We start from the raw sequence: 144,179 nt of genomic DNA on the forward strand, positions 1-144,179 counted from the left end.
TGACTGCCTAAAGGATGACATCAGTAGACCTGCTAATGGGGACAGGAGAGAGTTCAGGAGGCCTCAACCCTACACAAAGAACTATAGGCAGCTAAGGAATGCTGGGATGGGTAGAAATAGTCTCTCACAGGGAAGACTACACCAGTTAGTTAAGCAATACCAAAGGATCAGCCCTGAAAACATACATACAGCATCCTTCAGACCAAGTAGGTTGTATTGGTGTATTTTGGAACACACACACACACACACACACACACACACACACACACACACACACACACACACGTACATATGCCAGTGTAGGTGTGTGCCAGAAGAGGGCACTGGGTCCTCTGGAAGAGTTAGTTATAGATGCTGTTAGCTGTCTATGGATGCTAAGCACTGAATTTGGAAAAGCAACAAGGGCTATTATCTACAGAGCTCTCTCTCCAGCCCAGCGATGACTTCTTATTGTGTTCCAGGATCCTATCTAGATCATTACCTTACCTTTTTCTCTTTTTCCTTTTTCTCTTTCTTGCTCTTCTTGTCTCCTTAGCCTTCTCCTGAGTGGGCTGGCTTCTGATTTTCCAATGTTTTGATGCCGTGAGAATTCTTTTTATTGTTAAGGAATTTTTTATGTATTTTACGTACCAACCACAGATTCCCTCTCTTCCCTCCTCCCGCCCCTCCCCCCTATTCCACCTCCTTTCCCTCCTCCAACAAGGTATGGCCTCCTATGCGGAGTCAGCAGAGCCTGGTACGCTCAGCAGAGATGCTGTGAGAATTCTGAGGACTATCTGTTAGTGATTCTGTAGCATATCCCACTATTTGGAATCTGATTTATAATTATTATAAGTTATATTAATAGTATTATGGTACTTCTTAGAAAGTGATTTGATAGCGGAGGAAGATCACAGGAGAAGTGTCATTTCCTCTACTGTATGAAGGCTACACACTTGCCCTGGCTCTGGGAGATTCTGACACTTTCGTCGCAGCCAAGTTGCTCTTTCCTGCGGATTCTATAATGTGCTCTTTGGAAGGAAACATGCACGGCCCATGATAAGGGCCAGTGTCTTGTGCTCCTGTGCCTTTACAGGCTCTACATCAACTATTTGAAACTCTGAATGGGAGGTTTCTTCCTTCTCCGTTAGCTTAGTCAGCCACCTGTGTGTGTATCAGCAGACTCACAGGAGTATTCCTGGTACTCCAGCATCACATTCAGCCACCTGTGTGTATATCAACAGACTCACAGGAGTATTCCTGGTACTCCAGCATCACATTCAGCCACCTGTGTGTATCAGCAGACTCACAGGAGTATTCCTGGTACTCCAGCATCACATTCAGCCACCTGTGTGTATCAGCAGACTCACAGGAGTATTCCTGGTACTCCAGCATCACATTCAGCCACCTGTGTGTATATCAGCAGACTCACAGGAGTATTCCTGGTACTCCAGCATCGCATTCAGCCACCTGTGTGTATATCAGCAGACTCATAGGAGTATTCCTGGTACTCTAGCATCACATTCAGCCACCTGTGTGTATCAGCATACTCACAGGAGTATTCTTGGTACTCCAACATCACATTCAGCCATCTGTGTGTGTATCAGCAGACTCACAGGAGTTTGTTCTACATTCTTTGTACTCCAACATCACATCATTTGTTGCTCAAATGTTTTCATTGTTGGCCACTGGGAGCTCTGTCAGTTGGCTCCTGTGTTTCTTTGACAGATACTTGTGAGATAATGCATTTATTTATTTTAACATCCTTCTCTTCCTTTCTCTCCCATTCCTTCTCTCTTTCTTTCTTGTTTCAATGTTTCTTGTATCCCAGGCTGACTCCTCATTTAGCTAAGGGTGACTTTGAATTTCTGATTCTCCTGCTTCCCCACCTGAGTGCTGAGATTATGGGCTTTTGCAGCATCACAGCCGGTTTACAAACGCTGGGATTGAATCTAGAGCTTCATGCATGCTAGCTGAGTACTCTGCCAATGGAACTATATGCCCAGTCCTGCATTTTTCTTATTTTCTGGGTAATAAATGCTTCAGCTCATCTTAGCTAGTTTCTGCCATACTCCCGGAACCAGCCATTTTTCCATGGAGCCCTGGATCTTTTTATTGAAAATGATATTAGAAAGCATCTTCTTGTTTGTAAACACTGGAAATCAAATATCTAAGTGTTAGGTACTTGTTCTGCGGGATGTCACTTCTTTTGAGCCCCTCCTCCAGCTGACAGATAAAGAAATACATTTGCATATTGTACTGATTGGTTTCTGTCAACTTTTGACACAAACCTAGACATACCTGGGAAGAGAAAATCTCTACTGAGGAACTGCCTCCATCAGATTGTCCTTTGTCAAGTCTCTGGGGAGCATTTTCTTCTTGTTAATGATTGATGTGGAGGGGCCCAGCTCCCTGTGGGAGGCGTCACCCTTGGGCAGGTGGTTCTGGGTTGTATAAGAAAGCAGGCTGTGCAAGCCTCGAGGAGCAAGCAGTGCTTCTCCATGGCCTCTGCTTCAGTTCCTGCCTCCAGGATCCTGCCCTGAGTTTCTGCCTTGGCTTCTGTTAATGGATTGTGACCTGGGAAATTTAGGCCAAATTAGGCCAAATAAAGCCCCTCTTCCCCAAGTTGCTTTTGGTCAGTATTTTATCACAGCAATAGAAAAGAGACCAAGACACATATACTGTTTACATACACATGCATAATGTACACACACACATATTTCTAGATATATTTATATTTAACTAAGAGTTCTCTCTTACCTGGCTTCAGTTTCAATTCCCATCAGTGCCATCCATCTGTCTACTTATTCAATTCTGTCAATTTCACAACGGGAGAACTGTTAGCTGGTACTCCTGTGGTGGTGAATGACTTTCCCACTCGGCTCCTTCTGTCTTAGTTTTCCTTTGTTTTTTCTAAGGTCTTACTATGTAACCTTGGCTGGCCTGGAACTCTCGATATATAGACTAGGCTGGCCTTAAACTTATGGAGATCCACTTGCCTATCTCCCGAGTGCTGGGATTAAAGCCATGTGCCACCATACCCAATTTCCACCTCTTTAATCTCAGAGAGTCCGTTCATTTCTATAGTAATTTAGGTTGGAACGTTTCCCCCGGCTTTTTGTGAGGCTGTGGGGAAATGAAAGTGATTAGAGGAGTGATTTACACATGAAAAGAGATGAGCACACTTGAAGATTAGCACACTTCAATTGGCAAGCTCCTACCATGTGGGAGACTTGGGTAGGGGGATTGGAATTTCAAGATCAGCCAGTACTTTGTGGCAAGATATAAGCCAGCCTGGGCTCAGGGTGAGACTTGATCCCCCCCCCCGTGCCAGAAAAGGTGGGGGGGCTGTTACATTGTATACAGAAGTACACTGAAATTGTAGACTTTAAAATTTAAAATGACAGTTATTACCATAAAGTATTACACACACACAAAAACACACCCATAATAATTTTAAAAAGCAACTTTGGTTTCTATGTAGATAAGGTAGCAGTGTCTAGATACCCTTTCACCTAAAACAGCTAGGAAAACCCAACACAGGTATGTGTGTTTGGGGGTTTCCATTGCTGTGAAGAGACACCATGACCACACCAACTCTTATAAAGGAGAACATTTAATGGAGTGGCTTACAGTTTCAGAGGTTCAGTTCATTATCGTCATGGTGGGACAAGGTGGCATGCAGGCAGACATGGTGCTGGAGAAGGAGCTGAGAGTTTTACATCTTGATCTGCAGGCAACAGGAAGTGGTCTGAGACACTGGGTATGGCTTGAGCATATATGAGACCTCAAAGTCTGCCTCCACAGTGACACACTTCCTCCAACAAGGCCATAAATATTTCAACAAAGTCACATCCCTGAGTAGTGCCACTCACTTTGGGGGTCTTTTAAACCACTACAGTCTGTATCAAACAATGGTTTTCTGAGCATGGGTGACAGGCAGGCCAGAGCAGTGATGTCAGACAGTGAACACTCATTTAGAAGCTGCTTTTGCCAAAAGGAAAGGACTCCTCACTTGGGCCTGCAGGGTAACTAAATGCAGGCTGAAAGCCTAGCATCTCTGTTTTCAGTTTGTGTCTGTCCCCTTTACAGTGTAGCCGGTTTAATGTCTGCATGTAGCCATGGTAATCACTCTAGGAATGCTCATTTAAACCCTTTTGAGATGTAGTCTATCTCATGTTCCTTGAAATCTGAAGGGACAAAGGTTAAGGGCCACTGTCCTAAACCTGAAGTCATCTAGGATGGAACAGTATCAAAGGATAGGTCACATTCCACATGCAAAAAATTATCTATGATGGGTAGGCACTACCCTGGAGCCAGAGCAATCATCTTATGGGTATCAGAATGTTCCCTTCAGGCAAGAAGAACTGCTCCTTGTCTCTTTGCAGAACCAGAACTGAGATAATGATCACCCAGACCACACTTTCCTGAACTACACACTCATCTTCTCCCCTGCCTCTAGCCCTTCCTCTATTTAAACTTGACGCTCATATCAATGTCCTGAAGATAAAACTTGGGGTCACCGGAACCTTTTATGTGTTCCCCTTCCCAATGTGCCACACTGATTTAATGTCCTTTGCTTTTCAGCATCACTTCTGTCTTAAATAGGTGTGTTGTGACAGGTGAGACTGAGGGCAGATCCTCACCCGCTGGGGCTGTGGGAGTCGGGGATTTGCCTTAAAACTCCCGTAACAATGGGAAAGTAAATGAAGTCCTATAATCGCCCCAGCTTGTTATCTGCAGAGACCATTGTCCAGGGAGGAGGAGCCAGGGGAGAGATCAACTTTGAACTAAAGAGATGGGGCTGGGAGCATGAGGCAGAAGCACAGCAGAGATGGAGGGAGAGCGCTGCACAGAGTGAGCTCCAGAGATTGTGGGGTCCACCTGAGGAAGAGCAGGCCAGGAGATCCCAAGTGAGTCAGGGAAATACCCCCCAGAAGGAGTTTGTGTTCCCACCAGTCCGAGTGGAAAACCTTGGCATGATCAAAGTATTCACAGGGCTTCTGAACAACTGGGAAGAATTAAGGTCAGGATACTTTATTAGCACCAAAGAAAACTTCCTCTCAGGTGTCTTTTTGGTGGGGAAAAGCTCTATTGACAGAGGTCTTAAAAAACGGATCTGAGAACCCATTAGGAAGCAGGACTCACTGTTTCTTAAACTACTGCCCAGGATATGAGTTAGTCACCTCCACCCTGTGCAGGGATCTGCTGTGACCACAGTGATTTGACAATCGTATTATGCTCAGTGGCTCAACGTACATACCAAGAAGCTCTTGCTTTATGGACACTTTTATTCTGCTTTCCCATTATTTTGTCTACTTTTTGCCAGCCACATAGCCCCGATTCCTTCTGAGCATTCAATGATGTGTGTAGTGGGTAGCCATTCCAGCTTGGTTCTGGAAGTTCCAACCCACATTGAGACTCTGGCAACTGTCACGCCTACGAGGCGGGGCGAGGGGAGGTGCCTGGGGACCCGGAGAGCTGGATGGGCGAGCGCTCGCTCTGGGTGCTCTCTCGGTGCCGGAACGCTGACCGGTGCAGATTGACTGTGCAGAGCTCCGGAGAACACCGCTGGACTGCATTACACCTTCCCCAGACCCTGCGACCTACCCATTACTTAATTTGTGAGTTGCGCCATTAAATAAATATCCTTTTAACTACGTGGAGTGGCCAAAATAATTTCTCCAATATCTGGCGCCCAACGTGGGGCACGAACCCACGACCCTGAGATTAAGAGTCTCATTCTCCATGCTTACTCTTGATTTCTCAGAATCCTTTCTTACATGCTATGTCCTCTTTAAATCCAAACCTCCCATTTTTGATAACAAATAAGTTCTTCCAATAGCAATCTCAGAAGTCACCAGAAGGAAGATGGGGCCCCAACAACAACAACTCTACCCAATCCAGAATGATGCCATGGTAATCATCATCATACTACAATTCTTGCCAGAATTTCAGACAATCTTACCCATTACTCTAAAACTTGCTGCAGAACCTACAGTTAGTCTAACTGAGATTTAACTATCTGAGCTTTCTCACAGTACCCAACAGAGATAACATCACCCCCTAAACGGCAGGAAGCAATTCTAAGAAAACGACGCCCCTTCTCCCTTAGGTTTCATAATTCTCAGGGTTATGGATGATGGTTATAGGGTTGGGGGTGGAAGAAAATATTAACTCGGGATTGTAAAAAAAAAAAAAAAAAAGGGGGTGGGGGGAGAAGAAATGGAACAGATAGGTATAAGATATGATGGTAAATCATTGTATATACTAGTAAACAAACTTAGTAAAATAGCAACCTTAGATAATTTGCACTGTAATTTGTACTGTTATAGATTCTTATATATTGATACAAATGTAAACTATTTTTATACTCCTGTTTAAGATAATTTGTATATTGATACAAATACAGAACTATATTTGTTATAATGTACATATATTTCTACTCTTATTTGAAACATTTTTATATTGATACAAATGTAAATTTATATCTGTCATACTTTATTTATGCTCTACTTCTGTTTAGGATATTCGGTATATTGATATATATTTAATATTATTGTCATATTGCATATCGCACTATATATTCCTACCTCTGTTATAAATATCTTGTGTATTGTCACAATTTTGAAGTCATCGTTCTTCACCATACATTTTCTTATAGACCGTTTACCTTATTTATGTGAAGCCTTAGTCCTTAGGTTATTTCGATAGATAAGATTTATAGATTTATAGTCGCCTATGCCTGTCATCTCTATAGTTACGTTAGTTAGGTTATCCAGATTTACAGATACATAGGTCAGATGGGCAGGTAATCTTCAAACACTTCATAGACCTGGAGAATATGGCATTTAAATAACTTAGAATTCTGTTGACGTGAGACACAATTGCTCCTGGCTGCACCAATTGATCCCGAGAGAATGTTGGGCTTCTAAGACATTTCCATTTGGAAGTTTGTCTTTTGGCACAAAATGGCCTACTGGGCAAAGAACTGCCCTTGCCTTGATGGCTGACAGTACAAATGCAATGCTCTCCTTTCTGGACAAGCGGGACACAAGGAAAGCGACCACTGTACTCTGCCAAGACAGGGTAAGATGGTCTTTCAGAAATCCTGCTTCTGAAAATGGTCTGTCAGATACTCTAGGCCTGTAGCCAATTTGAATGCACCAACAATGCTGAGAAATATTAGGTGACTGTCCAGGCTGCCAGCTGTCTTGGTCTACTCTTGCAAGATTCCCGAAAGTTGCTTGCATCCATCTACCATTTCTCAGGGACCATTATGTTCCTTCTCAGGTCTTTGATGGGATTGAAGACTAGCAGTTATAGTTACAACTTGGTATATATAATATCTTAGATAGAACATATTAAGTATTAGGTTCAGGTTCTTTAGGATAGGACACCTTTGAATGATCTTTATAACATGCTGTTTACCTATGCTCTATACTTCTCTGGATTTTAGTATGTGTTTCTTGCTTGATATTGTTTGCATTGGTTGTAGTTACATCTTATCTAGGTCATTATCTCTCATTATTTCTGGACAATATTTGATAACCATTCCTTTGTATATAGTCTTGTATTAGTTTAGAACCTTCTTATTTAGACAAAAAGGGGGAGATGTAGTGGGTAGCCATTCCAGCTTGGTTCTGGAAGTTCCAACCCCCATTGAGACTCTGGCAACTGTCACGCCTACGAGGCGGGGCGAGGGGAGGCGCCTGGGGACCCAGAGAGCTGGATGGGCGAGCGCTCGCTCTGGGCGCTCTCTCGGTGCCGGAACGCTGACCGGTGCAGATTGACTGTGCAGAGCTCCGGAGAACACCGCTGGACTGCATTACACCTTCACCAGACCCTGCGACCTACCCATTACTTAATTTGTGAGTTGCGCCATTAAATAAATATCCTTTTAACTACGTGGAGTGGCCAAAATAATTTCTCCAATAGATGTGCATTCAATTCTCCCCCCTGCCTTCCTCAGAACAGTGATTCAGAACTATCTGAGCTCTGTCTTCTGATCTGGAGCTCTGATGACCCTAAGTAAATTTTTGTTATTTTTTTGCAGTTTCTGAGTTTGGATTGACACCTCATATAGAGATAGCCCAGAAAAAAGAGAACAGATGTTTTCTTTTCTCCTCTACCAGTTTTCAAAATCAGTTGGCAGGCTGGAGTGATGGCCCAGCAGCTAAGACACTTGTTGCCCTTCCAGAGGACCTGGGTCCGATTCCCAGAGCCCACATGGCTATTGGGGGATATTATTTTAAGGTGTGTTACTTTTGTTTATGTTGCATTTGTTTAACTCTGTGAAGCTGTGTTACTGTGCCTGTCTAAAACACCTGATGGTCTAATAAAGAGCTGAGTGGCCAAAGGTGATGCAGGAGAAAGGACAGGTGGGGCTGGCAGGCAGAGAGAATAAATGGAGAAATCCGGGAGAAAAGGATCAAGGGACAAGAGGGGAAGGAGGAGGAGTTCAGGGGCCAGCCACGCAGCTACAGAGCCATACATGGAGTAAGAAGGAAAGAAAAGGTATACAGGAATAGAAAAAGACAAAAGCCCTGATGCCAAAGATAGACGGGATAATTTAAGAAAAGCTGGCAAGAAATAAGCCAAGCTAAGCCTGGGCATTTATATTAAGAATACGCCTCCATGTGTGGTTTATTTGGGAGCTGGGTAGCGAGCCCCCCAAAACAGCAGAAACAATCAACAACACACGGCAGCTCACAATTTTCTGTAACTCCAGTTCTCCTTGGGGCTCTGTGGGCATCAGGCACCCACATAGTGCACAATCATGCGTGCTGGCAAAACACTCATACACATAAAAATAAGAAGTTGGTTCAACAGCAGCACCCAAGGATCGCTAGTTCTTAAATTACGTTTAGAAACACTGGGCCTTAAACTTCATGTGAAGCTTGGAATCTTTTAAAAAGAAAACAATGATTTTTTTTCAGGTGCATACAAAAGAATAGTTTTCTTTATGACATTTTCATAAATATGTGCCTTTGGCCTTACACACATTTTCCTGTTCATTGTTGTCCTTATTTTGGAATCCTCTTTAAGTCTCATTCCTGTTACTGGCTGAATTTAGAATTGTACTGAAATTCGGTCCTACATCCAGACCCTTAGATTAAGAATCTTCTAGATAGAGCTACAGGGAAGCATTGACATTTTAAGCAATGGAGAAACAAGATCATAACTGCATTTTATAAGTACCAGTCTGACACAGTATTGGGAATGGAGAAAGTGGCAGAGGAGTGGATGGCAGTATATGTTGAACGTACGTGTGTGTGTGTGTGTGTGTGTGTGTGTGTGTGTGTGTGTGTAATGATGATTACAGTTAGATGTGGGAGAGGGACTAATTTGAGACCTTGTTAGTAAATAGGGGTTGACTGGCTAGCAAGAGCAAGAGGCAAGGCTAGCAAGCGTCAGGTGTTGATGACTGGTGTGCGTGTGTGTTTGTGTGTGTGGTGCTGGCGGTTATCGGGGCAGAGCTAACTGCTGTCTGTGCCAATGTGAAACCGGAGCGGAAGGTTATGGGGATGGGCTGGAGAGACCAACTCCTGGAGGAGGCCTCCCACTCCCAGCCCCATTCTTCTATGAACTGGTCTTGGAATAGATGAGGTTGAAAATGCCCTCTGTAGGTGATCATTCCGCTTTGCGTACCGGGGGACTTGGATTTCAGTCCTCTACGAGTCGCAAGTACTAGAGAAGGCCCTTTGGGGCTAGTCAGTGGCGACAAACTGCACAGAAATGTCCTGATATGAAGTGGGGGTCTCCAAGTGGCGAAGAAGGCACCTTACAAATACTTTCCCATCCTGGATGAGAAACTTGATGTCAGACGATGGGGAATTACCTTTTAAAACATTGTGCTCGGAGTAGAGTTTTAAATCGATGAGCAACGTGTGAACGAGCCACTCACTAAATTAATTCTGCCTTTGCAAGGCTGGGAAACACTTTTGGAAGGCGGCCTGGTTGACAAATGCCTGTGGAAGCCATAGGCTGGCCTAGCGGAAGAAAAGCTGAAGAGCAGCAGGAGTCCACGTCAGCGTCTTCCCCCAGCCTGGGTCCGGAGCGTCTCCCACGCCCCTCTGCAGGCGGCGCCCCTGCTGGCGCATTGCGCATGCTCAGCATCCGGAGCGGCGGAGGGGGTTTTCCCCCCGCCAGTAACCCTCAAACCCCGCCCCTTCCACTGGGTCAAGGCGGAGCTTCAAGCGTCGCCCCTGGTGATTGGACGTTAAGGTCCGGACCCCGCGCCTTCCGCTTCGCTCCGCCCTCCACGCCACAGAGACGCCGGGCTCTGGCCGAGGCCAGCGCTGTGCCGGGCGCCGCACGTCAGCGCGCGCCCAGAGCCCCGCGCTTAGGCCCCGCCCCTCCTCCCTGCGCCGCCCCGCCCCCGGCCTCTCGGCTTCTGCTCAGCTCCCCCGGCGCTCAGCAGCTGGGCATCCGCGCTTCGCGGCCATGGAGATCCCTGGGAGTCTGTGCAAGAAAGTCAAGCTGAGCAATAACGCGCAGAACTGGGTGAGTGGAGGCCGCAGGCGGGAGCGCGGGGAGCGGAGGGGCGGCTGTGGGAGCCGCGGGCTGCCCGGGCATCCTGGGGGAGCCGGGGGCGGGGACCCGGGCGGCGGCTGCCCGCGGAGGCGAGCCCCGGCCCCGGAGCTGTCTCCTAGGCTGGAGAGGCCGAGGGCTGCGGCAGAGGCGGAGGAAGGCGCCTCTCTGCATGTTCCCGGTCTTCTTGGCTCTGCCTGTGGGCCTGGCCCGGGTTTGGGTCGGTCTCCACGTCTTTACATTTCTGAGTTGCAGTGTGCTGGGTGCATACCCAACAATGTGGCCATTCATGAATCGGGACTGCTCTGAACTGAGGTTCTTTGTGCCTCGGTTTTAAATCAGAATGCCTGACACAGACATACTTTTAAAGACTCGACTCCTGGTGACAGTTAGGTGTGGGGAGATTAATGGTTTCTAAGATTGGGCAGCGAGTGCCAGTTGGCCTTGTTGGCCAAGTACTGTACCCTCAGAAGGTTGTTTTCCTTCTGTATTCATTGGTGGCCAAGGCTAAGATGGTAAGCGCGAAGGTGGAGACCGTCCAACTTTGGAGGCTGCAAAGGCACTGGTTTAATGTTTAGATGGAATTTTTTTTATTCCACAGCTAACAGGATCATGAGGTTTAAATTCAGTCTTGCAAATCATCACTTGCCTTTGGCAAGTTAGGGGGAAGAAAAAAACCGTTTCAGGCAAATGTTCTTTTGATGTCATTAATTTACCATGTCTTCTGTCAGGATCAAGAATTCTTACTGCCTCCTTTCATTCTTTTCCTTAATTTCTTAGAAGGTGAGGAGGGACGGGAGTTAAAAGGGAGATCAGGATCTTGGAAGGAGACCCGGACTTCTGGCATGGGCTCAAGTTCCAGCCTTGCCATTTGTAAGTTGGACGATCTTGAGGAAAGTCACTCTGCTTTGAATCTCAGATGACTGAGGGTGTAACAGTGTGTCCTTTACAGGATTGCTTTTATGAGTACAGAAGATAATGAACTTGAAAGGGCAATGAAACCTTTCAACGGGTATTTTGTGGGTAGGGAAGTAAGTTGGTTATTGGAGTATTTAAAAGTAATTTCAGTAACACTGTCTATAAGTCATGTATTTATTTAAAAATTACTTTATGTGTCTGAGTGTTTTGCCTGCGTGTATGTGTATGTACCATGTGTGTGCCTGGTGTCCAATGAGGTCAAAAGGGAGTGTTGAATCCCCTCAGACTTGAGTTACAGATGGTTGTGAGCCACCATGTGGGTGCTGGGAATTGAACCCAGAGCCTCTGCAAGAACAAGTCCTCTTAACTGTGGAGCCAATTTTCTAGCCCCAAATCAATTATATATTATACTCTTTGCTGAATTAGTGTGTATTTTATGTAGCTGGATATAAGAAAATGCGGGGCTTAGTGCTTTTCAGTTGTCCATTGCTGCTGATTGTAAGTGGCTTTTATCCCTTGAGATGTTTTATGGACCTCAGTGAGTGGCCCAAAGCAGGAGTTTTAGTGCAGGTTAGTTTGGCCCCCCGGTGATTTTATAAGTTTATGGATGACCTCATATTTCTGAGATGGGTGGGAGCCATTGCATCCCCGAGTGGAGACCTACCTGTTGGACTACTGCAGGGAGTTTTTGTTGGGGAGTAGAGATAATTGGGGTGGAGCAGGGTTGTGTGCTATAAATGTCTAGCTGAAGAGTTAGGATGATTTTTGTAGGGGCTTTTGAATGGAACTAGAATTTTTAGCTTTCTGAACTTTGTCTTTTCTCCCTCTAAATGAATAGCCTCCTCTAACACGCTTATACCAAGGGATGGGTGAGGGTGTAAAGAAGCCGTACACTGTTAATGTTCCCATCACATGAAGCTGGTAATCCAGGAAGACTGGTTTGCAGAAGAGATGCAGGCACTGACTGCGGGATCGTGAGATCTAGTAGACCGAAAGCATGCCTGGCATGGCAGCATTGTTTAAGGTGTTTTTGTTATTGGTTAATGCAGTGCTGGTTAATTGGTTAATAGGTGACTGGCTGGCTGAAAGGAGCAAGGAAGGGACAGGGGAGACCTGACTAGATGGTGGTGATGAAAAGGAGAGAAACTTTAGAAGAAGGTCCTGAAGTTTTGATATGAGACGTTGGGAAGAAGGTTGAATGTTGTATCTAAATTCACTGGTTGAGTATTTGGGGACATTTCCTTGGACTGGGTTTAAAACCCAGGACCCTGATTGTGTACGATGGTGAACATCTGCTCTCCCAGAACCGGAGTTATCACACTTAGTATCTCCATTTTATCAATGAAGAAGTTGAGGTGCTGAGTTATTAAGGTGTCAATTGGAATTTTAAGCCTGCATTTGAAGGACAGCATTAGTTAAGATACTTTGTAGAGTAATTATGTCTGAGAGAAATTGAACCACCTATGTAACAGCAACAAAAAATTAAAGACCACATTAAAATAGGTGAAAAATAGAAAGTAAATGCCAAGAATATACTTTGTTTAGCCTAACATAGCCCAAATGTTTTCATTTTATATATTTTTTCCACTACATACAAGCTCAGTACTATTTGTAATCAGTGTAAATTACCGATGTTTTGCTGCTTTTGTACATTAGGATCTGGCGGGTGTGTTGATTGATCACAGATCTTAGTTCAGGGTAGGCATTCCGCGTCTGCTCTCAGGTGCCTGTGCACATGTTGTTGCAGACATTGAGTTAGGTTAGGCTAGAAGTGGAGACCTAATGCTCATGAGTAGGACATAGAAAGGCTGTTAGTTAACGTCCTTTTCTAGTCTTCTGCTGGGGAATGGGTAAAAGAAGTAGCTTCATGGAAGTCAATAAGTAAGAGATAGGAAAACAGTGCCATGACGTTAGGAAGTGCTTTGTTCAGATGTCACCACATACCGATGGGTGTTGTGAAGAAAGGCCAAGAGTGTTTTCCACAGGAGCTGCCTTCTATGTCAGTCTGAACCGTAAGGAATGTCGGTCTTAGCTGATTCAATCTTTCTTGCCGTGGGGTCAGTTTCCACCTGCCTTTTGTAATGTGTCACTTGGGGTCATTTATTTGGGGCTCAGGTGTCACCCTTCTGTAGAATCATGTCCAGCTGAATGTCCTGCTCCGGTTAGCTCTATGATGGACTGGGTTGTACAAGCCGGTCTTGTTAGTGTTTGTTACTGTTCTGCCCAGAGACAAGTCGGAAGCTGGGCCTGAGGTTCTGAAGCGTAGATAGTCTCAGTCTGGGTTTTCTCGTTTCTTCTCCCACCGCCGCCCGTAGCTCAACTTCCTTTTTACACCTTGTGTCCGTTATATTTCCTCCGGTCTGGGCTGTCTATAACCCCTTAGTGAGAACTGGGATCCTCAGAGCCTTGGGCTGTTTCGCCTTACGTGTGTTCTTGCCCCTGGACGGAATTGCTTATACAGCTCTGCGTGTGGTACTGCTATCCCGTCTCTGTATACACATTTTACTAGAGATGTTTTGTATCTACTGAGCTCTTATGTGACATGAAGGGCAGAGGGGTAGAGTGCAGAGTAACCTGGGTGCTTGTGAGAATGTAAGGCCCTGGTCTGTTTAAGGGAATGAACGGTGCATATGGGAGGATTCAGGTTGCAGTTCTGTTCCTTAGCATCAACACGATCGTGGGCACATTCCCTTAACTCCCCTGGGCTTGCGAATCCTCAGCTCCAATAAGGACGTATAAACAGTCATCACCATCAGGCTAAATTATACATATGTCAAGGTACAGAGGTTTAATTAGTTAAACCTGTGGTTCCTGGTACGTGAGTACTATTCTTGCTATTACTTATTAATTAATCAAATATTTAATACCTGCTTTGTATATGTACATCCTGGGTGTGTAGAGGAAGAAGGGCCAAAAGGAATTCTGCTCTGGTGGATTTTACCTTCTGCTTGGGAGACAAACAACCAAATAAATGACCAATTCTTCCTTTCACCAACTTTACATTTGCCAGTCTGTTCTCCTGTGCTGTTAGATTTCTTTCATAGAAGGCCAGAGGCCCGGTCTGCAGGTGGGGGAAGACTAAGATGATACAGAGTGACTCAGGCTGAGATGGGACACGTAAAACATCGTCCTCCATCTAGGCTGGGAAAGGTATTTATTGGTCATCTTACTGTACAAGGGAAAGCTCAAAGTCTACCAAGAATTATATGCTTTGAATGCTGACTAATGGGGTTTGCATAAATATCCTCCAAAGGTCTGTGTGAGGCTGCTTACCAGTGCATGTGCTATTGGTAGGTGGTAGAACCGTTGAGAGGTTCTGGTTGGAGGAAGTCTGGTATTTGGGGGGCATTCTTGAAGGGCCAGTTGGAATCCTGCCCACTTCCTGTCACTTCCCAGCTGCCATGTGGTGAGCATCTTGTTCCCCATGTACTCACCATCACAAGATGTTGCCTCACAACATTCCCCAAAGTCGTGGGGCCGAGGGACCGTGGCCTGAAACTCCTGAATCTGAGTCTGCCTTGCTATTTTGTTATAGTCACGAAAAGCTGACTAATGTTTAACAAGATGATGGTAAAGTCTAGAAGGGTCTTTGTTGTCTAGTATGGTGCCCACTAGCCACACGTGACAACTTTATTGTTAAATAAACTCAGTTCCTTAGTTGTACTCACCACATGTCTAGTGCTGTAAGTGTAGTTGATGATCAGTACAGTGTAGAACATTCCATCTGTTGGAGGTCTAGGTCTAGCCTTGGAATCACTGCCCGTTTTCCTTTTTAATTGTACTTTTCTATGTATTTGCATATTCGTGTATTTTTACTTTCTTCCCAGGCAAGAGACAGTGACTGCTTTGCAGTTTTTTTTTTTGGGCAGCGTGGTGGGGTGTCTAGCTGTGTTGGCCTTCCTCTTAGCTCGGTTGCTTCTTTGCATTTGAAGTGTTAGTAAGTGCCCTACCTGTTTCTAACACATTCAGTTTTGATGATGCTGATTCTCTTCTCAGTGATTCTCAACTGGGTGAGATTTTTGCCACCTTTAGGCTGGTTGGCAGTTCTGGAGGTATTTTGGTTGTTTTTGTGGGATGGGGTGGTGGTGATGTTTTTGACATCTGTTGGATAGAGGCCAAGGCTGCTACTAAACATTTACCATGCACAAGGCAGCTTTCAAAAACCAAGATTACTAGCTCTAAAAACTCACTGATGCTGAAGTCAAGAAACCTTGACTTCAAAGTCAAAAGCTCTTTCCTTTGACTAAGAAAAAGAAAAAAAAAATCTTGAATTGGAGATGTAGAAGTAGTTACTGAGAATAAAGCCCCGGTTGGGGAGATGGATGTGGGTAAGAGCACTTGTTCTGCAGCATGAGGACCTGTGGCTAGATCCCCAGCACTGACATCATAAGCAGGTCCGTGTGTCCGTATGCTGATTTCAGTGTCTCTGGAATAACAATCACCTCTTCTGAGTTTAGGGACTATACTACAGAAGTAGAGAAAGACGTTTTCCCGTGGATGTGTCAGAGAGCGTTCGTTGGGTAGAATTCTTTAGTCTTGGTTCTGAGTGGACACAGAGCTAAGGTCTCCTGTGAATTCTTTATCTTAAAGCTACCTTACCAATATTTCTGGCTCTCTCAGTGGCTGAGACCACGGGTGTTTGTGGGATGACTGTAGTAGTGTGGTTTTGCAGTGGGTAGAGGATGCTATGGATGTTGAGTGCTGGCTGCTGGTAGTCAGGGACAGTACTGGGACTGTGTTCACAGGCCTCACAGGGTTGGGTACTGCTAGCAGTGTGCATCTCCAGCAATGGGAATCATGGCACCAGGGGCATGCATGCCCCTTAGAAGGCATGTCTTCAAGCCCTCCAGCAAGGAGCACTGGTGATAACAGTGGTGTGCTGGTTTCATAGTCCCCAGATCCCAGGGTACAAGATGCTGGGTTCTCCAGGTCTTAGAGGTGGCATATCATGCTGTGGGCCACCTGTCCACTTCTGATACGGGGACTACGTGGGCTTGGGTTCTGGGGTCACAAGTGTAGTCGGGTTAGTGAGGTTTCAGCCTTTTATGTGGGTGTGGTAGAGTGTCGGTGGAGCATTCATTTGCCCTTAGCAGAAGCAAAGGTATTCTAGTCTTTCTCTTTGTCTGTCAACTATTGAGTCATTGCACCCCAAGGAATTGGAATTGACCAGGGAATCCCATGCTGGCAATAAGAAAAAATAAAAATTTCCATCTAGCTTCATGCCAGCAAGAGGAAGAACTTCTCTCTCAGGAACAGATTTCACAGTTTTGATGCCATACCAGAATGCCTTGCAGGAGGGACTGGAGCCAGGACAGTGATAGATTAGTGATGGGCAAGACCACATCTTGACCTGGACCTATTAAGCTTATGTGTACCTCCTGCCCTTTATTTAATCGCAGATGTCATTTTAGCACCTGGAAAATGGACTCAGAGATCACTGGACCGCTTGTTCCCTTCCCATTGTGGCCACATTGAATAGATACCTTCCTCCTCTTTAATTCCTACATTGATGGGGAGTGGTGAAGCCTAGCTTCCTAGGCTTGTTGGACCCACACTTTCATCTTAGAAAGGCAAGTAACACTAGGGATGGCGAGATGCAGAAACTTCTATACCTAAGGCAGTGTATACTTCAGCAGTGGCTCTGCTTTCGGCCTGGCAGTGAGCAGTAGTGACTCTGGAGGTGGAGTAGGCAGACAGAGTGAGGGGCTTTTCTAAAGCATAGGTTGACTGTGGACTCCAGTTGTGTTCAAACCTATGATGACTGTGAAACCATCCTGTGGCTATGATTGCTGGCATCCTCACGATGGGGTCTATTGGATTCTCGGGTTCCCCCATTTCCCTGTGGTAGGGAGAGCCCTCGACAGAGCCAGCTTTACCTTAGGCTCTGTTCTGTATCCTGCCACCCCAGCTCTATGTCTTCCTGGGTTCCCACCTCTGCCTGGCTGAGTTCCTGGATTCCTCCTCAGTTACTGAAAAGACTGAGGGGCCCCCAACTGGATCAGGCCCTCTGAATAGGTGGGACAGTTGATTGTCTTGATCTGTTTGGGAGGCATCTAGGCAGTGGTACCAGGTCCTGTGCTCATTGCATGAGTTGGCTGTTTGAAACCTGGGACTTATGCAGGGTTGCTTGGCTCAATCTGGGAGGAGGGGACTGGACCTGCCTGGACTGAGTCTACCAGGTCGATCTCAGTCCTCTGGGGAGGCTTTGCCCTGGAGGAGGTGGAAATGGAGGGTGGGCTGGGGGAAGGGGAGGGGGGGCAGGAAGAGGGAGAACAAGGGAATCCGTGGCTGATATGTAGAACTGAATGGTATTGTAAAATAAAATAAAAGGAAAAACAAACAAACAAACACAAAAAGAAATTGAAGCTGTTCATTTGTTTATGATTTTGGTTCTTCCTTGAGGATGAGGTGAGCAATGGATATCTTTATTTGACTACTTTGGACTTCTCCAAATTAGATTTATTTTAATAGTTACTTACTATCTGTTTGCTTATTTTGATAAGGTCTGATACAGTCCATGCTGGTCTCAAACATTGCTGTGTAGCTGAGGCTTGCCTAACTTCTTGCCTCTACCTCCCAGTGCTGGGATTACAGGTGTGTGAACTGCCACCCCTGACTTCAGATTTATTTTTAAATGTTTCCTATACCCAGACCACCATGGTTTTCTGCCATATTCATTTTCAATGTAGTAAGCAAGAAATCGCCAGGGTACATCCTTTTTAGTGATTAAATGAGATAGTTTTTAAAGTATCTTGTATTTTCTCTCATCCGTAACTTCAGCAATTTATAGTTTATTGGGTAATTTTTATACAGTTGAACTCAGTTTAATAAGAAGAAGCAGGAAATATTTTATAGGAACAAAACAAATTAAAACATGTTAGATACAGGTTTCTTCTTGTCTAGGAGCGAAGTGACCTGGAAACATGTCCAAACAAAATGAGCAGGTTGAACAGGTTTGGCGAATAGAGGCCTTTTACCTTGTAGCACATTCTTCATCAATATCCAGCAAACCCTAGCTTCCTTCTGTGCAGGAGGATGGGAGCACACCCTGGACACGCTCTCTGCTTTCCACAAAGGGCCAGTGTCTGTGTCTGGAACCCTTTCAGGCTTGAAATGCACAGCTGCCAAGCTCTGTGTCCTTAAGAAATGGATCCAGCTTCCCATATTAGAGATTTTCACAAGCAATCATTCAATATACGTAGTATAATTTTGCTGGAAATATGTCCCGTCAGTGATCTTAGTGGAAGATGGGTGTAGCTCTTGTGGTGTGCGTATTAAAAGAATTGTCAGGTTGTCCCTTTGGCCTCTGAAGGTTTCATAGCCCAGGGCAATGAGTAGTGAAATGTGATTGGGCAGGAGGTGCTTTTCCTGTACATGATTGTGAAAGGGAAAGTGGGAAGAGAGCCTCCCTTCAGGCACTTCTACAGAGCAGAGCAGCTGGAGCAGGGTATGGCGGTGGACATCTGGATGGAAATTATTCCTTAAAAATAGTCTCGGGCTAGAGCGATGGCTTGACCGTTCAAGAGAGCTCAGTGCTCCTCCAGAGGGCCCGGGTCAGTTCCCAGCACCCACGCTGGGTGTTTCACAACTGCCCGGGACTCCAGCTCCAGGGGATCTAATGCCCTCTGCTTGTCTCTGCAGGGATCTGCACACACAGGGCACACACACAGAGATACACTCACATACGCATAAGTAAAAATAAAAAAAAAAAATACCTTCAGGTGGCTTATAGCCATCACCTCAGCATTTGGGAGGTGGAGGCAGGAGTATCAGGAGTTCAAGGTCATCCTTAGTTATCTAGTGAGTTCAGAGCCACCCTGGTGTACATATCCTGTCTCAGAAAGATAAGGAATATGGTTATTGGTGGACATCAGCTAGATAGCAGGAGTTCCAAGTGCTTGTTCTCTGGTAAAAGATTAACAACGCTGTACCCAAATTACCTCCAAGAGCCACGGAAGCCAGGTGAGGTATCATAGTATGTGGGTGCAGCACAGAAATAAGAACACATAAATTCATAAGGCAGGGAGATGATTTTGTATTGTGTATATCACCCTCTCCTGATTTGGGCGGCACAGCTTGGAGAGAGATACCATCTGCTTGAGACCAGGAGAGGGAGTGAGTACCCGACTTAGCCTTAGACTAACACTAAACTCATGCTGGTAAAATCCAACACTGGTTAAGTTCCCATGGCTGCAGTCTCCAGGTTGGTACCTGTAAGTGGCCTCCAAGACTGCCCTGGCACCATGTAGGATTCTGCAGTCTAGATTCCAAGCTTGCCACATTGTTAGGCTGACTATGGAAGCTTTTGTTAGTATGTATGCACCAGACATTGGGGCTTACAATCTCAGAAATGCTAATAGGTATAAAGAGTCAGATAGGTCTTGATAGAACAATAGTGGGTGATTTCGGTACCCACCCCATTCTCATCTCCAGATAGGTATTTCTGATGGCTAATCAAGAAGATACAAACAACTTAAGCAGCTCCTTAACAGTGAGTTTAAAGCAGTAATAAAAAACCTCCCAACAAAGACTATGTCTAGATGGAGTTACTGCTGAATCTTTAAAGAGCTAACCAGTGTTCCACAAACTGTTCCATCAAACAGAATGGAGCACTACCATACACACTCTGTGACTCTTGATTACCCAACTCCAAAATCAGAAAGAACATAAGCAAGAAAGAGAATTGTAGACCAGTTTATCTGATAAACAGATGAAAAAAATTCTCAACGAAATTCTTACCAAATCAAATTGAAGACTATATGAAGACATTCATATGCTATGACCAGGCTTTCATTTTAGAGTTACAGCATTCTTATACAAATCAGTAAGTGCAGCCAGCACATAGACTTTAGAACCTAAACCACGTAATCCTCTCCATCAGTACAGAAAAGGCCTTTGTCACTAAGCTCAGCCTCCCTTCATCATAAATGACCTCACATTAGGAATGGGGGGATTGTAAAGGCAGTATATAATAGACCTATAGCCAACATTCTACTAAGTGGAGAAAAACTGAAACATTTCCTGTCAAATCTGGAATGAGAAAAGGTACCCATTCTTTCCTGTCTTACTCAGCATTTTGCTTGAAACCTTATTAGTTAGAGCAGTAAGCCAAGAAAAATAAATAAAAGGGATACAGAGAGGAAGTCAAATTCTTTTTTTTTTTTTTTTTTTTTTTGTTTTTTTTTTCTTTTTTTTTTTTTTTTTTTTTTTTTTTTTTTGAGACAGGGTTTCTCTGTATAGTTTTGTGCCTTTCCTGGATCTCACTCTGTAGACCAGGCTAGCCCTGAACTCACAGAGGTCCGCCTGCCTCTGCCTACCGAGTTCTGGGATTAAAGGCATGCGCCACCACTGCCGGCCAAATTATTCTTATTTGCAGACCACACAATCCTTAAAAGACCCTAAAGATTCCATCAGAAAATGTAGAGCAGATATTTTCAGCAAAGTAACAGCATACAAAATCAACATTAAAATATCAGCAGCATTTTTATATATCAGTAACAAATTCTCAGCTGGACTTGTTGGCACAAGAACTTGTTAATCCCAGAACTTTGGAGGCAGAGGCAGGTGGATCTCTGAGTTCAAGGCCACCCTGTTCTACAAAGTGAGTTCCAGGATAGCCAGGTCTATGTAGAGAAACCCGGTCTCAGAAGACTAAAGAACTCATTGGGAAATTGGGGAGTTGGTGGGAGGAGATCCCCACTCACAGTAGCATCTCAAAACAAAACAACTGTAGGAGTAAACCCAACTAAGGTAGTGAAAGTCACCAACAGTGAAACTCTAGACAGAAACTGAAGAAGACACCAGAGGGTGGAGACACCTCCCTTGCCCCTGGATAGACAGGATTAGTACCGTGAAAATGGCCGTATTGGGGAGAGCAGTGTATAGACTTGGTACCGCCCTTATCAAAATCTCAGTGACGCTCACAGACCTAGAGAAAACAATCATAAAGTTCCCAGGGAAGCACAGAAGGCCCAGAACTAGCTAAAGTCGTCCTCAGAGGAAGAGTGTGGCTCTGTAGGTGTCCACACTGAGCTCATCCTGTATTCCAGAGCTGCAGTAACAGGGTAGCTGCCGACACACATCTGCAGGGCAGTGGAAGAGAATTGGAGATCAGAGATAAACAAAACTGAAAAATACACATCAGAGGAAAAGATACTCTCTGACAGTTGTTTCTGGGAGAACTGGATTTCCACATGAGAACAGCTAACTGAAACTAGATCCTTCTCTGACCCCACACAAAAGCAAATTCAAAATGGATCGGAGACCTTAATAGAAGACCTGGAACTTTGGAACTGTCAGAGGAAACTTAGACAAAACATTTCAAGATAACAAGGATTTCCTGAACTCCAGTGGCATAGGAAGTGATCGCAAGAATTGACAAACTGGGTTACAGTAATAAGATTCTGTGGGCTGCCCAGATGGCTCATGGTTGAAGGAAGTTGGTGCCAAGCCTGATGACCTGAGTTTGGTCCCTGGACCCCACACAGTGGACAATGAGAACCAATTCCTGCAAATTGTCCTCTGACCTCCACATGTGCAGAGCATCAAGTGTTTGCATGCCCCCCCCCCCCAATAAATACATGTGAAAAAAGGAAGATTCTGCATAGCGAAGGAAACCTCACTGGGGTGAAGAGAGCCTCCAGAACAGTCTTTGCCAACTGTGCGTCAGACAGGCTGCCGGTGCACATCTTTAATACCAGCACTTGGGAGGCAGAGGCAGGTGAATCTCTGTGAATATGAGACCAACCAGGTGTATATAGTAAGTTTCAGGACACTCAGGGCTTACATATTGAGACCCTGTTTCAAAAAGAAAAAACTCAACCCCCCACCCCCAAATAACAAGAAAAGAAGAGAAGCGAGAACAAGATGGCAGGGACTGCAGAAAGAGGAGCCTTTGTTGACTAGTGGGAACGTTAGCGCGTGTGGCCACTGTGTTCGGAGGTTCCTCAGCATTCTGAAAATGGAGCTACCATATGATGGCACTGCTATACCACTTGTCTTAGTTAGGGTTTCTGTGTGCTGTGATGAAACACCATGACCAAAAGCAACTTGGGGAGGAAAGGGTATCCATGTCATCACTGAAGGAAGTCAGGGCAGGAATTCCAACAGGGCACAGTCTTGAAGGAATTGATTCAGAAGACACGGAGGAGTACTACATACTGGAGTGTGGCTCTGCCTGCTTTCTTAGAGAACCCAGGGCCACCAGCCACTCTCTGGTACCACTCACAACGGCCTGACTCTCCCTCCCCCAACTTCTAATTAAGAAAATGCTCTACTGATGTGGCTACAGTTGGATAATAAGGGGAGACATTTTTTTTCAGTTGAGGTTTCTCTCTCTCAAATGACTCTAGGTTGTGTTAAATTGACATAAAACACACCGCTCTTGTTCATAGAGTTTCAGATCCTGAGTCAAGACACCACATAGATATTGGGCATTGTATGAATAGCTGTACTATCCACAATAGCCAGGAAATGGAACCAGCCTAGATGTTCATCAGCAGAGGAATGGATAAGGAAAGTGTTGTCCATATGAACAGTGGAATTTTATGCAGTCATAAAGAAAAATGTCACTCTTAAATTTGCAGAAAAATGGACAAAACTGAATCATTACCCTGAGTAAAAACAAGCCAGTTTCAGACAAATACTGCACATTTCCTCTTGCACCTAAATTTAAAATTGTAAGCACATTTGTATGTGTGTGTGTTTAGTTTACAAAACTAGAAAGTGGATCATAAGAGAGAAGGAAGAGATCTTAAGGGAGGGTGACGTTTCCAGGCAACAGCCAAGCAGAAGCAGTGTTAACTGGGGGGAAGAGAGGGAACCATCTGAAGGGCTGTGGTAGGAGGGTGGGTAGGGGGAGTGAGAACCAAGGGTTGGGGTCTACACTGTATGTGAAGATACATGAAGATGGATGGTGGTAGCTGTGAGGAGTTGGAGGGGATGTTAGGAGAGGGTGGATATGCTCTAAGTACACTGTAAGCATGCATGAAAATCCTAAAAAACATAATAAAAAACAGTCATGATAAAAAAATATTTCACTAACCCCCTTTCCCCACAGAACTAGAAAAACCAATCAGAAAATTGGTGAAGAACTTCAGAAAGTCTCAGATAACCAAAGCTGTCTTAGCAGAGGAGAACTGACCAGGATGCATTACACTGCTTGACTCCAAAGTATACTATAAGGCTGTAGTGATCCAGGCACACATAGAAAACCACAGGCGCAGAATAGTGAGTCCAGAATGAAACCCACGTGCAGTCTGCAGAGTGTTGACAGAGGTGCCCAGAGTACATCATACAGGAAAGTCATTTTTCAGTTGGTGCTGTTGGGAAAACGGAATATTCCCATGCAGGTGAAGGAGGCCTGTCACCCTCCCTTGGAGCAACTGTCTTTATCCTTCTACCGGAGGAAGCTCTCACCCTACACTTCCCGTCTCTCCTACTCGGCTTTCTTTTTAATGTGATGTGCCCTGCTATTCTCTTCTAATACGATCTTCTTGGCTTGACTTTCCAGTTGAATATAAGCTCATCAAGGGTGGAGATTTATTTACTTGACATACTAGATAGACCTCAGTAATAACTGGTTGAATGAATGATTGACTAAATAAGTGTGTGAAACAAATGAGGGCTGGAAGATTCCAGATTCTATTTCTAGTTAGGAGATCTTGGGCAAGTTATTTAATAATTTTTGTCAGGTTTAATGCCTACCATAAAACTACGGTAGTAAGAGAACCCATGTCATTGGGTTGCTATGAGGAGTCAGTTGGCTGGTAAATGTAAATGTAAAATGCTCCATGGTAAACATTATGGAAGTGTGTAAAAGAAAATGAAAGTTAGCTGTCTTAGCTTTTCCTTGCTTTGGCATCTTATATAGTATAGTCGGACTTTTTTGTTGGGACCATCAGCTCCCTAATAATGACACAGAGACTTATTATTAATTATGAAAACTCAGCCGATAGTTTAAGCTTGTTTCTAACTAGTTCTTATAGCTTAAATGAACCTATTCTATTCTATTAACTTACTTTCTGCCTCGTGGCTTTATTGCCTTATCTCTGTAGTGCCCATCCTGCTTGCTCTGCATCTCCTGGCGTCTCTGCCTCCTTCTTCCCGGCGTCCTCTGTGCCTGGAAATCCTGCCTAGCTATATTGGCCATTCAGCTTTTTATTAAACCCATCAGAGGGACACATCTTCACAGTGTACGAAAAGATTATTCCATGACAATACAGAGTACCAATTGTATGTTTATAAGGATATATGTTGGCATTTTAAAGGACTTGTGTGAACCGGAATTCTTGTTCATTTTCTTTTCTAGGGGATGCAGAGAGCAACTAATGTCACCTACCAAGCCCACCACGTCAGCAGGAACAAGAGAGGTCAGGTGGTGGGGACCAGAGGTGGCTTTCGTGGTTGTACAGTGTGGCTGACAGGTATGGTCAAGAGAGAAATGAGCGGGTGTGGTGGTGCATGCCTGGAATCCCAGATCTCGGGAGGCTGAGGTGGGGATTGCCTCTACTTTGAAGGCAGCCTGGGCTACATAGTGAGTTCAGGATCAGCCTGTGGCAAGACTGTCAAAACAACAGCAACAACAAGACACTGACGTGACCCCAGTGGGTGACTTGAAGCAGAACAGGGGTGTGGGTGCCTAGTACCGAGGTGCTAGTGTGCACAGAGGAGCCACCAAAGGGACAAGGAACGTCAGGAACCGTGAGGTGGGGTGCCAAATGCACGCTGTGCCCCTCCCATGAGGTGCCAGGGGTGCATTGCTTGGTTTTCCTAGGAAACTGAAGTCCACATTCCATGAAGATTTCTTCTGGCTTCCTCCTCAAACACTGTGGGGACATTGTGGTGGATGGAGGGCGTGCTCCTTCCCAAGTCCCACAAACCAGTGCATCGAAGCAAGTTGGCCGTGACTGGCCGGGGCTGGCAGGGGCCGTTCGTCCACACCCCAGAACGTCACACTGCTCTCCACGTGTGTGCAAATGCTCCACAGCCATCAGAAACAAAGCCATACTTTAAAAGAGACTACTTTCTTACACTTTAGGATATGCCCTGAACATTAATCACATCAGCTTCCTTTTTCTAGAGATATTTGTACTTCCAGATTGTACTTCCATGCTTCCTTGGAAGGTGTTTTTACATTGGTCGGCATATTAGTTCCTGGGGCCATTGTAACAAATCAACCAAAACCAGTGGCTTCAAGCAACAGCAGCCACTCTTGCACTCCTGCAGGCCAGCCACACTTCTGAGTGACGGGGTTGGGGTGATGGGGGTGGGGGGGATGAGGGGTGGTGAGGAGCGAGGGGAGAGAGTGGTGTAGGAGGAGGAGGGAACAGACAGGACACGGACACATCTGTCCACTCTTTTTTTTTTTTTTTTTTTTTTAAAGCATCTGGGGCTTTTAGAAATCACTGTCCTTCCATGGTTTATAGACACATTGCTCCAGTCTGTATAAGAACATCGGGTACTGGATTTGGGGTCTATTCTAACCAGCAAAGGTTGTATTCAGTTCAGGTCACAGTCTGAGGTCCTGGGTGGTGTCCAACCCAGAGCAGCCATTTTGTCTTCTTTAGCTTCTTTGTTGAAGCTTATGTCTTACGTATAGTGATTTTTGTTTCAACTTCTCAGTTTTCAACAATGTTCAGTCTTTATGCTTGTATATATTCAGAGAACATAGATGTGAGTCCATGACGGTGTAAACAGACTCTTCTGTCACGATTTTGGCTCGCTGTCTTGTATACAAAACTTAGCCTTTTACCTTTCATTTTTTCCCCCCTGCTGGCACTTGGTGTTCAACTGGTATTTAAAACTGATAACAAAGCTAAGTATAAACTCTGCTTTTAGTCCCCACAGCTAGGAGGCTGAGACAGGAGGCTTGCTCAGCATTCATTGCTGGTGTGGGCCTCATAGTGAGTTCAAGGCCATCCTGGGATGCATAGCAAAACTGTCTCAAAACAAAACAAACAACAACAACAACAACAACAGGAAAAAAACAAAACACCTGGAAGAGTAGTTGAGCTATGAGTCTTTGCTCCTGCTGCTCTTCCATCACAATTACCTGAAGCCTCACCAAGGGAAACAGCAGCCTTGTTGATTACTTAGCACCGAGAAAGCAGAATTCAAGGGACTCAGTGGGCCATCTCTGCCTGGATTTCCCGTGGTTGTAGTCAAGGTCCTTTGAGCTGCCAGGCTGGTGTCCTTGTCAGCTGGGACCTCAGCTGATGGACATGCTGTACTAGAACAAGTTAATGATTTTGGTTTCAGAGTGGTCCCAGGGTGTTTTGTAGCTGATGCCTCCAAGTTAAGTGAACACTGAGAAGTTATAGAGCCATTTCTAGGCTAGCCTTGGATGGCTGTCACTCACTTTATTTTTTGGCTTTCCGTGTCTGTCAACCAGCCCAGACTCAAGAGGGTGGCATTAGATACTTTGTGTGGAGGAGACAGTGTGAGGCCACACTGTAGAGGAGCTTGTAGGGCAGGCTGTGGTGTTGTAGGTCTCTTTGGGGAAACACAGCCTGTTAATGCGTTAAAGCAGCTAGCCCTCTACTGATCCTCTCAGTGTGTGACCCTCTTTTTTAGCCTTCTATACTGCTATGATTTTTGTTCTAGATCACTGGCTTATTAGACTTCCACACTCATCTCTTGCCTTATTGTTTTCTTGACTTTGATCTGTAATTATGGTCTTTAGGTTCGTGAAATGTTAGTATATAAATGGTTTTCTTTCTCCTAGTCGTTTCGTGAATAAACATGATTAGAAAGGAGAGTGAATGGAAATTAGAATTTTCTTGTCAGGTTAATTATATTATGAATTGACTCCCAGATAGTTTTATGATGATCTAGGAGAGACATAATCCTGGAATATGGAAGTAGCTTCATATTACCATAATTACTTTTCTCCTTCCTTTTTCTTCCCTTATTATATATATTTTGGCATTTGACTATAAAATGTGGCACGTGTCTTTCTTTTTTTTTTTTTTTTTTTTTTTTGGTTTTTCGAGACAGGGTTTCTCTGTGTAGCTTTGCGCCTTTCCTGGGACTCACTTGTTAGTCCAGGCTGACCTCGAACTCACAGAGATCCACCTGCCTCTGCCTCCCGAGTGCTGGGATTAAAGGCTTGTGCCACCACCGCCCGGCCGCATGTGTCTTTCAATAGTGTTAATGGTGACAAAGTGAACATGCCTATCCAACCATGACACTAAAATTGGTTAGTAATTTTTGGATCTGATTGGTGATTTCTGGGTTAAGTTATTAAAGAGAAATATTTAAGAAGAATACCCCCACATTCCCCCAAAACATAAAGAAACCCTAGATGCTTACAGATGTTTTGCGTAGATAAAAGGTCAATCTTAAAGGAATAATGGGTAAGAGTGTTCTGAGACTCTGGTGCTGTAAGTAGTGGAGGTAATTAATCTTCTTGTTAGACCTTGGTCCTAACTTCACAGGCGGAATTTGTTTGGACTCTTCCCTCTAGGATTGTCTGGGGCAGGGAAGACGACCGTGAGCATGGCTCTGGAGGAGTACCTGGTTTGCCATGGCATTCCATGCTACACTTTGGATGGTGACAACATCCGTCAAGGTCTCAATAAAAACCTTGGCTTCAGCCCCGAGGACAGAGAAGAGAATGTTCGACGCATTGCGGAGGTTGCGAAGCTGTTTGCAGATGCCGGCTTAGTGTGCATCACAAGCTTTATATCGCCTTACACACAGGTGTGTAGCTTGTGCGCCGTCAGGTGCTGCTTGCATAATTGAAAGGCAAAGCATGCAGTTAAACAATGGCCTGTGTTTGAGGCTACACCCAACTTTATTATTTCCCTGAAATCCAAAGAACTTACAAAAAAATTATGTGCTGTCATTTTTCTGAGTAAATCTAGTGTGTATAAAACTTGCTATTAAAACATCCTGAAGTATAGCAAAGTTGTTGAGGTGAAGCTATTGGCTGAATTATTTCAAGCTTCACAGACACATGTGTGTATACACATACACACACACACACACACACACACACACACTCACTCTTATGCAAATACACATATACACATATATAAACAAACTCAGGTGCAGAGTCCTTTTCAATGATCTTTGATGTCGAAACAACCAACTTTTTATTGTTCACTTTTTATTGATCACTTACTGTTTCTGTATGTGTCTTCTTCTTTTCTGAAGGATCGCAACAATGCAAGACAGATTCACGAGGGTGCAAGCCTACCTTTCTTTGAAGTTTTTGTTGATGCTCCTCTGCATGTTTGTGAACAGAGGGATGTCAAGGGACTCTACAAGAAAGCACGAGCAGGAGAAATAAAAGGCAAGGAGCATGTTCTTCACAATTTCTCTTTGTCTAGATATTTCATGCTTTTGGTATGGTTCTGACGCTCTTTTTTTTTTTTTTTTTAAAAATTGTGTTTACATGTGTGTGTCTGTCATGTCAGTGCAGGTGCCTCTGGAGGCGAGAGGCATTGGGTCCTCTGGAGCTAGAGTTCCAGACAGTTGAGAGCCACTGACATAGGTGTTAGGACCTGCACTCCGGCCCTGTACATGATCATCATATGCTCTTAATCACTGATCTCCGGCCCTTTACATGATCATTTTATGCTCTTAATCACTGATCTCCGGCCCTTTACATGAACATTATATGCTCTTAATCACTGATCCATCTCTCCAGCCCCCAGGACTGATACTCAGAAATTGGGAGTGAGTTGAGGAGGGTAAGTGGTGCTTATACTGTGCCCACTCTCAGGGTTAGAAGCAGCACCTGGGGCTGTGCCCCGGTGACCTTTGCTGGCTCTGTTGGAATTCTGCTCACAGGACAGAGCTGGGACTTTGAGAGGTGCTGTTGAAACCCAGTTCATAGAATTAGGTTGCCAGCCATCACTACCCCTAGTCTTCGTTGGAGCATGAAAGTGTAGGATGTCCCAGAGCTATTGGGAAAAATGCCTGAAGTATAAGCATTATGATGGAAGGAGAATGTCCTGTTTTTATTTCATAGTGCTTGATAGGGCTCTTATTCAACCTCTCTAAGTCTGCTGCATTTGAATTAGTGTATCGGTTCCATGAAAACATCCACACCTTGCTTAGGGTTCATGGCCTGCTCACAGTTTCATTGTGCTACACATTAGGCATTGAAGGGGACATACAGAGCCCACCTCTGCTGTTGTGTTTGATTCCAGTTGTGTTCATTTTATTGGCATTCCCGGAAACAGGACATATTGCATTCATACAACATCGAAGGTAGATTAAACTGTGAATATTCTTTAGGGGTGATGCATGCAGGTAACTTGCTTACCTTCCCAACAAAGTATGATAGCCTGGGACCATTGTGGGAGCTCCCAATTCTAGATTTGAGTATTCAGTTTTTGGTCCAGGAAAGGGAAAAGGAAATTGGGAAGGAGAATATTTGTTATTTGTTACTCATTTTCCCTCTGTATTTGGGCCTGGGAATAAACAGCTGGGACAAATTGTCCCTGTCCTGGTGACGTCTAGTCTTGTGTGCAGAGTTGATACCGGATCCCCCTGCTGTGGGGCTCAGCTCATTGACCATTGACGAGGCACTGCCTGTCATCCCCCTCACCCATTAGGCTGGTACCTTCTTGACTCAGAACAGGCTGTCTGCCTGGAGTAATTGATGATAGTGGGAAAGAAAGCGATTAGCTATTTCACATTTTCATGCTTTTTTTTGTGTGTGTGATGTTGTTTAAAATGACCCCCAGTGTTGAAAATGCTGTGTAGTGTTACTATTTTTTAATTACACTTACCATCAGGCATGTGTGTGTAGGCCAGAGGACAACTGTAGGAGTTGGCTCTCACCTTCCACCGCATGGGTCCTGGGCTTTGAACTCAGGTTGTTAGGCTTGGCGGCCAGCTCCTTTACTCACTGAGCCGTCTTCGTGGCCCTGTAGTGTCTGAGAGCAAGGATGTTGGGATGGGTCTCAGAGGGAAAGCTTGTTGGGAGCCATCCCGGTGGTGGACGGGTCCTGGCAGAGGATGTAAGGAGTTGGTGAGGGACGGAGGTGAGCCAGGCCATGGTGGTCAGGAGAATCTGCAGCCTGACTGACTAGTAGTCAGAGTGCTTTTTTATTCATACAGAATTTAGTAAGCAGGGCTACATTCATGATGTCCCAAAACATAGATCATATCATTTTTGTTTTTGGACACGTGTTTCACTTCCTTTTGCTCATCTTTTCATCATCATTAATAAACTCTGACAGAACAGAGTTATCATTTCCAATCATTTTCCCTCAAGTTTTGACATCATTGATTAAACAGTTATCTTTTATAACCATTTTTACTCATTAACCCCATAACCCAAATTTTAAGAATCTAGAGGCATATGACAACCTGTTCTCAGACTAGTAGCTCTGGTTGCTTCAAGGATGCTAGACCGGGGTTGGGGATTTAGCTCAGTGGTAGAGCACTTGCCTAGCAAGCACAAGGCCCTGAGTTCAGTCCTCAGCTCCAGAAAATTAAAAAAAAAAAAAAAAAGGATGCTAGACCAAAACAAAATCTTCAAGCCAGCCGGGGTAGATTGCCATGTCCCAAGCAGTGTATTAACTCTTAACGGTCAGAGTGCCCAAGAAAAGTCCTCAGAGTTCCTGCGGTTATTATTTAAATTTTGTACAGTACAATGTTTATAGTTTATATTTTTATAGAATTTTATAAGTCTAATACTAACATTCTTTTGTTCCTTGCTCATATGACACCACAGTGACTCTACATGAGCTAACTTTCCTAAGAAAGGGAGGTCCTGACACCTCATTCTCTTATCATCTTTCCACTCCATACTTTGTTCATCAATTTAAGTCTCTGTAGGGCAGAGGCGACTTCAGCTAGTCTAACTTTGTTGTTGTATGTGCCACATAATTGTCTCAGTATACAGTGGGAAGAGGCTTGCAATCTGATCTGTGGCCAACTCCTCTAGCCCACTGAATCTTGTTGACCTTTTAAAGTTTACTTTGTTTTGAGTATCTTGTCCTAAGTAAGTACAGGGACAGATGTTTCAAGAATGTCTCATAGCCTCATGAAGAGGCCTCTGGCTTCTTTATGTGTGTCACAACCTCCGAGGAATAACAAGACCTTCAAGTAGATAAGGATGTCTCCCTAAAAGTGGGAGGGGTAGTAAGTTCAGGGCTTTCGTGGGGGAAGCTTAGAAGCAGGACTCCTGGGAAATGCATAAATGATTCATAAGAAATTTTCCATCAATCCAACATCCCCAAATTGTACAAATATTAAAAGTGCCCCAAGTATGTAACAGGTGGAGATGAAAACCAAAGGTGGCATGGCAGCTGTCATGGGGCTCAGCTTTGCTGGATCTTTGTGAAGCCGCTGTGCTGGCTTTATGACTCCTGCCATTCCCATCAGATATGGCTGAGCCAGAGGCTTGTGTTAGTTTCATTGTACTGAGCTGTGCTGTGGCTGTGAGGTCAGTATAAATGAATCAATATGTTCGATAAGGTGTCTTCAGACAGAAATGCACATGACACCTGAGGCTGTCAGGAACCTGACCTTGTATTTCACCCAGGAGACATGATTCAGTGTTTACTTCGTTAGTATTTGTGACAGCTTTATTGAGCATAAGTGCAGTGAATAATGAGAACTGACTGTATGTGTAAGGAAGAAATCAAGATTAATTAGAAGTCTCCGGAGAAAGAGGCATCGGTACCATAACGCCATGACAGGGCAGTGTGAGCCTTAGTGGAGACCGGTGCAGATGAGATAACCCTTTACGTTTCTGCCCTCTCTGTTGTCTGCTGTCCTTTAAAGGCTTCACTGGGATTGATTCCGAGTATGAGAAACCAGAGGCCCCGGAACTGGTGCTGAAAACGGACTCCTGTGACGTCAATGACTGCGTCCAGCAGGTTGTGGAGCTTCTCCAGGAACGGGTGAGAGAAAGCAAGTGGAAAAAGAAAAGAAGAAAACTACCCGATAACCTGGCCTCTAAAACGTGACCTGATTGAGTAGCATGTATTTCAGGTTCCATAAAAACCAGTAACTTCCTGGAAGCTCCTCTTTTAGCATTGTGGGGCATACACAATACACGAAATACGCCAGTTACTGTAAATGTCAGAAAGGTTGGGAGTCTTAGAATTTTCTCATTAATTTGACCACACTAGTAATAGTGGAAACGTAGTGAATATCCTGCTGTATGACTTGGTGTTAGACCCTTTAAGTCGACTTATTAAATTTCCTTACATATTTGACAGGCGCACACACACCTGCTTCACCTTGGTGATGCACTTATGGCTGGATTTTAGAGAAGGGTCCTGTGGAGGGAGGCTTCCTGGACTTCAGCACCGCTCTCTGGCTCCTGGGCATATGAAGCCTAAGAGGCATTAGGGCTGAGTAACAGCTGCGTGGTTCCCTTGGGTTTTGTTCTGGTTTTAGAAATATTTTTTCTTTCCTCTACACTACCCATTACCTCTTCTTTCACTCCACTTTCCGTGGTTTACTTTGGCTGGAGAGAATCCGGCCTCTGTGTGGTGATGGAACTTGGCATGCTAGCGTTCATCTGCTTGTCGTGTGTCCTGTTTGCTGGCCACGAAGCAGGAGTGGATATACCATCATCCCCCATTCTTTTCTAACCAGGTGATGGTGTTTGGACTTCCTCTTTATGCACGACGTTCTGACCGGAGTTCCCTTTCATCTACCATCTCCCACAGCTTTATCTCCTCTGCCTAAATATGTATGTTTCCCTTTTGAAGTTTTCTGTATTATAAAACATATATCCCAGGTAGTTAGCACAAAGCTTTCCTTCTGAATTTATTTTTCTTATTCAAAATGTTATTTCTGAATAAATGGAAACAATAGGTGATCGTGACTTCACTGCTCTGACATTTTATGTGTACATGTTTTGTACACGCATGTGTGTGCCGCTGATGTCCTGACCACCGCCTTCGGGAACAGCATTATCTTAGGAGGGTTTTTTACTTCGTCTTCAGTTTCTAGGTTTCCTGTTAACTGACTTCCGGGCTCCAGTCTACTCCTCTGCCGTCGGCTTCCTTCTCAGCTCTCCACAGTGGTCCCAGCAGTCACTCCTCATCTTCTGCCAAGATGTAGTGATTAAAACCCATTACTGCAGCTAATGACTAACGTAGGCACTGGCAGTGCAGAGGTTAATCAGCCACGATCCTGTCCTTGGGGGTTTGCGTTGTGGGTCAGAGGAGAAGAAAAAGGAGCACAAGGCTCCTGGGAAACGTGTTAGAAATGTGACTCAGTGGTGCACGGTGTGTCTGGAGGCGGACAGGAGTGTTTGGAAAGGTTCGGTTTTGAGAGTCTTCCTCTGCTCGGTCTTCTTTAGAAGGTATTTTGGCCAAGCGGAGTGTCTTTCTTGCAGTCCTCTAAAGGGTCTCTCCCTCCACAGTCATTTCATTTGTCTGAGACAGGCTCTTGTCACAATGGAGCCCAGGCTGGTCTGGAACTCACTGTGTAGACCAGGCTAGCCTCTAACTTGCCTCTGCCTTCCCAATGCTGAGATTACAGGTGGGCGTGTGCCACCCTGCCTAGCACTTTATGGATTTTTGAAAATTCGTGGCCATTACATTGTTTTAAAGGGTGTCTTCGTTTTTAGTGACATGCAGTAGCTTTCATATGTATAGCTGCTGTGATTTCAGTGTGTGTGTCCAGTGTGTCATCATTAGCCTAGCCATTCTCTCTTTAAATGTTCCTTATACACCATCACCTCTTCCCCAACAGACTCCACCTCCCCATATGTTAAACAGTGAGCTAGCGTTCCACAGATGCCCCGCTTTTTTCAGTTAATAAATAACTTTGATTATTTGAATTAATTTATTGTTGAGTTTCTTGATTCTTTATTATACCCAGTATATAGACAAACATAGAAGGATTTTTTTTTTTTCTTAAATTTTTGAAACAGGGTCTCTCTGTGTATTTCTGGCTGTCCTGGTGCTTCCTATGTAGGTCAGGCTCGCCTGAAAAATCTCAGACACCTGCCTGCCCCCTGAGTGCTGGGTTTAAAGGTATGCATTACCATGCCTTGCCCAGAAGGAGCTTTTAAGCTGTGATAATCATTTACTAACAGTTTGGGGGCTGGAGAGTTGGCTCGGTGGTTAAGAACACTGGCTGCTCTTCTAGACAACCTGGTTTGATTGCCAGCACCTACAGAGAGGTCCACAGCTGCCTATAACTCCAGTGCCAGGGAGCCTGATGCCCTTTTCTGGCCCCCAAGGGGACCACGCATATGCATCATTCACAGATATGTATGCTGGGCAAAACACTCATACACATGAAAAAACAAACAACCCAAAACCAAAACCATTTTTTGCCATCATTTGGCTTTTTTTCCCTGTCATGTATATCTCTGTTGAAGTTCTCCAGGGATTCATGCATGCAGACCATATTCCACCCGATCCTGTGAATGGGTTTTCTTACTATTAGAGTCACTGTTTATGGGCCTGGTTGATGTTTGACCTCTGAGTAATTTCTGGATCTAGCTTTGATAGCATTGACACTTGACCGTGGGTGGTTTGCTCCCCCTTTTGGTTATCTCATAAATGTATTGAGTGCTGGATACTGTATCTAAGCAGATTGAGATAGTGTCTTTTTCTTAATTAATTGCATTATTTATTTAGCTTTGTGTGTGTGTGTGTGTGTGTGTGTGGGTAGGTGTGTGCCATGGAGCCCTTGTGGAGGTCAGAAGACAGCTTACTGTGTTTCAGTCTCTCCTTCTACTGTGTGGGTTCTGAGGATTGAACTCAGGTTGTCACCCTTACCAGCGAGTACCTTAATCTGCTGATCCATCCCACTGGCCTGAGATAATGCTTTATTCATTTGTAGTTCAGGCTGGCATTCTACATAACTGGGGATGACCTTGAACTTCCTGATGTTCCTCTGCCTCTTGTGCCCTGGGCTTACAGTTGTGCACCACCACCATGCCTGAGGTGTGCTCCTGGGACTGAACCCTGGGCTCTGTGTGTGATAGTCAGTCACTCTACCCCAAAGAGCTACATCACCAAGCTTCCCTCCCCTCTTTTTTTTAAATTTAAAAGACTAGGCTTGGCCGGGCGGTGGTGGCGCACGCCTTTAATCCCAGCACTCGGGAGGCAGAGGCAGGCGGATCTCTGTGAGTTCGAGGCCAGCCTGGGCTACCAAGTGAGTGCCAGGAAAGGCGCAAAGCTACACAGAGAAACCCTGTCTCGAAAAACCAAAAAAAAAAAAAAAAAAAAAAAAAAGACTAGGCTTGTCCAACCTATGGTTCAGGGTAGCTACAAATGTGACCCAACATAAAACTAAGCTTAGTAAAACATGATGAGGTTGTTTTTGTGGTTCATTATTATTATTACTGTTAGTATTTTGACTCATCACTTGGTTGCATGGTCCTCAAAGGCAGACTGCATAGCTAACGTGTGGGAATGTTAAAAGGCTGGGCATGCTTATGTTGTGGATGTATATTGATGTATCTGTCATGCCATTGGTACTGTAGAGGGTTGAGTTTAGTTAGTAACTACCTATAATGTACCATGGGCTCCAGTTTCTCCCGGGCCAGCTATTCTTCTTGGTCACTATAGGGCGTGTTTACATTTGTCTGCATTGAACTTACTTTGTTTTACTTGAATTTTGTCAGATGAAAGCTCAAAAGTTATACGCAGTCTGCTTTCATTATTTTTATCTTTTATGTCTAATCAGCAGTTCTTAAATGTTTTACAGAACCCTAGGAAACTGCAGAGGTACTCCTGTATGGACTACAGATAATACTAGAGTCAGCCACTTAGAGAGGATTGTTAAGTTGATTGTGTATGGGCTACTTCTGGTATCACCCCTCTTTCTTCCTTTCTTTGATTTCCTCATCACTTCTTTGGGCCGCTATTTAGAAAAGCATTCTTCGGATTTCATGCTTTGCCTGCAGACATCCACCTCATGCCTCTGCTGCCTCTGACTCCTCCCCCCTTTCATGCTTTGTGGTTGTTGATGATTTGTGTTGTTCCTTAAATGTTGATTCTGCGAAGGTACTGCAGTTAGTCTGTAAGTCTAGGAAGGCACAGTCCCATTCACCCTTCAGCCAAATCCCTCGTGTTACGTTTTCCACTAATGTCCTTTCTTATCCAACATCCAACGCAGGATCATACATGATATTCAGGGCTGCTTGGGGCTCCACTGTCGTTCTGCAAGGTGAGGCACAGACTTTGGGTACCTGTAATGCATGAGATTTACATGTCTTATTCCACTGGTCAGAGGACAGGGTCAGTACCACTCTGATTTTGTAACCATGTCTCCATTCTGTCCCTTTTATTTCATGATATGCCATTCACAGAATCATCTCTCTGAAGTTTAATCTAAGTATTTCCTTTTTCATTACTGATTTTCCCATTTTTTTTCATAGAATTAAGGTGGTGTGTATTGAGAATTCTTCATAGTTTGGTTCTAAGATGCATACCTTTGTATGTATTGTCATTATGTTTTCTATCATAGTATGTATTTCCTCCCAGTCCTCTTCCCTTCTCTTACTGTTGATCTTAATTTCTGTAGTCTTAGTTAATGCCTTCCTCCTAATTTATTTCATCTTAGAGATTGTATTAATTATCCTTTTTATCTTATACTTGCCAGACAATGTGATGATTGGACAGTTTACCCAATATCTCAAAAAGAGGCATAGAAATATATAATACTTAGCATCCTTTGACATTTGCTGAGTATTATAAAGGGCATACTTGTAGTGCTTTATGTCTTTCACAGTGATTCTTTCTGACCTTTAGAAACTGGGGCAATGGCTCATTTTCCCTCCCAGTTTATCTCCTAACACCCTTTCCTTGTATTTTTTTTTTTAATTAAAGATTTATTTATTTTTCTTTCATGTGTATGGGTGTTTTGCCTGCACATATATCTGGACTGTATGTGTACAATGCTCTTGGAAGCTAGAATCCCCTGGAATTAGAGTTACAGACAATTGTTAGCTGCCATGTGAGTGCTGGGATTCAAACCCAGGTCCTCTGGAAGAGCAGTGCTCTTAAACACCGAGCCTCTGTGTTGTCCCCCCCCCCCCCATTTCTGTGGCATTCCTAAGAGGTCTTTGCACTGGGTTCTTCCTGTGCGTGGTCTCATTTCATATACACAAAACCTTGGAAGTATTTCAGAGCAATTAGGAAATTTGCTTATAGTAGTGTTGGGTTCTGCCTCTGGGATTTCCCAATGATTCTTATGTATCTTTGGCCTGATTTTTAGGAGTCCTCTCATTACTACTTAGAAAGTGATTTTGGTTATATGGGCCTAGAACAGAGAAGTTTTCTTAGAAAGGTTGTTTTTATCACAAAGCAGGGTGATCCCAGAGAAGAAATCCAGTGCCCTGTTACTGTAATTTGTTCTCTGGGCATCATCCTTATTTGGGAAAGGATTTCAGTTGCATGCTTTCCTAAGCAAATGACTTCCCTGACAGCCCGTGAGTACTGTTCTGTTGTGCGTGGTGATTCTTGTTAACCGGAGAACCATTCAGTGCCATATGTGGTAGACACTAGAGCAAACACTGGGACCTGGCGGCCACCAGATAGTACGGTTGCTTTATGGACCTGCGTGTTCGGTCTTTGCCACTCTTGCTTAGTTAATAGTGTGTAGACAAGATGGCCATGCATACGTTAGTTTATGCTGCTGCTTTTGTAGCATGCTGGAGAATTCAAAATGACAGTTGGAGGAAGACACACAGACAACACTCCATCTGTTCTAACATGTATTCTCGTTGATTGTCTCCTAGTAAAGCTGACTCTCAGATAAGCCTCAGGGCACCTGGAGAAGCCAGTGAACAGATGCCCGGTCACAGTTGGTAGCTGATGGGATGCACTGCTTTCATGGAATGGCGACTTGGTACAAGGCACACTCTGTCCAGCTGGGCATAGGGAATGCAGTTCACTGTCATTGCTATTGCAGAGATAGATATCTGTGAGATTGTCCACAGGTGGTTTGGGGAAGCATGCCTGCTGGAGTCTTAAGTAGATTGGACGAGCAGGGGACAGATGAGTCCAACAGTGACTTAAGGCAAAGGCGACACCCTAATCACTTTACAGTATGTGCCTTCAGTGGCGATGTGAAGACAGGTTCTAATTAATCAGTGTCCCGTGTACGAATATAACTGTGCTGAAAGAGAGTCCCATGAACAAAGGTGGGAGCCACCAACAGCTTGCTAGGCCTATTGTTACTGTTAGACTGTGTTAGGTATGTTGGTAGTGTTGTGTACTTAATGTGTCTTAAAGCCCTGAGGAGTAATTATAACTGTCACCATTTTCTGATGAGAAGCAGCTTTGGGTTTGTGATGTATCTCAGAATAGTTCAGTCAGATGGGGCTGGCATTATCACAGGGTGGATTCTGCAGCCCATCCTTAGGTCTTTCTAATGTACCATCATTTCTGTCTTATAATTATTCCCTTTTCTAGTTTGTTATTGAAATATGAATCTTTTTATCCGATTCTCTTTCAGTTCATTCCTCCTGAGTGTAGAAGGGATTAAGAAATGGAAGAGAAAGGCACTTTATTGATCTTAGAAAGACTGAATATTTTTAGAATACTGTAAAATTACTCTGGAGAAAATCAAGGGCAATACTGCCTGGCTTGGAAAAGATGTTCATTATGCAGAGGAAGAAACTTCCCAGGTTTGTGTCTAGATAGTGTGAAATGTTCTACGTGGTGAGAAATCAGGTCTATTTTTGCTTAAAGGTGTGTGTGTGTGTGTGTGTGTGTGTGTGTGTGTGTGTGTGTGTGTGTGTTCAAGCATGCTTGTGTGCTCATGTGTATGCCCACATGCCAACAGAGGTCAGAAGAAGGCGTTGTGTCTCCCGGAGCTAGAGTTACAGGTGGTTGTAAGCTGCCCAGCATGGGTGTTAGGAACTGATTTGGGTCCTCTGAAGCAAGCATTCTTAACCACTGAGAAATGTCCCTGTGTGTTTTATCTATTATTATTATTATTACTACTACTATTATTTTAGATAAGGGCTCCATGACTGACCTGGAACTTGCTCTGTAGCCCAGGTTGGCCTCCACTCACAGAGATCTGCCTGCCTCTGTCTCTGTAGTGCTTGGGTTAAAGGTGTGCCCTGCATCAGGACAGGGATTTTTAAAGGTTAAGTGAGGAGGTTTTTCAAAGTTGGTTTGAAACAGTTGTCCTTGGCTGCAAGGATCATTACCACGGGTGGCATCCAGTCCAAGGCGAACAGGTAGGCTTGCACAAGGGTTTGGTCTGCAAGGTTGCTGGCTGTGTTCTGTGGCAGCTCTTGTTATCTCATGTGCATGAGCTCCTGTCCTCGATTGGGATCCTAAGAAAACCCAATGCTGCTTATAATGACAACTTTATTTCTGAAATAAACTAAGGAGAATTTGATCTCTGCTGCAGGTTCAGTTTTAAGGGTTTTTGTTTGTTTTTTCTTCACAGTGACCAATTCTCTTACCTCTGACATCATTGGAGTACCCCAACAACTCAGTTCAATTCTTCTCCTTTGTGGAGTTAAGTCAGTTGAGTTCACAGGTTAAGGCCCCAATCTCAGAAGACTGCCTGTTCAGATATGAGTCATGAATGTAGTTTCCCAGGTCACCCACTTTTCTACCCAGCTGTTTATATAACTCAGGGTACTTCTCCTTAGGCTTTATCATTGGTCGGAAGGACTCAGGAAAACTCTTTATTGGTTGTTGTTGGTTTATTATCAGTTTAGGAACAGCTTGATGGAAGGGATGTATAGGGTAGTGTGGGGTATAGGGAACCAAGTTTCCATGTCTTCCTTAGGCTACCCCTCTCTTTAGCACCTGTACACGTATAGCAACCCAGAAGCCTTTGAACTCCATTGTTTAGGGGTTCTTATGGAGGCTTTCTGTAGACAATGATTGATTAAGTAGGCATGGGTTGAGGCTGAAAGTTACGAACCTGCAGTCAAAGTAATCCTTCTGGTGACAAAATTCCATCTTGGAGCTGTCCAGGACACATCAATCAAGAGTCTCTCCATATGAAAGACATTGTCACTTAGGACATTCAAAGCTTGTAGTTCTGTCTTAGGAACTGGGGATAAGGACCAAATATCTAATGCATTTCCCATTAGGCTGTGACTGTGTTAAGAGAGAAACTAGCGTGGTCTGAAGGAGCTTGAGTAGGCTGTGCCCATGGGAATAACAGTGGCCAATGGCATTTTCTTACCAGTTACTTTGTGGAGACCCTTCTGAAATGAACTCTACCTGGCATTCTTAACTTACGGTCAGCAAGGATGATGAATATTTATCTTGCGTGTTCAAGGAAGTGGATGCTGCAGCTGTGAGGTCTTTGGTTATATGGGTACTTTAGATCCTAAGTTCTCTTTCAGTCTGGCTGTGTGATACAGTCATTCAGATAAAGTGTACATGTCTCAGCATTTAGTCAGAGGACCTTTGTTTTCCTAACTTGCTTCATTTTGTATGCATTTATTCAAGAATATGGAAGACAAGCAAGCATGAAGTTTTGTCTTTTGTTTCCACCAACCCTGGAGCGGTCACTAGATGGCCTGCTAGTACTGCATTTTAACTTGGCCTGTTAGAACACAAGGGAGCAGGCTTCTTGCCTCTGGCTTTAATCTAAAGTGATATTTTAAATGCTGTTTTTAAATCTACCAGGAACTCTGGATTTACTAGTGCTATAAATTATTTAAAGGTTTGTCTTCTTACAAAATGGTGGTTTAGTACTCTAAATGGATTTTATACTGCACATAAAAACCAGACTTTGTAGCTCAGTTTTAAAGTGTTGCCAGAATGCCGTTTGCTCGTGCTTTGGATGCATGCAGTTGAGATAATGGAAACTTAATAGTTGCATGAAAATGTGATTGAGCCCCAGCCTTCAGTCTGTTGAGCAGCTCTGGGTCCAGAATAAGTGTAGCAGATATGTAGAGAAAGAATGTAGAGTGTGGAATCACTGTTTATTAACACGTTCAGGCTGCCACAGGAACATTCAAATGAGAGGACAAGAATTGCTAGGTTTAGATGGTGATTATTTGTCCTGCTCACCCGTTTCCAGGGAGAAGCAAACAGTTGCTCAAACTAGGATGTAGATGTCACATCCATCGGTCATGTATAGTGTTTAGTCAATTGAAAAAAGTTTGGGTATCCATCTTGTGTTTAAATCAAATTAGTATTTACATTTATAACATCTAATATTTCTGTACTTGGAGGTCTGGAACTCAGCCCTCATTAATGGTAATAAGTAAACTGTTCACTGACCTCTGCTCAGGACACTTAAACAGTTATTCTCACCTGGAACATTGGAGCCTCTCAGATGGGGTGAGGTGTCTAGTCATGTGAAGACTTCCTCTGGCCAGGGTTGTGATCTGTCTTTTGTTTGGAAGGAAGTTTGCTGAACTAAAAGGGGGTTATAGGAATGTAACAATGGCACAATGTTTCTGATTGCCAGGTGAGTCTGTGGAAATCCTAAGGAGTCCCAAATAAAACAATCACTTGATGTGACAGGGACTCTGCCTTCTGCTGTCTAAGTATCCACTCTGACTTTGAGGTGGTAGTGGTTCTTTTGGGTGTGTAGTGGTGGTTTATCATTAGAATGTGCTAGGAACTGGCTATGTCTACATTCAACATAAAAATATTTTTTATATGTATGGGTGTTTTGTCTACATGTATGTCTGTGTAGCACGTGTGTGCCTGTGCCTGCAGAGCTAAAAGGCATTGGAGCCTCTGAAACTGGAGTTACAGATGGTTGTGAGCTGCCATGTGGGTGCTTAGAATTGAATCCAGATCCTCTGGAAGAGCAGCCAGTGCTCTGAAGCACTGAGCCATCTCTCCAGCCCCGTGTCTGCATTTTTAAGGTTCCTTTTGTATTTCTGATAATCAGTTGTCTACACAGAGTTCTTTCCCACTGAGCAGATGTTTCATCTTCCCCTGACTCATGCCACTGTGCTTGTGTTAATTCCAGAAATACTAACTGTATCTTTCCAGAAGAAAACAACAGCAGACTCTTGACCTTTTACTTAGCACTGGTTACCCACCAGAAGGACTGCACACCCATATTTAAGGCTAAAATTTATTTTATGAATATTGTTAGATATGAATCTGCAAAGGGAGGGATTTTGTTGAATGCTTGTGATAAAAAGTTATTTTGACTTAAAAATAAAATCTGAAACTATTTCTTCTTGATCTTGAAAAGATGATTCTAGCCTCCATGTTGATATTTGAAAGCATCACATGACTAAACTTGCTTGTATGCCGAAGCCCAGAATTTGGAAATGGATTCCTTTAAGACATGGTTTGGACAAGCTTGTGTTCCCTCTCCTACCTCACACAGATCACCTTGAAGACACTCAGCTTTGCTCACAGGTCATTTGTACATTTGTGGGCTGATGTGGTCTGGTCAGAAGACACCCGTTGATATTATCTGTAGAAACACTGGCTCCTTTGCAAGGCTCTGGAGGGAAAGCAGAGTCAGAGAGCTATGGACGCCCTCTGAGTTGTGTTTCTGGGGAGTGCCGACTCCTGTTAGAGGGAAGTGTGGGTGGATTTTTTTGTCGGAACCACCTGCTCCCAAATAACCACACAGAGCTTTATTAATTGTGAATGTTTGGCCAACAGCTTAGGCTTGTTGCTAACTAGCTCTTACATCTTAAATTAATCCATATTTCATATCTCACGCTCTACCACGTGGTGGTATCTGTTTTCAGTATGAGATGTTCATCTTGCTTCTCTCAGAGTCTCCTCTCGAATCTGCCCTTCTTCATCCGGAACTCTCTCTTTCCCTGTCCGCAAGTCCCTCCTAACCTCTTCCTGCCTAGCTATTGGCCATGAGCTCTCTGTTAAACCATTGAGAGCAGCACCTTTACCGTGTACAAAGAGACTATTCCACAGCAGGGAAGAGCGCTGCTCCAACAGCTCCAGCCCTGTGCTCGGAGCATTGCAGTGGTCTGGTCATGCTGCTGCGATCCGTCAGTTTTGGGGAGCTGTTATCTTGGGGTGCTAGCCAAGGGAACCAGCTAAAAACGAAAAGTAACTTGTATCAGATGGCGTTGAAAAAGACTGTTCTATTGGGTGCTTGTCTTCTGACTTCTCCAGATGGTAGACAGTTACCAACAATAAATGTGGGAGAAAGGGAGAGCTCCAGTTCCCACCACCACCACCGAGTGTCCGCCCACTGTGATACAGCAGAGAAGGAAAGGACAGAATAAACAACGGGCAAGTAGCTCTTTGCAAAGTGGGCTGAGACAGGCGCCGTGGGCATGCCATGTCACTTGTTCCACATGTGTCTTCTGTGTATGCTGAGGTCCGGGGTGATGGAATGGGCAGGATTCTCTGCACTGCAGTGGGATTCGAAGAGGTGGGTTTGCAGGCGTTCACAGCTCATTAACAGAACTGTTTCAGGCCAATCAGAAATGTTGGCTATCTATTTTTGTGAAGAACAAGGTCGGTGCACTGAAAGATCATACACAAACTAGAAACCCTTAGAATTACAGATGCTTAACAGGATTTCTTTTTGAAAGTGAGCAATGTGTGCGACAAAGTTTCATAACTTTTTTTTATGGGGAAAACACTAAAGGACACTTTTGGAGTTGGAACTCCAATTCTGACACATATCAATTGTTTTTTTATGGCCTTGGGAAAATAACTTTGTTTCTGGCCTCATTTCTTTCATGTGTGAAATAGAACTAAATAATAGTACCCGCCTCGAGTTTTCGGAGAGTTCTGTGAGTGCATGGCTGACGTCAGGAGTTAGGGTGGCTCCTTCTGTGTAGCAAGCACAGCGAGTGTCGTCATTGCCATCCTTTGTTACCAGTGTGCCGAGTGCATTGGAGACAGTGTAGGGGGTTGTTCAGCTGCTGCACCTCAGCTCCCTCATATGTGGAGGGGGCGGGTAGCGATAGGCTCTTCTGCCCTGGCAGGTAGGTGTTTGGACAAACACACAGGCCACGTGAAGTGTGTTGAGGGAGTATCCCTGTTGGTCCCACAGTTCAGACACCATGCTGTTTCATGCGTGTCTGGATTTTTTTTAAGTGGTTGAGGAAGAGGAAGAACCAGGATGAGAGGCGAGGAAGCCTGTCAAGGCTGTATATTAAAACTGGAGAAACAGGCCAGGCAGTGGTGGTGCATGCCTTTAATCCCAGCACTTGGGAGACAGAGGCAGGTGGATCTCTATGAGTTCGAGGCCAACCTGGTCTACAGAGGGAGATCCAGGACAGGCACCAAAACTACACAGAGAAACCCTGTCTTGAAAAAAAAAGAATTGGAGGAATAGATGACAGAGTATTGGTAAAACAGTTCATGTCTTCCTTCCTTCTTTCACAGCAGTAAGGATATCAGAAATAACTGACGTACAGGCTCCTGCGGCCTTCTGTCTCATTTTGGTTTGAAAGTGTGTCCCTTAAATTTTGTGACTAGTTTACTGACTTCCATGTCCTTCTGTGAGCCTTACTGTACTCTTCCTTATAGAAGCCTGGTGAATACCTGGCCTTTCCTGCAGTTGGTCACTGTCAGCATTTATTTCCCTGTGTCGAGGATTTCAGTTCTTTATTTTGCAGCTGCTAAGGATATGTATGCCTTAGTGTGACTCTGAGGCCTTGGGTGTCCAGCTGATCGTGAGGGGTGTGTGCAGCTGCTGCTTGTGTGTCCTGCTGACCCTCAGGACAGTTGAAGTGTCATGGGCTTGGCCGAGACTGCTGACAGGCCGTCTGCCCTGTAGTGCACCACGGTGGAGAACAGTTGAGCGGGGTGCAGGGCATTTTGTTCTGCTCTTTCCCCAATCCTGCCACCTGCCCCTTTCCAACTAAAGTAACACACGGGAGCAGCGCCTAAGCGGCTTATCTGGCCAGATTGTTCTTTTCCTTCTGTATGTGATTTTCCTTTTTAGATGCGTTCTTAAAGTCAGGCATTTCATATAAACTGACTGCTGACCTGTCATGAGTCCCCCCCCTTTCCCATAAAGCTGACACGTACCCACCTTGGCGTGGGTTCATTTATGTGGGGAAGCCTACGTTAGGAATACATGGTTACATGTGAAATCCACCAAGTCATATTGGAGGAGCTGGAGCAGCTGGAGCAGCCGGAGGAGCTGGGCTGCCTTGGTTTACTTTTTTCTGTAATGACTTCAGATAGTATTTCTCCTCATTAAATACAACAATAACTTTCTACTATGAAGTATGGAAGGACTAGGGAGAGGGTTACGGAGAGTTGTGCTGGGCAGTTTGTGCCCTGTACACACGCTTCCCGTTTCCTCCTTGTTTAGTGGGGCGCTCAAGGGACGGAGGACTCTGAGAAATGCTGCTGTGTTCCAGGAATGGTGCCGTGGGGCCGGGCTGGCTGTGGTCCCTGGCTGTGGGGTTTGATTTGATTATTTCTCTTCCTGTATGTGTAGTCTTACTCACTCCTGGGTTATTATGAGAAGTCACGGGCCTTGACGATAACCCTAGCAGAAACCAGGTTTGCTACCTGATTTTGTGCTGGTCCTTTTTCCTCATTGTGGTTGCAGAGTGCCTGAGAAGACAGAGCTGTAGGCCACTAATTCTCGATTCTCAGACCCCCATAGGGATTGCTTAAACAGCTACCCCTGGTCTTCTGTGCCTCTTTTGGCATAGGCATGTGATTTAGCCTTATTATTTTCCTCTGTTGCTGTAGAACCACATACAGTCAGGTGCCACTTTGAGCTCTTCCCTTAGACGAGGCATGCTGTGCAAACATCCATAGATGGTGCTACCCAAGTAAGATGGCCGTGGAGTCACTAGGTCACAGATACTTATGGCCCTGCCGTCATACATCAGTCCACTGTTAGCTGTGGCAGGTAACTGTCAAAGGGTGTGTCCTTAAAGTTTTGATTTTTGGGCTGGGGAGATGGCTCATTCAGAAAAGTGCTTTCCACACAAGCATGAAGACTTACGTGTAGACCTTCAGTACCCACACAAAGTCAGCACGGCGGAAAAAGGGGGGTGCTGGCTGTTACCTGACAGGCAGTCTAGCAGAATGGCAAGCTCTCTGTTGAGTGACAGACCCTGTCTCAGAAAATAAGGTGGGGGCTGATAGAGGAAGACACCCAGTGTGGACCTCAGCACGCCCATGGGTGAGTACACACACACACACACACACACACACACCCACACACCCCCCGCATAAGATAGAGTGAGGAAGACGTCTGATGTTGGCCTCTGGCTTCCGTGTGTACGCTTACACATGTGCATACACATATGAGCATGTACACACATTCATATGCCCACAAAGAGAATTTGATTCTTCCATTAATGTTTTATTTTGAATTACGTTGATTATTGTTGCTTTGTGCTTTAAAGAAAATACTTCTTTTAATAGAAGTTTTAGCTTCCTAATAACATTGATGCTGTACAGTGGGCATCATGCCTTTGAACATGGACTTCCTCCTCCATCTCTTGTCCTGGCTTGATGTGTTTAGGTTTACGGAGTGTCTGTCCCCTTTTTGTATTCTCACCGGCTGTGGGTGGAAGTTCCTGCTCCGCCATCTGCTGTGGATTTGGTCATTTTGGCAGGGACAGTGTGATGCTGAGTATCTTCATAGGCTTCTATGCCATCTGTGTATCTTTGTGAGGTGTGGATTCAGGACTTGCTCTCTGGCTGTTGGTGATGTTTTTGGTTTGGAGTGTTTTTTAGATTTGTTTTCCTACCTCTGTGAAGGATGTCAGTGGCATTGTGGGGGCTGCATTGGATAGGATGGGCATTTTAATAACATTCTTCCAACCTATGAATATGAGATTCCCCCTCCCCCCTGTGTTTTAAGGTTCTTTGTGTATGTTAGATAACAGTCTAAACTTTTTTTTCCCCCAAAACTTTCCCCTGGGCTGCGGCTGTATCTTTTCATTTTCTTGAGAATTGTTTTATTTCGAATAACAAAGTATTGCCTGCACACATGTAGGAAAAGCCCACAATTGGTTCCATATCATGTGCTAGTAGAGATGACCTGGCGGATTTGGTATTAAAACAGAGTTAATGAGGTTGAGCCCATTTGGAATTCTTTAGGGCACGGTGATGTCTTGGGGGCCGGTCTTGCAAAGATCTAGTAGCGGTCTAAGTGGTTATGCTGTCTCTCACACACACTCCCATGTGCCTGCACCACCCCCCTCCTCTCCATGCTCACATGTGCAGCACACGTAGGATGAGCAGGAAGAAAGCCTGTCTTAGTGCCGTAGCTGAGAACCTAGAAATTGGACTGAAGTTCAGACTGTTCCATGTGGGATCAAAAAGTACTAGTTTTCGGCTGATATCCGTGGGAGGCCTGCCTGTATCCGAAGAGAAACAGTGGTGGAGAAAGTGTGGATGGGGTGGGGGGTGGTGGTGGGGTGGATGGAGAGGGTAGGGGAGAAACTGGGGGCAGAGGGGAAACTTTGAGATGTGAAAACAAAAAAAAAATTAAAGAAGTATTAGTTCTCAATGACCGTGGGAGGGAAGTTGACACATTCTGACACATTTGTGAGTAAAACGGTAGCGTTAGTGGCACTGAGGGTACATAGGGGAAATGGTGGTGTCTCACGTGGGTTCTTTTGTGTTTGAAATTCTTGTCGCAGTGCATCTGAGGTCAGCTCCATTTACAGTTACCTGTTCTGACACATAGAAGGTTCTAGGAATTTTTTCTTCCCTATTAGATAATGGGACATAATGCTGATTTCTTGAGTATGGGATCTTATTTAGGAGTAGACCAACTAACATGAGGATAATTGAAGCGGGAACATGGTGCTAAAGCCCCCTTTTCTGTTAGAAATGCTGATTTCTCTTCCTTAAGGTACCTTTTGGGGACGCCTGCATTGTTGGGTCAGATGTCTAATTACCCTCTTGTTGTTGTGAAGGACATCGTCCCTGTGGATGCCTCCTATGAAGTCAAAGAACTGTATGTGCCAGAGAATAAACTGCATTTGGCGAAAACTGATGCCGAAGCATTACCAGCACTGAAAATCAATAAAGTAAGTTCTCTGTTGCTTTAACAGAGTGCTGCAGCCTTCTGAGGAGCGGTTATTTGATGGATGTGGGCTTAGTGGCCGTGTTTGAAGTCAGGGTGGCAGGAGCAGGTCAGGGTGTTGTGGTGTATATCACAGTTCCCAGGGACGGAGAACGTGTTGAATGGGGAACAATATTCCCACATTATCGTGACTTTGATTTGCTTTTAGTCTCACATTTGTTTATTTTGAAATATCAAAGAACAAAGATTATGTGAGTTTTGGGGGGCATAAGAGAGAAAGGAGTGTTTCTAAAACATTAACAAATGCTAATCCATAATAATTAGAAGGAACTGTTACCACTTTAAACATGTTTCCCAATTTCCTGTCCAACACTTGACTCTCCCTTATATTAAGAAAAATAGACACATTAAGAATAGTTCTGTTGTATATCTGTGTCTAATGATATCATTAGGTGTCTTTCTCAATTAACAATTTCTGAGTTGAACAAGGCAGGATGAGAGTGGAAACTGACTTATTCTCAAATCTTAGGAAATTTTAAACTGTATAATTTATACACATTTTAAAAACAGATAAAAAGGAAAAAAAAAAAAACAAGCAAAATCCCACAAAGGGTAAGGAATAAGAATATGAAGTAGCAGTTGGCTTTTCCTTCAACTCTTCATTTATGATAAGAAGAACCTAGAACACTTGAGGAAGTGCTACCTCCCAGTACTGAGAGTGGGAAACTGAGCTTGGCCTGGATGGACTCCTTCCTAGTTGTTCAGATCTTTGGTAGGAGTTGATCTTAATGGCTGTGTGTGACCTGGTCTTAGGTGGGTAAGTGTCAAGGAGGGATGGTGTAAAATAAAGCAGTGCCGTTCCAGCTGGCCATGGAGAAGGAGCAGAGTTTGCACAGGCAAAGGGAAAGAGAGATTTATCTGTAGGTATACTGGACTGCAGAACCCTAAATGTGAACTTCCTTCAGTCCAGGAGTTCACAAATTCAGTGTATGGTACCCACAAGGCACACTGCCAGTCTGCCCATTCACAACACTTCCTCACAAGTTTTGTTTAGTCATGTTGAAGGCTAAGGCTTCAACAGAAGGAAGCTTGCAGGTATACATGCATTTAGCTTCTAACAGATGCCATCCAGAATAGAGATAAGCAGTAACTGTTATCATGGGTTTAGGAAATGTTCATGAATTGAGGCTGTATAATTCCTCATGTTCCTTCCTGTTTCCTTGCACACATTGGCCATTGTGCTTCAGGGATAAACGGGAGACCCTTTTGCTGCACACCATGGGCCATGTGCTTAGTCTTTTCTCATTTGGGAGCCATTGCTGTGTGATACATGCAGTTCACCAGTTCTTTACTCTTCTATTGGGATGTAACCACAGGTCCGGAGGTTTAAGCAAATAATGGTCTTTGTAAGATGAAGTTAGTCAATCTGGGAAAGAGATTTTCTGGTAAATATTTTGTGTAAAGTATCTTTTGGTTTAGGGTAGTGACCATCAGCCAGGTGGTGGCACACACCTTTGATCCCAGCACTCAGGAGGTAGAAGCAGGCGGATCTCTGTGAGTTTGAGGCCAGCCTGGTCTACAGAGTGAGTTCCAGGACAACCAGGCTACAAAACAAAAAACTGGCTTGAAAAACAAAACAAACAAAAAACTCAAACAACGACGAAAGGGGGATAGTGACTGTTAACATGGAGTTTCCAGATCTTCACTGACAGCAGTTCTAGGAACTTGGCAGAACTATAAAATTTCCACTTCCTTTGCCTTGGAAATTGAATGTGAAGCAATATGCATTTGTTTGTTTGCTTTGGACAGGCTCTCACCATATAGCCCGACTTGACCTGAAACTCACCAGGCTGCACTTAAACTCACCGAGATCTGCTTGCCTCTGCCTCCCGAGTGCTAAGATTAAGTTTGCACCACCCTGCTAGCAGTCTGTATTGCAGCACACCTCCCAGAGGTTGTCTGATGCACATTAACGGTTGAGAACCCCTGGCCTAGGTGAGGCTGTCCCTGGTGGAAGTATGTGGAGGGTAATGCATATAGATGTGCTGGAAGAAAAGCTTGTTCTCCCAGAGTTCTTCTTCTTCTTCAGTTTGTAGGAGCCACAGCCATTGCTGACATGTTTGTTTCCATTACTTTCAAAATTAAATGCATAAAACTTTTTGCTGCTTGGGTTCATAAATACATGAAATAAGTTTTTTTTTTTTTTTTATTTACTGTCTAATTACTAGGTGGATATGCAGTGGGTGCAGGTTTTGGCGGAAGGTTGGGCGACTCCTCTGAATGGCTTCATGAGAGAGCGGGAATATTTGCAGTGCCTTCATTTTGATTGTCTTCTGGATGGTAAGACAGTCTACATCTAACATTAAATTGGGTATGGAGGAAGCATGGCATGATTTCCAGTGTTTGTTACTTTTCATAAAGGTAGTCATGGCCTCTCATGAAGACTGAACTGATTTGGTTCTGAACACTTTAAATGAACCCTGGATCTTATTTCCACTCTTCCTTTTCCCTCCCTGGAGGAAGAAGAAAAACCTTCGATCAGGGCAGAAAGTGAGTCATAAAGCAGTTGTTCCCTGTGCCACGCCAGCCTTTCCACTGTGGAGCGCTTCTCCCTCGGTGCCTATCCTGTGGAGAGCTTCTCCTCCAGGGGTGTAACCCCCAGGGCCCTTACACCCCCAAACCATTCCTCTACGAAGCCTGGGAACTCAGAGTCTGTTTTGTTTGTTTTCTGTAGAGCTTAAACATTGTATTTTGACTTTCCTCCTTGGAGTCAGTGGTGGTCCTTAATTGCCCGGTCAGTAATGATTCAGCTTGGAGTTTAGTGCAAATTGACTTCCATCTTTAACTGTTCCTGGTCATTTCAGAAGTGCAGATAGATTTGTTGATGGTTGACAGCTTTGTCCAAAGATTTTTTTTTTTTGGTCCATGAATCCCTACGCAGTAGGATTTATTCCATATATAAATCCAAATAGGAATTTAAGAGTATATTCTAATTTTCTAGCTCATATATGTTATAGTGACTTACACACACACACACACACACACACACACACACACACACACACACAGCTGGATGTGATGGTACATACCTTTACTTTAATACTAGTACTCAGGCTGACAAAGGTAGATCTCTGTGAGTGTGAGGCTAACCTTGTCTATATAGCCAGTTCCAGGATAGCCAGGGCTATATAGAGATACCCTGTCTCGAAAAACAAAGAAAGCAAAGCAAAACATGTAGAGCGTCACAGTCTGGGAACTGAGACTGTGCCTTGGGCTCACTGATAACACACTTTAGATGAATCAGAGGCACTGGTTACTGCTTTTGTTTCTTGGCCAGTGACAGCTGACATTGGTTTGATTCTGACTATATTAAAAATGTAATTTAGCCGGGCGGTGGTGGCGGCGCACGCCTTTAATCCCAGCACTTGGGAGGCAGAGGCAGGCGGATTTCTGTGAGTTCGAGGCCAGCCTGGGCTACCAAGTGAGTTCCAGGAAAGGCGCAAAGCTACACAGAGAAACCCTGTCTCGAAAAACCAAAAAAAAAAAAAAAAAGTTTAATTAGTTAATAATTTATTGTGTGTATTTTTATGTGTGTGCATCTGTAGTCATTCAGGCCACAGCACACATGTTGAGGACAGAGGACAACTTGTGGCTGTCAGTTCATTCTTTTTTACCATGTGGGTTCCAGGGATTGAACTCCTATTTGTCAGGTTGGGTGGCAAGTGTCCTCAATTGCCCGGGTTCTGTAAACAGATTCTGTTGTTGTTGTTACTTGAATTGTGTCCTGAAGACGAAGGTGCCTGTACTGAGACCCACTGAGTAAGCTGTGCACTCTATACTCTGTGTCCTGCAGGAGGCGTCATCAACTTGTCAGTGCCTATAGTCCTGACAGCCACGCATGAGGACAAAGAGAGGCTGGATGGCTGTACAGCATTTGCTCTCGTGTATGAGGGCCGCCGTGTGGCCATTCTTCGAAATCCTGAATTTTTTGAGCACCGGAAAGAGGAGCGTTGTGCCAGACAGTGGGGGACAACATGCAAGAACCACCCCTACATTAAGGTCTTGACTCATCCGACAGTAACATTCGTGTTGAAATGTGGCCGTTGGCTGTGTGTTAATTGTTCCTCTGGGCTGTGAAGTTTTGCAGAATCGAGACTGGTTCTTCGATGAGTGTAATGAGCAGATGGTCTTGTCGTTTGGGCTCATGTAAACATTTATTCAGTGACTCTTTGTAGTTTTTTGAAACCATTGATGCTGGGGATTAACTCCAGAGTCCTGAGCATGCTGAGCCTGTGCTTAGCTGTATGTGTACTCCAGCTTGTAACACATAGCTTACAGTGTTTACTGTGCACCAGGTCCTGAGCTCAGGGCCGGCTTGGAACACAGGGCTTGGGCGTGTTGGGCAAAGGTTTGTTCTCTTAGAATGTAGTGGTAGGGAAAGGTATTAATTGTGTTCTTACAAGGAAGATGTGAGGGTAGGCTGCAGTGGGAGCCCACACCAGGGCGGCTTAATATTTTTTGGCCTCTTAACATTGTATTCTTGTGGAAAATCAGAGAAATATGATTCATTTCCTTAAAGTACCTCATTTGTGCATTGAGTGTGGAAATGTCAGTATTGAAGGCAAATATCTGTCAGTTGTTTAGTGTTTTAAAGTGGATTATTAGCTTTAGAAAAATGAGGTGCATTTAGGCACCAACCAACGCAGTGTAGGGAAGGGTGGGCTTCAGCTGCATTCTGTAAATGGGGGTCCTGAGGCTGTAGACCTCCAGATGTAGGGCAAGGTGAGTGAGTGAGGGCAGATGAAATTTGAGGACGTGTGCATGAATTTGGCAGTGAGCTTGGCAAAGCTCGATACATTTAATTATCAGTGATCATTAGTGTCAAAAGTTTGAGATTGGAGGACACACATGATGGGATACCCATGGGTTACAAGTCATTCTGTTAACCAACATCTAATAATAGTGGGAAGAACACCTTTTTTTTTAACTGAAAAAATAATAATCATTCACTTAGGTTTTGATTGTTTTTCATAAATTCATTCAAGCATTATATCACAATATTTCTTCAGCGTCTTTCATTCCAGTGATGTTCATAAGGCTAGCTTGGCCTTTAAGATGGAGACCAGCTTGCAGAAGCTGCACTTAGCTCATGTGAGAGGAATGTTCCTGCTTCTATTGTAGCAAATCATTTCCTCTTGCTTCCTGTTAGATGGTTATGGAACAAGGGGATTGGCTGATTGGAGGAGATCTTCAAGTCCTCGACCGAATTTACTGGAACGATGGTCTTGATCAGTATCGTCTTACTCCTACTGAGCTCAAGCAGAAGTTTAAAGATATGAATGCTGGTAAGATGTGGACCTACTCATCTGGTATGAAATGACTTGGAGAGAAAGTTCCAGAAGTTTTTCCCAATTCTGTCTCAAGTGTGCATAACAGGATGATAACGAAAGGTGCATGAGGCAATGGAATGGATAAAGAAGAGCAGCAATCAGGCCAGGCCTCCAGTTTTTTTTGTATTTTGCTACATTCTTAGAATTTGATCTAACAGTTTGCATATGGTACTATGGATATTAATAGCAAATTGGCTGTTTATTGTAAAACTCACATGTTAAAGCTGAGTAGAACTATATAAGAGAATTTATGTGAACTGTCCCCCACCATGGTACCTCATGGGACAAATGATGGAGCAATGCCACCTTACTGTGGCGCATCCATCACCCTTTTATGTCTTTGTCTGCTGGTGCCAAATGCCGAGGTTTCACAAGTTTACCCGAGAAGGGCTTTTATGCAGGTTTACCGAGAAGGGGTTTTATGGGTAAGGAAGACATTAAGCAGCAGCAGGCCGAAGTTGCTTTGAGAGCAGTTCTACAGTGCTGTCATCAGTTGGGGTTTGGGATGAGGTGGAGCAGTGTGTTCAGAAAGGCTGGGGTGCTGGTCTTTGCAGCCTTACACTCCCGAGTGCTCCAGGACAGGCTCTTCTCACCAAGTGAGATGCAAGGGTGTTGGTAAATGATGTGCTGCCGTGTGCGCCCGAGGTTTCTTCCCGTGCCCGGAAATTGAAGGTGCTTTGGTGGAAAGAGCGTGCGTCCCCTGTAGACTTGGCCCGACTGTTAAGAGGCTTAAGTGTTCTGCCGTTGCCACCGTCGTCTGTGTCAACCCAGCAGCAGAGGGCAGAGCCTAAGCCTCAGTGCCGCTCCTTAGTGCTCTCCGTGTGGAAGTCTGGATGTGGCCTGGAAGGGGCGGATGAACGTGGGTATGAATAACGTGGGGTGGGTTATGGAAGCTAGCTGACCACTCAGCTGTTCTTAGGAGCCTTCAGCCTCTGTCCCAGGAGGTGACGGAGTGTGGGGACAGGACAGCCCCACAGGACCCTGTAGCTAGAGTTTCTGCTTGCCACAGTCAGGACAATCTCTGTCACCCCCAGTCCCACAGCCGCTCAGACCCAACCAAGTAAAACAAACTTATATAGCTTACAAACTGTATGGCCGTGCAGCTTCTTGCTAACTGTTCTTATAGCTTAAATTATCCATTTCATAAATCTATACTTGCACGTGACTGTTTACCGCATCTTCACATGCTCTGGTCATGGCGGCGGCTGCAGTGTCTCTCCGCCTCAGCCTCTGCTTCCCAATTCTCCTCTCTCCTTGTCCCACCTACTTCCTGCCTGGCCACTGGCCATTCAGTGTTTTATTTTGACCAATCAGAGCAACAGATTTGAGATACAGACCATCCCACAGCAGGACCCCAGCAGTCATCTTGGCTTCAGCTTAGAGTCCTGAGTGCAGATAGTGTCCTGCTCTACCCTTTGGGGGTTTCATATCTTGTTTCCCTCTGTAAGGCTCATTGACAGCTGATGAGAACACTTATGGAACCTAACGCATATTTATTTGGAACAGGGTCTCACAGTGGCTCTGACTGGCCTGGAACTCACTATGCAGACCAGGCTGATCTCAAACTCACAGAGACTTGCCTGCCTCCTCTGCCTCCTGAGTGCCACCATGACCACCATAGGGTTTTACTTTAAAAATGGAAACGAGAGCAGATGAGTAACACACTGTGCACAGCACCGGGCACACCATAAGAGTAAGTTACCCTGATTTCTGTGTGTGAGCCGAAGCTAGTCTGCCTGGATTGGCATGGCGGTTAGAGAAGGGATGTCTGTTTCCTCTTGAGCCTGCTGCGCTTGGCTGCAGTCTGAACTCCTGTGCCCATAAAGGAGTGTAGACATAGAGGCTCCTGCGGGGCCACACACTGCAGTGCTCAGTGGCTTCTGCTCAGCCCGCCTCATTCACTGTTCGTTCACATTTCCTGCTTGGCTCCTTCAATTGCAGGGTAGGACCGCTCTTTGTCTTCTGAACTTCTCTGTGAATTTGAAGCAGATACTTGGTGTATGAGTCAGTACTTCTCTAGAGAAGTAGAACTCATGGAATGAATATCATCTTTCTGTCTGTCTGTTTCTCTGTCTCTGTCTCTGTCTCTGTCTCTCTCTCTCTCCCCCTCTCTCCCCCTCTCCCCTCTCTCCCTCTCCCCTCCCTCCCTCCCTCTCTCTCCCTCCCTCCTCCCTCTCTCCCTCCCTCCTTCTCTCCCGCCCTCCCTCCCTATCTATCTAAAGGGGATTTATTTAAAATGGCTTATGGATTATAGTCCAGCTAGTCTGACAATGGAAGGTCAAGAATCCAGTAGTTATTCAGTCCATGGGGGTTTTAGTTAATTCTAGATGTAGCCAGGTTGACAGACAAGAATACCCATCACCCTGGCTTGAACATCCAGTGATTCCTGAGTGCTGCATACAGTGGCAGGCTAAGTACAGCTTCATCTCCTGCTTTCAGACACACTGTGGCTCATTTGGCAAGTGAGTAATGATTGCATCAGGTAGTAGTGGCATGCAGTTCCCTTATATCAGTGTGAGATTTAGGGACTCCGTGAAGGTTGCTTCTGGCCATTGTCCTGTAAAGGAGAGAAACAGCTTCCAGGAAAAAAAAAGTCCTTCTTGACAAGAAACTGCTTTATCACCAATGTAGAAAGAAACCATTTGCCTGTCCGTGTTCCCCCTCTGGGTGCTGTAAGTGAGGATAGAGTATTTGGAGTTCCTGCAGCCATTCTGTGTTCATGAGGATCCCAGACATGTGTTCTGTGTTGAGTCTCTGTCATTCATCTCCAGACTTTGTGTTTAAAGAGATACTACCTATTTAAATTACTGAAGACACTTCTGGTTGGGTCTTTTATTTATAATCAGCAATAATAGATAGTTCATTTCATTCCCTCCCTTTGGTGGTGAACAGAAACACATTTAGGACTGAAACACATTTAGGACTTGTTGAGACCACCTTAGTTTGTTTTTGCCAAAATCTGAATTTATATCTTGAACCGATGTTAGTCAGTTATTGACTCTGTTGAGACATCTTATCATGGAATTATTGTTCATAATTAGAGACTTTCCTCTTCCATCTGTTTTGTGCTCCTTGTGAGCCAAGCATTTTAAGTCGTTAGGGAGCTTGTTGCATAATGAGCGATTGCGACTTTGTTTACAGTAGCTGCGAGCCACTTATGAGCCTTGCGTCAGACAACAAAGATTTGTGGTGTTGTTTTGTTTACTTTTCCATTTTAGACCAAGGCAAATGAGCAACAGACCCGGGGAGTTTACTTTGTAGTCCTTGTCTACTCATTAGGAAGCCAGTGACAACCGGTCTACTGATGTGTTCAAGGGAGAGACAGCGGGAACACTCACCCATTCTTGTCTCTAGTGTGTGTTCATGCCTCTGTTTGCTCCTCTCCTCCTCATCTGAGTGTTCACCTGGTGTAGATTGTTGTCCTGGGAGCATGGATGTCACAGCTCAGCTGTTGGAGTCCCGTCTGTGACTGGAAGGACTGAGATGTCCCATTGCCTGCTTTGCTAAGTAGAAGGTGAGCTGTTGACTAGTGGAGGGTCTTGGTGTCCAGGTGACTGACTGGTAGGCTAGAGAGAAGCAAGGTTTCACTGAGCCAGCTAAGAGCCCGTTCGAACTTACTCTCCTCAGACTGTTGGTGTCCTGCTGCTTACAAAGTGAAACATTCACATCCTTTCTTTCGGACTAGCATGGTGCTGTACAGTACTGAGTCCATCTGTGAGGGCTTTTGTTGAGTTGTTGAATTATAGACCATTTAAAAAGAATGAGTAGAGCTGTCAGGATATTTTAGGCAAAGTTGGGGGCCATAGAGGAGGTTGGTGAGCCATTGAAGTTAGTGTGTTTTCTTACGGTAAAAGCAGTGAGCTAGAGATGCTGCAACCGGAACCCAGCTGAGGGGAATCCCTGTCTGGCAGGTCTAGCCGCAGGCAGAAGCACCCTTGGATAGGTCTAAAGTTAACCAAGTGAGCATCGAAGAAGAGATGGGTGCAGTCATGGGAACCCACAAGTAGTGCTGGGGGATCGAACTGGCAACATCAGGTAGGGGCAGGAGGCAATGCCTTGTCCGTCTGTCTCCCTCCCTCCCTCCCTCCCTCCCTCCCTCCCTGCCATTGTCTCTGGTCACTCCAGCGTGCAGAGCCTGGCCCATCTAGCTCTTTGCACTAGGTCATGGCAGTTCTTGCTGCCTGTGCCATTGGATGGGTCGTCACATGACCTGTCCTACACACCTCCAGGGAATTGTTGCTGTTTTTCCACCATCAGGAAATCCTGACAGCTGGCCTCTACTTCCCAAGTAGAGAAACACATTTTGAAAAGGGCCTTCCACACTCTTGTTCCCCTTTTACTTGCTGGAAGGAAAGGGCTCCAACTCCACTTGCTTCTTACCATGTTGCCTCTTGGCCTGGTGGAGAAAAGAGTCCAGAGTGCGAGGAAGGCGCACTGAGCGGTCCTCTTACACAGACAGGGTTACATAGGAGGTTGGGAAAGTGATGAGCAGTAGACTGAGTGGGATGTGGGTCAAGACAGTAATACCTAAAGTGGGGAAACAGAATGTAGTAAATACAGAGATGACGAGTTGGGAGGTCAGGCCGTGGAGATACGGCTGAGATATCCCATAGTAATCGAGTACAGATGATGGTGTGGGGTGATCGGGCAGTTCCTGAATGAGCATGTCCAAAGAGCTTCACACAGCCCAGCAGTGAACCCTGCTGCTCCAGGTTAACAGGGAGAAACAGGTGGCTAAATCCAGCTGGCCCAGCAGAGCCTGAAATTTCACGTTTGTTTGATTATGGTTGTATAAAATATGTGCACAAAAAATAATGAGACTAGGCAAATCAAGCGTTAAAACCAAAGACAGCGATACTGCAATAGTCTGTTTACGGACAGTTTCCCCTCAAGTTCTCTGCAGTGGTTCATGCTTTTTATTCTAAAGGAGTTAGTAGACATCCCTCAAGTTCTCTGCAGTGGTTCATGCTTTTTATTCTAAAGAGGAGTTAGGTAAAGAGGCAGGTGTTTGGAAGGCCAGGCCCTGCTTAGCTGACATGTAGGCTGGGAAGACAGTGGGAGATGCTCACGTAGAGACAGAAAGCAGGGCTGCCTTTGGGATTGGCAAGAGGTCCATGCTCACTGTGTGGCAGAGCAGGAAGCAACTGGTTGCCTGGGTGAGTGCGGTCCAAGAGTCGCACGTGGAGGTGAAGAAATGAAGCCATGTTCTTTCCTTCCATCACATCCTCTCCACGCTGTCACCACCCTTCTCTACAGACAGAGTTCTGATCCTTCCTGCTGGACTGGAAAGAACTGGATTTCTTTTACCAGACATTTTGGCTCTTTCCTTCTCTGAATAAACTGCAGACCCCCGAGGGCACGGGAGCCCCGCTGTTGCCTTGGGGAGAGCTTGTCTGAACTGGAGTTCTCCTCTGCAGACCTTCCCTGTCCCTGCCTGCTGCACTGTCAGATTGCAAAGGAGAGCACTCAGCACAGACTCTGCTGAGGTGATGGGGGTCTGAGCACAGGCGGGGGAGGAAGGAGTGTTCTGGACTCGGGATTGAGTACCGCGCTCCAGGGCTAGGGAGCGGACTGGAGATGGGGACGAGGTGGAGGACTTGAATCTTGGATGATACTGGGACACTAAGAGCCAGATGGAGAGGTGATCTGAGCTTGGGGTCAAGTTTTGATCAGTAAACAGAAATTTGCAAGTCGGTACTACAGAGTCCAGCCTGGTATCCTTGGCGCCTGTGACCTCATCACAGTATGCAGGGTATGTATAGGTCAGTCAGGTGAGTTGGCCCTGGGGGACACGTGGACTAAGGGAGGAGAGAAAGGGGAACAGTTGGCAGAGTTCTGTTGTATGTGGAGATGTGACAGCATTTTTATCTCTAGTGTCTGTCTCCACTTCCTGTGCTCCCCTGTGTCAAACCTGTGTAGCCTCACTGGGCTGATTCTCTACAGAAGATCTCAGGCCGTTTCTCGTTCCAGTCATAGCCCTTATGCGGTACCAACATCCTTTCTAAGGAGCATTCAGAATATGATGTGATTGTCCTGTGCCAGGTTTTACATCCAGCTACACATGCCCTCTGTCTTTGACAAAATAAAATCTTTGATTTTATGTTCCCATCCCTCTGGAAAGCAGGGATGCTTCCACACTTTTCCTCTTGGTTGGGGTTTTAGTTTACTTCCTCCTTCCTATTTGTAGGATGCTAAATCTGGCCGTCACAATGTCTGACTAGATAGCCAGGCTAATAGGTCCGGGTGCTGTCCCTGGATGCTTTTGCACTGTGGCATTTGGGGTGAGTGGCTGCAGCAGAGCCCCGTGGCTGGCCAAGCCCTGAATGCTTCAAGGCTTCTGAGGGGTCAGATTTGCTTTCATGTACCATCAGCAGTCGCATAGTAAACTTCGCAGAAGTGAGGGTTATATAGCTGAATTTAAAGGCAGTTCTGCCTCGGATCCCCCGCATGTGTCTTCCCTGTATAACATGCTGTTATGGGGAATTTAAAACATATGCAGAGATAACAGGGTAATGGCTCCCTGTGCTTCTGACCCAGTTTCAACACTGCCTGTTGGGGTCATTCTCCTCTCATCTGGCCCACTCTTGCCCTCTCTGAGTGCTCTCAGCACGTTCTGAATCAAGTCTCAGTTCTCATGTCATTGCAGCTAAATGTTTCAGTATGTATCTCTTTAACAGGAAGGCTTCCGAAGCGTGACCATGGTACCACTGTTTCACCCTGAGGAACAACAGCCTGAAAACTATCAAATGTTCAGTGTCTGGACTTGCAGTTTTTTTTCATTAAAAAAAGGAAAAGACAAGGGACTAATTTTTTAGTTCATTTGAAACATAGTAAGCTCCACAGACTGTGATTGGTTGACTTCTCTCCTATCTTAGTTTCTGCTTTGCTTTTTAATTTTAAAATAATGAAAAAGTTACGGAACTATTTCCAAGGCTAAACCGTCTACATACATTTAACCCAGATTCCACAGTTATTAACATCCTGCTCTTGTTGCTTTTACACTGTCTTCGTCTTCGAGAGCAGCTTTCGGCCAAAGCCCTCATAGCTCCTCGAAGCAGGGACGGTCTTTGCCGACCTGCATCATGCTCCTCCTCTCAGGAGAGTACCACTGATGCAGTACTCCTGGGGCTGCATTGCCATCCTAGTCATGCGGTTGTCCTTCCTAATGGGGTCCTTAGAAAAGGATTGTTCGGTTTATTTTCTGTGCGTGAGTATTTTGCTGCATGTCTGTAAGAGCACCGTGTGTGTGCCTGGTGGTGCCTGTGGAGCCTAGAAGGCCCGAATCCCCTAGAACTGGAGTTGAGTGTGGTTGTGAGCTGCCTTGTGGGTGCTGGGATTTGAACCCTGGTCCTTTGACAGACCAGCCGGTGCTCTTTAACCACGGAGCCATCTCTCCAGTTTCCCCCCTCCCCCAGGGGGGTCCTTTATTACTGTGATAATGTCGGCAATTCATCGTTGTCTGACTTCCGGTGTCCCTTCTGGTGCGGAATCCAGGGTAGGTGTTGTTAGTTTCCTGAAGTTCTATTTTATTGTCACCGAGATGTTTAGGATCTTGTATGTCTGTATGTATGTCTGGATTCCAAAAGATTAAAGCAGTGATCGGCCTGTGTGCCTCCTCCTTGTGAAACATAGCCAGACAGTGCTATGTGCTCATGTACTTCTGTCAAGACTGTTCTGTGCTTTGCATCTAATGTCACATCACATACATGTTCTGGCTAGAAAAGCCCTGTTGATGTTTGAAAGGTAACTTGAGAATGCCTAAAGATAATGATAATATTCCAAATACTGAATACTAAGGGACTTACAAAACAGAAACACCCAGATCCTAGTCATTTGTAACAGTTTTCTGTACTTCTGTCGTGGCGATAGAGGGGTCAGAATTGACAATAGATTGAAGATGATGTCCATTGTGATGGAGGGATTGGAGAGGTGGCTCCGGAGAGTTGTACTGCCCTTGGAAATGACCTGCGTTCGGTTCCCAGTGCCCACCCATGTCAGGGAGTTCACAACCGCCTGTAACTTCAGCTCTGAGGAGAGCCAACGCCTCTGGCCTCTGAGGACATCTGCATTCATGTGCATCCCCCCCCCACAGACACACATGAACGTATATAATTCAAAATAATAAGGGCAAATCACTTATTATTTGTAGTAAGAGTAAAAATAAATAAAAGCAAACCAGTTCTAAGACAGTCTCTGAGTCAAGTCATCATGGTGGGGTGATGTGGCAGGTGTTCGGAAAACAGTAAACACAGAGCTCCTGTGCCAGGTGGTTCTTCTGTGAAGTTACTCTATGTCCCAAGGAACCGCGGCTTCGGACAGAGGTCTCCTGGTGCAGGCGCAGAGGAATGAAACCAGGGCTGTAAGCACACAATGGCTAATCAGTTCAGTTAGCCTTGTAGCTTTCACCAGTTGAATTCCAGCCACGGTCCTCGTGAGAGATACTGTTGCTGCTACATCGCAGTCCTAAGTCCAGACCTCAGATGACAACACCATGGCTTTGTTCTCAGAGTCATCTGCGTGAATTTGGGCAAAAATTGAAAAGTGAAGCCGTAACTCTCTTCACACCGTGTCTCTTCTTGATAAAGCCCTGGGGATGACCTGAGTTTGCTTACCAGCTCGAGTCTCCGGGTCTCTGGAGGATTTGAGTGAGGAGTGTCACTGACACACTGGCCACGAATTTGTATTTGTTGTGAGTTCCTGACCCTCAGGACCGGAAAGAAAGCCCGACAGTTGTGCTCATTTCCCCCTGCACACAGGTGTAACATGAATTGCTAAACGGTCTTATTAATAAAAACCCAGAGCCAGATATTGGGGTGAAAGTGGAAAGATGAGAGAGGCAGAGCAGCCAGCCACTAGCTTACCTCTACGAAATCCTCTGCTGGAAGAGAGCGAGCTCCTCTCTCTCCGCCCAGCTCGATCACTTCCGGTCTGTCTGTACAGACCTCCGAACCTCTCTGGTTAACTCGTAGCTAGCTCCTCCTGATTTTCCGGCAGGCTTTATTTGTTAGAGCACAAATAAACTGTCAGCACACACAGGAGTAACCGCTTTATGTCTGTGGCTCCCGTATCACACTTCCTCGGGTGAACAAGGGCCGCTAACACTGCCTGGTAGCACTGGGGGTCACCAGTCCATGGCTTTCCCCGTTTCTGACTCTGAGCTGGCGTGTTTGTTACTTGTCACCCTCAGCTGGGAAAGAATGGTTTGCCCCATGCAGGGTGATGCTGGAAAGTCCTAACTCTGGAAATCCTCTTTTCAGATGCTGTCTTTGCATTTCAATTGCGCAACCCAGTGCACAACGGACATGCCCTGTTAATGCAGGACACCCACAGGCAGCTGCTGGAGAGGGGCTACCGGCGCCCCGTCCTGCTCCTGCATCCTCTTGGTGGCTGGACGAAGGACGATGATGTCCCTTTGATGTGGCGTATGAAGCAGCATGCTGCGGTGCTGGAGGAGGGTGTCCTGAACCCCGAAACAACAGTGGTGGCCATCTTTCCCTCTCCTATGATGTATGCTGGGCCAACTGAGGTAGGCTGCTTTTAGGACAGCGATGCAGTGCTAAAGGACCCTTGCGAACACTGTGGCATCACCAGCTGACCTGCGGACCGTTCCCGATGGCTCGGTGTGTTCCAAACATTCAGCACTGCTGAGTACTCTCCTGCCGTTGGGAGTGTCCTCTGGCTGCTGCACCCTGTGGGCATCCAGTTGTTGGGAAGGTTGGGGAGGTCTTTGGCTCTCTTTGTGGTTCTTGTCCAAGCCGTGAAGACGCTAGAACAGTATGGCAGCACGTAGTTGTTTTGTATCCAGCAGCCATGGTCCAGACACAGTTAGAACAACACTGATTTTGTTCTTTCCACGGAGTCCCAGAGCAGAGGACAGATGTAGTGTATCAGCCAGCTGTTTGCACTGTAACAAATACCTGAGGTAATCAACTATAAAGAGACAAGGTTTATCTGGCTCCTGACGTGAGTGCTTCATTACGTAACTGGTTGGTCTTGTTGCTTTTGGGCCTGTGGTAAAATGGCACATCGTGGTCGGAATGAATGGCCGAACGGAGTGTTTGCACCGTGGCCCGACAGTGAAGGAAAGAGGAAGAGCGGGAGTCCTCTGTTTGTGTCCAGGACCCTATGACTTCCCTTTAGTCCCTTCTCTTAGAGGGCCCACGTCTCCAGTTGTTCCAGCTAGATACGAAGCTTCCAGTACATGTGCATTAGGATAACTTTGCAGAACCAAATGATTGTTTTGTCCCTGGCCCATCTGAGTGTGAAATGCATTCAGTATTTTAGGGAAGTGTCCAGCGGGACATTCATTTTTTAAAAGGATTTATTTTATTTTTAACTGTGTATCTGTGTGTGTCTGTGTGAGGTTATGTGTGTGAGCACTTGCGTACAGGTGTCTGTGGAGGAGGTCAGTGGCATTGGATCCCCGGGAGCTGGTATTATAGGCAGTAGTCAGCTACCCAACATGGGCACTGGAAACCAGACTTGGGTCTAACCTTCTGGAAGAGTGGTACTGGATCTTAACTTCTGAGCCGTCTGTCCTGTCCCCAGATGATCTTCATCAGCTCTTTTGTGAAAAACTAGAATGTGATTGAATCAGGAAGTAAAATTGCTTCCTGATATGAGGGCAGGGTTTTGGAATTCTGCCTGTGGCCAAATAGAATGTTTGAGATCTTTTTATATCCATATGTAAAGATGATGAGAATTAGGTTTCAGTTTCAAGGTAGAGTAGAATAGGCTTTCAGAATATATTTGCTGAGTGAGTTAATAAATCAGTTGAGTGACCTCAGAAGTGGTGAGTGGGAAATTCCCAGCCAGCTTCTTGTGTTTTCAAGATAAAAATGGAATGCACATTATTACTCCACCATTTCATCCCTTCCATAGAGGAAGATGAACACACTTAGATTTATCTGAGAGTCAAACTCATTTTTTAAAAGAGCTAAGTAATTTAGTAATACAAAATCCTTCCAACATTTTAAAAGAGAATCCAAGACATATGACTATTTGGGATGGAGCCTATGAATCTTTATTGGAGAGGTGATGGGGTTGAATTCTGTTACCTCTTTATTCAAGAAAAGCTAACAAAAACAGCTGGTTAAAAGATGACAGTGTGACTGGCCCTTCTTTTGGGTCCCTGTCCACTAATATATAGAAACGTTGTGTGAGGTAAACACTCCATGTCGCTTCTTTTCTGTTGGGTTAAGGTGTTGGTTAGAGTCGGCCAGCAATGGCCCCTGGTGTTCACCATATGCTTCCATGACTTCTATCCAGTTCTTGCATTTCACATTTTGTTCAGTGGTTCCTCTAGCTGGTACTCACCATTGCTCTAGAGGCTGTGGAACCTGGGAGAATGGAGCCAATGAATGAGGTGGACTAAAGTCTCATGCAATAGCCAACTTTATTCAGAGCCCCAGACAGTTTATACTCTGAGGGTTAAGAAAGGTCACCTGAGTAGAGTTCTCATGAGTTCAAGCTGTATACAATCACAAGGACAAGCCACATGTGGCAAAAACATGTTTTTCCATAGAGGCATGTAAAGGATAGTTTAAACATTTAATTGAATAATTACAGCAAGCAATAATGAGTAATCTGAAGTAAACTCACTCTTATCCGCTACACCTGGGAGGAACATAAAAACGCATTCTAAGAACAGTTCCATGTTTCGAAGAAGCTGAGGTCACAAGGCTCTTGTCTTGTTTTCTTGGAGTGTTCTCACAAGCACTCAGAATTCTCACACCACTTTGTTTCTAGACATTAACCTCATCATTTTAAGCAAGTCATTTGATCTGAGTTTCTCTAAGATGTCATTTAATGTGAGAATGACCCAAATGATGTTAGGGCAGTGTGCTGGCTGCTTTTTTTTTTTTTTTTTTTTTTTTTTTGTCAACTTGACACAAGCTGTAGTCATTAGGAACAGGGAAACTTGATTAAGAAAAAGCCCCTACTAGATTGGCCCGTGGGCAAACCTGTGGGACATTTTCTTGAGTTATGACTTCTGTGGGAGGCTCTAGCTCACCATGGGCGGATGGGCTTGTATTATAGGAAAGCAGGATGAGCAAGCCTCAGTAAACCAAAATCCGGCATGATCTCTGTCTGCACCAGCTCCTGTCTCCAGGTTCCTGCCTTGAGTTCTTGCCCCGACTTCTCTGGATGATGGTCTACAGATTATGTAAGCTGTAAACCCTTACCTTCCCAAGATGCATGGCATTTATCACACCATAACTATGACAGGCAGGAATAGGTTTATGAACAGTGACCTTATCAAATTCCAGCTTGGAAAATGAGCCTCCTTCTTTGGGACCTGTCTTGTTTTCTTTGTGACTCTTATGCTCTGTCTGAAAGCGGGGTTGCTGTGAAATTTTATTCAGTCAGTTAACTAAGAATGTTTTTAAAAAATGAGAGTGGGAGGATTTGTAATGAAATAGCCATTGATAATAAGCAAAAAATTCATTTCTTGTGTTAGGAAGAGGTTTGGGGGCAAAGTCTCAAGTATCCCAAGCTGGCCTTAAACACAGTATGTAGCTCAGGCTGGCCTTGAGCTCCTGGTGTCCCTGCCCTTCCTTCCAGAGTACTGGGGTTCCCAGCCTCCCACACTGTGCCCAGCTTTAGATCAGTTGCGCTGCTGAAGGAAGATTCAAAAGGGAAAGCAGTGGCTGGAGAGATGGCTTGGAGATGTGAGTTTGGATCCCAGCACCTGTTTTAAAAAATGGGCTAACAACCTAGGCATGGTGGAGGGTGGAGGCAGGAAGATTGCTGTAGCCTACTAGATGCCTAGTTCTAGATTCAGTAAGAGACCTCATCACAAAGAATAGGGCACAGTGATAGAACAGACCATTTAGCGGCATCCTTCTCTGGCTTCTGTGTGCGCATGGGCTTCACAACCCCCACCCCCATCATAAGCACATACAACACGGACAGTCAGACAGACAGACAGAGACAGACACGGAAAGAGCGGTGAAGATACCTGAGGGCAGGCATCTCACTTTAGCAGTCTTCCTGTTCACAAGGCACAGTTGAGTAGCTGGTGGTGTATCCATCCCTTCACTCACTGTGGGGTCACGGCTGAGACATCGCCTACAAAGGGATTAGCATAAGGAGAGCATGCGTATTTATTGAATTCAAGTCTTCCACGACACAAGAATCTTTAGAAATAAAGATCCAATGAAGCTGTGTATTGTATGCCTGAATCTGATGATGGGTGGGCATTTGTGCAGGCTAAGTGGAAGAAAGGGAGTATGATTGGCTAGTGATAAATCTTAGGGGACTTAGATTCTTCTCTGTCTCCTTCTCTTTAGAGAAAGGGACATTTCTTTCCTGCATGTATAGAGAGCCTTATGGCCTGCTTTAGGGGAGGTCAGCTGGACTTAATGGCCGCCTTTGAGGGAGAGGGAGGAAGAAGGGAAGTGTGGCCTTTCTGCTTCTGGTCCTGAACTGGCAGGACCTCCCCCGGCCTCTGATTGGCTCTTGTCACTCCCCACAAGAACCAGTCCAGTGACCCTAATAATGATGCAGGAGTGCACTGAGGGCTGCAGCACGAGTCTGCACTGGCTTACCGCCAGCTCCTCTGTAACCCGTTACTCCTCTGAGCTGTGTTCACGTGCCCGAGTGCCTTTTATAGGAGGTAGACTGGGGTTAGGTATTCTCATAGTCAGCTGTGTCTATTTTCTAATTCACTTAATTAATGTCATAGTGAACTATACATAGGAAGAAAGGACACATTTCATAGATGTTCAGTGAAGCTAAGTTTTCCAGAATGAACATCCAGAAGCTCTTGTTTCTGCTCCTTCTGATCCACACCTGTCCTTACCACAGTAATCACTGTCCTCACAGCGATGATCCAGTTCCCTTGTGTTGAAGGTGTGAGCACTGGGTAGCAGATGGAGAACGAGGCTGGGGTTCAGGAGGTTCACGAGAGCCCTTGCCATCACACTTGGAAAAGGAGAAAGAAGGGAGCTGGACAGGGCACAGGGCGAAGCTGAGCCACACAGTTCAGTCTCAGGTGTTATGTATATTAACTAACTCAATCCTTGGCCACCACAAGAGGGAGGTGCTACAGCTCATCTTTAGGTGAGGGTAACCCATGTAGAAAGGTTACATAGCTTGCTCAGAATCACATAGTAGTAAATGATGGAGATGGAGTCTGAACTTGTGTGCCCTGGAGGGTTCTGGGAGATCTTTCAGAGATGCCCCAAGTCGCATAGAAATAGGCATCATAGCTGTATTGACTAGACATTGGATGCCAAGCACCTGCTGCTCTCTGCAATGGGGTCTGTTTCTGAAGAGAGCCAACAGCTGTGGGTGCCTGCTGGCTATCTTCCCTGAAGCAGATGCTTATCTCATCTTCCTGAAGTAACCTGGGCTGCCACAGTGTTCAGGCCAGCCTGGTGTGACACCTGTCTAACTAGAATCTGGCTTCTCTCACTTTACGCTTAACTCACCACAGTGTTTGGCATAGACTATTTGTTTAACTATGTAAAGATATCTTGCATTTGTTTATTCTGCATTTGTTTATGTAAAGATGTGTTGCTGTTTCACCTTTCCTGCCTAAGGCACCTGGTTGGTCTAGTAAAAAGCTGAACAGCCAATAGGTAGGCAGAGGAGGGATAGGCAGGGATGGTGGAGAGATAGAAAAGGGGGTGGCCAGCCTGCCAGGGGCCACAGCCAGACATGGAGAAATCAGAAAAGCAGGGTGGACAGTACATAGATGAGATAAATGAGCCTTGGGGCAGCATATAGATAAATAGAAATGGGTTAATTTAAGTTAGAAAAAAAAAAAGCTAGGTAAAAACAAGCCTAAGCTAAGGTCGAGCATTCATTATTAGTAATAAGTCTCTGTGTTATGATTTGGGGGCTGGCAGTCCAAGAAAGCCTGCTACACCACAGTTGGTGACAGACCACTCATTCTCAGAATTACTGTGTCCTCCTGTGTGACTTCGTGCATCATTGTTGAGGGCCATTTGGGCTGTGTTCTGATTTTTGCTGTGAACAGTATGCTGGTGTGGATTTTAGTACCTCCAAATGTCAATATGCCTATTGGTTATTGCTGAGTAGAATGGCTGGATATGGATGTGCATTTATTTAGTATTAGGAGAGGTTTCCAGTCTTTCTCATGAAGATGGGCCGATTCACATTGCACAGCATTTTGTTTCCTCACCAGTTCTGGATTGTCTTCTGTGTTACCCACTCTGGCCTTCTGATCCTGACTCTTTAGCCACATTCTGTTTAATACTGCCGTTTCTTAACCAGTCTTCAGAATCTTCTTATTGGATCAGTCTCACTGAAAAGGGAATAGAAATTGATTATAAATTAGTGTTGTTCTAGGTAGTGATTAAGAAATAAAATGCCTGCCAGGCGGTGGTGGCGCACGCCTTTAGTCCCAGCACTCGGGAAGCAGAGCCAGGTGGATCTCTGTGAGTTCAGGCACCAATTGAGTTCCAGGAAAGGCGCAAAGCTACACAGAGAAACCGTCTTGAAAAACTAAAAAAAAAAGAAAGAAAGAAAAAAAAAAGAAATAAAATGCCATAACCCACTAAAATTTTTTTTTAATGTGTATGGGTGTTTTGTCTGCATCTATGTGTGTGCACCACATGTGTGACTGGTGTTCACAGAGGCCAGAAGAGGGTGTCAAATCTCTTGGAACTAGAGTTCCCTGTGATTATAAGGTACCACATAGGTGCTGGGAATAGAACCTGGGTCATAGGGAAGAGCAGCCAGTGCTCTTAACCACTGAGCCGTCTCTCTAGCCTCTAGCAGCTCATTTTTATTGAGCTCTCATTGTATTTGCCAGACAGTATTCGTTGCAAGTGACTTACATATGTTAGCTTAGTCCTTATAACAGCACTAAGAGGGCAGGCACTGTTGTTATTCACAATTTATGGTGAAACCTGTGGTAGAGGTTAAACAGTTGCTCGAGGTCAGGTCGTAAGTAATGGAGATGGAATTTGCATCTAAGCAATCTGGTCCTAGAGCCATGCCTTGCAATTCCAGTCTCTGATGTCATTTAATGTTACAATAGTTGAACATGGTGCAAATGTGTATGTTTTGAAGGCAGACTTTAAGTACATTCATAGAATTCTAAAATAGTGAGTTGATGTGGTTCTGACAGATGTTCCTTAGAGATGGAATTCCTGTTGACTAGCTTCCTTCCATACCTGCTCATCATAGTCCAGAGTGATATTTTACACTTTCTCTGTACAAATCTTTATTCTTTCTTTTTCTAGGGATATCATCCTCTTATTAGTAATATCTTCCTGTGGGTTTTATTTGTTTTGTTTTTAGACAGGGTCTCAATATGTAGCTTTGGCTTAGCTTGAGACTCCCAATGTTGCTCTGTCATCCAGGTCGGCCTTGAACTCACAGAGTCTGCCTTTGCCTCCACAGTGCTGGGATTAAAGGCGTGCACCACCATACCTGGCCTGCCTGTGTTTTTGTTACTGGTTTTGTGAGGAGTAAATGGGGTAACAGTAAAACTTACCTCGCTGTCTGGCTGATACTAACATGTAAAAGTGTGTATTATTGGCTGGCTGAAAGCGAGTAATCACTTTACTTCAAGTTCTCACTGTCCCTGTCCTGATTCCACACAAAGACGCCGTCTGTATCTCATAAGGGTGCTTCGTAAATTTGTGTAAAAATCCTAGAACTTGGAATATGGCAGAGAGCCTGGGATGACTTGTCATTCGTGGACTTCATGTCAGAACACATGTCTGTGGCCTAATTTGGAAGGCCCTTGGTGTCTAACTATACAATGCTGATAATACGAAGAAGGTGGAAATAATGATCTTTGAGTGCCTGTGTATGACTCACACACTGGATTGATGCTCTGGGTACGTTATTGCCCACAGCTCTGTGAGATACGGATTTTATTCCCATTCTACCAGGCAAGCTGCTGAAGCTAAGTGTGTAACTTAGCTGAGGTGTGTCAGAGGAAGCTAGAGCTGAACAATAGTTTTTAACTTCTCATCCTTTGATGAATAAACCAAAAGTTCTAGCAATCGTTTTAATATTTTAAGTAGTTAAATATTTCAGTGTTTATGATCTGGCATGATTTAAGGCTTATGAAAAACTATCCATTCTTCTTGTGCTCCTCTCCCCCTTTCCTCCTACTTTGTGAGATGTAGGGTATTGCCGTGTAGCCCAGGCTGCTCTGGGACTCGCTGTGTAGCCCAGGTTGGTACAGTCCTCCTTCCTCTGTCTTCCAAGGGCTGGGATTTTAAGAGTGTGCGCCATGCCTGGCTCCATCTGTCCTTTTCTCTGTAGTGCCTTGATTTAAGTGAAGACTTTCCTTACAATAATAACAATAATAATACCCCCCCCCTCATTTTTGTAGTTTTTCCAGTGACATCAGGAACGAGTCTGCCAATAACACATATTTGCCAAATTGTCATAATAAAATACAAACAGTGGTTCTTCTTTAATCGTTCTCTGGGTTACTTAGAGAGCATTGGTACCAGATTTGTTTCCTTAGCACAAATGCATTTCAGAACAATGAGCAGCTGTTAAGGCTGTGTGGTTATCAACAGGATGTTCCTCGTTTTCCAGTCTATAAAGATTTTATGGCTCGATTCCGAAATTCCATCCTAGGAATGGAGTGGGAGCTGTGTGGGGAAGAATTTACTTTCTAATGCTTAAACTGGTGTTGTGAATGTAGAGTTTTATTATCTATATGAATAATTAGCTGGCAAGTTGAAAATGTTTGTCTTGTCGTTGAATTACTAAATCTATTTCCTAGAGAATAATTAATGCTTTCTAAGGTCTGTTATGTGAAAGTGTCAGAGATGAGATGGGTTTGAGAATATACAGCTGACAGCCATATCCCGAGCATATGAAGTTGTAGTGAGGATTACCATTTAGGTTTTTTTTCTTGGAGAGGGGAGGAGTGTAATGCATTGTTCGATGTGGGGACTTCCCTCAGGAAAGTTATTCGCCAGTTGCTCAATGATTCCGTGTTAGAAACAGAGTCTGTGTAAGTGAGCAGAGGCGTGTAAAAAGGAGCAGGCAAAACACACTGCTCTATGGATTCCTGTGCATTTCCTTAATTAGGTCATGTTTCACACCAGTAGCTGCAACAGTCAGTACAGTATCTGTGGGCACGTGAACCTGCCCTATCCATCCCTTTGAAAGACCCCATAGCCTTACTTACGGTCAAGGGTCAACCCCCACCCTAACTTCTTATGTATATGTAAAACCTTACACATGGATATATGCACATCCATATACCTCATAAACAGATAATCCATAAAGATAGGCACCTGTATATTTATGCCCTTTATGATCTTGGTTTGGGGGCCTGCTTTTATTCTGGCTTCCCAAGAAGGTACATTAAATTTGTCGGGACTTCCTACTATTAGGTAGCGATGAAGTGAGACATAAAGGAGGCGCAGCTCAGTGGGAAAGAGTTGCACACAAATGCATATGCGCTTATTATCCATTTGCTGTTTCCCAGTCGTCAGAGTGTGGTTGTCTAATATGTAGACATCTTTTCTAGGTCCAGTGGCATTGCAGAGCACGGATGGTAGCAGGAGCCAATTTTTATATTGTTGGACGAGACCCTGCTGGCATGCCTCATCCAGAGACAGGGAAGGACCTCTATGAGCCAACCCATGGTGCCAAAGTGCTGACGATGGCCCCCGGCCTGATCACCTTGGAAATAGTTCCCTTCCGAGTTGCAGCTTACAACAAGAAAAAGAAGCGGATGGACTACTATGATTCTGAGCAGTAAGTTTCACACTGTCGCAGCCAGTGGCAGCACTCTGTTTTCTGAGCTATTTCTGGGGATTCAGCATATCGTCTGCTCTTTATAATTTCTGATGGGAGGCTTTGTTGGCTCCAGCTTAGGAAAAGTCAAGTCAAGAAAACTCATTATTCTATAGTTAGAAGTGAAAGTAAAATGGATCTGAGCTGGATGTGGTAGTATACTCTTTTAATCTAAGCACTTGGGAGGCGGAGGCAGGTAGAGCTCTATGATTTGAGGCCAACTCAGTCTACATAGTGGATTCCAGGCCAAGCAAACAAACACGCAACCACAATCCCCCTCCCCACAAACACACACTGGATCTAGTTTCAGAGTTGGTAGTTTGGGGGATTTTGTTGTGTGGTCCTTAAGGGCAGTGTTAATATTCATATGTCTGTATGACTGTTATTAAATTTCAGAATAAATGATTGGAGTGCTGGGCCTGGTTGTTCAAGAATAGCCTGGGCAAAGTAGGGAGACCCTATCTCAGAATAAAAAGTAGAGTGTGCTGGGGATAGAGTTGAATGATAGTTTCTAGCACACACAAGGCTTTGGTTCAATTCTGGTATTGCCAAGACTTACATACATATGTATGTACATACTTGCATACATACATATGTACATACATGGTAATATTAAGTATGTGTCTATTTCTTCTAGAATTGTAATCATTTCTGTCTGTGGATGATAGCTGTGTAAGTTCACAGTGGCAGTGTGAGGTTGGGTTACAGGGTCTAGTCCTGTCTTTGCTCTGTGACCTGAATCATCTTGGAATGATGGCAGGGGATGAGGCACTTCCCTCCCAGGTCTTTCCACAGTGCCCCCCATGATCTGCAGCACCAAGTTATTTTCTTAAGGTAGGGTCTCACTATGCAGCCCCAGCTGGCCTGGTACCTACTGTGTAGATCAGGCTGGCCTCGAACTCAGAGATCCATTTGCCTCTGCCTCCTGAGTGCTGGGATTAAGGACACACGCCACTGGCTGATTTTTATATATAATGTATACATATGAGTTGTTTTGTTGACCAACTCCTAGTTTATCTGCTTTTTAGTACACGTTACAATTCATGTTCAGCAGGTCAAACAGATAATTCATGTAGAATATAACCCTTTTTAACTTACGTTTTATCAGTTTCAGTTCTGCTGACAGCACTAACTGAAAACTGACGCTGGCCTAGACACATCCAGTCCAGCCATCAGTGCCTCCTTCCCCTGACTCTTCAGATTGGCTCGTGTTTAGGAATAATGTGGAGCCTGACCCAGGACCCTCATTTGGTGTGACCCATTTTGTCACAGAGGGGACAGGAAAGGGAAAAAAAAATCTTGTGAAAAATGAAAACAACACATTCTTGTTTCTAAAAGGCACATCAACACCCACTTCCAGTGCCAGCACCTGGAAGGTAGAGACAGGAGGGTCCGTGGTTCAGGGTCATCCTTGTTGCATAGAGAATTGGAGGCCAGCCTGGGCTACATGAAACCCCGTCTCAAAAAGTTAAAAATAAACAATAAGCAAATAAAGTAGGCTGTGAGCCGACTCAACAGGTAAAGTTGCTTGCTGCCAAGTCTGCAGATCTGAGCTCAATCCCTGGGATCCACAGAATAGAAAAAGAGAATCGACTCCTTCACATTGTCTTCTGATCTCCACATGTGTGCCATGACATGAGCGCATGCCCACACAGACACGCAGAGAGATAAATGTAATTGAGAAATGAGTTAAAGGGACATAAGGCTTTGAATTTCTTTGAGTTAAGTAAACATCATCTGGATTCAGAGCTGTCGTTACCACTGGAGACTGGAGGATGTCCTGGTTTCACATGCGTGCTGACAGCATTCTAAAGACGTTGCACCTGCAGTGAGTGATGAACTGTAGCTGAAAGTCAAGAAAGCCTAAAAAAGCCTGTAGGCAGAAAGGTTGTCCCAGCAGGCACAGGGAAGAATAGAAGGACTCCTAATGGCTGCCGGTGGCCGCTTGTGGAAGTCAAGATGGGAAGCTGTTCTGTTCTCTGAAGGCCTCAAATGTGGTGCAAATGGAGGATACTCTGAGCCCCTCAGAAGAATTTGCAGCCAACAGCCTGTTTTTACCCTTGTTACAGAATTATGTTCCTAACCACGTGGGCTTGTTCTTTAACCTTAAAGATGTCTGTGTATGCACGTACACATTTGCACATGCACATAGATGTATGTATGAGTTGTCCCATCCCAAAGTACAGCTCCAAGGAGATGGCTTAGAATCTTTTAAAAGAAGAATGTTATCAATTATGATAAATGGTATCACCTCAAAAGGTGATTGAAATCTAAGTAGAAAGGACAAAGGAAGGTGAAAGCAGTCTGGGTACAGTCTTAACCTTTCGTGGTTAAATTTATGTAGACCGCCAATCAAAGAGCCCGACTTAGTCTGTGGGGAGACCTGCCTGTCAGCAGTTCTTTTGAAGACCCCCCTGTCTCAGGCTCCTAGGACAAGGGCCTTCCTACAGACCTGTAAGCCGCTTGGTGTCAGAGGCAGATGGTGGGGTGTGGTACTTTTTGCTTCTTACTCCAAGTGCAGTTTGTTCAGTTTGTGTACAGCAGTCTCAACCTCCCTTTTCTGAGAACGGTGGTGGACTTTGTTTAGTGAGTTACACAGAGGCAAGGGCGAGCAAGGAGAGAGAAGCAGAGCCGTTTTGCCAGTCTGTATTCTTTTAGTTTAGAAGAGTTTCTGTGTTATGGCATTAAGAACTGAGCAGGGGCCTGCAGTTGGTTCCATGGGAAAGTCCTTGCTGTGCAAACCCAGGACTGGACTTGGATCCCCAGCACCATGTGCAGAGCCTGGTGTGGCGAGGCTGCATGGACGGCTCAGCATTTTAAGGACGGGCACTGCTCTTGCGGAGGACTCGACTGTGGTTCTCCTCACCAACAGCAGGGGCCTCATAACCATCTATAGCTCCAGCTTCAGGGGATAGCTGACACTTCGGGCTTCCATAGGCACCTGCATTCCAAGCACATACCCACATACGGATACACATTCACACCCATAATTAAAAATAAATCATAAACAAAAGCCTGGCACGGTTGCATGTACTTGTAACCTCAGCCTCGGGGAGAGACACAGTCAGACCCCTTGTGTTTCCCGACCAGCTCAGCCTTTTCTTCAATCAGTCCCAGGCCAGCAGGAGTGCTCATTTCAATCAGCAAGGTGGATGGCTCCTGAGGAATGACATCTGTGCTTGATCTCTGGCCTCTGTGGCCTTGCGCACATCCTCATGTATCCGCACCTGCAGCTGCATACACACTAGTGCCCCTGACACGTGCACACACAGATGTGTGCACATGAAGAAAACCAAGCAAAATAAAAAAGCGCCGTGTTTATTCCTTTCCAGCTCCTGGGCTGATGTGTTCTGTCCCTGTGGTCCCTCTGCGTGGCCAGCTGCTTTCATCACACACAGGGACCCTAGATCCATCTGTATGCAGTTGATTAATGTGCTTCTAAGACCCTTGATAACTTTGATGTTTGCCTAAATCTGCCTAGTGCTGCTTTAAGTCTCTCTTTTAATCATTTAAAAGCTAAATAATTACATCATTTCTCATAAGATTTTCCAGAGATGAATTCTATGTTAGTCACATGAGTGGCTCATTTCCTTGGAATTTTATTTTTTTTTTTTTGAGTTACCAAATCTTAATAAGTTGTAACTTGGGAAGCTTTAAAAATGCCTTAGTTTTTCAATTTTCTGTATTTGTGTTCAAATATAATTAAGTTGATGGGAATATGTTGGAAAGTGATTAAAATTTTGTGGAAAGGCGATCGTCTTTGATGTAGCGAGAAAACAGTTATTAATTATGCACATATGAACTTGTCCATGTTTGATTAATGGACATTACTCAATGCCAGCTTTTATGTAATTAATGATTTTGTAGCTTTTGGTTTGATTGAATACTAGTGTAAGACAAGGCTTAGGAAGGAAAATTCCCTGAAGATTTCCGGCAAGATAATTATTGATAGGAATTATGATAGAGTCATCTGTTTACATTTAGGAAGTCGAGGAAGCTGTGTTAGCTTTAGAAGTGACTCAGAGAGTCTGAGCTGTCGGATTTCAGTCCCATTACAGATATTAACAACTATTAGGGAATCTTTTCTTTTTTTTCTCTTTTAAAGTAAATATTTGTATTCTGGGTAGACGAATGCAAAATTATTTAGAGTATAGAAACAAGATGCTCAATAGAAGAAGAGGGCAGGAGTGAAAAGTGCCCATGGGGCTGAGTAAATGAAGCCATTGGAGGGTAAATGTGCCTGCTCTGGCATCATCACATCTTAACAGGTCTCTGCTGTTTTCAATGGTAGAGTATACATTCTTTAACTTGTGTACTGCCAGAGAGAGTATTTAATTGGCCATTAAAGGTGCCCCTCTCACCATCTAGAAGACATTCCCTTACCATCTAGAAGATGCCCCCTTACCATCTAGAAGATGGCCCCTTACCATCTAGAAGATACCTCCTTGCCATCTAGAGGATGCCTCATTATCTAGAAGATGCCCCTTACCATCTAGAGGACACCCCCTTACCATCTAGAAGACACCTCCTTACCATCTAGAAGATGCCCCATTACCATCTAGAAGATGCCCTCTTACCATCTAGAAGATATCCCCTTACCATCTAGAAGACACCTCCTTACCATCTAGAAGATGCCCCGTTACCATCTAGAAGATGCCCTCTTACCATCTAGAAGATATCCCCTTACCATCTAGAAGACACCTCCTTACCATCTAGAAGATGCCCCGTTACCATCTAGAAGATGCCCTCTTACCATCTAGAAGATATCCCCTTACCATCTAGAAGACACAGTCTGGTTGTTGGCTTTGGAAACAGTGACTCTATGCCTCCTTCAAGGTGTTTGTGGATTTCTCTCCTTTTGTGTACTTTCACTGGTGAGCCTATCTAATATGATAGTTTTTGAAGCTCTGACTCTTAAACCTGTATGTCAGTGTTCCTCTGTTATCAATTTTCTGTTATTAAAATAATAACTTTTGTATAAAACAACACATGTAGCTGGTTAGGTGTCCCCGTGCCAGGCCAGGCTCTTCTGTGACGTCTCTGGAGTCTTCTCCCATGGTGATCCTTGTCAGCAGGAACCTGGAGGCAGAAGCTGATGCAAGAGACCATGGAAGGATGCTTCTTACTGGCTTCTTCCCCATGCCCAGTCTGCTTTCTTATAGAACCCACAACCAGGATGGCCCTGCTGACCATGGGCTGGACCCTCCATATCAGTCACTAATATAAAAAATGCCCTACAGGCTTGCTTACAGCCTGATCTTCTGGAGGCATTTTCTTTTCTGTCTTTTGTTAATTTAAGAATTTTTTTTTTATTCATTTCACATACCAACTACAGATCCCCCTCTCATCCCTTCTCCTGCTCCCCTCCAGCCTCTGCCTCCCCCCTGACCCCCCATCCCCTCCTCCAGAGGGGTAGGGGCTCCTATGGGGAGTCAGCAAAGCCTGGTACATTCAGTTGAGGCAGGACCAAGCCCCCTGGAGGCATTTTCTTAGCTGAGGTGCCATCCTCTCCGATGACTTGGGCTTGTGTCAAATGGACATAGACCATTGGGCACGCTGTGTGAGGATGCAGTGTGAGCATCTGCTTCACGCTCCTGCTGCCCGACCTCTTTTCCCTAATGGACTGCACCTTGAGTTAGGAGCCACAATAAGCCCTTCCCCCTTAAGTCACACTCATCAGGGTCCTTCGTGACAGTGACAGGAAAAGAAACGGAGGCACAGTTGCATAGAACATGGAGGTCCCTTTTGTTTTACCTTAGTTCCTGTCCTGATGACTGAAGTAGTGTTTGGATGCTGACCTCTTCCTTTCTTGCTACACAGTCTTTGCTGTGCACAAAGCCCATCTGTTTGGGTACTAGGGGCTGTCTTTCTCAGTAATGCTCAAAATGCTTTGTGTTTATTAGCAGTAGTATTTCTCTTGTTGGGTTGGGTGGTCGCTTTGTGTTGTGAGTGTAACTATTCCCAGGATCTTACACCCTCCCCCACGTTAGTCTTTTTGGTCGCCATGAAATGAATCCAGATGAGACGCACGGAGTGTGGGGTGGAGGGCAGGTGGAGTTGCTTGCAGAATACTGGAAAGCACTCTCAAGGGCGAGAGTGTTCGATGCCCAGACACGAGTGTGCTTAGGTAGGTTTTATACAGTTTCTTGAACAGATGGCTTTCTTGGGGGCATTTTCCTGTGCAGGTGATTGACCACCCATTTGGGAGAGGATACCAGTGTGTCTTTTTTTATTTTATTTTTTAAACAGAAAGCTTCCTGCCAGATAGTGATTTTCTACCCTCTTGGTAATTCAAAAATTGCTTCTTCACAGAGGCAGATGCAGCCAAGATCCTATCCCATTGACTAAAATTCATGTAACAGAGCCAATTAAAAGTTAAAAAACAAAAAAAAAAACCCACTAATGTGTAAAAATAGCCAAGGCCCAGCTCCTAGCAGCTCACAGACACTAAGGACCCAGGGTGGGCATGGGGTTTGACTCTGGGTTAGGCCCCAGGTACTTGGGAAATCCCACATTTCCCAGCAGCTTCAGCAGAAGCTCCAGACCCAGGGGTGGACCTGGGATTAGTGCAACATCGGATCCGGATGTCTGGGAGGAGCTCTTTTATAGACTTTATGAACTCAGGTGCTGGCTGGGATGTGACTCAGTAAGTCATGAGTGACACCCCAACTTCAGTCCACAGCACTTTAACAATAAATAAATGACAGTTTAAAAGAGTGAGGTGCTCGGTGGAAAACCTAAGTTAAGAAATTTAGATTCAAGCTGGGTGTAGTGGGCCTTTGGTCCTAGCACTGGAGAGGCAGAGGCAGGTGGATCTCTGTGAGTTTGGGGCCAGTCTGGTCTACAGGGTGAATTTCAGGACAACCAGAGCTACATAGTGAGATCCTGTGTCAACACCTCCCCACCCAAAGAAAGAAATTTAGATTCAAAATAATTAAACTTAAATCTCTGTCTCTGTTTCTCTGTCTCTGTCTGTCTGTCTGTCTGTCTCTCTGTCTCTCTCTCTCTCTGTCTCTGTCTGTCTGTCTCTTTGTGTGTGTGTGTGTGTGTGGGGTCTGTGTCTGTATAACTGGGTGTGGGTATGAGTGCAGGTACAGACATCTACTGGTGCACATGTAGAAGTCAGAGGACAGCCTCGGGCCTCACAGAGTCCTTGCCTGTCAGCCTTGTCTGAGACAGGGTCCTTTGTTGTTCTGGTCAGCACTGCATAGCCAGACTGACTCTCAGGAGCTTCCACGGACTCTCCTGCCTGCTTCCCATCTTGCCACAGGAGCTCTGGAATTAGAGATGTGGTCTGTCTCGTGGGGCTTCTTTATGTGGGTCTCAGAGTTCAAAATGAGGTCCCTATACTTGGGCAGCAGGCACTTTGTCCACTGAGCCACCTTCTTAGCCGCTGATTAAACTCACGCATTTCATCTGGTCTTTGGTTAGAAAATAATAAGAAAAAATAATAACATTGTCATGTATGATGCTGTCCAGTGCCTTTTAGTCTCTGAAAGGAAGCCACAAATAACTGTTTATCTGGTTTTGAAAAGATCATTTTAAATCATAGTCTTAAGAATTCTTAGTGTTTTGATGTGTTATAAATGACCTGCTTTCAAGCTGGATGAAACATTAATTAAAATAAGAATAATTAGATCCACTTACAAGTCACCACCATTAGTTTTATTTCTGTCAAGAGAGAACAGCTCTTTTGCTAGTCTGAACTGCTTATCTAGTTTGAATCCTGAGAACGCTGGTGATTCGAATTTGAGCCTTCAAAAGACACACCTGAAGGTCATCTGCTGACCTCAGTCTTGTCTGGGTGAGTAACTTGTCCTGGTAGCTCTGAAGGCCACATATGTGGGCTGAGGGACAGCAGATGACTGTGAAGATTTACAACCGTCAGCAAGTGGCCAGAAGTCATCGTGCCTTGGAGTTCTTCAAGCTGCTGGCCACATGTAGGCCGCTAGCTCTTGGGTTCACTCTACCCTCCCTGATGTCCCAACTCTTCCTTTTTTTTTTTAAGAGTTAGCATTCTGTCTGCTGTTAGATTATAGAGAAACTGTAATCCAGTGGCTTTGAAAAGGAGAAGAAGAAGAAAAAGGCAAGCATACTTGGGTTTTCTTTTTTTCAGGGTTGCCTTGGAGGATTAGCTTGCTAGTGTTATGAAATGACCCGAATTAAAACTGCTCTGTAGTGAAAGTGAAGGGCCTTTTCTATTCCTGACAGATTCCTGATTACTCATAGGTAAAGTTTTAGAGCTAATTTTAGATCATTCTAGAAATTTCTTAGATTCTATTTGGTGGAATTTTTTCTGCAAACCCATCCTATTGTGCAACTCTAATTTAGTTGTAGACAGTGACTTGAACCTGGCTTCTGATAAAAAAGTAAAATCCTTATGTAACAGAGATAGACGTGCAGGAATGGGCCTAGGGCAATGTGTTTTCCATAGCCGGGGTGGAGAACCACCACCATGTGGAAACAGAAACTCCCATCCCATGAAATGCAGGATGCCTGGGGCATGCAGGGCAGATGGTATGAAATGGCTTCAGAAAGAGGTGCCCAGGGACCTTGGCTTAGAAATGCAATTTTGGAAGGAATGCAAGGAAGTCTGCATTTCAGACAGTTGAGCATTCTGGGAGGAGGAAAGGACTTAATTGGTCTGGCTTTTTTCCTTTAATCACAAAGTTCAGGCAGAGTCTTCCAGGAGCAGCTTGCTCCCTTACTGATCACCAAGGACCAGCAGTTCATGTGTATGACTTGAGCTCTCATTCCTGGAAGTAAAACTTCAATTTTACAGGAGCAGAAGCCCCAGGGCCATTGCTTTCCTCGGGGAAGTCTCTTTAGGGAACTGAGTAGCACTCCCAGGGAGTGGAGACAATCCCTTGCCGACTGATTCTCAGCCACACTAGTCTTATATCACATCCTGGTGAGCTGGCTTAGATTACATTGGAAGGTATTCTCCGGCCTGCAGATGGTTGAGTGTGTGACAGATTCACCCACACAGGTCTTGTGGCCCTCAGAGACCATGGTTTTCTAGCTCCCAGTGGTCGCTCTCCCCTGTCTCCTGCGCGTCACTCCTGTTCCTCTTTGTTAAAGCCTTGTCCTGGAGCCCCCACCCACTCCCCTCTCCATCCCTTGCCTCTCTTTCCTGCCGTTGCTCTCCTCCTTTCTTCCCTTTGTCTTGTTTTCTTCTGCCTGGATACTTGTGAAGACTTCCCGCTCTCCCTTAAAACAGATCGTGCCCATGTAGGCCATTTCTGTGATTTGTCCCTTCCTTCATCATCCTGGATTATTTCTTCTACAAAAGAAAATTTGAATTCTGATTGGCCAGTGTGGGTTTGGGTGGTTGCTTTTGCCTCAGGTCCCTGGTGGCTCTGACGCTTTAAGAGTCCTTGTTCCTGACGGCCATCTTGGTTCTCTTCTCTCTCCCCCCTGAAGTGTTTTTACCTACTGCCGAGTCTGTCTTCTTGTGAGAGCTTATTTGTTCAAATTCACTTTTCATTTTAGTATTATAAGTATACAAATTATGTTGTCAATGTTTTTTAGTTTACAGAAGAAAGGGGAGGACAAACTTTATTAGCCATAGAAGCCAACCCATTTAGAGGCCAGTACTTTAAAGTTGCCATTTTTTAAAAATTTATTTTTAAGTTTTTTTGTGTGTGACTGTTTTGACTACATATGTATCTGTACACCACATGCCTGGTGCCCATAGAGGCCAGAAGAGCGTGTTAGATCCCCTGGATCTGGAGTTTCATGCAGTTATGGTTGTGAGCCACCATGTGGGTGCTGGGAATTGAACGTGAATTCTCTGAAAGAGCAGCCAGTGTTCTTAACCACTGAGCCATCTCCGCAGCCCCTAACTTGTCTTTTCTTACAAGACATTGAATGCACAGAAGTGGGAAAAAAACCCCACACTTAAGCTGGTTCATTTTGAAGCAGCATTTGGTGAAGGCTTCCTTTTCAGGATCATCTTTGATCATTTTCTGGTCATTCAAAAAAACCCTCCACTCAAGATGAGAGGTCTTAAAATACGGGGTCCATTGTGTGTATCCTCTGTCTGTGTAGCAGTGTTGGAGAAGCAGAAGAACATGCAGGACATTGGGAGCACAGGGTGAGACAGTGCCTCCCGTTAATGGTTGGAAATAGAACTGTAAAGCATCGGCACTGGTCCTCTTGGCATTGCTTGAATGAGTTGGACTGTTTATGTTCACATTCTGGAAGTGTCGCATTCTAGACCCAAATCCACACAGGTTTCAAAGGGGAGCGGACCTCTCAGTGTCACTGTGTGGAGTTGGGTTGTCTCAATGAGCACAAGGTAGAACTAGGCCTAGGACCAAGGGCCAGGTGGTCTTCGGAATGGCCAGTTGTGGTGAGGAGTTGAAGTCGTCCTGCCAGGTAGAGCTGCTGCTTAAGAGGCTGATGGGAGGAACACTGTGGCCAAAGCCCCCGTCTCTGTGAGCAGTCTGGTCATCGAACCCACACATCGGAAAGCAGACGCCACATGTACAGTGTGATGACTAAGAAGTTCCGTCTTTCTTGTCTGGGGCACCTGCTTACGAGAAAGGCCAAATATCTGAGGTTAGGAAGATGGCCTGCCAGGACCCCCCCCCCCCCCCCACACACACAGATGAGGCCAGCAAGGTCTGCAGGAAGTTAGATCTGAAGGGGTTATAAAGGAATCATTGTGGAGGATCCTCCATATAAATAATCCAGATTTAGATATAAAGGAAATGAGAAAATAGCTCAGATGAACCCTGACATTTGTAAATCTTAGGGCCACAAGAGTTCAGTGTGGAGCTAGGCAGATTCCCTGCGTTTGCACACCACCTTTCGATGCTCCGTATTTGCCCAGCATTCCCTGAGCTCCTCCTGTGGAAAGATAATACAGCATTTGACTCCAGTCAGTAAACGTTCACTGTCTGTGCCCTGTGTCTGTGGCACTGTTCCGAGAGCCTCTTTCGGGCCCGTGTTTGAAGGGACAGGGTGGGGTGAGTAATGGCTGTTGTGACCATTATAGGGACAGCATGCTGTGCAGCGTCCTAGTGATCAGCTTCTCAGGGAAGATGTCCAGGTAACTGAGGCGTCTGCTTAATTTAAGGTTACAGTACTTGATTTAAAATAACTTTAGAAATTCTAACAATAAGTTTTATTCACTATAGAAATCATTACTAATTATCTGTAATGTATGTATTTCTTTGAAATAAAGATCTCCTTTTGTAGCTGTGGCTGGCCTTGAACTTGTGGCAACTCTCCAGCTTTAGCGTCCAGAGTGCTGGGATGAGTGAGCAGCTACTTTTTATCTCATGGACAGATCTCATTTCCTTTTGTCCCTGGAAAGTATCTTATTACTGATAATGTTGTATGCTGTTTGATTTTGATGATGTTGACGGTTGATAATCACGGCGGGAAGCCGAGTGAGCAGGGACATAAGCACCTGTGATATCATTTCTGGAACTCACCGGCTCTGTTGCCTCTCATTCCCTCTTTTCTTTCTCTGCATTTTGACAGAATTCCAGTATCCGTGTGAACTTGAGCCACTATAACAAAATACCCTGGTCTGAGTGTTTAAATGAGGGCTATTTCTCATAGGTGTGGAAGCTGGGACATCCAGGATCCGAGTGTGAGGATTAGGATCTGAGGGCCTGAGCTGTTTGCAGGCGGCCAGCCCCTTTCTTGCTGTGTCTGTGGATGGCTGTGGGGATCCCGAGTCTCTCTTGGTTTGTTAGTGTGTTAGTCCCACCTGGGATCTTGCTCTCATGACCTCTTCTAAGTCTCGTCATCTCCCAAAAGCCCCACCCCCTAAAGCCATCTCACTGGGAGTTAGGTCTTCAGTGTGAACTTGGGGGACACAGACGTTCATTTGTAGAAAATGTGTGATAGCCTGATGATTGCATTTGTAACTGTTAATTACATCTTGAGTATCTTATCTGATGCTTACTGCCATACTCTAGTCAGAGCAGGTGCTACCTTATCTAGGACACGGTGACAGAAGAGACCTGAAACTCTTGCTAGGTCTAATCAGCTTTCTGAGTCGGTTCCGTGTTTGAAGGAAGCAGGTGAACTGCAGATAAACAGCATGGGTTGTAGCCGTAGATGCTCCGAACTATGGTCTAAAGACCTTCATGTGTTTTTGTGTGTTTAAAAGACAAGGAAGCCAATTTTCTCTTTGGTATCTCATCTAGAGACAGTGTTGATGGTTACTGTGTGTGTTGCGTCATGTCCCAGAGGCATTTAGACTTCCAGATTAAAGCTTTCTAAAATGTTTTATCTGGGCCAGGCAGATTCATCTTTGAGTTTCTAAAGAATAATAAATGAATCCAGGACTAGAGAGATAGCTCAGTGTTTAAGAGCACTTGCTGCTCTTCCAGAGAATCTGGGTTTGTTTTCCAGCCCCTACATCAGCCGCCTGTAGCTCTAGTTCAAGGGGATCCAGTGCTTTCTTGTGGCATCTGCAGGCACAGCATACGTGCGCTGCATGTAGATGTACTCAGGGACTCACACATGCACGCTAAATACATGAATCTTAAATGCTACTTCTCACAGCATTTCCCAGGGACTAGGAATGAGGTGAGTGGGACAGGGAAATAGGATGAGGTCAAGAACGGGGGTGGGAGCTGCCCAGGGAGCTTGCAGTGGCAATTCCCTGATCTGAGTCGTGGTGATCTGGAACTGCACAGTCACTCAGAGAGGAAGGAAAGCTGAAGAAGCCCATCATGGCAGCTCATCTCTGTACCGTTACCTCATTGTAATAGCTTGCTGTGCTGGGCAGGATGTCCCTGTCGGGAGGGATGAGCTATCAAGGACACGGGATCTTCCTGTGGTATGTTTTATAATTTTTGTAAGACACTAATTGATCTCTATAACAATTTCAGTTAATTTTTTTTTTTTGTCCTAGTTCTGAAACAGAAGAATGTCCAGTTGCCGTGGCGGTTTTTGCTCAGTGACCAATTAGACATTAGACGGCTGTTTTTTCTCACTAGTAATCTGACGTGAACTGGAGGAACAGATGCCCCTTAAACATTCCTTAGTCACTTTGTGAAACCGTGAAGTGACTGCCTTTTCTCTCTTTTTCAGCCATGAAGACTTCGAGTTTATTTCGGGAACGCGGATGCGCAGACTGGCGCGGGAAGGCCAGAAGCCTCCGGAAGGCTTCATGGCTCCCAAGGCCTGGACTGTGTTGGTGGAGTACTACAAGTCCTTAGAGAAAGCGTAACCTGCTGAGCTGGGCATCCTGCCTGGGACGCAAGGCTGAGTGACAGGGGACCACACAGTCACCGACAGCATTTCTCTGCGGTTGTGTCCGTCTGGACACTTCCTGAAAACAGACCATTTTTCTCCATATTTCGGTTTTGGTCTGCCTTTGAATTCTGTTTTGAGCTAGTGCAACACAGCTCCGGTCTTAATGTGTCTTTTCCACTTACTGTTAATGTTCTTACAATACGATTTTAAAAATCTTGCCTTTTTATATTGTATTTATGCTTCTGTTTTAGGATTTTCCAAGCTGATTTATTAGTTATAACCAGTAAGTACACACATCATCTAGCTTTTAATTCTTTAAGAAAGGATTGGGGGAATCACTAAACAGTAAACTTGGCTAGACTTTTGGGGAATTTTACAAAATATCTGTAGCAATTAGGTTTTTTTTTTTTTTTTATTTTACATTAAAAATGTAAACTGTTCCCTCCCTTGCAACCCAACATGGTGAGGTATTCTTGCAATCTGTGTTAAGTGCTGAATGAATGCCTTGAATGAATAAAATTAACTTTGGAGGGCTTCTTACTTATGTTTTATGTACATACACCCTCTCCTTGTGAAAATCCCTGGCAAAGGGGGACTGTGAAACATCTCTGATTTCTGGGGTCTGATACGCAGCTCCTGATACTGTGGTCTTTGCTGAAGTTCTGCATAGCGGGAACCCGTACTCCATAATCGTGTAGGGAAATGATAAAGAATCCTTAGTCGGTCTGGAATCTCAGTTCGGCCATATATGTCTCCAGTATTCTTATGCAGCAGGACTGGGATGGCAAGAGAGTGTCACTGCTTTGTAAGCTGTGGCCACAGTGTCGGCCATAGCTGCCTGAAGTCAGGGAGGCTGGCTCCTGCTCTGTGCTGTTCATCCACGTGGACAGACATCCACATGGACAGACAGGGGCTTTGCTTACCTTCATCATTCATACTGTGGTTGTGAGGCACTCTAGAAAGATGGAAAATTCTGGGAACGTGAAAAGAGGCGCTCTTCACAATCAGATTGAAGCCTCTTGACAGAAGAAAAGCAAGAATTCCAGCACAGTGGACAACTCCTGAAGACCCCAGCCCTTCGAGCTGCACATCTGCAGTTTTCTAGGAATTTCACCAGAAAATGGGTTTATAGGGAAAGGACATGTACCAAACCCATTGCACAAACCTGGCGGCTTCTGGTTTTACCTTATAGAATTATAACTCTGTCAAAGACATCTCCCGAGCCACCCTATAATCTCACGTACTAAAAGAGAAAAAGGGGGGGGGGTTGTTTAGTAGCCTTTAGAGATTTGAGAACCACCAAGATGGCCTATCTGGCTCATGCTAAGACAGTTAACAGTGGCTGTCCCTTGAGGAAGCCATACCACACTTGGATATGTCCTTCTGAACTCTCTTGGAGAAGCTTACATCCATGCCCCCGTCTCTGCCACTGAGTATGTCTATGGCAGTGAGAGGTTTCAAAGGAAAACAGCATAAAAACAAGGTACACATCTAGCCATGGCGCCACATGCCTTTAGTTCCAGACTTTTAGGAGGCCGAGGCAGGTTTGCAAGAGTAACAAGTGAACCTAAACCAAAGCAAGACCTTGCCTCAAATATCACACACAGGCTCTGAAGTATTCGGGTTCAGAAGAACCTGTGTTACCTGCTGTGTCAGTGGGGCAAAGCTGATCTCACAGCCCCACTCACATGTAGTGAGTTGGGAAAAGACTTCTGTCACAGGAAGGCCAGCAGAAGCGCCAAACTTCAAAATAATGTTTACCTTCAAAACGTTTTTAAAAGTTAAACTTCAGGAAAAAGGTACTTAAAAAATGTCATTCATAAAATAGCACTGACCCCTGGGTGTGGTTGGTGCACACCTGTAATCCTAGACTTTAGGCGGTAGAAGTGGGAAGATGTGAGTTCAAGGCCAACCTGGCCTATGGAGCAAGTTCCAGTTTGGGGTTGCCCAGAGACCCTGTCTCCAGAAAGAAACCAAACCAAACCGAAGTCTCAGCATTTTTAACCTAAGGTAAGGACGGTGAGACTGGCTTTCCAAAGCATTGACCTTACTTAGGGATGACAGGGTTGCAACCTGAGATAGAATGCTGCCTAAGTTAGGTAGGGTTTCTATTGCTGTGAAGAGACACCACAACCATGGCAACTCTTATAAAGGAAAATATTTAATTGGAGTTGGCTTACAGTTTCAGAGAGTTAGTTCATATTATCATGTCAGAAAGCATGGTGGCATGCAGGCAGTTGTGGTGCTGGAGAAAGTGGCTGAGAGTTCTACATCTTGATCCACAGGCAGAAGGAGACTGCCACACTAGACCTAGCTTGAGCATATAAGACCTCAAAGCCCACTCCCACAGTGACACACTTCCTCCAAGGCCACACCTCCTAATAACACCACTTGCTATGGGCCAAGCATTCAAATACATGAGTCTATAGGGGCCGTACTGCCAGGAGCCACCCCCGATGGTGGACGGGTCCCAGTAGAGGATGTGAGGAGTTGGTGAAGGACGGAGGTGAGCCAGGCCATGGTGGTGGTAAGAATCTTGCAGCCTGACTGACTAGCAGCCAGAGTGCCTTTTTTATTTATACAGAATTTAGTAAGCAGGCATAGATTCATGTTGTTCCAAAACATAGATCATATCATTTTTGTTTTTGGACATGTGTTTCACTTCCTTTTGCTCATCTTTTAGTCATCATTGATAACCTATAATAGAACAGAGTTATTTCTAATCATTTTCCCTCAAGTTTTGACATTATTAATAAACAGAGTTATCATTTTTATTCATTAACCCTATAACCCAACTTTTAAGAATCTGTTCTCAGGCTGGTAGCTTTTGTGACTTTAAGGACATTAGACCAAAACAAAATCTTCAAACCAGCTGGGGCATATTGCCGTGTTCTAAGCATTGTATTATTAACTCTTTTTTTTTTTTTTTTTTTTGTATTATTAACTCTTAATGGTCAGAGTGCCCAAGAAAAATTCTCAGGCCAAAGCTGCTGCAGTTATTTTTCAAAGTCTAGCTTAATACAATGTTTATATTTTATATCTTTATAGAATTTGTCTATATGTCCTGACATTCTGTTGTTCTTTGGCCATATGATACCACAGTGGCTCTGCATGTGCTAATTTTTCTAAGAGAGGGAGGTCCTAACATCTCATTCTTGTATCATCTTTTTACATTATTCTTTGCCCAACAATATAAGTCTCTGTGTAGGGCAGAGATAACTTCAGCTAATCTAACTTTGTTGCTGTATATGCTGTATAATTACTTGAGTGAATAGTGGGAAGAGACTTGCAAAATCTGAATTGTGGCCAACTCCTCTAGCCCACCAAAATCTTGTTGACCTTTGTCAAAGTTTACTTTGTTTTGAATATCTTGTTCCTGGGTAAGTGCAGGGACAGATGTTTCAAGAATGTCTCATAGCCTCATAAAGAGACCCCTGCTTCTTTATGTGTATCACAACCTTCAAGGCACAAAGACCTTCAAGTAGATAAGGATATCTCTCTCAAAGTGTGTGTGTGTGGGGGGGGTGGGGGGAGCATGTTGAGGATTTTCCTGGGGAAGCCCAGAAGCAATACTCCTGGGAGAAGGCATAAATGATTCATAAGAAATTTTCCATCAATCCAACATCCCCAAATTGTACAACTATTAAAAATCCCCCAAGTATGCAACAGATGGAGGTGAAAACCAAAGGTGACATGGCAGCCATCATGGGGCTCAGCTTTGCTGGATCTTTGTGAAGCCGCTGTGCTGGCTTTATGACTCCTGCCATTCCCATCAGATATGGCTGAGCCATCATAGCTATTCAAACCACAAAATGTAAACAGGGAAGATGATGTAAATTGTTGTGGAATAATTGTCTTTGGGGATGGACACTGTCTCAGGTCAAAGGGCAAACTGGACAAGCATCTTTGTAGAAGTAATTTTGTGCCAAGTTGTGGTTTGGCATTCTCTTCATGAACATTTTTGAGATCAGTCAAATATGTGTGAAGACCACCCACTCAATCCCACTTCATAGTTCACTAATTCCATTCTCTTAGGGCTCAAGAAGTCAGTCCATTTTTATTCTGATTGTCTCAAAGTACTCTTTCCATTTGTGGTCAAAATTCTTATAGAATTAAGATAATATGGCAGAAATGAGACTAACAGGGATGAGTTATAGTCTAAAAAAGTCACCTTGCATTTCATCAGGTAGTTGTCCTGGGCTCCTGCCCACTAAAAACACATGTGGTGAAAAGATGGCTCCAGACCCCATTGCCTTGGGATTAGCCACCTACTTGTGTATTTTAGAAAAACATTGAAGAAATAAAGCAGCCAATAACATCTATCAGTTCATAGACTGGCATGTGTTTCTAAAGCTGATAGATGTGGAAATTTTATTTTTCCCCTTCCTAGTTTATAAAAAGAGACCAAACCAATCTTTAAAACATCCAACCCTTCCGAGGAATGTCTCCTGCCAAGTGGTTTCAGGAATTTCGGTGCCTTTTAATCTATTCATCAACTGGAGAAGGGAATGGAAAAATAATTTTTTAAAGGAAAGTGTGATGATCTTGGCAGAAACAGAGTGTCTTAAATCTGTCAGTTCTCTCTTCCACTGTGATAATCAAGACCACATATTTGAGTTTCATTTCCATCCAAGAGGGGAGCAATTATACCTATCTCTTGGAAGTCAGCTTCAGATGCATAATCAGGAAAAATTCGGAAGTCGTACTTCCACAGATGGTCTATCTTTACGAGCACATATGTATCCAGGAATGGGTTGGCTCACAACGTAAGGAGGTGTTTGCCCACTGGGCCTCTTACATGTAGCATATACTTCTGAGAGAGCCTCCAGGCCTCTTGCTTGTATTGCTGCTAGATGCCATTTCTGATTCTACAGTCTTGTTCCATGTATAATTATATATGTTTGCAAAGACCACCCTGCCCACACCACTCTCAGGATTTTCCTGGACTGAAGTGAAATCTGGCTCCGCTAAAACTATGTATTTGTGAACTGTAGTTCTCTTCATCTTCACATCCTGTCTGCCCAGATTCCAAGGGAAAATGGCATCAGGATTTAGGACCCAAGACTGATGAGTAATAGGAGGTCAGAATGTGGCCTTATAAGTCATAGCTGGAGTACTGAGTGCTGGAGCCAGAGTGACATCTTGGCGTAGACCTCTCTGAGGGGCACTCATCCTCTTCTCACCTGTCAAGGAAAGGGGACTCAGAGCACTTGTTTCTCAGGGATGTCTGTTTCCTTCATGTAAGAGACGCCCTAGGGAGGCTTCCTTCTGCATCTGTTGGCTCTTGTGTATCTCAGCTCAAAATGACCAGTTTGACAGTGTTGTACATTAGGGTGGTGTTTTCTTGTTCTCCACACTGATAACACTCATAGGTTCATGTGGCTTAATACAACTGTACTCACCAGCTGGTCAAGGCTGGGGAATTTGGTGAAGGTAAAGAAAAATAATTTGAAGTAGGGGCTAGAGGAAGCCTTTACAATTAGATGAATAGATGCATTGAAATCGAGCAACAGTGTCTACAACCAAACAGCCGGGAAAGTACAAAATGGAATATATCCCCAGTACACTAAGGGAAAACCAAAATGGACTGGCAAGAATACTCTCTAGAGCAATGGTTTCCAACCGTCCTAATGCTGTGACTCTGAATACAGTTCCTCAGGTTGTGGTGACGCCAGCCATAAAATTATTTTTGTTGCGACTTCATAACTAATTTTGCTGTGGTTCTGAATTGTAATGTAAATATCTGATATGTGACCCCCGTGAAAGCATCATTAGATTCCCAGAGGGGTCGTAGCCCACACCTTGAGAACCACTGCTCTAGAGCCAAGTTACTAAAGTGAGCTGGCCCGCTGCCTGCTTTTGTGGATTTACAGTGACAAGGTGAAACTCCTTTCTTCACACTGTGTGTCTAAAGGCAGGGTCGAATAGTTCAGGTAAAGACCCCCAGGCCCTGATCAGCGGAGACTAGTAGATATCTGGCCCTTGACAGGAAGTCTGCTGACTTCTCTTCTGGACCAAGAATGACTTCTATAGCGTGGATCCTCACATCAGACTTTCCCCCTAAAAGGAAAGGGCAGGCCTGGAGAAGGGCAAAATACACGTGGTTGTTACTGTGTAGGGCTCCCCTTTCTATTCCTTCCTCCAACTTATTGAGGAGCTGGGGAGTTGTCGGGGGATGGGGAAGGAGAAGAATCAACACCTTCCCACAGGTTTTCACCTCAGAGTCATGCACAGACATCTCCTGTTGTTGGACAGTGAGGGGAAGGAGAAGAATCAACACCTTCCCACAGGTTTTCACCTCAGAGTCATGCACAGACATCTCCTGTTGTTGGACAGGAATGGCAGTGAGGTTGTTCAGCAGTTCAGTTAAGGACACAGCATCAACAGAGTGCTGCCATTTGGGTCCATGTGAAGAGATTTGTTTACTGAATTGACCAGAGCTTTTAAAGCATCGTGTTGCTATAGCAACAGTTCCTGTAATGGGAACTAAAAACTTGTAACAACATAGCTTTAAAACATAGTATGAAGAATAAAAGTAAATATACATTTTAGCTCACAATGATCCATAGGAGTTTTTTTTTGCTTCTACATTTATGATGTCTGTTGCTTGAATTCTAAAATGGTCTTATAATAAAAAACCCAGAGCCTGATATTGGGGGTGACAGCTGAAAGATCAGAGAAGCAGAACAAACCACAGCTACCACCTCTTACCTCACCAACTCCTCAGCCTGAAAGAGCTCCAGCGGAAAAAGCTTCCTCAGCCTAAAAGGCTTTAGTTCCTGTCTCCTCACGCCTTATATACCTTTCTCCACCCTACCATATTACTTCCTGGGATTAAAGGCGTGTGTATTTCCCAAGTAAAGGCATGAACTCTCAAGTGCTGGCATTAAAGGTGTGTGCCACCACTGCCTGGCTCTGTTTTCTCTCCTATATTGTAGCAATCTCATGTAGCCCAGGGTGGCTTTGAACTCACAAATATCCAGGGGAATCACTGCCTCCCAAGTGCTAGGATTAAAGGTGTATGCCACCACGGCCTGGCATCTATGTTTAATCTAGTGGCTTGTTCTGTTCTCTGATCTTCATGCAAAGCTTATTAGACTACACAATATATCACCACAATCTCTCTCTAGGAAACTATTGATTTATATAAGTTAATGATCATCAGAAGCACCATGAATACAGAGGCTGTGTGACAGGTGGCCAAGCCTGGGAGCAGGATGGGAGCCTCCATTCTGGATTTCATGACTTCCACGTTGTAATTTGTATTGTGTATGCTATATTAATGTTTTCCTTACATCTGGTTCCCTTTAAAACACGAGGACAACATGAAACATCCAAATGCCAACCCCGGGAAATTCCAAGACGTCATATATCCAGTATATTGTGGGGCGGGGAGGCTCCCAAAATTTTTTTATGCTTTCGACTTCAGAAGAAGGAGGAAGGATGTTCATCCTTTTACTCACATTTCTATGGACTAAAAGAAAGATGCTCCAAATTTACATAATGTTTTTCCTTCTAATGGCACAAATAGCCAAAAGAGAACCAAGAGCTTCAGTCAGGAAGACAAGAACATGGTGGCAGCACAGACTTGAAAACTCAGCTAAATTTCTCTTTTATTTGATGTGAATGTTTGTCTCCTTGTATGCGTGTGCACCGCGACCATGTGCATGAAGTGCCCACAGAGGCCAGGAGAAGGCATCAAACTCCCTGGAACTCGAGTCAGAGACAGTGGTGAGACTCGTTGGCTGAAATAAGACACGGGCCACCCCAGATTCAAGGGGAGAGGAAATGCTCTTTCTCTCTTGATGGCAGGAACCGAAGAGCCACATAAAAGTCAGTCGTATTGCAAAGGCAAGAAGGAGGGAGGTAATTTGTGGTAATTGTTTTCATTTAGGCAGGAACCCCACAAGCCAATAGGCCAGAGAAAGATCCCTCATCCCCTCCTTTACTGGAGTCCTCTCCTAGCCCTTCTCTCTTTCCATGGTCCAGAAGACTGGTGGACTTAGCATACATAGTACCCTTTGCAGTGAGGTGAGCAGAGAAGAAGCCTCTGGCATGCTGGGAGTGTCACCTCCTTTCTCATACTAAATTACTGACAAATTGTCCACCAATGATGCAGTTTCCATTTTTTTCAAGTAAACAAAAATTCCCACAAATGCTCCAGAGTTCCTGTCCTTTTCTGTGATGGCAAGCAGCTGTCAATCATAGACTGCTCTTCACTGAGTCAGATGAGGAGGAGGTACCTCTCTTGGGTCTGTGTGCCACAAGATGAGATCAAAATGGAGGTGGGGTTGTCCTCTCTACTGTTAAAAACAAGGACACCAAGAAATTTGAAGACAAATGAATGGAACTAGAAAAAAATCTTCCTGAGTGAGGTAACCCAGACTGAGAAAGATAAACATGGCATGTATTCACTCATATGTGAATATTAGCTGTAAAATAAAGGATATCTATGCTACAATTGACAGACCCAGAGAGACTAAGTAACAAGGAGGGATCATGGGGGACACCTGGATCCTCCTGGGAAGAGGAAGTAGAAGAGATTTCGTGAGTGGATTGAGGGCAGGAGGGGAGGGGAACATGACTGTTTAGGTTGGTGGGGTGGAGGATGCATCATAGCCATGGTAACTCTCTCAGGTTCTTATATTAGTCCTTGAGTTTTATAATTAATAAACAGTAAAGGGAATCCCATTGGGGGAAGGGAGTCTTCCATTTTGCAGCAAGCTTGAAGAGCCGTCCAGTCATGGTGGACTGCAACCTTAAGCAGCAGGGCCTTCCAACAGGACTCCCAGCAGTGGGAACAGGGCTGTCTCCGACTCTTCACAGGCTTTGGGGACCCTACTCCTCATACTGGGTTACCTTGCCCAGTCTTAATACATGGGGAGGTGCTTAGTCTTACTGCAATTTGATATGCCATGTCTTGTTGATATCCATGAGAGATCTGCCCTTTCCTAAACAGAAATGGAGAAGTGGATTTGGGGCGGGGGTGGCAAAAGAGGGGGTTAGAGGGGAGAAACTGGAAGGAGAGGAGGGAGAGGAAATTGTGGTCAAAATGTACAATAAATAATTAAGTGAATAAACAAGTTTATTAAAAGAAAAAAGAAAAAAAGAAAAAGCTAAGTGTACAGAATCACAAGCTGATAACAAAGGGTTGCATTGGGAAGTCTGAGCCTTGAGGCTCAATAGTCCAAAAATTGTGGATCATCATTCTTTGCTAGAATTAAAAAAATGGCTTACTCTCCTGTCTTTCTCGGCACCCTTGAATAGTACAACAAAATAAATATTCTTCCCCATGGTCAGGATAGACAGTGCTAACCTACTCATCTCCATCTTAGTGGCTTGATAGGAAAACAGTTTATTTCTCCAACTTAGATCAGCTCATCTTTCTGTTCTGTTACGTTCACTACATGGGTCTAACTGGGGATGTAAATAAGCGGTAGAGTGCAGGGCTCCAGGCTTAGTCCCTGATCACAGCAAACAAACAAAAATCCTGCCAGTTCTTGGCTCCCTCAATAGCTGTGGGAGAAATGTGACATTGGAAATGTTCATTGGGGCTTTATGGCCAGATTGGAGAGTGGCTGACCTCACTTCCCAAGTGTCCATTGGCCATTGTCAGTCACATGACTCCAACCTAACTTCAAAGAATGCTAGGAAGGATGGTTTTGCTAATTTCTCAAGAAGGATTAAAAGGATCAATGAAACATTCAGTCATTCTTTGTCACAATATTTAAAGTTCCCTAATTTTTTTTTTAAAAATCTTTAAGACACAAGGGTCCATATAGGAAGTGATAAAATATGTAAATATAGAACCGTGAAAATGGCACTGTGGTGGTCTGAAAGAAAATGGCCCTCGAAGGGCGTGGTACTATTAGGAGGTGTGGCCTTGTTGGAGGAAGTGCGTCACTGTGGGGGGTGGGTGGACTTTGAGGTCTCTTTTTCTCAAGCTTCCCTCAGTGTGACAGTCAGTCGACTTCCTGTTGCCTCTGAGTCAAGATATAGGACTCTCAGGTCCAGCACCACATCTGCCTGCATGTCGCCATGCTCCCCACATCCTGATGATAACGTACTGAACCTCTGAAACTGTAAGTGAGCCACCTCAAATAAATGATTTTATTTATAAGAGTTGTCATGGTTGTGGTGTCTCTTCACACCAATAAAAAACCCTGACAGAAATTGGTACCAGGAGTAGGATATTGCTGTGATGGACCTAACCATGTATTGGGGAGGATTGTGCAAAGACTTTGGAACTTTGGGCTAGAAGAACCACTGAGTGTTAAGAGCCCTGTGGGATGTTCTTTAGGAACTTAGAAGATAAGAATGTTAAGAGCCATGCAGAGGGTGGAGGCCTGGCTTGTGAAGTTTCAGAAGGAAGTTTAAAGACTATCAGGACCATTTGTTATTTCAAATTAAGAGCCTGTGGTTCTGGTCAGCTGGGGCTGAAGAATCAGCTGTGATTAACATGATACCAGAACCACTAACATAAAACTTTGCTTTGCTTGGATACTTGATGCTGGTCAGCTGGAGCTGAGAAATGAGCAGCGATTAAGAATTGACCAGCATCACTGGTGAAATTTTCTGTGAAGTGTTCCAGAGGCAGACAAGGTTGTACCTAAGGCTGGCAGCTGGACTTGGTAATGTGTAAGAGTCACCCAGGTGGTACTTACTGGTTTTGAAGGCTAAAGAGGTCATGGAAAGCCGCTGAGACTTGACACTGTGAGAGGCCATGAGAGGCCACTGGTGAAGGTGCAGCCTCAGTGGCAGTTAAAGGCCCAGGACTGAAGGGGTCATGCAAAGAAGTTGGGGCTTGACACCATGAAGAGAGCCTAGGAGAGGCTATTGGTGAAAGTGTAGCCCAGTTGCAGCAGAGACCCCAGCATTTTGGAGATGCCAGTACCATTACATGACCACCAAGAACAGCTGCAGCAGCTGTGTGGAGCCAGCTGGAGCCTAGAAGACAAGCTGTGTGTGCTGCAGAGGGCGGAGCTGAGGAAGTGACCCAAGCCCTTTGGAGGAGTCCAGAAGATTGTGAGTGGATCCCAGATAATTGGACACTGAGTTATTTATACTGTTGGAGTTTGGTTTTGATTGGTTCAGATTGTGATGGTGCCCTGGTTCTTTCCTCTTAAAGAAGGTATTTAATTTTGATTTTTAAAGGAGTCCACAGATGAAAGACTTGAACTTTTAAAAGAGATTGGATATTTTAAAGGGACAAAATTTTAAAGACTGAATTTGTAAAGAGTGTGGGACATTTAAAATTACTTATGATTTTAATGTGAGATCTTGTGGATGAATAAGAAAGGAAGGGTTGTGGCTTAATAGTGGTGTATTTGTGTGTCAAGTTGACAAGGGTTCAGTTGTCCTGGCTGTTTTGTGTGTCGACTTGACACAAGCTAGAGTCATCAGAGAGGAAGGAGCCTCAGTTGAGGAAACGCCTCAATGAGATGCAGCTGTAAGGCATTTTCTAATTAGTGATCAATGGGGGAGGGCCAGCTCACGGTGGGTGGTGCCATCCCTGGGTGTTGGTCCTGGGTTCTATAAGAAGGTGGGCTGAGGAAGCCAGCTGAAGCAAGCCAGTAAGCAACTCCCCTCCATGGCCTCTGCATCAGCTCCAGCCTCCGGGATCCTGCCCTGTTTGAGTTCCTGTCCTGAACTCAGTGATGAACAGCAATGCTGAAATATAAACCAAATAAACCCTTTCATCTCCAACTTGCTTTCTGGTCATGATGTTTTGCAACAGCGGTAGAAATGCTAAGACTGATAGTGATAGCCGGGCAGTGGTGGTGCACGCCTTTAATCCCAGCACTCAGGAGGCAGAGTTCGAGACCAGCCTGGTCTACAGAGTCTGTGGCCCCTCTAATGTGGCCCAGTGGTGGGAAAAGGTGATCTGGGCCATGGATACAGAAGGAACATCAGCTGAAGGAAGCAGCCCAGTCTCTCATCTCTGTGCTATAACACCAACATGTGGGATTCTAGGTATATTTATAACACTAAATACCACCAACCTTCAGCCAACCTTTGAATCCTAGAGAGATAAAGATTGTGGGTGGGAGGCCTATTGCTGTAATCCATGGAGTCTATTTTGGGATAAGGAGTTGGGATGGAAAGATAAATCTAAAGCATGAGTGATGATCTGGCCCCGAGTGGTATTAGGAGCTCCTTGGCAAGGAGCATGTCAGGGCTTTGGGGGTCTCCTTTGTTCTCTCAGATCCACTTGCCAAGGAAGATCTGAGCGAGAAAGATTGGTCCTGTGCCTGGGGCTGCCTCATCAGCCTTTTATCCTATATTTCTATTTTCATCCATCTGGGTCCAGACTATGCAGACAGAAGAAGTAATATCAAAGAGAGCTGACAGCCTCCTCTTTAGCCAGTGTGGAAGACTGTCAGAATCTACCCATTGATCTCAGGAGTTCTTTATAGGACTCCTAAGGTCTGCCATCTTTGAAAAGTCCATGGCGGTCAGCCAACATGGCCTTTCCCACTCTCTTCATCATAGGGGTTCAGGGAAGTTTGAGGAGGGAAAACGTTCGCTTTGGTTACTCCCGGGGTTCCTGAGCAGTATTTTTCTACCCTTTCAGACTCAACACTAGTCTAAAGTATGGATGCCCAGCGGTGCTCTCCAATACAAGGCTGATGTCATGCTCTCCAGTGATACCCAGAGTTTGGAGGGAACAATACAGATGCATGTGAGAATCTATTAGGAAAATGCACACACAAATATGCATACAAATATATGAATGGGTTAGTTTTTTTTTTTTTTAGATAAGTTAAAAGGGGCATAAAATTTATGTAGCTTATTCACATATCCCAGGTTTTAAACTCTGACCTGTATGGACATGAATTCAGGAAACTATTTTAAATTTTTGATGCCGAACTATAAACAGACTTTGGTAACTCACAGTCTCGTGTGGAAATTCTGCTAAAACCACACAGCAGTGCATTATAAATTTTCAATTAGGAAGTGCTGATTATGGAAAAGTAGAGAACTCACGTAAGGCAAGAAGAAATGAGTTACAATCTCACTTCAAATGCACCACTGGAATCTGATGTTTGTCTTCTTGTTTTCATGAATAGGTTTTAAAAACACGCCGTCACAGTTATATTGTGTTTCTCTTTAGTTCTGACAGTGTGTGACAATACTTTAGCTCCTTCCTTATTGCTGGGTTTTCAGTTACGTTCATTTTCAAAATGCTAGTGATTTGTCATTGATCATTAGAGATAAGGCTTGGTTTCTGAGATAGTGTCTCATCCTATAACCCACCGGTCTTTGAACTTAAGGCAATCCTCCTGCTTCAGCATCCTGAGTGCCAGAATTACAGGTATAAGCTATGGCACCTGGTTGGGATAAAACTTTTTAAAGAGTATAAATGCCTGTAGAGTAGATTCTTAAAGGTAGGGTTAGTATAACAGAGAGCATTAGACTATCTTTAAAACACACACACACATACACCCTCAAAATCAGTTTTGCAAATTATTTTTTCTAACTTTCATATTAAGCAGTCTTGTGTAGAAAATTACACATAGCCACAAACATAGCTTTTTTTCTTTTTCATTTATTTTTTAATAACACAGCAAAGCCCAGTTTACTTACACTGCCATTGCTGGCGATCTGTCCCCATACTCCTGCCAGTCAGTCTCCCATTCCTGCCGAGGAAACCACAATATTGCTTTTATTTATAGTTTTATCATCGAAACATACATCCCCCAATACTAAGTTTCGCCTGCTTGTAAAACTTTTTATAAACACAGTCGCACGGCATGTGCCTTTTGGTATGACTTTTAATGTTTGCTTTTATATCTGTGAGATTCATTGATGTTTCATGTAGCTGGCAAGCTTTTGGAGTCTCCAAATGTGGGTGACATTACACCCCAGGTCCACTCTCCTCTCCCTGCTATGCCTACTGTTGTTATTAAACTTAGGAGCTCATAAAAAAGTATAACTGTCATTTGGACATCATTAATCTGAATGTGTAAGGAAAAAACAAGTATGCTCTGTATGTGTGCTTCAGTTTTTATGTGTGGAGTATGTGATTGGGAAAGTAACTAATGTACAGCATATGGAAGATAATCCATGCTATGGATGCATGTTCTTTATTTTACTTTTTTTTTTTAATTTTGAAACAGGGTATCACTACATAGCTCTGGCTGTCCTGGAAATCATTATGTAGACCAGGCTGGCCTCAAACTCACAAAGAACTGCCTGCCTCTGCTTTCTGCTTATTCACAACATATTTGCTGTGTCTGAGAGTTTAAAAGGCGAGTGAGCCAACTAATCATAGCGGTCTGACTTTTAACATGGGTTCTCAAGCGCTTATTTTTTGGTTGCAAGAGCAAGAAGTTCATTACGTATGATGTGTGTGATCTGCTGCCCCAGCTGCTTATTCTCAAGCCCCCATAAATATCCTAATTTACTCAACTGTCTTTCTCTCAGGCTAACCAATTATCTCTCTCAGCCGATGCTGCCATAGTTATCTCTCTCAAGCGGTGCTGCTACGGCTGTGAACTCTGTTTTTCTGATTCTTCAATGCGTTTCTTGTATTTTACATTTCATCGCCACGATGTTCTAATGAGCGTCTTTCATTTCCTTATATAGCTACGAAAACTTTTTCTTATGGTGAGAAAAGGAAGAAATGTCTTGCAGAGTAGTTTGCCACTGACGTACTGCAATGTGACTTTTTTTATTTTATCTGTATTTAATTGATTTGCTATGATTATCATGTTTTTTTTCTCTTTTTGCAGCCCAGCTCTCAAATTAATTATACACAGAGGCTTATTCTTAATTATAAATGCCAGCCTTAGCTTGGCTTGTTTCTAGCCAGCTTTCCATAATTTATCCCATCTAACTTTTGCCTCTGGGCTCTTCCCTTTCTCTGACTTCTATAAATCTTACTCTTGCTCCATGGCTGGCTGTGTAGCTGCGTGGCTGACCCCTGGAATCCTCCTCCTTCTCTGATTAGTTCTTTCTCCCTCCTGTATTTCTCCTTCTATTTATTCTCTCTGCCTGCCAGCCCCACCTATTCTTTCTCCTGCCTCACCATTGGCCATTCAGTTCTTTATTAGACCATCAGGTGTTTTAGACAGGCAAAGTAACACAGCTTCACAGAGTTAAGCAAATGAAACATAAACAAAAGTAACACACCTTAAAATAATATTCCCCAACAATAAACCTATGCAGTCCATTATTCTGCTTCCTTCCTGCAAACAGCAATGGGAAAGATGATTCTTGATCAACTCATTAGAATATACATTATACATATATACATATGTAACTTAAAAACTTCCATTTACAAAGTACAGTGAGTTTGAAGTAAGCACCTTTCTTATTTTTCAGATGCCTTACACAGATCCATCTTTATGAATTGATTTATATAAAAGTAGACTTATCTTCCTTCACATCATAGCATCTCTTCTCTCATTCTGCTTTGACTGAAGACTGATTCTTGCTATTTGTGTGTTTCTTCAGCAGCTTCAAAGTCTAAATTAGAAGTGCCACCAAACAAGGGTAGTAACTTTCTGTCCTTCTGTGGTGACCTAGCATATGGGCCTTTTGTGTGAATATTCATTCTATTTTAAATGCTAAAAACTTAAAGATGTTGACATTTTGAAGAGGCAACTTGAGTTCATTCATTCTATTCGCTACCTCAGCACACGTTAGTGTCTGTCCACTTCTGACTGCAAAGGTGAGGCAGGACTCTCTGCTCAGAACTATATTTAAACAAGGAATGCAACCTCAGCACACGGCAAGCAGGGAGGACCTGATTCATGACTGGATTCCCAATTCCTACCAGCCTGTATCTGTGCCAGCATTTGTTACAGCAGCCACTGGCATCCTTGGGAATATGGGCATTGTGACAAACACTTTCTTGTCCTTTGAATCAAACAGTGTCTTGTCAGATGACTCAAAAAGAAAAAGGAGAAATATTTTGTTTTTGGACTATTTTTGTGTCTTTCATGAATCCAAGATTTAAAAATAAAACATTGAAACATGCTGATTTCTAGAAACTTGGATTTTTTTTTTTTTTGAGACAGGGTTTCTCTGTGTAGCTTTGCGCCTTTCCTGGAGCTCACTTGGTAGCCCAGGCTGGCCTTGAACTCACAGAGATCCACCTGGCTCTGCCTCCCGAGTGCTGGGATTAAAGGCGTGTGCCACCACCGCCCGGCCTAAAACTTGGAAATTTTTAATCTCCAGGAGATCCCTGAAGTCTTAAAACTCACAGAACCTCAACATCCGCCATTCATTTCTGAAATTTAGGATTCTGTGAGATGTCGGTGACTAGGGCTATACTCCAGGTCTCTGAATGGAAAGCACAGTACCACATGTATCATTTCATAATGCAGACTCACACCCCAAAACGTAGTACGAGGCAATTTTAATCCTATAACCATTTATATAAAAACATCATAGAGTGACTACAATGTTATTAGGCAATGTAACCATATTGATCCTAGCCACTGGTTCTAAGAATGGAAAATTTTAATATCTAGAGCAAGGCATTTCCAGATAGTTTCTGGTGAACTCTGAGAAGGAAAACTGTTACATCATCTTCGCAACAGCTTTTGATGCGGAGGAATCCTACATGTTTTGAAATTTAATTAAAGGAGATTGTAGACCTCTAGAGGGAGAGGAAGTTACCCGACAATGGTCCTGGGGGGAGGAGGGACCCTTCATCCATTTTGTCTACAGTAGTCTGAGCTACTTCCCAACTCAAGTGTGCCTCTTCAAAATGTCAACATCTTTGAGAATGTAAAATTGCATGTATTTGGGGAAGAATGAATGGGTTTTGAATTTTCCATACCAAACCTCGATAGTCTATAAGGTGAAGAGAGAAAGTTACTTTATTCAAGGATCAGCTGTCCCTTGAAAGCAGTGAAGAGGGAACTACGCCTGCGCCTTACCAAGTGCTCAGTGTCACACATCACGCAGCCAGCACTGGAAAGGGGCGTGGCTCTTGTGGTCTACCTTTCACTCCTCCCTGATTTGTTTTCTGTGACCTTCGATTTCCAGCTTCCAAATCTTTCCGTTTCCTTTCCTCTGGGAAACTTCTCCCATTCTTACAGTGTTTTGCAAAGATTCTGCCTTTGGCGAGGTCCCTGTGGGTACTTTTCCCCAGTTAAGCTGGGTGATTTTGAAAGAAAAGACCGTCCCTGAGGTCTGAGCAATAGGAAAACCTGCATGAAGTCTGCATGTTGTGGAGACCTGGTTTATCACAGATATATAAAGCCAACATATTAAAAGGCACACGGGCACCCCTCTCCCCCAGTTCTGGAGGTTATAGCATGATCGGTGGCCGCAGATACCTACTTTCATGATTAGCACAGTGAAATGCTTCAGTGAAATGCTTCCCACATGGCTTATCCTCCATCCTCTAACAAAAATGCCTCTGTCTGTAGCCATGTGCCTGTCCTGTTGCCAACAGTGGAGGTGAAAACTAGGTCAGCTTGCCAGACTCTGAATGGTCAATGTGCTTAGGTGAGACAAGACAAATTAATCAGCTCATCACCCCTCCCCTTTCAGAGGATGCAAGTGCAATAGTCTCTTGAGGAAGGAATCATTTCCTATCAGTTCTGAGATCCCATTTTCTCATGTTCCATTTGTGGCTCCCACAGTTTGTGCATGGCTGGTGAGGACGGGCTTCCAAGTCCACCTCTTACTTCAGTTAAAGTTCCTATCACATTGTATGCACGTAGGTCTAGACGTAACACTCCCGGAGGGCGGCAGTCATGGGCCCTGGACATTAGAGCTACAGAAGCTGATTTTTCTAGATATATTTTATAAAACGTATGTGTACTTAATAATTTTTATCCATTTATTTTTGGGGTTTTACTCTGTTGTTTAAGTTGGTCTTGGGCTTGTGAGCTCAGGTGATTTTTAGCTTTCCTACCTCAGCCTCCTGAGTAGCTTGGGAGGGTTGGTCCATGCCATCCATGGCACCCAACTCAAGTCATAATTTTAAAAAATATTCAATTAGATTTTTTCATTTATGTAATTTTTGCTTGATAATTTTTAATTTGCTATTCTGATATAAAATAATGCTTTTATTTTACCTTTTGGTTTCAATGTAATTTTGACATTTAGAAAAAGCAATAGCTTTAAAAAATATATAAAATTGAAACTATTTCCTGCTTTTGATGGAAATATTTTCAATTTTATATCCCATGAACATAATTACATTTTAATTTTTAGTTATAGGGTCATGATTGTCAGTAGGTCTCAACTTTTATAAAAGATCTTTACTCTGGCAGCACAGAGATTGTACAACTCTCACTGACCTATGAGTGGAATATTCAGACAGGAGGAAGAATCATTAGATTCAGGCCTTTAAAATATCTCACCAGCTTTTAGTTGTGATAAATCATAGCTTTCTCCAGTCTTTTCAGCATCATTGCTCTGGAAGTGTTTGTCATTTAAAGGAGCTGACTGTGTCTCGGTGTGGCCTTCAGGTTGCCAGCAGCTGACTTAGTGGTGTCCAGGGACCACAGGCAACTTCACAGAGCAATGCTGGGCTAAGCCTGCTGCATGGCTGTGAGTGTGACGGGAGTCATGATCTGAGCATGAGAACCTATTTCAGGTCTGACAGTGCAGAGACACAGATCTTCTTTGTGCTGAGTGGTTTCATGTCAGCTTGACACAAGATAGAATCATCTAAGAGGAGGGAGCCTTAATTGAGAAAAGACCTCCATAAGATCGGGCTGTAGGTAAGCCTGTAGGGCATTTTCTTAATTAGTGATTGATGGGGGCAGGCCCAGATTGTGGTGGATGGTGCCATCCCTGGCCTGGTGGTCCTGAGTGCTATAAGAAAGCAGGCTGAGAACACCATGAAGAACAAGCCTGTAAGCAGCACTCCTCCATAGCCTCTGCATCAGCCTCTGTCTCCAGGATCCTGCCCTGTTTGAGTTCCTGTCCTGACTTCTTTCAATGGTGGACTATGATGTGGAAGTGTAAGCCAGATAAACCTCCCCAGGTTGGTTTTGGTCATGGTGTTTCATCACAGCAATAGAAACCCTAACTAAGATATTCCTCTAGGTATTGTGAGAGACTACTCCTTTATCATACAGCTTAGCCTTCACTCTGTTCTCATTTATAGATGAGAACCATAACAGCAGCCATAGACTTATGCCCAACTCCTGATAGCACCCATCCCCACCGACTTCCTTAAATTCTCTTCACAACCACTTAACATAAGACCAAACCCTGGAAGCCCCAGTTCTCGCTCCTTTGCTTCCTCCTCCTCCTTCCTCCTCCTTCCCTCCTCCTCCTCCTTCCTCCTCCTCCTTCCTCCTCCTCCTTCCCTCCTCCTCCTTCCTCTTCCTCCTTCCTCCTCCTCCTTCCCCCTCCTCCTTCCTCTTCCTCCTCCTTCCCTCCTCCTCCTTCCTCTTCCTCCTTCCTCCTCCTCCTCCTTCCTCTCCTCCTCCTCCTCCTTCCTCCTCCTTCCCTCCTCCTCCTTCCTCCTCCTTCCCTCCTCCTCCTTCCTCCTCCTTCCCTCCTCCTCCTTCCCTCCTCCTCCTTCCTCCTCCTCCTTCCCTCCTCCTCCTTCCCTCCTCCTCCTCCTTCCCTCCTCCTCCTTCCCTCCTCCTCCTCCTTCCCTCCTCCTCCTCCCCTCCTCCTCCTTCCCTCCTACTCCTTCCCTCCTCTTCCTTCGTCCCCCACCCCATTCTGTACCCAGGACCTTACCATGCAAAGCAGGTACTCTACCACTGAGCTACAACTCCAGCTCTTCCACTTCCCTCTGACTAGGAAGACCTGTGTCTCCATGGTGACCACAACCAGTTGTGTTCATGGCATCTTTGGATGGATTGTTAGTATCCTTGTCTGGGTCCTGCAGACAGTAGGGAAGTCCTTCCTAGCTGTGGCTTCTGCTTGGTTAAGCTTTCTCAGTAGGAAGGGCTGTTGTCATTCCCTAGCTGCTTAGGGATCAATATATTCTCACAGACCATACGTCATCCCGATTCACTATCTCCAGAGAGCACAGAGACGAGTGCAGTCCTCCTGCTGAAACACTCTCTTTAACCCTCCCCCTTGTGACATGACATTGTTGGTGTTGTTTAATCTTTCATGGGAAAATTCAATCAATAGTCACTAAATACCACTGTTATGGTGGCTGAGGGGTAATGGTAAATAAAGGCACAAACTCCTGGACTTCACTCTGTTCTCATACTGTGAAGCTTTATGAGTTCTTCCTGCTTCTAATTAACACTAACAGGGTCTCTGTGTTAGGTGCAAACAGTTCTCATTATTGGGAACGGATGATGTCCAGCCAAATGACAAGCAACTGCTAACCTGTCCTTATCACTCTCCCATGCCTCCTCTCAGGTGAATACTCTGTTTTGACAGCATTGTTATTGTTAGCAGCAACATGTATGTCTTTATATGCAAATGACATGAAATTAAAAAGACTTGATTTTAGTGTAAGTGTTCTGACTCTCTCATATCTAACATCTTGCTGGCACTATTTAGGGAATTCAGGGGTTTTCTTTGTAGCTGGAACAGCCCTACTTGGAGTACTGGTAAGACTATCCCCAGATCTAAAGCAGTACAATCCAAACGCAATATAATGCAACAAATTTCTAGTGAATGTCTTTGATGAGGAAGGATAGGCTCTTTCATTTATGAAGATTAAAATGCTTTGAAAACATGAGTGGACACTTTTAAGATAGTACTTATATCTGATCTCAATAAATTTGTGGAACAATCTATAAAGTTCACCATATATGCACATGTGAAGCAGTGTATTTGGTAATGACTCACATATAATAGTGTCTGCCATGTGGTTTCTATTATATTCCTCATCTGCTAGTAACTTTCTCCAAATTAAATTTTTTAGGTTGAAATTTTCCATGCCTCATTTAAGCTCAAAGCTATTTAAAAATTAATTTTTAAAGTCTCAAGGCAATTACTTTGCCTATCACAGCAACCTCTTCTAGTTTCAGTAAAGGCAAGATAAGTTTTTGAGTATTTGAGTATAATGTTATGGTATTTGTGTCTTTAACTAGATCCCCGAAGCCCTTATAGCCCGTATCTAGGAGCACTGTATATTACTCATTTTCTGAAGTACCTAGAGCAGGCTGCCTGGGCTCTGAAGTGCCTTGATCACTGCAGAGCTAGTCTTCTGCATAGAAACAGAAGTTATAAAGAATTAGAGGTTAGACACCCATGACGTTGAACTACAACCAGTCAGCTGGTAATTGTGATGAATCACAGTGTCATGGCTCAGACCTCTGCTATGTACTTCTCTTCTTCCTACTATGGAGCCAACAAAATTACTTTTAAAATTCACAAGTATCTTACTATTATATAATATGGGCCATTATAGACTTTTAGATACTTTTTATTGAAAGAAGATGCCCATGGTGCCAGTGGTGGAGCAATGTTGCCACACAGGTCTTGGAGTTGGCCCATAGGCTCTATTTTTAACCTCGGATATCTATCTACATGTGTACTTATAGTGCCTCCCTCCCCTAGCTAGGGACAAAGTAAACACATGTGCCTCAGGAAGGCCTTTGCTTGCTCACGCTTGTTGCTGAATGAGGAGAGACAAAAAGAATCAGAGGAAAGAAACCATGGGCTCATCTCTGTCTGGACCCACACAAGAAAAATGACATCTCTCTATCTTACATTTCTGTGTGTCATGAGTCTTTACCTTACACTTGATTCAAACTTTATTTTTATTATGAGCCATTAAAACCTCATCATTTTTGAAATTATCTAGCTTAGTATTTACTTAAAAAAAAAAGCAACTATCAACTTGCCCCAGGGCTTTTTAAAAGGTGGCTTCTTACTTATGTCCTCCTGAAGGCAAAGCCATGTGTGTATCTGAGTTTTTGGTTTGTGTGTCTGTCTATTCCTTTCCTGTAGGTCCCCGATGTAGACATACACATACATATCCGTGTAGGTTCAGAACTTCCCACAAGGAACAAAGAATCTTTTGATGAAAAGCAACATTTTCTGTGGCTCTGTGCCAAGGTACTGGGTCCCTGTTCTTCTCTAGTTGATGTATCGTGATGATTCTCTGTCAGGCAAAAGCTCCGTGAATTCTGCACAACGTCTCCTCCGATTACCGCATCTGCCTCGGCTTGGCGGGGCTCAGTTCCAGGAACTTTGCCTCTTAGACCCTTTCTCATAGTCAGTGACATACTGAGATCAGTTGTTGCTGGAGGGGAGGTGGGGGGCATAATTAGCATCGACAACAATAACAAGAGTTTTCTTCGAAAGTCTCAGGCTTAAAGTCTCCCCGGATAATTTTATTAGCTTGCTTTCTAGCTGGAGCCTACCTTACCACGTCTTTTCTCAGTTCAGTTAGACACAGGCTTCAGGGCTGATTTGATCAGTTTTATGCTTGAGAAGGTAGAATACATGGCCGCCGTTTCTTTTCATCTTTAGCGTTCTCCGTGGAACTGTGGGCAGGGCTCTGGGCTGTCTGTAACCGATCTCTGCTAGAACTTTCTGTGGTAATTGGGAACATTTTGTGATCTGCTCTGTTGCATGTAGCGGTAACTGCCAGTGCTTTGGCTGTTCAGCCTGGGAAATGTGTCTTGTAGGACTGAGGAACTGACTTTTAAATATAATTTAAGTACAATTAATTCTGATTTAAATAGGTGCATGTCTAGGGACCACTCCAGTTCACATCCCAAGAGTATAGAATTTAAGTCTTGAAAACTATGCAGCGATTTTTGGCAAAATGCATGACTTTTAGTATCTACTGCTACTACTAACAAACTGCTCCAAATATAGTGGCTCTCAATAGTATTTTGCTGCTTTTTATTAGAATTTTATGGATTGGCTGTTTTCACTTTAGGCTCCTGACGTCTAACAATCAAACGTCAAGTGGGGTTGGCTCTGTCGCCATCTTCCTTGGACATATGATGATAATGACTTTCTACTTCATGCCAGGGGCCTGGACTGGTGTGCCTGAACCAGGCTGGGGCTACCCTGACTTCCCTGTTTTCAGGGCGCTTCTGGGTGTGACCACTGCAGTTTTTCTCATAGCATGGAAAACTAGATTCTCACAGTGTTCATGTCTGAAGAGTTTGGGAGCTAATGATGTCAGGTTTTTCGGGCATGGAGAAAGGCCTAGTATCATGTCTGTGACGTTATTGGTCAGAGCAATGCCGGAGTTTAAGAGGAAGTGGCCTGAACCTGACCTTTGTATAGGAAAGGGGTAAAATAACTGTGTTTGTATTTAGTTTTCACAATTCCTTTGCAATGATATGTCCCCCTAAGAACAAGCAGAAGAAAATGTAGAAGCAAAACAATAGTCTTCCCTTTTCTAGCGACCAGTTGAATAAATTCAGTTGCTTATCTGGTGGGCAAGAAATGGCAAGAACAAATAATTATGTGGTCCTATGTGGGGTTTCAATGATATATAAATGGAGCAGGGGATGTCAGAGTGAGTATATATATATATATATATATATATATATATATATATATATATATTTTTTTTTTTTTTTTTTTTCTAAAGTGCCAGTGATCACTATGAGAGAAGCAAATGTCATTAGATTAGGGTCATTTTCAAATTATTGGAAAATCAAATTCTGAATATAAGATCTAACCACAGTGAATGTATACAAGTTCACATACATATTTGTAAATATAATTACATATATTTATAATTATTTGTTTAGTTAATATAGCTTCAGTGCTTTGCTTTTCTCTCCATGTGCATAGATGTGTATTTATGTGTGTGTGTGTGTGTGTGTGTGTGTGTGTCTGTCTGTCTGTGTGTGTGCATGTGCGTGGTGTGTGACATATGAAGAGGTCAGGAGAGACTATCACATAGTTCCTCTATCTCTTTCCACCTTATTTGCAAATATTTTATTGCATTTATTTATTTATTGATGTGTGTCAGAGGATAATGTTCAGGAGCCAGTTCTCTCCTTTCATAATGTGAGTCCCTGAAATCACACTCAGGTCTTGTCAGGCTTGGCAGCAAGCACCCTCACCCACTGAACCCGCCAGCTTCTCTCTCCAGCCAGCTTCTCTCACCTGCCAGCTTCTCTCACCTGCCAGCTTCTCTCACCTTCCAGCTTCTCTCACCAACCAGCTTCTCTCTCCAGCCAGCTTCTCTCACCAGCCAGCTTCTCTCACCTTCCAGCTTCTCTCACCTGCCAGCTTCTCTCACCTTCCAGCTTCTCTCACCTGCCAGCTTCTCTCACCTTCCAGCTTCTCTCACCAGCCAGCTTCTCTCACCAACCAGCTTCTCTCACCAGCTAGCTTCTCTCACCAGCCAGCTTCTCTCACCAGCCAGCTTCTCTCACTTTCCAGCTTCTCTCACCAACCAGCTTCTCTCACCAGCCAGCTTCTCTCACCTGCCAGAACTCTCACCTGCTAGCTTCAGTGTTACTAATGCAATGAAACCTTTTTGTCCTGCTGTGTTCAGTGTCAGGCTGACTTTTTCTTAAAACAATGACTAATGACTCCATGTGAATAAATACCCTCCAGTTTCTGCGAGCACTACATAAGCTTGGTAGAGCTCTGGATTTTTCATGTGGCTCAACAGAGACGTTTGCTCCTTTGATATGTGTTTCATTTAACATGCAGAGCATTCTGGCTTGGCAACAGCTCTCTCCAGCTTTGAAACACATGCCTAACATCCTGCTGGTAGCTGGCATTCACCTGTCTCATCCAGGAGAACTCTGCCCAGGTAACAGGGCTTCTGTCCATGAGGGCAGCCTGCATTTTCAGGACTGCTGGAAATAATTTTGTTTTACCATTTGGTGTTAATCAGTACTGTTCACGGGACACCATGAAAGGCTCGGGTCTAGGTGTCCTCATCATGGCGTGGGTTTGCACTTGCATCAGATGGAAGGACTTTGGCCTCTTCCGTGGGACCCCCCCACCCGGCTGTGCTGTCAGAGGCCTCCTAGAAGACGTTTAGCTACGCTTTGATTTGCATTTCTGCTGTTTCTTAGATCTTCGTGGTGGAGAGTGTCTTTTAGGTAATCAAATACAACCAGGCTTTAAGGTCTTCCTCGCAGAAGGAGATGGGGCTTTGCAGGGCTTCTGGGTGCATACTGATCAAAGGAGCGCTCTTCTCATCATGGTTTGGGGCCAGATTAAGGGCTGACTGATCTGACTGGGATCCTGATGAGTCTTTGTTCCAAGGATGTCCTCATCCCCTGCTGTCACTTCTGTTCTGATTCCACACACCCTGTTCCCATAGGTTTTGCCTGGGTCTGCTCAGCCTCGGTTTGCTTTGGCAGGTGTGGCTGAGGCCATGGCCCTCTCTTTATGACCGGTAGCTGTGCCTCCTGGCACCAGGTGGAACTTTTTATTTTTATTTTTATTTTTTTTATACTACAGAGAGGAGTGAGGGGACAGCAGATGTGGTTTGGAGTCAGGGATGCTTCCAGGGTGGAGGTGCCATCCTCTGGAAGCTAAAATGTTGTCTGCAGAGTCTACATCTCAGGAGGTCACACTGCTCCTCCATCACAGATACCAGCTGCAGAAGATTGCCAGCAACTCATCCATCCTTCCTCTCCTTCAAGACTCTTTTCACCTACTGTCAAGAGACCCCATAAACGTGTTCCCTGATAGGGTCTCTCCCCCACTCCTTCCTTCATTGCATCTCACTTTCATTTGCATAAGTTCAAATGTCCTCACTGTGATCGAAAATGGAAATGTCTGTTTCTCAGAAGCATCTCTTGTGTCTTAGTCTGGGTTCTATTGCTGTGAAGAGACACCATGGCCATGGCAACTCTTAAAAAGGAAAATATTTAATTGGTGTGGCTTAAAGTTCAGAGGTTTAGTCCATTAACATCATGGCAGGACATGGTGGCATGCAGGCAGACAAGGTACTGGAGAAGGAGCTGAGAGTTCTACATCTTGATTAGGAGGCAACAGGAAGTGAATTGAGCATGTATGAGACCTCAAAGCCTGCCCCCCACAGTAACACACTTCCTCCAAAAGGCCACACCTGCTCCAACAGAGCCACATCTCCTAATAGTGCCTCTCCATATAATCTTATGGGAGCCAATTACATTCAAACTACACATTCCATGCCCTGGCTCCCATTAGCTTATAATAATACCATAGGGCAAAATTCATTTAGTCCAACTTCAAAAGTCCTCATAGTCTATCATAGTCTCAACAGTGTTTTAAAGTTCAGTTTCTTCTGAGTTTTATGTAATCTCTTAACTTTAATTCCCTGTAAAATCAAAATAAAAAAAACCCAAACAAACAAATCACATACTCCCAACACATAATGGCATAGGATATACAGTACTATTCCAAAATGTAGGGAAGGGAGCATAGTGAAGAAATAAATATTGGACCAAAGCAAGACCCCAAACCAGCTGGGCAAACTCTTAACTCTGCATCTCCATGTCTGATTTCAAAACGTTCTTCAGACCTCCAATTTCATTCAGCTTTGTTGACTGTAACACATTTCTTTCTTTTGGGCTGTTTCAACTCTCTGTTAGCAGCTTTCCTCAGCAGGTATCTACAACTCTGGCATCTCTAACATTTTTTGAGGTCTCCAAGGCAGTCCAGGCTTCACCTTCACAGCTTCACGCAATGGGCTCTTTGGACCTCCATTCAGGGACACCCCTGACACATGTCTGGCCTCAGTGGCTTTCCTTAGTCTCAGAGGGAGATTTCATAACCCCTTTCTTCTGTCCTTGACTCTATAGCCAGAACCACATGACTGAGCTGCCAAGTTCTGCTGCTTGCTGGGGCTGGAACATGGCCTTCTTATTCAATTACATCTTCACCAGCTTTCTGTTTTCAATGGTTTCATTTAGTGCCTAAGCTTGACTGTCTTTGAACTCACTCTGTAGATCAACTGGTCTTGAACTCAGAGATCTGCTTGTCTCTGTCTCCTGAGTGCTAGGATGAAAGATGTGTGCTACCATGCCTGAACCTAAACTTCTTTAATTCCTTTTCACAAGTTGGAAGCCTAGTTGGGTGGGGTCTTGCCCTGAGGCCACCACTACCTTTATGCCATTTAATATCAGGCTTTTCTTTAATCTGTTTATCTTAGCTCTATTTTACTTCCTGGTGACTTTTTTTTCTCCTCAAATTATACATTTTATATTTTTCCTTTCTCAGCTTGCTCCATTTCATTATAGATCTGCATGAGACTGAACACTAATAACCATTTAACAAAGTCAATACTAGAATGTTTTGAGATTTCCTCTGCTAACAGAATTAATCCAAAACTCTTCAATTTAGCCTTAGGCAGACTCTTTGAACAAGGACAAAAAGCAGCAACATTTTTTTTTTTTTTGCCACAATATTAGAAGAACAGCCTCTAGGCTATGTACTAATATTCTCCTTTGAAACTTCTTGAGCCAGGCCCACACAGTTCAAATCACCCTCAGCACCACTGTCCTCCATATTCCTACTAGGATGGCTCATCAAAGCCCCACTTAAAGCATTCAACTTCTTTCCTTTTTTATTTTTTTTTCAAGACAGGCTGTCCTGGAACTCACACTGTAGAACAGGCTAGCATTGAACTTATAGAGATCCATTTGCCTCTGCCTCTCAAGTGGTGGGATTAAAGGCATGCACCACCATGGCCTGAATCAACTGCTTTTCTAATCCAAAGTCCACATTCCTCTGAACAAAAGCATGATCTGGCCTATCACAGCAATACCTCAGTCCCTGGTACCAACTTATCTTAGTTAGTGTTTCTATTGCTGTGAAGAGACATCATGACCACAGCAATTCTTATAAGGGAAAACATTTAATTGAGGTGGCTTGCTTTCTTTTCAGCGGTTTAGTTTATTATCATCATGGTGGGACATGGTGGCATACAAGTAGATGGTGCTGGAGAAGGAGCTGAGAGTTCTACATCTTGATCAAGAGGCAACAGGAAGTGAACTGAGCCACTGGGCATAGCTTGAGCATATGTGAGACCTCAAAGCCCAATCTGACAGTGACGCCCTTCCTCCAACAAAACCACATCTTCTAATAATGTTTATGAGCTCATGGGGGCCAGTTACATTCAAATTACCATGTCTTGTTAACCCCCATGTACTCATTCATCTCCTAAGTATCTGAAAGTTAGTGATGTCATCTCTTCTCAGCTCCTCAGGGCCTTTGCTCGTGTACCTATTTCTTTTTCTGGTGACTTTTTTCTTGACCCTTCAGAGCAAACACCAACACTTGTGTCCCTGTAAAGGTTTCATTTGAATATCGATGCTTTCCAGAAGTCATCTCTGGCTTTGCAGACTAGGGTAGGCTTGCCTGTCTGAGACACTCTCTTTTTTTCTTCACCACACTCATTGATTTCACAGTACTTTTTATAGCTCTTTTTTGTTGTTACTGTTCATTTTGCTTTTTACTTTGCAAGTATGGACCATAATTTTATGTGATAGAAGAATCTCAGAAAGATGAATACCACGTGATTTCACTCATACATGGGATTGAAAATAGGTGACCTTGCAGGGCTGAAGAGATGGCTCAGAGGTTAAGAACACTGCTGCTTTTTGAGAGGATCAGGGTTCAATTCTCAGCACCCACATGGCAGCTCACAACTGTCTGTCACTCCAGTTCCAGGGAATCAGACACCCTCACACAGACATACATGCAGACAAAATGCCAATGCACATAAAATATAGATAAATAAATTGTTTAAAAAAGAAAAGAAAGTAGTTGGCCTAGCAGCAGAGAGAACAGTAGTTTTCAAAGGCCAGGAAAGTTGCTGGGAAATGGCATGGAGAGTAGAAAATGGTTAAAAAATACAACTGGAGAGAAAGAATAAATTGCCACGTTTTGTTGCATGTTAAGGTGAGTGCAGTTTTCATCTATTTATTATGTATTTTATAAAACACTAGAATAAAGGAGCTCAAAGATTCCCAACATAAGAAATTATAAAGCTTTCATGAAGGCATACTAGGAGAAGGTTTGATCATAGGACATTATATACATGTATTGAATTATTACATTGTACCCCATAAAGATGTATATTTATAAAATAGCAAAACAAAAAAATTGTTGAATACATGAATTTCAAATTATGCAACAAATATCTATTAGCTTGAAGAAAACCTATAATGGAAATTTCAGTTTTATAGAAAATTGTATTTTACCCCTTGACTTTACTTTTAGTGGTAACTATAAAACATATCTTTGGAGCAGTTTATAGATCCACAGTGGTGACAGTTGTCCAAGATATTTTTAGGAAGTACAAAGACAGTTGTGTGTCAAAGACAACACAGAGGAAGAAGTTTTTCTTTTGTAGGCACATTGCTGGGACTTGCTTTGTGCAGTCCGTGCCTAGCCCAGCCTGGCTTACATGAAAGGACTCCATTGGCTTTTAATAAGCCACATGGTGAAAGTATCCACACGTATTTCTTCTGATACTTCCAGGCACTGCTACACAGCTGGGATTCATAAACAAGAGTGGCCAGTAAAATCCCAGGATGTTGTTGCTAGGGAACAGTTTACAGCCAGGAGAACGACAGAGTGGTAGGCAAGCATACATGGGGTTAGCAGGGCCATGTGACTGTTTGACACAGGTTTGACCACCTGTACTGCTGGAGGCAATACAGTGCGGGGCTGATCAGCAAGGATTAATTCTGTTCCCTGATGGAGGTCTTGGGAGAGGAGATGGGATCCCTATTTGTAATACCTATTAAAAGTGCTTCAGACGTTGTCCCATAGTGAAGGCACTCAGAGACCCTACGAACATGGAATGGTTTAAAAACACAATAGTGCAATGCTTTGTAATGTTGTTTGTTTACATTTCCCATCTTCCATTATATAAAAAGTTATTTCTTTCCATTACATACATTAAAATTTTGATAATCTTGAGTCAGTTCCTGTGATAGCCTTTAAGAGATTCATTTTTTTTTTAAACCCATAATCCAAGCAGAGGGTGTTTCTAAGTGCATGGGGTCTTTTGAGCTTTCTGTAAGCGTCCATGCAAAACTCAGCACATTAATTAGCTCATTTAATATACATATAACTAAAAATAAAGTGAAGTACAAGCATTTTGGGTACTTTTAATATTATTCTGCACCTCACATTGAGGCATCCTGATGGTAGCTCACATGTTTCTTTTAGAGCCTTGACTTCTGCTTTATCATATTGTGTATTCTTTGCTGGTACCACGCCCAGTCGCCCTAATTTCTTTTTATCTTCTGTATTATTATCCTTCAAACCTCTTTTTGACCTTGTTGTACTGCTGACCTTGAAGCTAGGGCTCATGTACTTGAGTCACGGGTTACATCTGAAGCTCTATCCTTCCCTTCTCATTAGGAAGCATGGCTGACTTGGACCAATAGGCTCACAAAAGAGATTTTACAGTAAAATCTTTTGCTCAACAATAGATAAAAGATAAGACTTTCTCTATCCTTACCTGTAATATGTCAGAGGCGGTGTCTTACTCACTTTCCTATACCATCTCTTTTTTCCTTTCCCTATCTTGTATTTGATGTATTTTCTTTTCGAGCCGGATGATTTTTTTTCCAGGTTTCATAAACAAAAATAAATTCTTTAAAAGGAAGTTGAATGTGAACCCAGTTTTTGTTTTTGAGACAGACTTTCACTAGCTAGCATAGCTGGGGTTGAACATACTTTGTAGCCAGGCTGAGCACAATCATCCTGTCTCAACCTCATAAAAGCATGAAGTTTTTAATATAGTGCTTTTTTGTACAGTTGGGAAAATATATAATAATGCAGTTATATCTGAAGTATGCCAAGTGTCTCTCTGCACACAGAGTATAGGAGTGTTTGCCTCTTCTTCCCATGCAGCCAGCTGATGAGATTTTCATCTTCTTTGGAAGTTATACTGCTTTAGGGTACTGCAAAAGGACCAATTAGAAGGAACAGGAAACACAAGGTTGAACACATCCTCAGGGACCAGCCAGGTATAAATTTTTTTTTTTTTTTTTTTGAGACAGGGTTTCTCTGTGTAGCTTTGCACCTTTCCTGGAACTCACTTGGTAGCCCAGGCTGGCCTCGAACTCACAGAAATCTGCCTGTCTCTGCCTCCCGAGTGCTGGGATTAAAGGCGTGCGCCACCATCGCCCGTAAGCCAGGTATAAATTTTACCGTAGCTTTCAAACCAAGCTCCAAGTGCTTCTTCGGGAAATGTCTTTTCAGAGGCAGGAGTGATGGACAGCTATCTTGGCTTTGAATAGAGGCTGTGAAGAGTGCTTTAAGTGCTTTGGGATTTATTGATAGCATCATCATAAGCCATTAAGGGCTGTTTGAACACATACACATGCCAAAATGCAAGGAAATACATTGAAGTGGAGCTTTGAGGAGTTGGTTAGTAGTTCATAAGATCAAGAAGGGGGAGTCTCAGAGGTTGAATACTAGAGACTTTATAAGAAGAAGGAGACAGACAGACAGGCAGACAGACAGACTCTCTCTCTCTCTCTCTCTCTCTCTCTCTCTCTCTCTCTCTCTCTCTCTCTCTCTCTTCTATGGCCTTCGTATTCTGTCAGCAATAAAGTTATTACTATCTGCTAGCCTGTGGGTGCCCTAGCTAGAAGAGAATTACCTGAAGGACGTGGTGCAGTTTGGGTTAAAGATGTCACCAAGTGACCAACAACTAACCAAACAAAAACAAACCAAAAGCAAAACAAAACCCAAGCCTATATAGGCCAAATATTGACCTGAGGTCTGGGAAACCTCAAATATGAGTGGAACTGGGGGTGGCAGCTCTGGAGAAGCATTGCTTATGAGAGAAAGAAGACAAAGAATAAAAAAGATACTTCCTTGCAGCAAAGATGAGAAAGAGCAGTGGAATACGGAATTAGTAATCATACGGGAATACAAAGAAGACAAGCAATCAAGGAAGCCATCCATTCACGAACCTAGACTTTACTATTTTGACAGAACAGGATGGTGTTAAAGTGGAAATCCTGATGTCTAAGAAGAATATCAAGATGAACTTTCTAAGGAAGGTGCCATAAGAATAAAGTAGAAAAGGAAACACAGATATCTTAACTGGTGGAAATTTCCTCCAGTCAGAAAGCAGAATGATACCTCATACTGAACTTAATTTTCCTGGGCAAACATGGCATTTAAAGGATGCAGCTTCAGGCTGGGGCGACGGCTCAGTGGTTACGGGAGCTTGCCACTTTCTTCCAGAGGGACCTGGGCTGAAGTCCCAGCTCCCACATCACATGGCTTACAGCTGCCCATAACTTCAGTTCTAGGGGATCTGACACACTCTACACTTGGCAGGTAACTGCACACACATAAAATCATGTGTGCACACATACACATATGCTTACACATTTGCATGTGAATGTGTACATATACATACATCTAAATAAACATCAATATATCTTTCAAAAAAGAAATACAGCTTTATCTGTATGAGACTCTCTTAACTGAGAAATAAAAAAGGAAATATCAAGAGGACTGACTGACTTTGTACATTTAGAAAACTTGATTATAGGTCTAAGAACAAGCAAGGCTGGTGACATATTAAGAGAAAAGGATGTGAAAGTTCTATATTTTACAGAGTAGAAAGAATAAAATTAAAGTGGAAAGGATGGGAAGAGGTAAAGGAAGAGGGAGGGAGGCAAGGAGAGAGAGAGAGAGAGAAAGAGAGAGAGAGAGAGAGAGAGAGAGAGAGAGAGAGAGAGAGAGGAGGGAGGGAGGAAGAATGTAATAAATAAAAAGACAGAGTAGGTCAACATTGTCAAAAAATGGACTGTACACTTAACTTGCCTTTGGGAAACAAGAGAGGCTCATGGGACAGCCTTAACTTTATGCTGATTATGAGATATTTACCTAAGGCAATAGAATTATAAGAAGGCTAAAAGTTGATGAACAAATTTATACTAGGCTGACTGAACCTCTAGTCAGACAAAGCAAATTTTGTACCAATAAAAGCATTAATTAAGGCAAAGAAAAGCAAAGCCACAACTTACAACCAGCACACAATAGTTACGTGTATCTTCATGTCAAACTGCACAACTGTTAGTGTTATAAAGCAGAAACTGCAAAACATAAATGAAGAATATGCTGAAACACACGGCCAATGGAAGACTTTAATCTCTCTTAGAACGTAAGACAGATCAATAGGACAAAGGAGAGGATTAGATCGTCACCAATGATGATGCTGTTTTGAATATATCAGAGTATTACACACTGGTAATAGAGAATTCCTTTTGCACACTTGCACATTGTGTTAATAAAAGTATATATTTTATATCATAAAAAGATATCAATATTTGTATAGTAAAAATATTATAAATAATATTCCCAGGTCATAATGTGGTACAACTATGACCTTAAAATGAATTTAATATCAAAAGACTCTTACAAGCTAATATTAGAAAATATTTTATGAAGTTAAATCTTGGGTAAAAAGAGGAAATACAAATAGAAGTTATAGAATCTCTGGAGAACAGTAATGAACACCCTATAACCACATCTGGGAGCTAGGTTTAAAGCAGAGACCAGAAGGAAAAAGTCATAGACTCAAACATCTTAATAAGTGCAAATAAAAGACTAAAAATAAAGAAAATCCCAACTAAAAATATCCAGAAATAGACAATAAACCAAATAAAAAGAAAGCATGTGGAAGGGTAGGGTCAATTCCAAAGAACATAGAAACAGTGTATAAAGTTTATAAATAGTAACTCCAGTTCCCTAGAAAATTCATTAATGTACAGAAACCAATGGCTAAGTTAGTAAAGAAAAAGTATAGCTCATAAAATAAGGAACTAAAGGGAGAAAATAATTGATTACAGGGAAACTTTCATACCATAAAAAGACAAATTTGCATATCTCTATCCAAATAACTTTAGAGTCAAATTTACTAGAATTGATCCCAGTGAAATATCTGGATTTTTCAGTAGGCCAATGTTCTAGGGGGAAATAGAGTCACTAAAGAAGGATCACAAAAGGGAAAAAAAGACCTAGATTCATTCATAGGAAAAAGGTAATGAAATTTTAAAATCAGGATACAGAAAATGAAGAAAGTGAGGCTATTGCCCAAATTGTCCAAATTCTTTCAAAGCGGTATTAAGTTTTGCTAGCCAAGCCTGACTAAGATTGTGAGATTACATCACTTAGGAAGAGTGATGCAAGATCATAATAACAAAATATTAATGAGTAGACTTTATCACATCAAAACCCAATAAACTAGGTCAAGTGAGATTCATATCAAAATGCAAGGATGACAGCATTAAAAGGTTTATTAATCTTAGCATATTATTATTAAATAAAAATAAGTATATTTATTAATCTTCGTATAAAAGATCTCAAAAGAAAAAAATATAATATTTCCATAAATGCTAAATTAAAAAATAGCCTTTGACAGTTTCATTCTAATAAAAACATTATGAAAAACAGGAATAAAAGGTTAACATAATACATCTTTATTAAAATACTCAAATATAATTTCCAAGGGGGCCTAAAATGAAGAAATCTACTATGTCCTATACTATTTGACATTGAAATGTTAGGCAATGTGATTAGGGAACAGAAAACAGAAATAAAAGACCTGGAAATAAAACCCAGCTAGTTGTAGAGGGTAGTTAAAGAGTCCTCCAGAGTCAGTGATAAAACTAACTCATACATCAAAAGAAGTCAACAAAACAAAATGGCAAATATGAGCACTTTTAAATAAGCAAATAGCTTCATTTAGGAGCTAAAATGGAAGAGAAAACTAATTTGTAATATGAGAAAATATTAATAAAATGCTCAAGGTAAAGTAAAAAATGTACAAAACCCACGAGAATTATCTATGCTCCTAAATACCACATTGTTCTTAGCCAGGCTTCTAAGTATTGTTGACCATACATCAGTACATTGTAGATACTAGTAACATACCAACACACTTTTACTTGCAGGTCAAGTAGATTATGAAGTTCCTACAGAATAAGACATAATAACAGCCAAGAAAACATTGAAATTGAAGTACTAATGTCCTGATGGTTCACCAGTTGGAGAGGGCTAAATGGTTTTGTATGAAAAGAGGTTTTGACAATTAAGATTTTTATTAATTAAAATTATGTGGTACTGGGGCATGAATACTCCGACCAATGGAACAGACTGTAATATTTAAAGAAGACTTAAGAATTTGTATAAGTTTACCACTGAATAAAGCTAGTATCTGAAATTTCTGAGCAAAGATAGAACAAAATGATACTTAGACAACTGTACAGTTCTTTGAAAAATGTTAGAACTATTCATCAAACCATGAATATAAGAATAAACTTTGAGCTGATCAGAAATATAAATGTGAAAATTAAAATGAAATAGATGTTGGATCCCTTTATAAGCCCTACTGGCAAGGACCTCTATGACATGAAAATCTTGGTGCATTAGGAGAGCAAATTGGTCAATTTGACTGTATTAAAAAAATACCTTCATGAAAAATACTATCAACATCAAGAAAAATGGAAAGTTTGTGTGCTGTGAGATAATGTCCTTGTACAATGGTTTAATAAAACGCTGACTGGCCAGTAACCAGACAGGAAGTATAGGCAGGATAAGCAGACAAGGAGAATTCTGGGAAGAGGAAGGCTGAGTCAGGAGTCACCAGCCAGATACAGAGGAAGCAAGATGACAAGGCAGAACTGAGAAGAGATATCAAGCCACAAGGCTAAACACAGATAAGAATTACGGGTTAATTTGAGTGTAAGAGCTAGTCAGTAATAAACCTGAGCTAATGGCTGAGCAGTTATAATTAATATAAGCCTCTATGTGTTTACTTGGGGGACATAAGTGGGAGAGATTTGTCCCTACTGCCGGATGGCCGAGACACAGGAAAACTTCCAGGTACATTTGTGAAATTATCTGTGACATGTACTAGATAGTCCAGACATCTATAATATATGTTATACAACTGACATTTCTAATACATGCTGTATATACCGTGTGTTTCAATTTGTCCCTTTAACAATACTTTAATTACTATATGTAAGTTCATATCCACAGTCTTTATCTGCAAGTAAATGTATCATAATTTAAAAAATAAAAATTTAAGGGGTATTTAGTTTGTCTACAGTGTGTGTGTGTGTGTGTGTGTGTGTGTGTGTGTGTGTGTGTACATGTGTGTGCAATTAAAAAGCAAAAGAATAAAAGAAATTCCCCCCATCCAGTTGAGTAACGGGAAAGAGACACATCCACAAGGGTAAAATAAAAAGGCTCTCACACATATGAAAACACTTCCAGCTTTTGTCTTTCTAAAAACTCAAAAGTGATAATTAAAATGCACTAAGCATTTCTAACCTATAAAGTGGGAAAATCCAAACGCCTATCAAGTCCTAGCCACTGCCCCATAGATGCTCAGTCCATGAAGCTGGATGCTTCAGCAGTTCCAGTGTGGTGCTAAAGCCCTGGAGAATTCCTGGAGGACCACTGGTCTTCAGACCGTATCTACAGGCTGAAGAATTGGGGTTCTGAGAGCAAGGAAGGTTGATAGCAGCAGTTGTGGCAACAACAATTCTCCAGCAAGGCACCAACACAGGCGTGTAAAAAGAACTTTTCCCTCGGTGTGCTTGTGTGCTTGTGTGTGTGTGTGTGTGTGTGTTGCCCATATCTAGGGTGGCTCTATTCCCGTTTCAACTAACCTAATTCAGAAAATTCTCAGGCATGCCCAGAGGCTAACTCAATCTAGATAATCCTTCATAGGTGTGGGTGTGCCCGAGGCTTGTTTCACAGTGATCAATTTTGGCAAGTTGTGATTAATATTAACCACCACAAAAGCATGGAAAGTAAAGCAAGCACACTCACTGTAAAACCCAACAGTGAGGACCAAGGCTAAAATCTGGGTCTTTAAAAAGTAGTAACCCAGACAAGATCTGGGAAAACGAACCTATGAAAAGTAAGGGAAGGGATAACACAAGAATCTAAAGAGCACCATCTCCATCCCATGGTGTCACCTCAGACACAGGGGACTGGAAGCTCCTGCAGAAGGTCCTGTTCAGCTTGCTCTCAGCGGAGTCCCTTGACTGCTTTGCATTTCAGTTCCTGTGTCCTTTCAGCTCCCAATCTTAGCATGGCCATCCCCTCCTCACTTGCATACCTTCCTTCTCTCATCGTGAAGAAACCTTAGCCCTCCAACCTCCAGTTCTAACCTTCTTTCCTGCTTCCTTGGTTCTTCCAAACATAGAACCTCTTTTAGATCTCTTCGGCTGCATTCCATCCCTTCATCCTGACAGGAAAGCAGCGCTTTAGAGTGTATCTAAAGGAAAATCTCAATGAAACAAAACTAGTGATTTGAGACTATCCTGAAACAGTGGTGTTTCCACATGCCGTCAATTCACTCATGACAAAACAACAGCCATTTTAGGGTTGGTATCTCAGCCCTGATTAGAGGGTGAAGTGTTGTTTGTCTTACTTGAACTCCTCTATTTCAGAATAGTAATTGTAGTCAGCATTTGGGGAGTTGGCCTAGTGTAGAACAGTGTATGGTGGAAATATTGGACCAAAATGGTAACTGGAGATGCCTGACATAATGACCAAACTCTTCACATACAGGCCTTTACATTTGTTTCAATTAAAAAATCCAGTTTGTTTTTCTCTAGCCCATGACTTTTCTTTCAAACATTTGAATTTGGTAAACTCTCAATGTGTCTTGTTAGACACTTTTTGCCTGTAATTCTTTAAAACCATGTGTGACTTAATCCATATGCTTTTCATTCATTTACAATCAAATCATCAAAACACAGCCTTAAAGAGCTATTTGATTTCAAAGAACATTTTTTAATAAGCATTTAAAGCCCTTTGAGAAATAAAAACGGGATGCCACATCTTTCTAAGCGTAAACACAGCACAACCAAAACCACACTCATGGCTAGAGAAATCCAAGCTTCAGAGTTCTCGCTCTCTCTCTCCCTTTTTTTTTCCATTCTTGGCTAAATGAGCCATCCTCTATCTCCTTTTAATTCCCATTGAAGCGTGAAGTGTTTTGAGATGAGGAAATAGATCTTTTCAAATTATTTAAAATTCAGCTTAGCTACTATTGAGCAGTTCCTGTTGAGACGTGAGGTCCCAGGGACTGAGATAGTTCAAGAAAATCCTTATTTTCCTGAGTTTAGGCTCCACTCATCTCACAGACATTTGTAGAAGGTACCAGAAGTTCCCAGTGGCTTTAAGAGGAGGTGCTTATGAGTCTGTGAGTTCTGGCTTCTACTTTTACAGGCGTTGTTCAGATGGATGAAGATTTAGTTCTCAGCTTATGGAGGTATAAGGCATTCTCTGATGTTCCTTGCTTGTTATTAAACCATTACATACAAGGATCATCACATACACCACATCTCACTGTCCTGTAGGGATGATGTGATTTTTCAAATAACACGGGATAAGGGGAGTTATTTAAAGTTTTGCTTGGAGATGTAATATCATGTTAGAACTTTGGTGAAGTCAATGATGGAATGTCACATGGCTTCACGGGGACTGGGTAGTTATTAAGTATAGGTGCCATGTGTTCCCTGCCTCCCAAGCTTTAAAGAGCTGTTGAGCTCAGGCTACAGAGTGGATAGTTCGGGCAGTAGAAATAGGATGTGGCTGTCAAGGACTTCAAAGAGATTTTAAAATTCTCTTAAAAACAGTAGGGGTGAAGAAATACTGACTGGTGCATGAAGACAAGACTTCCCTATTTAAAGACTTGAATATTCAGTTTGCCTCATCCTCGTATTCAACATCGTCTCCTTTCATCCTATCATGGCTCTAACATTTCTCCTCATGTCAACTTAAGTTGGTTAGGAATTCCTGAGAGAAACAGACCCAGCAGTTTCACATGATTATGGAGGCCGGCAATTCCCAGGCAAGTCTATGATGGTGAGTTGATGGTACAGTTTCAGTGGGAGGAAAGAGAGCACACCCTGGGATGAACTGATACTCAGTTTGCTTCATAGACAAGGAACATCTAGTACCTTCTTTTGCTTCCACTTTCCTCGTTTTTAAAAAGTATGGTACTGGGCTTAGTCACAGCAGAGGCATCTAGGGACTCTTTGGAAATCTGAATTCTCCGTTGCTAGCCAAATGTGCATAATCAACAACAGGGCCATACGTTCTGAACACGCTTTCCCAAGGTTCTAATAGACCAAACGTTTGTGAACTCCTGCTGTACGCTCCATTTCACTCTTTCATCTTGATTGTTTTTCAGCAAAGTTAGACTCTACATATAAACGTGCTCATACCAACAAGAATGTGCTAAGTATTTATTATTGTTTTTTTACAGCCGCATTTCCGTCAATACACAGAGAAATCTCAGGCATCAGTAAGAGGAATTTCTTTTCTTCCTTGAAAGAAAACAGTTTGTCCACAGCCCCCAAACAGTCACTGTAGTGGCTCTTTCCTTAACGATTAGAAACATCCTTGAAGATTATTTGATATCTGGATCAGGAGTTACAGTCATCTGTCGGTCAAACTAGAACTCATGACTCACTCCTTGTTAACGTTAATCTATTTTATTCTGAGTATTTTGAACATAAAAAAAATGCACTTTGCTGGTTCAGTGGGTTAATGTGTTTTCTGAGCAAGTCTGATGATCTGAGTTTGATCCCTGGGGCCCCCTTAAAAAAAGATACTGTAGTATAATTCTCTAATCCCATGACTCTTTCTGGTGAATGAAAGGCAGAGGCAGGGGAACTGTAGAAACTCACTGGACAGCTGCCTTGGGACACGCATCATGGTAGGAACAACATGAGAGACTTTGCCTCAAAAACAAAGTGGAAAGAGAGAGCCAACTCCCCAAATTTTCCTCTAAGAACATACATAAATTGTGGCATGAGACTCTCTCTCTCTCTCTCTCTCTCTCTCTCTCTCTCTCTCTCTCTCTCTCTCTCTCTCTCTCACACACACACACACACACACACAAATAATAACTTTAAATATGCTCTTTCTGATTGACACATTTTTTTTCATGATGGACTATTAGGGTTCTATAAGTACATACTAAAGTGAAGCACAATGTTTCAAGGTCATGTTAGATTTCTATCCCTTCACATGGCAGACCTCACTGTAATTAGAAGTGGCCTTGGAGGCTAGAAAGACCCAGGTCCAAATGTCAACTTTGCAACCTGCCAACCGGGCAAACTTGTTGAGTTGCCAGCTTCTCTACAGGTTGGTTTCTGTGCCCCACATTGTCTTAGCACTGTCAACCTGACAGGGCTTAGAATCACCTGAAAAAGAAGTCATTATTGAGTAATTGTTTTTATCAGGTTTGATTGTGAGCGTGTCTATGAGGGAGTGTCTTCATTTGTTTAGTTTACCCAGAAGGGCCCAGGCCACTGTGGGTAGCAACATCTCTAGGCAGGTGTATTGGGCTATATGAGAAAGCTGGCCGATAGTGAGCCCACGAGTCAGTCAGCAAGCAGTGTTCCTCCCTGGCTCCTGCTCTGACTTCCTGCAATGATGGATTGTGATTTGGAAGCAAAAGCCAAATACACGCTTCTTCCCTAAGTGACTTTTGGTGAGAGTATTTTATCATAGCAACATAATGACACAAGAACACTTATCCATAACAGGAAGTGTAAAGGAAGCTATTTTGCTCAATCCTCAGCTTCCGGTAGATCACCTCTGTTTTTAATCTCCTTTCAACTGGACAATGCCTGCTGTAGCTCTTGAGATAAATTCTTAGAGTGTCTCCCCAACCTTTAAGAGAGTATCAGGGAGACAATAAGGCAGTCAAACAAGCTGAACAGCTTTACTCTTTGTTTGCAAGGTGACTCACCCGGGAACCCGCTTCCTCACAAGAAGGACAGTTTCTCCTCTGGACTTCCTTGCAGGTGCCTTTAGGAATCGCTGGCCCCATGCATAAACAACCTACTGAGCCATTTAGCTTTACTCTCGTGGGAGTGATAGAGACACAGTTCTTATGTATGAAGTTCTTTTTTTTTTTTTTTTTTTTGGTTTTTCGAGACAGGGTTTCTCTGTGTAGCTTTGCACCTTTCCTGGAACTCACTTGGTAGCCCAGGCTGGCCTCGAACTCACAGAGATCCGCCTGCCTCTGCCTCCCGAGTGCTGGGATTAAAGGCGTGCGCCACCACCGCCCGGCTAATGAAGTTCTTATATATATTTTTTAATTAAAAAAAGGGAAAAAGAAAAAGAATCATTTCAATTTATCTTGTCTGGCCCTTTGGCTCCAGTTAGGTGTATGTACAGACAGTTTAAATAGTAATAGTATGCTAACCAATTATAATAGTGATTGGTTTAATTATCTACCATGTTTTGAGTCAGGAGTTAAATTTAGTTATTGTATGTATGAACAGAAAATTGGAGTTAAAATGTTTTGAAAATTGTGCTTCTTCCTTGAGTGTGTGCTGGAAGAAGAAACCAGGCAGAAACTGGGCTAAGCTGTCAGTTTCTTCTTGAAGGTCCCGAGGAAACTGCCTATCCTAGTTGACTCAATTTCCAAGCACTTGGGGAGCCCCACACTGGATGGGAGTTAAAGGAAAATTCATCAGACTTGAAAGGCAGGAGGAAGGCAACAGAATTATAGCTTGAGACTGTATCTGCCAGGATCTCTCTGCCTAAGCATGCTGGTTACAGGGGTCACATTTCAGCCTATTTTGCCTTTTAACTTGTTTCAGGGGGCAGTGCCAGCAATATTTTAAAAATAATTTGAAAAACTCCCATTGTTCATAATAACCTTTGCAAAAGTTGGAAATTCTCTTTGAACTTGTTTTGTCCCTTTCAATTTGGCAAAGGAAACTTTGAGTTTCCAATGGAACTTTCCATTTGAAAAGAAAAAGATTATGTCGACAACCTTAGTGTGAACGAAGCCTTGGCTCTCCATTTGGTGTCCATCTGCCATTTGCTGAGGACCCACCCATCTACTTTGCTTGCACTTGAGTGAGAATGTGTGCAACAGAGAAGTCTGTGGTACTAATCAGAAAACACAGCTTTTAATACAAAGGAAGACGCTGCTGGGGAAATGGGGGTTTCTGAGGACTGTACCAACTTCAAGGCAACTTTCAAATCTTAATTTTTAAGAAGAAATTTCTCAGAAAAATGTAGGTATCTGTGATGTATAAAGATAGCAGATTGTGAAGGCCTTTTGTGTAAGGGGGTCATCTGATACAATCTAGCTTTTTAAATCATAGACAATTAGAAAAATATACTGCTATTAAGAGTCCATTAGCCCCTAGTCTGCCGGACATGCTGCAGTTTGTATCTGGGATTCTTTTCAGGGATTTCTGAGCTCAAGTTTAAAGAGAATGTCCCATATAGTACCAATGAAAATCAGATGTCATTACGTTGGAATAGAGGTATGTTTCAAGACTAGTTAGTCTTACTAGAGTGTGTTATATTATTGGAACGGGCTAACACAGTAGGATAGGGGCGGGTGAGATGGATAGGGGCTGATGAGAGGGCTCAGCAGGGGAAGATGCTTGCTGTGAAGTTTGCTGACCTGAGTTTGATCCCTTTGGCCCACGTGGTAGAGGGGGAAAACCCATTCTAGCAAGCTGTCCTCTGACTTCCACACATGTGTTGGGCAGATCCCATCCATGCATGTATCCTCTCTCTCTCCAAATAAATCATAAACAAATAAATGTAGTAAGAGAATCCAACAGGAATATAGTATCAGGATTAGTAGCTACTATTAATACCCAATAATAATTAATAGCTAATATTATAATTGCTATAATATTATAGAATTATTATAATTAATAATTATTATAATTAATAATTAACAATATTAAGAAGGCCTAAAGAAGGAATCTGAGAACTGAGCTGTCAATGCTGACTTCATGTTGAATTAGCAACAGAGAATACTGAGCTGGGGTTTTCCCCCTGAAGGACCATTAAGATGCAGTTAAGTCTGGTGCATGGAATTTGTTCTGTTCCTACTTGCATCCTAAGGGGGATGTGTGGTCTTCAACCAAGCTGGATCTTTAGTTTGCTTACTGAGGGCATTTTCTTCACTTTACCATATTGTGGGAAATAATCCTGGTGTGAATAAATATAATACAGGGGGAGATGAAAAAATACTGATAGACTAGCTCTACCTTAAATAAAACTTTGAAAAAAACTGTGATGAAATTGTGTTCTTCATATTTGTGTGATGTTTTGATATGTGTTTATATAATATAATATTCAAATCAAATCCAAGTCAGTGTACATATTTATTCAAATATTTATAATATTTTTTTGTGACAGAAACATTAAAAATTCTCTCTTCTAGTCTTTTTAGAATTTTAAAAATTATTACTACCTTTTTTGTGTATTGGTGTTTTGCCTGTGTACATAGATCTATGTATCATATGTGTGCAGTGCCCACAGAGGCCAGAAGAGGGCACTGGATTCCTTGGGACTGGAGTTGCAGATGGTGGTGAGCTGGGAACTGAACCCAGGTCCTTAGAAAGAGAAGCCAGTCATCTTACCCACTGAGCCATCTCTCTAGTCCTCTTCCAGCCTTTTTGAAACATGATAAATCACCATTGTCTATAAATCACCACCATTGTCTATAAATCACCATTGTCTATAAATCACCACCATTGTCTATAAATCACCATTGTCTATAAATCACCACCATTGTCTATAAATCACCACCATTGTCTATAAATCACCACCATTGTCTATAAATCACCATTGTCTATCTAGTAGTAACTTAGTACCTGTTGACTAGCCCTTTCCTATCGCCCTCCTCCCTACTCTTCCTGGCCTCTGCTGGCCACTATTCTCATCTTAACTTCCAGGAGACCTCTTTGTAAGAATTCCACATGTTAGTGAGATTTATTTATGGTTATGTTTGTTTATTTACATATTATCCTCCAATTTCATCCGTTTGGTTCAAGTGACAGGCGTTCATCCCTTGTAGTGGTTGGAAAGTATGTTGTTACATATATGTACCACATTTCTTCTTCCATTCACCAGTCAGTGGACATTTGAGTTGTTTCTATATTTTGGATCTTGTGAATAGTGCTGGACTGAGTATAGAGTACAGACATCTCTTCAACATGCCAATTTAATTCCTCATGATGGCATATCAACTAGTGAGATGACAGGATACAGTCCAGCCTTTGGGAAAAGTCAGCAAAAGTGACTCAGAAGGAGGAAAAGGAGAGACTACAGTGTGTGGATCTGGGTCGTGTATTACGACATCTATTGAGTATGTGTTCAAGTGCTCCTGGGCACCCAGCCTGCTGCCTATTTCCACCAACCTCTGGGTTGCAATCAATACAAGGAATCAAGGGCTGGCCAAGGTGTTCCTTCACTTGTTTTACCTCTCTGCACCATTCCCTGTATGGTTCCAGAGAGTTCAGTGTGGTGGGTGGGGTGGCAATGGTGGGAGCTAACTTATGATAGAGGCCCGCAGCTGAGTATCTGCTTGTCCTTTCCATCACCCAGAAGTCCAACTAGATTAGAGTAAATGGAAGTAGGAGGAGAAAGAAGCCCACACCCATAAAATGTGTGTTTGAGCAGTAAGTCTGAATTACAACTATGGTTCACACTTAGCAACTATACAACCTTGAACAAATAAATTTATTGAACCCAGTTACCTCATCTGTAAAATAAGATTATCAAATATTTATACTCTCCCTCTGTGCCAGGCACTGTGTGAGGATTTGTCAGATATTATTACTATTACTCTTGTCTCATTTTTCTTTAAAAACCTTTTTTACACACAATATATATTCCCCCAACTCCTCCCAGATCCTACCCACCTCCTAACTTCACATTCTTTTTCTTAACAAACATTAAAAAATGAAAATCAAAATAAACAAACAAAAAACCAGTAAGACAAAAAAAATATCAAAATAAAGCAAAATGAAGCAAAATCCCACAAAACAAAACATGGAGTTCATTTGGTGTTGACCAACTACTCCTGGACCTGAGGCCTTCCCTCAAGTGTGGTTGATATACCCAGTGACAGTCCACTGTAGAAAACGGATTTCCCCTTATCCAGCAGGAATCAATTGCTAATAGTTTTTTGGAGAGGGGTGGGGCTTGGTGTCCACTTCCTGTTCTTCATGCTGGAATTCTTGTCTGGCTTGAACTTAATGCAGGTCTTACACATGTTGTCACAGTCTCTATGAGTTCATATGTGCATCAGTTTTGTGTCCGGAATACACTGTTTCCCTGTAGTCATCCATCACCTCTGGTTCTTCTAATCTTTCTGATTCTTCTACATAGATCCCTGAGCTTTGAGCAGAGGGGTTTGGTGAAGACATCCCATTCTGAACTGAATCTCTCACTCTCTGTATATTGTCCAGTTGTGAGTGTCTGTGTTAATTATCCTTTACGGCAAGAAGAAGCTTCCTTGAGCTGATGAGGGTTGAACATTACTCTGCTCTGTGGGTACTCAATATGTCATTAGGAATCATCTGATTGTTACGTTCCTTTAGCAGAATAATAGCAGTAGATTTTCCTTTAGGTCCATGACCTGTTGAGTCTCAGGTTCTTAGTCATGTTAGCAATATCAGGTTGGGTTCCATCTCACGGAGTGGGCCTTAAATCCAATAAAAAAAAAACAGTACTCAGGTACTCTGTAACATTGTTGCCACTATTGCATCAGTATATCTTGCAGTAACATAGAGAGGTTGAGCTGATGCCCAGCTAGAAACTTTTACTCTATTTCATAGCATTTGTGGTCCTGGAATTCTGTATGCTACTGGAGGTGAAAAGTATACAGTAGTGACTTGTCTCATTTTTCAAAGGAGGAGGAAACTCTTGGGGAAATGAAATAACTTATCATGGCCATGTATCTAGTAAGTACAAGAGTCCAGAGTTCTCGGATTTACCAGGGTCTCTTTACTAGAATATGTTTTTTTTTTTTCTACCCAATGTGCTTTATGGGATTGTGTTTATATATTTATCCTGTAAGTACACAGATATAGAAACAGTCTATGGCACTTAGCCCAGTGTGTAACACAGACATCATCTATCATCATTGTATTGTATATTAAGCACTATTATATTTTATTATATAAAACCTTTATCCTAAAAGTAGAAGCATTAGCTAAGGACACTAGGAAACACTAGTTGGTAAAGTTCATCCATGTAGCTGCTAAGAGGCCAACTGTGGTTTAAAGATTTATTTTAATTTTCTCAGTGTGTCTATGTGTGGGTAAGTTCCCATGTGAGTATGGGCATTCAAGTGGAGTCCAGAAGAAGACATCCAGTCATCTGGTGGTGGAGTTACCAGTGGTTGTGAATCTCTGAGTGGGTGCTGGGGACTGAATGCCAGTCTTCTCTCAGTCACTGAGCTGTCTCCCAGGCCCTTGTCTTGCAGTTTAACTTACTTTTCTCCTTCTGGAGACTGTGGATTTTTGTTCTATTATGGTTTGTCACATTTAGGGCTTTTTTTTGGAGAGGCCAGAGTTAGTGCAGAGATTCCACAAATCCATGGTGTGCTAAGCCTTGCCTTGGTATGATTCACACAAAATATGTAACATTTTCAGATGTATTATGACTGACATACAGAAAATTATTCTTGTAGTTCAGAACATGTAAGTTTGTTAACAGAGCTATGCAAGCAATTATGTACGATTATGCACATTTCTCAATGCTCAGATTTCAAAAGTACAGTTACTATAATGTGAAAATGCAGGATGAATTTTGGCACTATGTGAAATGATTTAGACATAAGTGAATCATGTGAGTTCATAAGCCTCCACAGTTAGCAGAACTATGTTAGTCCAAATAAACTGACTGGTACATGGACACACTTCATTTGCCAAATATGTGTTATCAGAATGCTGAAAATATGCACTCTGTCTCTGAACCAAAGGAGAAGAAATGGGAAGCTGCACATAGCATCTTGTACACTGACACACACCATAAATATGCTCCACTATTTTAATGGTGGACACAAACTCCTGGAGGAAATTAAAAGCAACAGATTTGGCTATGGAAACAAGACTACCTAAACTGATGAAGTTTTATTCAGGGTTTCAGAAGTGTGATTTCTATTAAAGATGATGAGAATCACATGGCCCTCAGCCTGCCAGAGTGTGTAAGAATTTTTCCTCTAGGGTCAGATGAATTATGGACATTTGAAAAGAGGAAATCTAGAGTTAGTTTTCCAGCTCACCATGACACTGGGCATGGCTGAAGAGGAGAAAATCCCATTAGCAGACAGGACAGTGGGCAATATTGACAGCCAGGTAGGTTTTCTCTGTGTCCTCAGTGCTGTGGTGTTCCATGAATCAACAATGTGAAGTAACTACCAACTTTCTCCTTGGTGTCCCCAAACTTGAGCTCCACTTCCAACTTGGACTCTGCGTTGTGTTCGTAATTTAATTTCAGTCTGGTTTTGGCGAGTATTCAGATCAAGCTTGTTGACTTGCAGAATTACAATGAAAAGGACGTGCATGACGACAGACTCACAGAGCCTCTAGCTCTTATTTAGCGCAAGGATTCCAGATGTGCTTTAAGCTTAGGAACCCTCTCTTCAAATGCCATCTCAGATGCCACCCACTATACATCCAGGTAAAGGATAACAGCCTCGAAAGAAGAAATGAGCCCCATCCACGATCAAGACCATCTCTCCAGCATTGAATATAGCAGGGCTTTTGGCACGCATTAGTGACCATGGGACATTTTATTTCACACTCCTGCTTCAAAGCCATTCAGATCTTTAAAAAAAGATAATTTCCTATTAAATCATTTCCTGGATTTTTATTTTGATATGAAGTTTATTGTGTACCTCCTTTTCTCCCTCCTTTGTGTCTGTCTGTTGGCTTTGGGGATTATGTCTCACATATTATAAGCTGGACTTAATCTTGTGTAGCTGAGGATGACCTTGAACTCACAGTCCTCCTCCACCTCCCAAGTGCTGGGATTACAGACATGCATTGCCATATCTGGCTTATGTGGTGCTGGGGATTTGAGCCAAGGGCTTCCTGCGTGCTGGACCAACACTGTGCCAGCTGAACTCCATCCCAGGTTCTGACTCCTTTTTGAAGGAATGATTGGCCACCATCTAAGAGACAACAGTTTTTCTCATGGCCTATCACTTCCAGTGATAGGTTTCTAGGCACTGGATAGTTCACCACATATTCCATGTCTGTGCAAAGAAAGAATATTGAGGAAAGGTTGGAAAACTTTAGTGGTGAAAAGCAGAGTGAAGACTCGGGGTGGGGATGGGCAGACCCAGTGGTTAATTCTCAGTCCCTATTCTACCACATTTCTTATCCCTTCTTTCTTCTGAGATCCTTCTTCTCTGGACTTCCTGGTGCTCTGATGCCTGCCTGGCTTCCTCCTTCTCGGTTGTCCCCTGCTCCCTGTCTGGAGAGACCAGCATCCAGTTTCCTCTCTAACCCACCTACCCTGCTCTTATTAACCTCTGCTAACCTCTCTCCTCCCACTTCCCTGCAGCCTGTCTCTTTTGCTGATTCTTGATCACACATGCATGGCCCACATTGAACCTTTGTCTTTTCTTTCCTCTTCACCTAGTGCCTTTCTCACACATGTGCAGGTCAAACTTCTTTGCTACATTTCAGTCGATTCAAATATCCCCACTCTCTCCCCACCCAGTGACATCCTGGATTTTCTTACTTCGTTCTATTTTTTTTCCCAACATGATAATCATCTAACCTATATAATTATTTGTTTACCTACTTTGTCTACCTTTGCTAAACCATAAGCTTCTCAAGGCTATGGACTAGGTCAATTTTTGTGCATGTTGTATCCTTAATTGTTGGAAGTGTGTCTGGGATTTAGTATGGGTTCAAAGTTATTTACTTAAGTGGTAAATATTTATGAGCTGCATAGACCCATGTAAAAATGACAATACTTTGCATTAATTTAGTGCAGAGTAGCCACACCATTGATTTTCATAGCTCAATAGTCAGAAGTTGTAAGCAAAAATTCTGAATTTATAACATTGTACATTGTCTCTTCATGTTTCAATTTCATCCTACGCATGCCCTTTAATGTAAGAGTTTACCTTTAAAATAATGGGTGTATACACACACACACACACACACACACACACACACACACACCACTCATGTGCATGAATCCACAATGGTACGTTTATGCCTTTTATGAAAACACAAGTACCTTTGCACACATTCACTGGGGTCCAGAGCTCATGCACAAAGTGAAACCAGACAGCCTACAAGAGCTCCTCAAAAGTAAACAGAACCTGTCATTTAGAACAACCATCTTCCTCACAGAGCAATGGACACTCATACTGACTTCCACAGTAGCACAAAGATACAGTTTGTTGTTATGGTAGATAGCGAGGCATCCTTGGCTCATGTTAGTGTTTTTACTAGGTGATTAACCAAATCAAGGGTATACATTAGATTAGCACTAATGCCAATCTCTGGAATGTTCTGTAGAAAGAAAGTGTGGTAGTTTGAATGTAATTGGCCCTCGTAATGTCATGGGCACTATTAGGAGGTATGACTTTGTTGGAATAGATATGGCCTTATTGGAGGAAGTGTGTCCCTGTGGGGGGCAGGTTGTGAGGTTTCTATGCTCAGAGCACCCAGTGAGTCAGTCAACTTCCTGATGCCTGCAAGATGTAGGACTCTCAGCTACTCTTCCAGTACCACATCTGCCTGCATGTTGCCATGATGATAACAGACTGAACCTCTGAAACTATGAGTGAGCCACCCCAATTAAATGTTTTCTTTATAAGAGTTGATGTGGCCATAGTGTCTCTTCACAGCAATGGAAACTGTAACTGAGGCAGAAAGCCATAATTTATTGATTCCACTTCTGGCATACGTCAATAAAGCAATCCACTACAACGTGGAAAAGGGACTGGACTGTAAGAGAGAAAGCCATGCCTTCACTTTGCTGAAGGGATTCTCAGGGACGAGCTGCAGGTATTTCCCCAAGGTGGATGCGTGTGCATAGCCCCTCTAAAGCAGAGTGTTATAAATGGTCCTTTGTAGTCACCATATCCCTTGTAGTAATATAGTGACTACCACAGATGTCCCCAAATGTTACATTTCCATTTTTTTATTTGACCAAATGCTGGAAATTCTCTAAGTATGCATTACTGTTGTAAATAGGAAAAAAAATTGCTGAGATTTAAAAAAAAAAAACTGTTAGAAAACAAAACTAACATTTCCATGTGGAAATCATACCACTCAAATACTGTCCTCCGCTTTGGTATAATACAGACATCCAACTAAATCAAATTTTCATAGTGAGGTAAACCTCCAAGCTCAGAGGTGCCCACCAGCTAGTTCTCTAGAGGTTCAAATGTAAAACAGACAAAGTGGAATCTTCACTCAGATGATCCTGTTTATATGAACGTAAAGGTATGTGTCCACTGTCCACAGCACAGGCCGTTTAGGATGTAAATGAATTCTCAGAGAATGAGCAGGCACTTTGTGAGGGATGATGAATGGCCCTCTCAAAGATGAGTAAGTGTGGTAAGCATATAACTTCTGGTCATGTATAGTTTGTCTGCCAGATGATGCCTCCCTGCATCCCATCCCTCATCCTCACCCTATCCCTGACACAGCCTCATTTTGGACCCTCACTTAGTCTTGGCTTTGCTATTCCAGGGAGGTGGGGGCTGCAAATGGAGAACTTTAAGGCTGTGCAGAGGCTTGAGAATGAGAAAAGGATGTCTGTTTCACACATTACTGCTAACAGAAACAGCTGAAGCTCTGACAGTTTGTTTTGGGGACTGTTGAAAAGCTGTTCCCCCACCCTGTATGACACAGCTGTTTCCTTGCACAGCTGTGTCAAAACAGCTTTGTCAGAACTGTCCTAGATGCACATATTTTTTTTTCCTAAACTATCTTGTGCAAAGAACACTTTCTTATATATTTCTTGCCCCCACAGGCACATAGCTACACATAGTTTATAGCATATGCCTGGTAAATGAATTTAAAGAGGAAGGATTGAAGTAAGACGCCCGCTAGATACCTTGGTCCTCAAATTAAATCATATTTTCACTTTGAGGAACTCTGTCCATTTAGGATACCTGAGGCCATAGTCTGAGTTTCTTGACATTGCATGCCTTAAGATTTAAAATGAAAAGCATTAGCTTTATGTTCAAAGAGAACCCCATCACCAAGCTTTGGAGGGCAGAAAGCGATTGTATGCAAGAGAGCAAAGGAGACCAGGCCTTTCTTTGGTTATAGCCCTAAGTTTAGCAGTCAGCTACTTCTCTCCTCATGGCATTTTCAACATGAAGAATCTTCAGTTCCTTCCATAGTTTACATCCTAAGATGGAAATGAGTGTACTGTATTTTAAATCTTCCTTTGGGGCCAACTAATGCCAAGTTGAAGTGAACGAGAGAAGTCCTGTGGACCTACATTGTCCTGTAACAGATTTTCAAAAGATTCATTGTGGTTATGACTTGTATATTTATTATAGTTTTTTAAAATTTATGTTCAAAGCCATTTTAAAATTATTACAATGTACACAAAAATAATTGAACATGTACAAAATAGGTGACTTTGGGTGAGTCACTTGACCGTTCAAGGGGTCTGCTGTGGATTTCATGTGACCCCTACAAAGTTCAGCTGTTGCCAGTCCAGCAACGTTAAAAGGGCCTTGGCCGGTGACAGGTCATGAGGACTTCTCACTAGTGAGTAAAACAGACTTCCTACAACATTGGCTACCTTGCTTTCTGTCTCCTGCCATATGAAGACATAGTGTCCTCCCCTGCAGAAAATGTGGCATCTGGGTATCATGCTGCAAAGCACCAAGCTGTCACTTCTAGTTTAAATAAGCAGATGTGGATTTTAGAGCCACTAATTATTAAGAACATAAAAAGGGGTAATGTGGAAAAGCCTGGCTTCCTAAGATGCAAATGGAGTGGCATAAATATGCTCTGATGGCATATCAAGGTTAACTGGAGGTGACTGGATTGTCTGTGATGCATATGGAGCCTCCCAACATCATATGGGTGCAATGAATTTGGTTTCTTCCATATACAAATTGTCTCATATTTTAGAGACTACTAGCTATTACAAGAGACTTCTGAATGTGTTTTCCTGTGAGTCCAGGGCTAGAAGACATCTTTAGCACAAGCCATCAGAATTAAATAATCATGTTCTTATGAAGTTCTTGAAAGTTAAAAAATCATTACCAGCATCTAATGTCAATCTTAAAAAAACAACAACAACTCTGTGTGTGCACATGTGCAATGTGTGAGCATGCATTTGCATGCCATGGTGGGTATGTGGAGTTCAGAGGACAACTTGGGTTATCTGCCCCTACCTGCCACCTTTCAAGGGTCCAGGTCTCTTTGTTGTTTTTCCATCTTTACAGCAGGCTGGCTGGTACAATGCTCCCATTTCAATCTCTCATCTTACTATAGGAGCATGGGGGTTATAAATGAGCACTACTATTCCTGGCTTTGTGTGGGTACTGGGTATACTAACTTGGGTTCTCATGCTTCTTCAGCAGGTTCCCCACCCCATGGAGCCATCTCCCAAGCCCTAATGTTAAATCTTATAATAGATAATGAAAAATTTCCTTGGATGATTGAGTAAATATTCACGGGTTCATTTTTCCAAAGTAAAAAGTATTTGTAATTCTTCTTGGCTTAAAAAAATGTCAACAAGTCCCAGGGTTATCACAAATATGGAATTGGTAATGCTTTAAAACAATCTCTTAAATAGTTAGTCTTAACCCAGACTTTTATAAATTAGATGATGCCAGTGCATTTTATTATGTAGTATTGTGAGCAGTGAATCAATTTATTTCGTAGAATTTATAGTAATCCATTCATAAATTTGAACGTGTGTTAAGAACAGAAAGTAGCCAGGCAGTGGTGGCACACGCCTTTAATCCCAGCACTCGGGAGGCAGAGCCAGGCAGATCTCTTTGAGTTCGAGGCCAGCCTGGGCTACCAAGTGAGCTCCAGGAAAGGCGCAAAGCTATGCAGAGAAACCCTGTCTCGAAAAACCAAAAAAAAAAAAAAAAAAAAAAAAAGAAAGAAAGTATGCCTTCTTCATATAATACCCAAGGTTCTACAGAAGAATGTTCTTTTCAAAATGGACATTGGTAAGTAGCTAAATAGTATATATAGCACAAAGCAAGCATTATAATTCTCTAAAGGTTATTTATCACTTAGAAAATGATATTGAAGGAGGGTGTCTTAGTTTGGGTTTCTATTGCTGTAAAGAGACACCACGACCATGGCAAATCTTATAAAGGAAAACATTTAATTCAGGCTGGCTTATAGTTCAGAGGTTTAGTCCATTATCATCATGATGGGAGACATGGCAGCATGCAGGCAGACATGGTGCTGGAGAAGTAACTGTGTGCTCTACACCTTGATCGGCAGGCAGCAGAAAGAAAGAGACGCTGGGCTTGGCTTGAGCATCTGAAACCTTGAAGTCCACTGTAGTGGGTAGCCATTCCAGCTTGGATCTGGAAGCTCCAACCCCATTGAGACTCTGGCAACTGTCACGCCTACAAGGCGGGGCGAGGGGAGGTGCTGGAAACCTGAGAGCTGGATGGGCAAGTGCTCGCTCTGGGCGCGCTCTCTGCGCCTGGACCCTGGATAGTGGAGATTGATTGTGCAGAGCTCCAGAGAACACCGCTGGATTGCGATACACTTTCCCCAGACCCCCGCGACCTATCCATTCCTTCATTTGTAAGTCATCCACTAAATAAATCTTCCTTTTAACTACGTGGAGTGGCCTTTATAATTTTCCCCAATAGTCCACCCCCAGTGACACACTTCCTCTAACAAGGCCCCACCTCCTACCACCACCACTCTTTGGTGACCAAGCATTCAGAACTATGAGTCTATAGGAGCAATTCTTATTCAAGTCACCGCAGAAGGGTAATGCACAAGTTAGTCACTTCTGCATTTTTCAACAATAACAATTTATAAATTCTTCTTGGTGTGCTTTTATATCTGGGTCTTTCTTCTGACATTTACCTAATAGGCAGTAGACCCCCAGCAGTCCAGCTGTTAACTGAATTCCTGAAGGTCACAGAAAATCACCTGTCCAGCTAGTAATGACAGGAGAGAGTAGCTGGAACTTCTACTTGCCTTAGTACATGTCTGGAACATTACATTCCCTACATCTCTTATCCTTTATGTTTTTAATTATTATTTTCCTGCGTCCAGAATGAAATTTCCTGCATATTTGGTTGTAATTGAGTATGCATATATGTGCATATGTGTCTGCTGGGAGGGTAATCTGGTATTATACAGATATATAAACTAGGAATAAAATTAATGCTTTCTCTTCTCTCTGAGAAAAACACTTCTTTGAAATATGTATTTTTTTTCTTCTTGAGGTAGGGAATTTAAGTTAAAGTTTGTGTTGATTATGGTCTTGTGTCTCTGCAAATTGGTCTATTGGGAATTGTTAGGATTTTAAAAAACCCATGGGCTGGTTTTACCTTGTATGTACTTAACAACTTTCACATGAAAAGAGAGCCTCACATTAGACTAAGTATGATTAAAGGCATGAACTGAGCAGAGGGGATTTAAGTTAATGACCTCCAGAATGTGGCACGAGGAGCCGTATTTGTAGTTTGAGACTTGCCTTTTTTGTTAAATTCTTTTTGGTTTAACATGTATTTTCCTTTCTTTTTGAATCTGCAAACTGAGACATACCCAGGAAATTCTGTTCAGTGGAAAAGAGAATCATCTGTGTATGGTGCTGTCATGGAAAGAAGCAGGACCTGAAGCTTGTTTTCAGATTAACCTACAAGAGTTTTCCATTATTTAGAATGAGTAAAGAAATACTCAGAAATAGTGCATGTCCAGAATAAAAAAAGGAAAGTTTATTTAATAGTTGGTTGAGAAATACCTAAAATGACATGAGAACACGTGCCTGCTCCTGTAGAAATGCAGAACGCAGGGCTTGCAGTGATTTCCCATCTGAAGACATCCCAGGGCAGTCTGTGCATGAAGGAGAAAAAAAAGACAGTGTCCTTGCTAGCTCCCACCTGAGGTCACAGCAGCAGGACCTCAGAACATTGCCTTGTCCTCTTCCTTGGCCCAGGCAGCAACAAATTCCTGAACTGTCCCATTAAAGTTCACCTTCTGGAGAATGTAAGCAGCTCTGGTGGCTTGTCTGGAATGAGGAAACAAAGACGAACGAAGGCGCTCAAGCATTTGTACAGAATGTCCACCAGCGAGGGTGCTGTACCCTAAGAGTGACTTCTGTCACACTAGAAAGCTCAGCCTTGACGGGGTCGGGAAACAAAAGGACTTGAAGGGCGTGTGTCACTGAGACAGTGCAGGGGTGGAAGAGGCTCAGGTGAAGTTTGGGTTGGGCTTTTGCTGTGATTCAAATTCACCCCATGCTCCAGCTTTATTAAAAATTGGCTTTGTTCTCACACCCCCTGCCTTTGTGGTCACACCATGGCTTCAGTTTCTAGATACTGCATTTTTCCTGGTACCGTTTTCCTGACGACAGGCACAGTTCATCTGGGATATGACATGAATTGTGGCTCTGAGAGGAGTGACATGCACTGATGTCCCAGGATTCCTAGCAAAGTTATCTGGAGTGTCCCCATGTTTGGCCCAACATAACACCCACCTCCACATTCACCGTGTCATGGTAATGGAATGCTTTGACTGGTTTAGTATAGGAACCTAAGAGTCAATCCTATAGAAAAATGAATCAGATTTGAGGGAACAATTTGGGTAGCTAAAAAAAGCTGGGTGTTATTTATAGTTTTGAAATTTCCTCAAGTTTTATTTTCTTGTTGGCATGTGATTTTACATGATTATAGGGTATGCTGTTTTTATGCATGCATATATTATGCAATGGTCAAATGGGGATAATTAAAATAGCTATTACTTCCAGTATACATTTGTGGCAAGGACGTTCAAAGTCCTTTCTTCCTGCCTTTGGAGATACTTGGTGCATTATTTTATTTCTGGTCCCTCTGCTGTGTCTGTCTGTACACAATGCCACAGCTTATCTCTCCTAATTGTTATTTAGGATGTGTGGTCCTACCCATCTCCAGCCTCTGGTAAGCTCGACTCTTCTTCTGTGAGGTCAGGGCTTCCAGATTCCAGACGTGAATGAGATCCCATGGCATCTGCTCTTCCGTGCCTGGCTTTGTCAGGCTTGGGAAGTACTTGCACAGGAATCAGTATCGTTTTAAAGAAGCAGATAAATAGTGACAGCTGCAGAGGGAACCCCAAAGTAAGTAGATGTCTGGGACAGGCACTTCCTTGGTTTTCGCTTTGTTTTATGTTTCTTGAGACAGGGCCTCACTGTAAACCTGAGGTAGACTTGAACAGCCCACCCTCCTGCCTGCTGCCTCCCAGATGTGGAGATTACAAGTTTGCACTACCACACCCAGTAAGAACTTTTCCTTTTGCTATCGGACAGATGTCTGGAACACTCGACCCCTTTGATATTTCCCAAGGTCCATTCCTCCTCTTCCTTACACCCTTTGATGACATGTGACTTGTACCTCCCCTCTACTGAGACAGCTCTCATCTGCCTGAACCCAAGGGAAGCCTCTCAATCCTGCCTGTGTAGTCTTTGTAGTGTTTGGTGATTTGAATACTGCTTCCCTGTTGACAGTCATTTCTGGTCATGATCTACACTGATGACTTCTGGAAAATCCATCCATAACTATTTAAGTGCTTAACATGTTCTCCAACAAGTTCACATTAAAAAAACAACAACTCCATTCTTTATATTCAGATGAACAATGTTTTTCTAAAAATTATGGAATAGTTGAATATCATGCAATATTTATATTGCTTTATAATATTTAAGTCATTTTTTCATCACTATAATGAAATAACCAAGGCTGGATACTTAGGAATAAAGGTGGCTTATTAGTTCAAAGTGTTGGAGGTCTAAGTGTTGACACTGCTTTGGTTGTGACACATTCTCAGCTGTGTCACATCAAGGTGATGGCAGCAATGGGATCATGTGTGGGACATATAATCCCATCTTAATGCAGGAAACAGGAGGGCTGGGGGGGGGTCCTGGGGGGACTGGGAGGCCTGGCTAATGCTTCCATAACAATCTCACACAGGAACTAGCCAGGGGCTGGCCAGAAATTACCTTTGTATCACCCCTTTTATATTTTTATTTTTTATTTTCCGAAAACTTTTGTTTATTATTATTTTATTTTATGTCTATGGGTAGCTTTCACATCATGTGTTTCTGTGCATCATATGTGTGCAGTACCCACGGAGGCCAGAAGAGGGTGCTGGGTCTCCTGAGACTGGAGCTACAGATAGCTGTGAGTGGCATGTGGGTGCTGGGAACTGGACCTGGTTGCTCTGGGAAAGCGGCCAGCACTCTTCAACTGCTGAGCTACTCTCATATTTTCAGCTACTCCTCTCCAGCTCATATTTTCTGAAATTAAAATATGATCACCCCATTTCTTCCCCTTCTCTTTCCTGCTTCCACTATGCCCCTTTTGATCTTTTTCAGACTCGTGGCCTCTTCTTCCTTAACTCTGGGGGCATACTTTCTGTTGAACCACGAGCCCCATCTCTTAAAAGTTTCAAATCCCAGCACTAACACACTGTGGGCTATTTTTGCCTCCTTTGTAAAACATTAAGTGGGCATAGCTTTGCCATTTTATTTAATTATATTCAATTATGCTGTGGAATATTTGTTTAATGTTGCAAAGATGTGTTGCATTCTTTTATTTTACATTTGTTTAACTCTGTGTCACTTTGCCTGTCTAGAATACCTGATTGGTCTAATAAAGAGCTGAAGAGCCAATAGCTGTGCAGGAGAAAGGAAGGGTGGGGCTGCCAGGCAGAGAGAACCAATAGGATCTAGGGAAGAGAGGGAGGAGCAAGAAAAGGAGAAGGAGAAGTTGGCTCCAGGGGCCAACCACCCAGCCACGCAGCCAGCCACAGAGTAGAAAGGAAAGGAAGATATGTAGAATAAAGAAAGGTAAAAAGCTCAGAGGCAAAAACGTAGCTAAAGGGGAATGGGATAATTTAAGTTAGAAAAGCTTGCTAGAAACAAGCCAAGCTAAGGCTGGGCATTCAAAAGTCTCTGTGTATTTATTTGGGAACTGGGTGGTGGGCCGTCAAAGAGTAAAAAAAAAGTCAACAAAATTTTTTTGTATTGTTTTTCTAAACCTTTACAATATGACATGGGAATTTTGATTGGTATTTGTGGTGGTTTGAAAGAAAATGACCCTCATGGGGAGTGGCACTAATAGGAGGTGTGGCCTTGTTGGAGGAAGTGTGTTGCGGTGGGGGTGGGCTTTGAGGTCTTTGCTCAAGTTATGCTCAGTGTGACACAGACTCGTTCTGCTGCCTGTGGTTCCCGATGTTGAACTCTCACCTCCTTTCCAGCACCACATCTGCCTGCATGCTGCCATGATCCCTGCCATGATGGTAATGGACTAAACCTCTGAACTGTAAGCCAGCCCCCAATAAATGTTTTCCCTTATAAGAGTTGTGGTGGTCATGATGTATTGGTAGCTGGAGGCCAGCCTCCAGCTACCCAGAGGATGTTAAAAAAATCCACAAATGTGGCGAGGGTGAGGAAAAATTCTTATTTATCTGAGGGCTAGACTTTTTCTACTTGAGAGTATTTAGAAATAAGTTTCTATCTATTTGAGGGGTAAAATTAAAGAAACACACGTGCTTTCTGATGGTAACTTTCTCTTTATCTACATCTTGAAAAGTCTCTTTATCTGAGAATCTGTCTCCACATATATACATACATACATATATATTATATTGCTACATTCTCCATACAGCCAAGTTATATTTCACAGTGTTACATTTTCCATGATTTCTCCACACAGCCACAAACCTCTTTTGCACAGTTACATCTACACAT

The 144,179-nt window shown here is 43.4% G+C and overlaps 1 protein-coding gene across 2 annotated transcripts; it reads left to right on the forward strand.

Moving 5' to 3' along the window:
* The first annotated feature begins 10,298 nt into the window (after positions 1-10,298).
* On the forward strand, positions 10,299-86,051 carry Papss1 (3'-phosphoadenosine 5'-phosphosulfate synthase 1). 2 transcript variants are annotated; one of them, XM_028856970.2, is made up of 12 exons: positions 10,299-10,485; positions 24,740-24,854; positions 27,896-28,131; positions 28,588-28,726; positions 32,179-32,297; positions 48,158-48,271; positions 50,496-50,607; positions 52,121-52,326; positions 53,477-53,612; positions 62,915-63,183; positions 72,139-72,368; positions 85,467-86,051. In XM_028856970.2, exons 1-12 carry the CDS (start codon positions 10,426-10,428, stop codon positions 85,603-85,605), a joined length of 1,875 nt encoding a protein of 624 aa, XP_028712803.1. In that variant the 5' UTR covers positions 10,299-10,425; the 3' UTR covers positions 85,606-86,051. The 2 variants fall into 2 exon arrangements, with proteins under 2 accessions (XP_028712803.1, XP_037063007.1); XM_037207112.1 differs by lacking the exon at positions 10,299-10,485 and adding an exon at positions 11,293-11,385.
* The last annotated feature ends 58,128 nt before the right edge of the window (positions 86,052-144,179 follow it).

This window comes from Peromyscus leucopus, chromosome 6 (genome assembly GCF_004664715.2).
Source record: "Peromyscus leucopus breed LL Stock chromosome 6, UCI_PerLeu_2.1, whole genome shotgun sequence".
NCBI classification, from domain to species: Eukaryota; Metazoa; Chordata; class Mammalia; order Rodentia; family Cricetidae; genus Peromyscus; species Peromyscus leucopus.

What these genes read in the sequence shown, in the direction of transcription:
- Papss1 (XM_028856970.2), top strand. Translation starts at nt 10,426, where the DNA reads ATGGAGATCCCTGGGAGTCTGTGCAAGAAAGTCAAGCTGAGCAATAAC. An exon ending in TTATATCGCCTTACACACAG is followed by an intron (nt 28,132 to 28,587) that starts GTGTGTAGCTTG and finishes TCTTTTCTGAAG; the next exon opens with GATCGCAACAATGCAAGACA. An exon ending in GTTTAAAGATATGAATGCTG is followed by an intron (nt 53,613 to 62,914) that starts GTAAGATGTGGA and finishes TCCTCTTTTCAG; the next exon opens with ATGCTGTCTTTGCATTTCAA.